This window comes from Momordica charantia (assembly GCF_013281855.1).
Source record: "Momordica charantia cultivar OHB3-1 chromosome 6 unlocalized genomic scaffold, Mcharantia_2.0 BLBB01000006.1, whole genome shotgun sequence".
NCBI classification, from domain to species: domain Eukaryota; kingdom Viridiplantae; phylum Streptophyta; class Magnoliopsida; order Cucurbitales; family Cucurbitaceae; genus Momordica; species Momordica charantia.
Window position 1 is genome coordinate 1,158,410 of NW_028275164.1, and position 136,737 is coordinate 1,295,146.

Consider the following 136,737-nt stretch of genomic DNA (forward strand, 5'->3'; position numbering starts at 1 on the left):
TGTTTTGATGACAACTTAAATAGAGTTATATATTTAATTTTATATATTACATTGAAGATGCTCCACTTAAGTAAATAAAATAATTAGGATTAGAGGGAGAAAGAATATTTGAAATAGTGTAAATTTGGCCTAAAAGAATGAACCAATTCACACTACTTTTTGATTGAGAGGATACGATGAACCTACCAAATTGAACAATGAGAATATACACCTATGTTGTTGGCCACACGCACTCCAATGTTAGATTTGAGTTTGTGTTAGGTGTAGCAGTAGCATACTTCAACTACAACTTTCTTCTCTATTTATAGAAGAAAAAACCTAAGACTTTTTAAATCTCCAAAATCTGAAAGACTCTAGTCGAGTAGGTAAGAGAACGGGGCTAGTCTAGTAGACCTGTCTCATGGAATGTGGGACCCAAAGGACTCGACCCATGAGATTGGTTCCATGGGCAACTCAACCTCGTGGACTCGACCCTCATGTTGCATGACCCATGTATTGGACCTGCAAGTTTCGTACTCAAGGGCTCAATCTGCCCAAAGACTTTAGAAAGTTTAGATGACCTGAGTCGAATTACTAGACTTGTGTTCGTTTGTAGATTAGAGTTTTACTTTTCCACATCAAACACAATTTGTTTATCACTTTTGAAGATGTAGTTCCAATCATATCGAATGATTTTTTTTTTTAAAATTGACCTATACATTACAATATATTTACTCTAATTGCACCATCTAATTAAAATGGATACTTTTCTTATGATGGTAAATGAGGAACAAATCTAGGAACATGGATGCAACTCATTTAGTGATCAAAATAAATTATCTTGTTTATAATGGATCAAGATTTGAAGGAAAAAGGGAAAAAAAAAAAGGGCAGAAGTGGGCATGTAAACAGGTGATTTCAAATAAAATCTTGAAGCATGTGACAGTTATTCTTTCCATGAAAGTATGATTTATCCCATTTGAAAAGGTCATATCTCTTTTAACAGCAAGAATATAGTAAAAGTTTCGTACAAGCTATGATTCTTTCCACTACTTTTTAAGAACAACTCAATTATCTTTTTTTATTTTTATTTTTTTTAAGAGATGAGCAACTCTATGTTGCATCTTAACATTTTGTCAACATTATTTAATATTAAATATGATGCTAATTTTGTATTAAGAAAAAAAGTAACCAGTATTTCTGTCCTTATGCTTTTGAGTGTCTATTTTAATCCTTATTGCTTCGATAAAAATATGTATTTTTTAAAAGTTATCATTTTAGTTGATTCATTTTTATTTTTATCTCATTTTTTATTCCAATGTTATATATAAAATTTCTTGAAATATAACTATAAATTTTTCCAAAATAAACTTATATCTCTCCCTAAAAGATTTTGAGTTCGATCTTTCACTCCACATGTTGCTAAAAAAAACTATAAATTTACATCACATAAGTTTTATTGTATATAAAGTTTATGTTGATATTTTGCAAAAAGTGACCATTTTGATAAAAAAATTTGTGAAAAGATAGCTACTTATCTCGGAAAAAAAAGTCGTGAATTCGAATTTACACCCAGGAACATAGATAAAAACTTCTGAAAAAAAGAAAGATAAAAACCGAAAATAATATCAGTAAAAGAGGAAAGAAAGAAGGAAAATGAAAAGAGAAAAACTGACCGTGGGCTTCCCCTTCATACCACTTGAAGAACACACTTTTTTCTTCTTTTCTTTTTTTTTTTTTATTTGAATTATACAGTTTGGTTCCAATTTCAGCAGCCAGAGCATGGCAGCTTTATCTGTCATCTTCTTACAATCTCAATGATATTGGTAAATGCCTGCCATGGATGTTGCAGAAACATGATTTGAAAACGCCACTTTCAGACCCATCTCATTGCAGCTTACGATTGGTGGTAAGATTTCTTTTCTTGAATCTTTCCGTAGATTATACTATTAGGGATTCATTTTTCTCGATCGAACAAACAAGCCCAACAGTCGTTTCCTCTTAATTACAATTATTAATCTATAAGCAAATCCTTTAATTAGGGGAAAAAACCAGAAGAAGAAACTTTAGGGCAGTAAGGCTGAGGTAGATGGAAGCTTTAGGGAAAAGGGTAAGTTTCCTTCTTGAAAGGTGAATGGTTGTAATGAATAGAAAGAGCTTGTAATGTAATACACAACCAAAAAAGAAAAAGGTGAAAACGTTAAGACTCTGTCTGAAACCCTCTCTGATGCGACATCACTCATTATACTGCTGCTTAGGGTTCTTTTTTTTTCTCGTCCTTGGGGCTATGAAATTTGTGAACTTTTTTAATTGTTCTTTAAATTTTCTTTTACCCTTTTGAGAGAGAATTCTCATTGTATGTAATGAAGTTGATGGTTTTTATCTTATGGGTTGGATTGGAGGTGCCCACAAAGATTTTACCTCCAATTCTGGTCTGTTTCTTGTGGGCTATATGAAAACTACTCCCAGTTGTATAATCCAAGGATAACCACTAGAAGTAGAAGATTCAAGTTTTTAATTTCTTTTTTCCTTTTGGGGTTGTGGGAAATATTTGACATTTTCTGGAGGAAAAGTTTGTCTTCTTTGTGGTCCTGTGGAATCATAACTCTGAGAGCATGACATTCAAAATGTATCCATCCCCATTTCATTTATGATCATTCATATATTCTTATTTGCAAAGTGGTGGTCTCACTTTTAATTCCATTTGTAATGTGGAGGGTGGGGGTATAAAAATAACAAAATGAAAAGAGAAATTATTGGGGGTGGAGAGAGAAATAAGAGAAGAGAAAAGTGATGTGAGAGAATGTATTCATGTAATGTACATATCAAGACTTGAAGTTGTATTTTCACCTTTGGTACCAGATCCTCTGTTCCTCCACCCACCCAATCATAGCTCAACACCTCATAACTTGTTGGACAATCTTGCCCCTCTTTATCAACTGAGTAGCTCTTTTACCCCCCAAGATCTATTAAACAGATAAGAATTTAAGGCTGCAGGTGAATAGAGTGTCCCTAGTGGCTATAAAAAAAGATTGGTTTTTCTCTCCACGGCCTCCTCTCCTGCTTGTTCATTATCCTCATCTCCCACGATTTCATTGCCAGTAGAGAGAGGAAGTAGAGTGTGACGGAGAGATGGGAAATTGCCAAGCCATTGATGCTGCAACACTTGTGATACAACATCCAAGTGGGAAAGTGGACAAATTGTATTGGCCTGTGACTGCTAGAGAGATCATGAAGATGAATCCTGGTCACTATGTTGCTCTTCTCATATCCACCACCATGTTTACACCAAATGAAAGTAACAACAACAGCAACAACAACAACAATGAAACCAGCAGTAATTCAGTTCGTTTAACTCGAATCAAGCTTCTCCGCCCAGCTGACATGCTTGTTCTTGGCCAAGTTTACAGGCTCATCACCTCTCAAGGTCAGTTTTTTTCTAATCTACCCTTCTTCCTCTTTTTTTCATATGTTTTGTCAATTCCATCCCAAAATACTCTGAAGTTTCCTAATTTTGAGGCTTAACTTGAATTAATGGCTTCATTTTATTTGTGGGTTTCAGAGGTTATGAGAGGTTTATCAGCAAAGAAACACGCAAAGGTTAATAAAAACCTGTTAGAAGCAGCAGAGAAGCCAGAGAGGAGGAAAGAACGTGCAGCCACAGGGTCAGATTCAGCGGCCAGAAGATCTGAACCTGAAGACCTTGTTCAGGTGAATTTTGACAAACACCAAAAATATTCTTAATTTTGAAGAAAGTTTTAGACGAATGTTGTCTGTATTTCCAATTTTTCTAAAAATATAATACTTATCTAAATGAACTGCCTAATTTTTCCAGCAGGCGACCAAACATGAGAAAAACAATAGACCAAGGACAAGTACATCGACAACCTCGGCCACAGCCAGGTCAAGAACATGGCAACCTTCATTACATAGCATCTCAGAAGCTGGAAGCTAATCATTTATGTTCCCTATTTCCCACATGGTATCGAGAGACAGGGTGGCAAAGATTGTACAAGGCTCTTTAAGCTTCTCCAGGGAGAGAGAAAAAAAAAATAGCAAAAAAGGAGAGGTAGATTTGAGAAAGTGAATAACAAATAAGGAGAGAGGCCAAATGACCTTTTTGATTCAAGCAGAGAAATTCCAACACATTGCTGATATTAGGGTTCGTGGAGTGGCTGCAAATGAGTTATTTGAAACTTTTTCTTCAAGTGAGATCTTAGGGGAAATGAGCATAGAACTGTGGATAGGAAAGGAAAGGAAAGGAAAGCAGGGTGGGTATAGTAAGGAGTTGAGATTCTTCAAACAACTTTGTAAATTCAAAGTGCTTTTCAGTAATGAAAGAGAGCTCATTTTTATTACCATTCTGTTTCATTCTTTTTCATTCTCTTTTCAATAGTTTCATCTCATCTGTTTTAGCAAAGCTGACAATTGATTGTGCTTATTCTGCTGTGTAAACCTTTGGTTGATTCATAATAACATGAGATTACAAACAGGCAAAAGAGCAACTTTGAATTTCTTTAAGATCTTACAACTCAGGAGCACAGTTGATGTGGATTTGCATCTCCCTCATCTCATGTTAGCTAGGATTGTACGGTCTCAAGTCTTTTCCAACATATTTTCTTGGATCTAATCAAATGGATTAATAATTCTGTCCACTGTTTATTATTATCAGTATTATTTCAAAATGGTGAAATGGGCTGAATGTAGTGGGAAAGTAAAGGGACCTGGAATTATTTGAAATTATGGGTTTACAGTGGCTGTTGGGGATAGGATATTAACGTAAGAGGATTGTCTTGCGAGATTAGTTAGTTCTTAAGATTTTCGAGGTTAGTTAGTTCATAAGATGATTTAAAAGGTTAAGAATTTAATTTTCATCCGGAGAAAATAAAAGTTAGATATAATAGAAAAAGGAGAAAAGATAAATAAGAAAGAGACACTTGCCATGCATGCAAGCAATCAAACCTAAGACAAAATGAGTAAGATATAGTGCAATGTGACAGTGCCCTCGTGCATAGCTACAGTGAAGTAAGATAATTGAGGGCTAATTGGGATGTGATGGATTAGCACTCAACTCCCAGAACTTTATCATCATTTCTGCATATTTTTGACCTCTGATGCAATGATTAACTTGATCCCTTTTTTCTGGGTCTGGGTGAACTTTAAAATAAGAGGAATCTTCCTCAATACCCAAGGCATCATTACTTAAAAATTTATCATTTTTTTCTTCTTAAAGAAGCCAGAGGAATTGCAGACCACAGCAGGAAAAGCACAAGATTCATAGCTTTTGTTTTCTTTTTAGGTTTTTTTAAGTTATTGCTCCACTTCCGGGATTGCTTTTTGATTAGAGAAACAACCAGCAGCTCATCTCCACTTAATAGGTGGAGCGTTCATCTGGGTCTTTAGGATTCCAACCAAACCAAACCAAATAATTATAATTTTACTCAGATTTTCTACAAACTTTGATTGGTTTTACTTCAACTTTATCTCTGATTCTGAACATCATTTCAAACTGCAGTCGTAAATATGAGATATGAAGCAAGTTATCACTTAGATTTTGCACTGTTTAACTTCTCTTCTGACTCAAACCAGCTTTTTACTCTGTTTATCATCCAAATCCATTGATTGATTGCTGAGCTTTTTCAAATTTCACATGTTTCTGCCACTTTCCTGTTATTGACCTCAGTTCAATCCATCTGGTCTTGGTTTTGTTACCTTTTCTCCAATATCAGAGCCCTCAGTTCTTGCAAACCTCTTTTTTCCAAGAGAGACACATTAATGGAATAAAACAAAACAAAGACACCTTCCCTCCATAGTGAATTATGGCCACTGATTTTCTCCACTATCAGTTGATTGTATCATATCCTCTCCACACAACACTACCAAGCTGATTGATAAGAACAATAACTGTTATATTCATTGTGACGCCAAGCTGTTTGATATGTCACTCAAGTTACTGATTATTTGAACTTGGTGGAGCAGGAGAATAAATATCAATAATTTCCAGTTCTACAGGTTATGAGACATATCATTGGTCAGCCATTGAATCTCATTCAGTGACTCCACTGACTCCAGCTGTTAGATAAGAACAATCATTGAGATATGCAATCTCATAATTTTAGCAGATCTTGTTTTCTTGAACACATAAGATCAAAAAGAAAGGAGCTTTCTTCTATGGCAGGACTGACACAAGTATAACCACATCTTTCAGAATGTTTGAATGTGATTTAAAGTTTGAGCAACCATATTCAACAAAATGATGAAACAAAGCAGTCACTTCACATAGAAACAAAAAATATTGAAAACGGCTTCAAGTCTCAATTGAATAGGATAACAAAACATCACAGATTTTCTGAAGTGCTTATGTAAGGTCTTCAGCTCACACTCAAAAAAATTATTGATATAAGTACACTCTATAGAATCGCAAACCCGAACCTGTAAGTATCGAAGAAAATTGTAACTTTATCCACTTCTCGTGCACGTTATAACAGTTGAATCTGACACCAAGTTTTACTCTGCTGTGTTCTCATTTCTCAGTCACTTGCAATCTCTTCATGCTTGTCAAGTTGGCTGAAATTCCCCTTCTGTTTGAAGAGTTGGTTGTGATGATGTCTACAATATAGACGACTTTCGTGTGCTATGTAGTTCGATGGGCTAATCACACATCCTCCATGTGAGCACCTGAAGCAAGATCTGTGGTATGATTTACTATCTACTGCCACCTGATGGGAAAACAAAAGAGAAGTTGAACAAGCCATTCTAAGACAACATTCAAACTTTCCGAATTTGGAACTTCCAAATTTGTCACACTGTCTCAGGTTGTAACACTCCCTTTGGTATAACAAATTTTGATTCTCTCAAGAAAAACAACTATGGAAATGTTGAACCATTTTAGTATTTGAGTTTTTAGGTTCTAAATCTGTTGTCAACTTTAGTGAATTATAAAAAGAGGCATTGGAAGCAGCTGCAGAGCTACTAGCTTTTCATTTACCTTCTCAATTGGATAAACGGTTTTCTTGCAAGTAACACATTTGTCTTGAGTTCCAGCAAATAAACTGGACACCTTGCTATTTGTTTGAACCTTCAAATTTACAGTCAAAAGAAGTTAGCTTTCCATAAGTTAACATCAAGTAGTTAGACATCAGATTATAAGTATTGATTGTGACAAAAACTGCCAAAAAAAAAAAAGAAAAAGTCAAAGAAAAACCTGATTGGTAGACCTGTCTGTTCTAATGGTTCTTGGAGTACCTACAGAGAAGAAGGAAGAAAATGATAGATCAAACAACCAGACGCCATTGAAAACGGAAAAAGACTCAACAACAGCCAAAGTAAAGTACCTTCAAAACTTTTCTCCAAACTTCCAGTCATCTTGAACAACTGATCAAAGTGAGGTTTGCAATACAATACACCTTCAAATGAGGAGTAATTGAACAGCTGCAGGGACAGAGAAACCAGAATTAGTACTGGTGAAACGTTTTCGCGTCTTGGGCACCAACAAAACCACTAATACTTCACGATCCTACTGATCTTAAAACACAGGAAACCTAAAGTAGCGAAATTCCTTGTCAGGTAAGTTCAACCCGCATGAAAAGCGTAACCATCTGAGCACTATCCCGGAGAGGGGCTCGGTGAAATACAAATACATGTACAAACTCAAGTCGAATTAGGTACATATTGGACATGGGAATCATTCAACTGTTAGCCAAAATTACAATACTACAACCAGTCCATAAAAGGGCTTGCTTAGTTATAGATAGAAATGGAAATATGATCATTTTATATCAGTTTGAGATCACACTGAGTATTATAGATAGGATCTGGAAACAGCCATATATTGAGAAGATATGCATCTATTCTATTCACAAAGTCTATTTGTTCTGAATGGTGTAGAAAATCACAAATCAAAAGAATTCTCTTTCATCCCACTCTCAAGCTCTTTCAATCTCCAAAGTTTACCATAAACATGTGAAGGAAGACCCATTATAAGCATCCAAGAGACATATATATCTGTTTTCAGATGAGAAGGAAGAAGAAGGATTTGAGAAGAATTACCTTAAGAGTGCTTTTGCAATGGTGGCACCTGAAGCAGGCCTTGTGGTAGACTTTGTTATCAGCAGTAAGCTGATCAACCAAGTAAACGGTCTTGTCACAGGCCTTGCACTTTTGGGTCGTCCCTGAAAAAGCCATCTTCATAAAATCTGAAGAATTTGAAACAGAAAAGAACTGAACTATCAGCCTGAGAAGAAGAAAAAGAAGAAGAAAGAAGGGAAAGAAGAAGCAGAAGATGTTTCCTTTGCCCTTTTTATGTCGTCTCAGAATTCAGCAAATTTCCCTCTTAGTCTTTGAAAATTTCTGAGTCAGAGATTACAGCTCAGGCACATACAGACAAACTGACAAATTTGCCAGTAATGGGCAATTTGAAATTTTGACCAACATAAATTTACACGTGTCAAGTGAATACTATGTCCCAAACAGTGGATTAATGTTGGGTTTTAATGCAATTTTATTACCATATACGTTTTTGGAAGTAACAGAAGAATCAAGTTTATTTTATGGAGAAGAGGTCAGCTCAGTTACAAAGTTTGAGAGATGATCTGTAGAATGAATTATAGAATATGATCAGATCAATGAGAATTATGATGGCAGATGAGATTTTGGAATAAAAAATTCCATTTCTTTGAGTAAGCAAATGTGTGACAGATAGGAAATGCATGTACAAGAGCTTTGAGAGGGTATACATGACAACTTTCAAGTACTATACACATTATAATTTGTTCAGTTCATGATTTGACATCTCACAAGTCTTCTAACTAATTATTTATGTAAATACAAGGTGTCGAATGCAATATCTTATCCATTGAATTTTAATATTTTTCTCCCTCTTTTAACTTGAGCATAGTTTGACTTATAATATTTTTCTCTCTCTTTTAACTTGAGCATAGTTCGACTGATTAATGTACTTATCTACGACTAAAAAATCGTGACTTCAAATCTTCATCTTCATGTATTGTGCTCTATCTTTAACCGTCGATGATTTTTCTTGTTGACATAACATTTAATGGGAAATGGAGCACTTTGAATGCTCTATGTTTGTGTTGTTGGTTTCTTTTCAATTTAGCTTTACATCTTTTCTCATTCTCCTTTTTAGGCGCCGACTTGGAAGAAAGCTTGAATCGATCTGCCCCACCCACCATCCTTGTTGTCCTATTGCAACAAATATAAACAATCACACTAAATTTTAATTATTCCCACTCTTTTCCATTAAATGTTGTGTAAATAAAAAAAAATAAACAAAAAAAGTCACCTAATCCACCAATTTGCGTCATGAATTTTTATTAACATGCTAGATATTTCCCCAAAAAAACTCTCCAATTTTAACCCACTCAATATTGAACCCACCCACCGCCTAACCTAATTTTCAATGGTAAGGATTAAATTTTAACCATTTTTAAAATATAAAGACTAAATCATTACTCGTAAAAATTTAAGATTACATCGTTGCTTTAATAAAATTTTAGACACTAATCAACAAAAAGAACAACCTAATATTAATATTAATAATTTGTAATCTATTTAAAAAAGGTGAAAGGGTTATTTGTTAATTTATTTTAATAATATTTCCTAAAAATCCATCCATATCAATACTTGAAATTTCTATAAAATTAAGACTTCAAAGCTGCTTGAAATAATAATACAAAAGAAATATTATCATATACTAGAAGCATCTTTCTAGCTTGCCAAGACCAAGAGTTAGGTATTGGGTAACATGCCAATAAAAAACACCAACCAATCTTACTTGTATTTCCATTTTCTTTTTATTTTTCTTCATGTGGATGTGGGTGTTACTGCTAAATAACATAAATATCATATAAGCTAGCCCCAACACCGGATAAATCATGAAACCAATTTAATATAACATGAAAAATTCAAGTTAAACCATCTTCTCTTCAAACAATTTCAGCCACGTGAAAAAGAAAAATCACCTGGTTTATAAAGTAGTTTCAGAACTAACTTTTTGACTAATTTGTACCTGAATTCAGATTCAGTTTACCTTCCACCAAGAAAGTGTTGTTTCAATTATAGAAGTGTATCCTGATATCCCTTAAGATGATACAGAATATCAGGAAAAAAACATATTATTGATGATAGAAACCTAACAGAAATCGGGCAAAGAGAAGAACTTGGTGCTTCGATATCCTTTATTTAACACACAAATGGAAGATAGAAATCCTTTGCCGGACATCTTAATCGCTGCTCGGATACACATTCTATCATGTACTTCCGCTGGCGGTCTTTGCCTGTCGAGCTTCTTCTCGCATGGTTGCCTTTACGTAGATTTCATAGCAACAGCCTGAAAAATATAATAACAAAGATCAAAGATGTTGATTTTGGATAAGCGAGTGCAGAAAATTTATTCCAAAAGAACAAAAGAGAGGCTAGGACATATGACATCTCCTGACCCATCGTCACAGGGTTAGAGGACTCGGGATCATCTTGTTAGCAGAAAGCAAAAGCTCACTCTACCCAGCCACAATTCTAAAGTCTCGTCATGGTGACCCCAAGGGTTGGTGTACCTAGCAATAACTCACTCAAAATGACGTGATCTTGAATGCCTAAGTTTGGCAAGGACCTTATATTCTCCACCACTTATCACTATTGAGGTATTGAACCTTTGTGATGGAAGTATGGGGTGGAGGATGGACATTTTCGCAACTGCAATATTTTTTGGGGAAAAAAATACTTGGAAGTGCTGGAGGGAATTTACTCCATTTAGTCATTGAGTTCAAACGGAAATATTTTAACCCTAAGATTTAGAAAATAGTTATAAATTTGAAATGGTCCCTAAGATCATTGTGCCATTTTAGTGCTATACAGCGGCCATGGAAGAATTAGGCTACTATCTTGACATAAAAAAATTAAGGATGGTCATAGACAATAAGCCACTTCTACGTGTACTCACAACTCGATCCAATTAAATACATAGAAAAAATAGATACCTAATCTATCAACCTGTTCTTAGCTAGTTGTATCATCTTTAACATCTGTGGATAGAATTCAAGGTTCATGCCACTAAAGTCTAAAAGGCACTAACCATAACCTAGCAGTTATCACTATCCTATAATTAAAGAGAATCAAAATTGTGAAGAAAATAAGCCACTTTTACGTCTACACACAACTTGATCCAATTAAATACAGAAATAAAATAGCTACCTAGTCTATCGACCCGTTCTTAGCTAGCTGCATCTTTAACATCTATGGATAGAATTCAAGGTTCATGCCATAAAAGTCTAAAAGGCACTAATCATAACCTAGCAGTTATCACTGTCCTCTAATTAAGGAACCTAGACCAGTTTGGCCAACAGCAGGGAAGTTTGAATCGTAAGTGGTGAAGATAAATGAAATCTTATCTCTAGATTTCACATTTTTGCAAAAATTCTTATAAGATAAATTCAAATTTTTGATCAACTTAAGAACTAGGGTCCATTGACAAACTACCATTCTATCCTACATCGCAATCTCAAGTTCCTTCTTTTGGGGCCATTGATACCCAAAAGAGACTCCCAAGAACACACCATACAAGATACAGCAACGGCCCCTTTCTTCTATTTCATCAGTATCATCATTTTTACCTTCTAAGTTCACTTCAGATACTTTTCATTTTACTTCCTATTAAGAATCAACCAAAAGACAAGCATATCGGACGTTATGGCTAGTTTCGATTTTAAGTGCCTGAAGCCAATTTTCACCTCTAAGAAGCTCCAAAAGATTTGTCAATCTTTATAACAACATACATCATCCAAAAGATTCAACCACATATCATCTGCATCAATGTTGCCACAATTGCAAATAATATGAGATTGCAATTTGTGGCAAAACCCTACTAGAAGTGAGCAGTTCAGAATCTTTATAAATCAAGGACCCCACTGAACAAAGAGAAAAACATTTTATTCAAACTTATGACAAAGATCACAATACCTGCAACGACGACAATTGTTAGAATGTCTCCCATTCTTTTGATTCGAGAGACACCCTTCTTGTGTGATCTGAACCGCCTAAGAGAAGGGTCCTCAGCTAATAACTGCCAGACAAATCAACATGGAATTCAAGGCGACAATAAATCATTGCAATCACAGACTTAGCAAATCTTCAATCAAAATGCAAGAGGTGAACCATAAATTAGGTGGACATGTTTACACATTCACATGCTGAGTAATGTCCTTCATGAAATGTAAGGAATAAATATTTTAGTGCTTAAGAAAGTATCGCTTTGGAAATTATACATGCTGAGTTTAAGAACATACATGCAAACTGCAAAGCAAGCCCGTAACTTTTCCAATACAAGGAAATGAAACACATTTCGCCGCGGTTTCATGTCATTAGCACGGTAACAGATTAGTTTCGAAATCAGCACAGAAACCTCCCTTCCCCTCCCCTCCCCTCCCCTCCCCTCTAATCTAATGGACCTAAATACAGGAGTTCGAGCAGTTTGATCTGAAAAGGCTTCCATCTAAACAGGCGTCGAAAGATTCAGATATCAAAAAGCGAAGGAAACTAGATAGACATCCATACGAAAAAATCTGAGCATGTACCTACGAAATATATTATCATTATAATCGAACTTAACGGAGCAGCAGTAAACTATAAGGAACTAATTATCCAACCGACGGAATTAACCGCTACAAAAACAATCACAGATAGTAAAAAACAAAAATAAAAGTAGACATGCTTACAGCCTTCTCACGAGTCCCTGGTTCGACGTGGAATCCACGGCGCGAGAGTGATGAAGGATCCGCCTATTGGCCAACCAAAAACTCAAAAGATTGAGTGAAAGAACGATTAAAAAAGAACTAAGAGCCGACCAGAGGAGGAAAAACCTGGGATTGAGATCGGAAATGAGATGCGAGAGTGGTTCTGTTGAGGAAAAACGCCATTGTTTCCGACTTGAAGATGCGAGAAGGAAGAAGAGAGCTGTGATGCTGCGATTAAGCAGAAATTCGGTGAAATTAAAAGAATCCTGCGAGGAGGCTCTTCTTTCAGTTCCAGGGAGAATGTGGGCAATATGAAAAACCTATTTTTTTTTTTTACCTCTTACCTTTTATTATTATTATTTATTTAAGTAAAATAGAGACGTAAATTCGAAGTGACTTTGGATCGAACACAAAAGTTAATAATAAAGAGTGTGTTTGATAATTTAACAAATACTTGCATGACACGTATGAAAATATGAAATGACACTCGTCCGAAAGTAACTTTAACCAAAGGAAAATGATAATACGTTAGTAATTATATTTGAAGTGTTGCAATCAAAAGGTTTTGAGTTCGAATTTCCTCCTCAATATATTATACTAAAAAAATATATATTTAAAATGTATGTGTATTCCAACCTTCGATCTATAAGGCCAGAACTTCCTCCACATAATAATCACATGAACGGGTTCAACGTTGAAGTTTGTGGTAACCATCATTCACCTATAAATACTAGAAATAACTTGACATGCACAAGTCTAATAGTAAATTATATGCTAAAATAGTTTGGTCTGATACAAACTTAAGCATCGGAGGTTAGGACTAGAGTTGATTAAGAGAGTATAGGTTTAAACTATACGACGGCCACCTATCTCATAAATTAGTAGTAAGGTCAGACAGTGCGGATTTTGATTTGATTTAAGAACTTTTTACACCATCAACCATCAAATTCTGGTGTAAATAATCTGCATTCATTTCCAAGTTTAAATCTTCGCCCTTAATTAAAAAAATGGTCGAATATTAGTTAATTTATTTATCACTGGGGCATGGAAAAGGGACTTGAAACCCTTGCGACGATGAAGGCCGCCTATCTAAGATCGACATTCGAGTGTTTCTTAATAATCAAATACTCACGATAGTAAAAATGAAAAATTATTTTAGTAATCGCATTGAATCCAAATTTGATCCCCACATTTGTTGAAGTAAAAATAAAGTAATGAAGAATTGAATCCTCTTCGTAAGAACTTCACGCTTTTTTTCCCCAAGGAGAGGGAGAGAGATATATGTCTTGGAATTGAAATTGAAATTGAAATACAAGTGGATCGAGAGTCGCCACGCGTTTAAACTTGCAAGGATCAAGAAGTTGCGAATCAGCCGCATCTCGCTCTCGATTAAGAATGCGTATGGAAATGGAAACCACGAACGAGAAAATTACGACATGGCCTTTGGAGGAGCAGCTGCTTCTGCTACTGTTACGGCATCCAAATTTGCAGGAAGATTTAGCAGTAATCCATTTCTTCTATCAACTAATCACCTTCCCAAGCTCCGCCTCCATCGCACTCCCTTCTCCGCATTTCCAACCAATCCACCTGGTGCGATTCATTCCCTTTCCCTATATTCTTGTGACGTAGAACTTGCTTGAATTGCTTTGCTTGGGTCTTTTGAATGTTGATATCAGATATGCTCGCTTTTTGCTGATTGACACTTGGTTTTACATCTATTGGAGAATATAATTAATGGGTTTAAGCCTTTGAAGAGGGTATTTTGAAAAAAAATGTCGCACCATTCTCACCTCTCCCTGAAGATTGATGATCGATACAGGATTGAAATACCAAATTTGCGCTGTAAGTGGAGCCGCAATAGATCCTGTTTCTTCAAATAAAGAGAATGGAGAACGGTCACCTGAAACTTGGAAGATCAAAATGCTCTATGATGGAGACTGCCCACTCTGTATGCGGGAGGTTGTCCCAAAATATCTCCTTCGCATTTAGATTTAACCTATTGAAATTGTTCTTTGATCGTATAGTAGAATCTTGCTTTTCAAGTCGTTTTTTCTATATGTCTTTACTTGTATGTAATTCTTTGTGAATTCGCTGTACTGTCAGGTTAATATGCTGAGAGAGAGGAACAGGCGATATGGCACAATCAAGTTTGTTGACATAAGTTCAGATGATTACACTCCTGAAGGAAATCAGGGCCTCGACTACAAAACTGTATGATGTTTGACTATTTCTGTTTTCTGAATGATTGAATACTAAGTCAATTATCTGAATTTTGAAAGTTACCGGATTTTGAATGATATTAACTCCATGAACTACAGGACCATAACATCGTTGTTCTTTGACTAAAAGGAAAACAAACAACTACCAGTTACTTTCCAGTTAATGTTGAGTCAAGAGTGTATTTCCTTGGACAAATTTTTTTCTTGACCTCTAAGGAACAGTTATGAAGTTTCGCACATTTGGTTGTCATTCAGGTTATGGGAAGAATCCATGCAATCCTTGCAGATGGTACTGTGGTCAGAGATGTTGAAGTATGCTCTTTTATTCTGCTTCTGTTTTAATTTAAAATCAGCAGTAAAATGATTATTATATCATGGTTTTCAGTTTTCTGTTGGGTGGTCACTTGATGTTCAAGTCGATTATTCTTAGCAATCCAACTTTTCCCTGTCATGCTAAGTTTGAATTTTGACTTTTATCAGCCTCAGCCTCCTTATTCCTCAACTTTTGATCATTTAGTACTTCTCTTGCTGAAATATTAATGTTTGACAAATATTTTCTCAAAAGATTAATCTGTCTTATGCCAACTACTTCTTCTACAGGCCTTTAGAAGGCTTTATGAACAAGTTGGTCTTGGATGGGTTTATGCTGTTACAAAATATGAACCAGTAGGTCTTCTCGAGTTCATTTGGCTTTCAACTTCTGTTCTCCCTGAAGCAATTTTAATCACACGAACTCTGATTTCTTAATGCCTTCACATTGTTGCTAATGAACAGCTTATTGTTCCCAGGTTGCAACACTAGCTGATGCTATATATGGTGTCTGGGCAAAATATCGTCTTCAGCTGACAGGTGAAACACGACCAAAATACTTTTAGATCACATAGTTTCTGTGTCTATAAGGGATCTCAAATGACCCATGTCTATAAGGAAGATTTAACTCCATATGTATGTCTTGTATTATATAACTTCACTTCTCACACATCTAAACCAGTCTTCTTATGTCTAGAACGTTCTGTCTCGCGGTTAATCGATTTTTAGACATAAAAGTATCCACATAAAAGCATTGTAGCTGACATCAATAAAACTTGCGCTTCTTGAAGTTCCTGATGATTTTCAGCATGATTGTGGTCTGTATTTTCTTTCGGTTTCAGGCCGGCCACCTCTGGAAGATATTTTGATAGCGCGGAAGAAAACCAAGGTATGAAATCTATTTTGATGCCTTTTCCTTGGGGTTAAAGACGAGTATATATCCACCAGTTTTAACTTACATCAATGAGTTCTCTGACGAGAAAAAGTTCTTCATTGGTCTATCTTATGGTCTATTAAGTTGAAACATCGTAATTTCGACATTCTTTTCCAGTGTGTTTTACAAAATATAGAAACTTATCTTGTGCTTTTGAGCAGGGAATGATTAATCTTTATATACGTGCGCACATGTTCAGCTTTCTATTTTCTACACAGGATGAAGTATGTAATGACAGCAATGCTTGCAAGATGTAATCCTTCTTGGCAACGAATGCTTCGGGATCTTTGATGATAATTCTCGTTTGGTCGTTCGGTTACTAGAAAGAGTAGAAAATGACTCAAGCTAGTCAATGTAATTAATTTGAAAGCCAGTAGTTCCTCTTACATTCTTGTATACATAGCTTACAAAATTTTCAAATGTAATTTGGTAAGAAATCATTGCTTTTCCTAATGAAATATATTGATTTGAGATTCTAACAGAACGCCACTGGAAATCCTAACCATCTACAATTTCATCTCGTTGTTTCCATTTGCATTTAGATCATCTTTCTGTTGAATTTCTGAGTTTAGGATGTAAACCTCATCACAATATTTATACCATTTCATATTCTGGAACGTTTACTGTATCATCTGAGGAGGGATCGTGAGTATCTAATTCTTACTATTATATGGTTCCTTGTTTCTAAGTTCCAATGCAACTTCATATCAAGAACATGTTTGAAGCCTTTTGTAGTATGAAAGATGACAAATTTAGCCTCAGGAGCTTACTGTTACAGTCATGGCAGAGGCTTCAAGGACACTGCTGCTGGAAAATGTAAGCCGTTGGATTCTCCTGCATGGATTTATTAGTTCAAGCATCAAGATGCTTTCGGAGAAAATGGAAGAATCACTCTTCCAAATAAGCTTCATTTCTTTGCATAGGGTAACTAACAGTCAATCCATCCAATTGAAATCAATCAAAGCAACATTGCAATCGACATCAGACAGTTTCGTTTTCAACGTACTCTCACTACAGAGAAGTAATAGGTTCATGAGGTGGATCAGGGAAGACAACTGAGCACATAAAATGACCTCTTTAGTTCTTGCTTTTTTTTCTCTCTCAGCAGAGAGAAGATTATAAAGAGTCTACAGGCACTGAAAAGGAGGAAAAAGTGAATGCTCTCAAGACACCAAGTCCTTGAGAAGAAAATATATGCACTAGTACTTTAAAAACCTCCCATTCCTAATGCAAAAAAAGAGGCAGAAAGAGAGTTTATTTTGTACAGAGATGTATAAACATCTGCAAAAAAAAAGGAACCGAAGATAATCATCTTGGGCATCCTCATTCATGATCAACCATCAACCGAACCAGAGACTTTCTGAAAGTGTTGAAAATTGCTATATAATGTACACACTTAATCAGAGAGAAAATTCTTCTGGCTCAGAGACGTGCACAGCAAGCCAAGACACATGAAAAAACTGCACAGCCCCATCCATATGAAATAACAACACCCCCCTTGCATCTCTTCATAACCTGGACATTTTGGGTTTTCCAGTCTCAACCATAGTCCAATTTTTCCTTTCCCCGACCCTGTACGGTACTGTTGAATCTCTCGAATACGCGTTTATTTCTTCTAATAACAGATCTCATCAAAATGAACCATCTTAGCACACCATATATCTGAGTCCATCTAATTTGAGCACGCGACCACGATGAGGGGCCACCTTGAAGTGTAGCTTGTGTTTCTAAAATCGAGCTACATTGCACATCAGACTCTAAAACTTGGAGATGATCCACATCATAGAAAGATGAATTTAGTGGTTCGGAATCGCAGATCAGAGAAGAGTGAGCAAAATTTGGGGAACTTGGAATCTGGTCATATCTTACAACCATAGTATCGAAACCCTGCAAAGCATGATCATCCAAACCGCCAGCACTCCCGATGGAACCCATCGATGAAATAAGGTCAGAAGAATAGGCATTTGACGGTGTAAAATCAAAGCCACTAAATTTTGGAGAAGCCAAGTACTTGCCACCATAAGAATGGTCTTCCGCTGGTGAGCTTGGGGTGTAAAGGAAACTGACTGGTTGAGAAGAACCACCTACTAGAGAAGTTTCATCATCAATAGAGTCAACTTCTTCCCAATGCTCGTATGCGGAGATAACCAAGTTGTGAGCATCAACCTGAGTTCAGAATGAATGTACTAAATCAGCTAACAAAAATGTAGAGCAACTCAAGAGTATATATGTATATTTAGAGGTGACAGGAGATGAGTGCCTTTTCAGTTTCAGATAGCTTATCTATGGGAACGTACTGGTAATCTGAAAGTAGCCCCATCACTTGTCCAACAACATTAAAAACCACGCCGCTTTTCTGTTCCAAATCACGAGGTTTATACAAGTAAATCTTCCTATCGAGCACACATGTTTGTGCATGCTCAATTGTAGCATCCCACATTTTGGTAGACATACCAGGGCCAAGAATCTGTGTTTAAAACCAGAAAACAAAAGTATAGAAGTATGTATATGTATATAAAACAAGTCTACTAGAAAGTTAATGCTGCAAAAAAAAGTAGATAAACTATACGCAGGAGAAAGATATATACATTACGAAGCCTTGCAGGATATACATAAAGTTGAGTTAGGAAATCCTGCACCGTCTCAATGTTTTTATGGCTCAGGCGCTTATGAAAGGCTCCATCTTTACTAATTTTCTGCAATCTCCACACTTCGTCTTGCAGAGATGGAGGGTGGTGCTTCTTGTACACTGAACCAAATGGCAGGCGTCAAATTTTCTTTAATATGATGACAACCAAATACAAAATTACAAAAATAAATAGGCCTTCACAAGCCCAGGATGGGAGATAATATGTTGATACTGAATCCGAAAGTTCTGTTTTTAAATGATACACTTCCTCTATTAGTGTTAAAACACAAAGATACGTTAAAAGTGTTTTTCTACCAACGTTTACTGGTGTTTTCCAATTCTTCAAAAACACTCATCCATGAGATATACAAGTCATCACATCACAAGTTTCACATAATGGAAGCACCGAACTTTCAAATTATAATAGTTAAATAATAGTATCAAATATCAAGCTTCCAGTTAGCAATTTATAAGTTCAGTGACAACCTAATTCAATGTGAACAGGAAAAATAAAGGCCAACTAGAAACTTCTTAAGCCATCAGCCAAAAAAATAGGAAATAAAGAATTTTATTTGATGCAAACTTCATAATGATTATGTAGGGAACAAAATGTGGAGTGTAATTACTAAGGAATACCATATTGAAGTTTGACTTCAGCGTTTCCATTTTCTTCATAAGAAAGGAACCATGCCCAGAATAATTCAGTACATTCACCACACATCTAATATTTTGCAACAATCTACTTCAATATGAAAGTTTTCACTTTGGGAACCAATAAAATCAAATAACATTAACAAAACTAAGTACTCACATTCTCCACGGTGATCCCTGACCACAAATGATGCAGTCTTTGCTTCTAGAATTCTTGTTCCATCATTGCCGTCTACAATTCTTGCACCCAGCCTGAACCTACGACTTCTGGTCCAGCTTGAATTATCAGAGAAGGATATCTCACCTACCAAACCAATGCCATCTTTGAGATTCACAAATGTATCTCCTGTAAGAAGTGGTTTTTTTCCTTCCCTCTCTCTTACAATGTTATTCTTAAACCCCTCTATAGTGCAATTATTATCACCTCCGCCCTCAAAATCACCCTCGAGCACCACAATTTCCACTTTGGCTGAGGACTGAGGTCCAGCATCGACGATTTCCCCACTTAGTTTGTCAATCAAAGCCACCTTCAAGTTGGAACCATCTCTTCCTTCAATTCGAGCTCCAGTAAAAACCGGGAGAGACATATCAGCTGCAAACTTCAATTGAAAGCATTTCGGCCCGGAAGAATAGATTGCTTTCCCATCCTTTTCATCATTCCTTAACATAAATGCATGATATTTCATCAACAGCTCTAATAGACTGTCCATATATGGACACTTTTGGGTTTTGATCTAATTTCATCTCTTCTCTATTTTTTTTTTTTTTTCTGAAGGAGGATTTGACAATTCTTCAGCAATTGAACATAAAATCATCAATAATTACCTTTGCACATTGGTTACGTACTTCCTTAGTGCCAATTCAACCTCCTCCCTCACCTGACAGCACACAACTAGAAAGCTTACAACAAAGGCTAAAAGTTGTAGCATACAGTAGAGCAACATTAATGCATTTGTTAAAACATAAATATACTTTTTGATAGAATTAAAACGTACAAATACCAAACCAAATAAGAACTGTTATTGCAATCCCAATAATTAACTTCAAAATATCTGTTATGTCTTCCTTCAGTCTTTCCCATGAAGTAGCCATTTGTAGAGTCTACAGTACCAATCTAAATAGTTTTTGCTCCACCCTTATAACGAATGTGTTCGATATTCATAAACTGTAGGAGAATTAAGTGTATGATCCCGAAACTGAGTGCACAACCAGGCCAGAGGAAGAAATCAAATGATTCTTCTCCATGACCCCATTTACAAAATCAATATCAATGAAACAAGAAAAAATGAGAGAATAGGGTACCTAAAATTCTGATTCACTAATTTAAGATGATAAGTATAGGTTAATCAATCATGAAGGTTATACTTATCCCTCTTAGATCCTTGGTTTATGCCTTTCATAAAGCTCTTGTAGTTCTTTGGTCTTTCGACTTGGAAGGAAAATATTTTATCTTTCATTGTCACTGTTGTAGCATATTATGTTCAAAAGCTGACTCTATCTATTATTTAACTATTCATTGTTAACTTACTACGAGGCTCTAGGTCCAGTTACTTCATGACTTTTTACTTGAGTATGCTATTATTGTTTGGAGATTATGGTAACCGAAAGGTCAGAATTCAAGAACAAGAAAGAGAGGTTTTCCTCATCATATGCCTACGATACCCATTTCTAAAGCACTTAAACTTTTTCCTACTGTGCTTGTGGCTCCGTTAGAGGATTCATTGACAATATATTTTACAACAATTCATTTTTTATCCAAAAGAAATGGAAAAGGTCGTTAATGATTGGTAAGGGCTTGGACTTGTAGTCCAATTCAAAAAATTTCAACAGAAACAAAATATTTTTGATTGATTAAACGTTGCTATTAACATATTTCCTGGAGTGATCATGCTTACCACTTTACGAATGACTGGCTCCAATAACTGTTGCATTGATTGCAGTGACAACGCATCACGAACCACACTGTACATTATTAAGAAAAAGATCATCATAATAAGTTATTAGAACAAGCAAAAAGAACCTTTTAATAAAAACACATTGTATTTAATACAAGAGAGGGACATGCAAAGACTCCAAGAGGCTTTCTAAGAGCTGAAAAGCCACGACAAGCATCTGCTATGTGCTGGAAGGTCTTGAGGTTCCAACAACTAATAGGAAAGTTCTTGCCCTTCATCTAACTTACATAGGAGGGGTTCGAGGGAATAATAGAAAAAATTCCAAGTAAGATATCCTCTGGCTCCGACGGTTTGGACTACACTAGATATTTTTTTTTAATGAACAACTAAATTTCATTCAGATAAATGGAAGTACAAAAGCATAGGCCACCCCAAAAAATCCTGTAACAACAAGAGTTACCACAAAAAATAAATAAATAAATAAAGGGAGCAGCATGATTAAAATCTTACTTAGACCAAGCTAATGCCAAAAGTATCTAGAAACCATCCTTCGTTACAGAAGGTAGGATGGACAAGCACCTCTTCCACCATATGGAAGACATCTACTTAGAGCCAAGCTAATACCAAGAGTCTCTAGAAACCTACCCAATTTCCATAGAAAAGTGACATCTAGATAAGATATAATTCAAATTTTCTGAAGTCCTCTTATACAGAACGTATCTTAAGACTCAAAACTATTGACAAATATCTTTGGACAAAGTTCATGATGTTAGTCCATCCCAAAACAATCGATCAAGAAAAAAGTCCAACCTTTTTAGGAATTAGGGTCTATTCAGTGCTTGGCTGGGAGGAGAGAGGGGTAGAATGAGTAGTATAACAAGAAAATATTGATTCACAAGAGAACGGGCTTGATGTCTTGAGGGTCTATATATTGGAAGAGAAAACTTCTATCTAATAAGAGAGCGTGCAGACAAATCCACGGTTCCTGTTTAAAGAAGGGTCTCAAAAAATAAAAGTTGAGGAAATGGAAGGAGAATCACTAGTAAGAAATAAAACAGGCCAAAAAAATGCTTCGTAACTAGTAATAGGGAGTCCAACCTATTACCCATTTCTTATATCTCACCCAAGATCATACCTGATAGCTTCTCCAAGCCTACTCTGTTCTTGAGGGGAATCTCAAAAAAACTCAATTGCACACACCCAAATAAGCATGAGGGGAAACTCCCTTTAGGCTCACTCTCGTTGTGATGCCCTACATCAATGCATCATTTCACTCTCCCTAGAAAAATCCCTATGGTTCACCCAAAAAAGACGTATGAATCCTCTAGCCCTTGTACCACTTCATGTAGCATACATACAAACATTTCTCCCAAAAATTCAATTATACAATGAAGCCAGATCGCTCAACATTCCTACTTCCAGCCCTAACCTTCCAGCAAATGGAACTCAGATTCAAAACATAAATTACCATTGCCAACGCAAGGAGAAATGACACTGAAACCCCATGATCTACTCGAGAACTCCCATATGCACTATTCTACGAGAACAACTCCATATAGAGGTAAAATTAAGAAAACCCAAGAGAAGTAAAAGAGAAAGAAAGCAGAGTATGGTTGAGGTACCTCATCAAACTAAACTTCCTACGCTTATCATCGGGATTGTCACCATCAGCCGGAGCATCTCCATCATCCGGGTTTCTCTTCTGCGACAACATGGGAGACGACGAGACATACAGACACAGGACGATGCAGTGGTATTGGTGAAGATTGCAATAAACTAAAAAGACCAACATGCGGCGCGAGAGGCAAGAAGAAATTTTACAAATATATTCAAAACAAAGACCAAAAATTAATAGCGATCGACAAAAGAAAAAACAAACAAAACCAAAACCAAAACCAATCCGATCCACCCTGCTGCTAGTGCTAGCCTTCGTCTAAACTCGGCTGAAACTCACTCGTATTCGCCATTTCGTGGCTGAAAACTCAGTGGGTGGGTCTGTAGAAGAAGAAAGCTTTGAAGTCGCGGAGAGGAGGAGCGAGTATACGGCGGAAGAGTAGCAGAAGAGAGAAATTTTCCATTGGGGACGAAGGCGAAGGCGAAGGCGAAGGCAGTGGGTGTGTCAGTCAGAGAAAGAGAGAGCGTGTGGGTGGCGGAGTGGCCCTGTGAAAGCGCGTTGAGCGGAGGCTGACGTCAGCATTAGGTGGGCCCCACGGTCGAAATTGGATACCCTTCACACGTCTTCCTGCCTCGCCTCCGTAATATCACTTTCCTCAACCAGATTTACGTTTACCAGACCATTATGGCCCAATTGGGCCCATTTACACCTTTTTTTTCTTCTTTTTCTTTCTTCTTTTTGCTTTTATAAGGTTCAAATCGTCCCTTTCAACTTTCAAATTTGATGAAGATCCAATATTTTGGTCGTAGATATAATGTATTTATTAAAGTTTTTATCCCATTTTAAAATATCAAATTTAGAATTTGGAAACACTGCAAATATAAAAATATTCTTTTCATAATTTTGTTCGAATCACATAACCAAAATTGGGATTTAAACCTTCTTTTATTATTGTTATTATTATTTTCACTGTAAATGCTATAACAATTTATAAAATTCAAAGATTGTTTTTCATAATTTTAGTTTTGCGTTTTACATATTTTCCTCCTTTTTAGAATGCTTTCTCTATTTTTTAGTGCATCTTACGTAAAATCCACATCGGATGGATAGGCCAATTTAATTATTTCAAAATTAATAAAACTTGTACCAATGAACCTCCATTTTCTTTTTTAATATTACTTTTGAATGACTTTTAAAAGTAGTATTTTACCTTTTTTTTCCCCCAAAATGTACTACTTAAATACTTTTTCTCGAAACATTGTTTTTGTGATTTTAAATTTATTTTAACAATTAACGAAACATCATAAAGTTACTATAAAGTTTTTTAATTAACTAGAATCACTTTTTGCCTCACTTTTCTACACCTCTGTTTTAAGTTTTGTAGGTAACATAATTCAAATTAGGTAAATAGCTATATTTATAAGAATGAAAATTATTGTAATATTATTGTGAGCATTTAAATATTAATTACCAAAATCAATAGTCAAACGTGAGGGCAACGTAATAATGAACCCAAGTACTTGAGGGACCTTTGTAAAAATAAAAAATAAAAATAATTAAAAAAAAAGGTTGTTAAAGCCTCATTTCCACGAATCTTCCTTTGTACTTTCAACCTGACATCACTTGTAACAAATCTTTAAGACTTCGAATAAAAGCCAAATTGGCTTCACTGCCAGGCTTTTTCTTTTTTTTTTTATTCTTAATTTTTCAAAATTGCGACTTACATTTGAAATCCAAGTCCTATAATAGGAGCTCCTTGCATGGATTGAGCAGCCCCATATCCTAACCCCTGCACCATTTTAGGAGGACATTTCCTTGGGCACATTCCTGTTCAGATCTTCTAATATTGTGTCAATTTAGTTCATATCTAATAAATTTATACATAAACTTTGTTTGTTTAACATTTACGCCGTTAAATACTTTAACCTGCTGAAAATTAGCTCATCACATAATCCTTAAATAATACAAACAATGTGACACGTAGGCTATAGAGTTGACAAGGGAAACCTATGAGACACACTCATTACCAACTTTTTTCAAACTAAGAGACCACCGCTCAAAAACCTATTAGAAGTTTTTGAAGGTACAAAGATGTATCAAGTATCTGACAGAGTAAAAGTTATGAGGATAGAGTCTATATATTTTAGCAACTACTTTCAATAATCTCTCTTTCTGTGGGTGCAAAATAGATTCTCCCATAGACCAAAGCAATTTTTTTTACAAGGCATGAGAGCAATCGAATAGTGTTTGCTTGGTTGGGATTTTACGCCACAACCAAGCAAGAGGAACCAAGTTTGAAACCTTATTCAAAATAGTTATCATTGGTGTGTGTTATATGTGCAACCACAAACCACAATACCCAGATGTGCTACACGATCGCCGTCTGCAAGTAGTTGAATCGACTCCGCATTCTTCGTCGCTAAAACACCTGTGATCTGCTCGAGCATCAAGGATATGGCAAGCACTCTCAATTGGTTGGCCGCCATCTCCCGCCGTGTTCAGTGAGGAGGCCGGGCAGACTTGTAGAGACATTGCACTCAACCTTCTGGATGAGTTTTCACCCTGCAGAATGAATGCATTTCATGCCCCAATCCATTTCACATTTTAGCAGTGGCTCCCTGTTATGGAGGGGTAAGTAAATTTCAGGACTAGACAGTGGGAGAAATACCTTGATGGATGTCCCGTTAGCGAGACCATACACCTCCGGAAGTCGTTCGTGCCAAGAACTTAAAACTGGCAGAGGATGACCCTCTGTAGTGAAGATGTAATTTTGGTCGACCAGAAATGAGTCATCAAATAAAAGATATAAATATTTGCACCTATATAAAGAGGAAGACATTATTTTAGTGTGATGACCATGGTGGTTTTGTAGATTACAGAATTCAGAGAAAGAGAAAGAGAGAGACAGAGTTCTTACGTTTCAGAGAGGAAGAAACTATGTTGATGATCTTCCAACTGCATAGTTGTAACATCTCTGACACTTGCAAATCCTCCTTCAACTTTAGTGTACAAGACAAGGGACTTCATGATTGATTCACCCACTTCAAAATACCATGGATCTGTAATGCCAAAAGAAATGGTTTTTTGAGGAATAGCATGGAAAGAATGCCAGTAGCATACAGCGAGATGCATCATACAAGAACCAATTAGACAGCCAGACGGCATGAATCTGAAATGTTGATAAAAGTTTCTTTTTAGTTTTTATGATTTCAGAAATTCCATGTAACAAGAATCCAAGCAAACCTTTGGTTGCTTGATATAAGTAAAAAGTTGACTCTGCCAATTCTGGGCGAAGAGGATAATACTTTTCTGTAGGATGCAGCATTTGATGGTCAAGTAAATACCTGAACAATTTTAAATCAAACAGTCGGAAATTAAACGTTGTCATGGAAAAATACTGGAACTCAATAATTGAAACAAGACAATAAACAAAAGAAAATGAGATCGAACAACAAAATTTCTATGTTCTTGTCAAAACACTGGGTAGCTTATATAGATAGATTTGGAAGCAGCGTGCCTTTCCGGTAGAACTCCATATTTCTCCCATACATAAAAAAACTCACGGTGTGATGAATTAGCTGCCGGAATATCCCCAACAAGAACCTACAAACAGTGAGTCAAGAACAAACAGTCATTATTTGAGTAAAGTATCATTTACTAAAACTTAAAAGGCGGTAGTAACTAGCCTGTAGGCCTGGCCAAAATGCTTGAAGGCTTGTAAGCTGCCAATAGGTTGCTCTCCCCGTTCTCATATCAGCTTCATGATACCTATACTACCAAACAATTTCAAGTAAGCCGCCCAAATTAAGATAATAGATATTTGTATATAATCCTTTTGTTTTTAGTTTTCATCGTTGAAAAATCTATTTGGAGAAAAAAAAATGGTACGTGTTTCCATTTACCTTATCACAACTCTTGAAGCAATGTACATTGAAGATTACTATTTGTTATATAGTATATAAACAGTTAAAAAATTAATAAAATTTTATATCATTTAAGAAAATGTGTTAGTATTTAAATATTCATCAAAATAGTTTACACGCTACCATGGACCATGTCTGAAATATTTCTGCACAGCAAGGTAAGCAGTGTGGAACATTCTCCAGAATTCTTCTTTTCCAAAAAGTACATGAGCTTTAAATAGATATTCATAGAATGAATCAACCCCTTGAAGAAACCACAAGAATCCAACATCAGAAATACGGTTTTTCCTCTTCCAAGATATAATTATATATAATTATAATCCAGCAAACCCAATTTTCCTCTTCCAAGAGAATTATATATAATTCTAACCCAGCAAACCCAAATTTTCCTCTTCCATCAGACAATTATATATAACTCTAACCCAGAAAACCCAATTGTATAAAACAGGTTTTCTCTGTTGGACGTTGAGTTAATATTTCAAGAGTGCGGATGCACCCTATAGGAGATGAGTGGAAAACATAAAATCAGTAATAATGAAGATATATTAATATCTACTGAACCATATAAAAATCTGTATCGTCAGCAACAGATACAACTTACCAGCTCCAATTCCAGATGAGAACTCAATCCATTCGCCTGTTTCCACATCCAGTGTAGTTCCAAGTAAATTCAATGAACTGCGCATGCTCCACAACTTACGAAGAGCACGCAAAGCAGCAGATTCAAACCTGGGATCACCAGTCAAACGCGATAATGCTCCCATTTCAAGAATTAGGGAACCTATATCCAGAAAATAGTTGATCTATTTCAGACCATAAATTTTCGTGTATACTTATATTAACCATAAAAGATAAGACCCTTACCACACCCAGAAGTACTTGTTTCAGTAGTCTCATTCTCCATTACTCCATGCTGCCCACAGAATTTTGGATTGGTGCGGAGTCATATACTCCTCTTTAGAGGAAGAAAAGAAAACATGACCCAAAAAACCATATTCATATATTCTAAAACTGAAAAGCAAATTTCTGAAAATATCTATGGAACTACTAAGCATACCAATCTACTGAATAAAGCGAGCATAAGCTGCATCAGGAATATCATTCACATAGCTAGGTTTGAGCTCAATTTTAGATCATTTAATGAATAAACAACAAATGGCCACAATATTGCATGAGAAGAAATTGGATTACATTTCGACCCCCCGCGGCAAAGGAAATAAAACCCACGGAGGAGAAGAAAATAAAAAGGAATAAAGCAAAGCAAGATTTGGCTTGTTGGATGCTAAATTTATTTGGCAAACCTACCGAGATTCACCTTTTCTCATTATGATCATTTAGGAGCCCATACAAAGAAAATTGTTCAATATACAAACAGCAGAAATGATATTTGGCATCAGCTACATATCTCAATTCTCTACTCCTGCAAGATTAACTTGATAAAAACGGGAGCCAATGAGCTAGCTCGGCGGTAATTGATACCTATCTCTGAATAATAGGTCATGAGTTTGAATCCCTTCATTCCCATTTGTTGTAATAAAATGGACAGGAGCCAACAAATACAAAATCTCATGTAGGATCATATAGCATGGTATTTAATCTATCAGAAAATTTAAATTCAATAACACTTTGACTTAAGCAGACAATGGGTATTACCTTGAGGTTAATCCACGCATATGGCAACCCTGTGGGGGTATTAAATGCGGGTAGCAAGCGATTCCCTAAATCTTCAGCCAAAACTAGTAGTTGATTCTTATAATTTTGCCTAGCCAATCGGTTTGTGGAATCAGTTGCAAGAACATGGGCAGAAACAAGTCCTCCAAGAACTCTTATGTTGCACTACAAAATTGTGATCAAGAGTAAAAAGGCATATATTGCTCCATACACAAAATTTTAACTCTTTCTTAGCACAGAGATGCAAGCCAACCAAATTCATCTTTTTGGGGATATTTAAGGACTTGGGTACCTCAAATAGATTAATCCGTGCATCAACATCAAAATGTAAATTTTCAGATAGCCAAAGCACCGCCTTTTGAAATTCAGTGTTGTTACCTAAAATCACGAGACTGAAAAGGGGTCATAAATTATTAAACTGACGACTAACAACCATAAAAACTCAGGCAGTATATTATACCTAGACAATGATTCAATGAGTGTAAGAGCAGATCCATTATAATTTTGCGGTAGGTGTTCCAGCTGAAATTGGAAAAAGTACACAGTTAATGCACTCCCCTGCAGCCAATCACCACTTCTACAGCCATAGTAAACATTATATTGATATTGATCACCTTGAGATTACCAAGCTCACTGAGGGAGTCAGTGAAGGTCTTCGTAAGAGGTTTTAGCTCATCATGCTGGAAGAAATACGACAGTCAATAGGTTTCTACATAACCAGAGCATATGAATCCGTAACTAAGAGTACTTACCGGAAATGCATATGTCATATAGTTGTCGTAGGCATGGTAGAACCTGAAAGCATAGAACAGTTTGTTACAGAACTAAAAACTAAGAACATAAAAACAACTTTCCAAGAAAATCCTACAGCTTACGAAATTGTATTTGAAAATTCATTTGTGTTTATTAAGACTTTCAAATTTTAGTGCATTGGATGTTTCGAAAAGCCAAAAGTAGGTCCAAACAGCAGTTCAAACAGGCCATAAGAGCTCGTGTCGCCTCCTTTACCTGTCCCAACAATAGCATCACTATTCACTCCACCGTATCCAAGTTCAACGTTCTAAAAAAAACGACTAAATGTAAATACCAATGATCAGCAACCAATTTTAGAAAAACCATGACTAAGTCATAAGAAACTAAACAAAAAACGAGGTTCTCCAGAAAGACTCCATAGTGAAAATTTCCATAGAATCAGACGAATTATCTCCTATTCCACTAGAACACTAGAGTTGTTCGACACAATACCGATCCGCAGAACGATAATGAAGTCAGAACCACACCCAATAAACCGAAAAGAATAACGAAGCCACTGCAAATTAAATTAGAAATGCGAATGAAGATTATGAAGACAATAGGCTCACATCCGGCGGACTTTTTCCCTCATACGCATTCTCTTGGCAGTCCAGTAGTTGTCGGAGGTGGAAGGACCGAAGAGGGCGGAGAAGATGAAGAAGAGCAGAAGAATCCATGTCGCAGACCTGCAAGGCAACATTTATGGAGTCTATGGACTGGATAAGAGCTCCGCCAGAAGAATCGAATCGAATCGAATTGGGGTATAGAATCAATGCCGATGTGGATCTAAAACGAATTACAGCTCCAATCAAGACGCCAATAGAGATTTCGTTGTTGCGGATTTAATATTTTGATTAATTAATATACTTTATGGAGGAAGGGAGAAAAAAAAAACCTTCCTGTTTAGTTAACCGTATGATATATTGAAAGGGGAAAAAACAATAGGATAATCCACACGGGATATAAAATTAATATATGAAATTTATAGTTTTTTTTTCCCTAAAATTGGTTGCTGATCATTGTTTTAATTTGGCAAAGTAGTATCATTTGGCTTTTTTCTTTTTAGTTTAATAATTGTGGGTGAAATTCAACCACTTATTTTTAAGATAATAATATGTGCATGGTCTTGATTTCATCTTTTCTGTCTGCTAGCTACTGCAATTTTATTTTTTCATATTCGTGCTTTGATATTAACCATGTTAATATGACAAATGTATTACTTTTAATACAACAAGAGTGAAGACTATGTATAATATATATATGCATGTGCTAAATATAAATACCTCTTCAATATTTTATTAAAGTTTAAATTTCATCCGACTATATATTGAGTTTTTTATGATCTAAGAAATAAGAATGACAAATTGGAAAACAATATTTTTTTTTCCATGGTGAAAGAGTCATTTGTAGTCTGTTAAGTTGTTATATGTTAAGATAAAACGAGTAAGTTCCTGTTTTTTTATTTTTTAAGTTCGGTAATATATACGTAGAGGATTCAACACATGACATTTTGATCGATAATATAAATTTTAACTAGTCGAACTATGTTCGAATTTGTTTGGATGAAAAATAATACATCTACTCTATTAAATTGAATGTGGGATGTTTCAAACTAGGTTAATAAACTATATCTTATGATCTTGTATTTATTTATTTTCTTTTGAAACAGACAAAGGCAGATTAATTGGGTTTCTGTGAGCTAAGAACTTGCTTTGTTGATGATATATTTATGACTTCCACACTGTCCCTCCATGACTTAGAACTCCCAATTTGATGGTAATTATCTAATTCAAAGCTTTATGATCTTGTATTATTAATACTTTAATGTCTTGTCATGTCACGTCGTATCATTTTACTGCAAAAATAAATAAATAAAAGGACACAGTTGAAAAAAAAGGGACTATTCTGGATTAGGAAAGATGAGCTGAGTTTGCCATTTGATAACACGTTGTTTATGCAAAAGTGTGACAAGGTATGACCTTGTTAAGTTCGAACTCGAAAGCTTGTCGACTCTATACGTTGTAGTGCAATATGTACAAGAGAGCCAACTCTCCGACGCTCAAGTAAGTAAACAGATCGGATTCAATAGTAGGTTCGAGGAGAAATTCGATATAGAAATGAGGTCCCTATTTATAGGTACGAGATTCGACAAATCTCACGATCCGCGGTTATTTTTGTCGGATAGCAAGTCGAACTTGTCAGTTTCGACAGATTGATTATGAGTAGATCGAACCGTTGAGATAAATTGAATTTAATGAGAAATGACTAAGTGTTCCACCTCATAAGGTTTGAGGTGGACCTGCTCGAAATTTGTGCTCACGTGGGTATATCAATGTCATCCACATGGCATGGTGATTTTCCCCCAAAACACATATTATCTGTAATTTGACGTTTTAGAAAATTATGTTTGTCTTTTAAATTTCATTGTTAAAATTTTCACTTCTCTTCAAACATATTTAATTATTAGATAGATTTAGAAAACAAAAACAAAAACTATTACGCTTGTCATAAGAACATTTATAAAAACCATACAACAAAGTTTGTAACAACTTTTTGAAATAATTAAAAGTTAAGATTGGTTAAAACGTTTTAGAGTGTAAAGGCCAAATAAATAAAATCATATCGTCAAAAACTATATATAATCATAAAAATAATTAACTCGTTCATTGTTTTTTGTTTTTTTGATCACCAACTCGTTCATTTAAATTTTTATATATAGACACTATTTTTTGAGCGGAAAATACGCAGTCAACAAAAATCTTCTGGCAAGCAATTTTATGGAGTCATCCATGGAAGTCGGAACTGCAAAAATTTGAGAGACCATAACCAGCTTCCGCCATAACCGATCCCCTAAAAGCTCTCCCATCCACTGCCCCACCCTCCATCTCCACTCCTATTTCAAGCCCCCCTTCTCCATCCTCCCAATCCACCCATTGCTTCCTTCTCACATTCACAGTCACACAGTCACCGCCTTCCTTCCATTGTTCCACATATATCCAGAGGAAGCAGGTTTTCCCCCAACCTTCTTCCTCTTCCGCCATGGCTCTCTCCTCTCCCGCCGCTTTCCTTTTTGTTCTCTTCGCCCTATCCGTCCCATTCTCCGTCGAATCCACCCTTTCTCTCGATTACTACCAGGCCACTTGCCCCAATTTTGCCACCATCGTTCGCGAGACCGTCAGTCTCAAGCAGGGCGCCAGTCCCGCCACTGCCGCCGCTACTCTCCGCCTCTTCCTTCACGATTGTATGGTTGGAGGTTGCGATGCCTCTGTTCTTGTTGCCTCCAATTCCTTCAATCACGCCGAGCGCGATTCCGATATCAACCTCTCTCTGCCTGGCGACGCCTTCGATGTCGTCACTCGAGCGAAGATCACATTGGAGCTCTCCTGCCCCGGGATCGTGTCCTGCTCCGACGTATTGGCACAGGCGACGCGAGATCTGGTCACGCTCGTAGGCGGACCGTCGTATGAGGTTCTATTAGGGCGAAAAGACAGCCTCGTCTCGAAATCCTCTGCCGTGGAAGGGAATGTTCCAAGGGCGAATCAAACGGTTGACGAGATGATCAAGCTATTCGCGGCGAAAGGCTTCTCGGTTCAGGAAATGGTGGCGCTATCCGGCGGACGCACGATCGGATTCTCGAACTGCAAGGAGTTCAGCGACCGGCTCTTCAATTTCAGCAAGACGACGCCGACGGATCCGGAGATCCATCCGAAATTGGCCGAAGCGCTGAAGAAGACCTGCGCCGATTACCAGAAGAATCCGGGAATGTCAGCGTTCAGCGACGCGACGACGCCGGGAAAGTTCGACAACATGTACTACCGGAATCTGCTGAGAGGAATGGGGCTTCTGGCCTCCGATCAGGCGCTGGCGAAGGATCCGAGGACGAAGAAGTTCGTGGAGCTGTACGCCGGAGACGAGGCGGCGTTCTTCAGGGACTTCTCGCAAGCCATGGAGAAGCTGAGCGTTCTTGAGATTAAAGCTGAAGGGAAAGGAGAAGTGAGGAGAAGATGCGATGTGTTCAATTCAATCAGCGCTTGATTGAAAGAAAACAAATAAATAAAAAGATTTTTCGGACTGTAATGGCAATGGCATGACACATCTCCATAAATGATTATTATTCTTTTTATAAAATTGATCGGTTGATTTTTTTTAATTCGTAGAGGGGATTTTGTTGGCCCTTTTGTTTTTGTTTTTGTGAACTCGCTGTTAAGACTTGAGAAAGGGTGAGTTTTCACTGGTGGAACAGAATTTGAGAGGAGGAAGAATTAATAAATATATGTTTTTGTACTTTATTTGGTATTTTAATGGAGTGAAATTTCCTTTTTTTATTGCATGAAACTTAGAGAAGTTGGTCACATCACAAGGAATGATTTTTTTCTTTCTCTAAATTCAATATTATAGGTAAATGGTTTTGAGAATTTAAATAAAGTGAACTGTAATTGCAACTTTAGGAAAAAATGTTTACATTTCAATTTTTTTGTATATAAAAATGTTTACTTTTATAATATATGGTTTTCTTCTCATATTGGAGACTAATTCTGCATTTTTGAATCGCGAGTTTAAAGATTTGAGGTTAATGATCTTTATCCATACTTAAAAACAAAAATTTGTTTTTTTAATCAGTATTTAAATCTATAATTTAACTAAAATAAAATTATTTAAATTATTATTTATATACCATGTTTTCTTTCACACACACTCTCTCTCTCTTCTCCTCTTTCACTGTGATTGTTTTGTTTTGGTTTTTTGTCACTAAAATTTAGAAGCCATATGAAATAAATGATTTTTTCGGTGCATATATGAAGAGAAACTATTTTTTAGATCATGTGTTATCTCAACTAATTCTTGAATTTATATAATATATATATTCAGATAGGCATATATAAATGAATAGATTATCCAAATTTGTGTAATTTGTACGACGAATTGTATAAAAAATTAATAGGGTAAAATATATGCTGACATAATAGAATGCTACCTGACGGTTAGAATGCGGATAATAATTAGATTTGATGACGTGGCAATTTTGCTAATTAAGCTTTTATGAATGTCATTTAATTATCAGCTAATTAATTACTAATGGCTGTGGAAGCATAGTAGAATAATATTGGTGAGTAATTTCACAAAATGGGGGGTGAAAATCATATAGTAGAAGATGCTCTAAATGGCAATTATTGACTAATATCGGCATAATGTAAGAGAGAGAGAAGATTTTGAAAATAATATCTTTACTTGGCATGATGTGAATATTTTTTTTTTTTTTTTTTTTTTTTACAATGCATGATGTGAATTAGGTCTATGTCTACCGCAGAAAAGAAAATGATATATTTGTTTATTTATATTTAATTTTTATATATGTGAAGCCATGCTTTGTTATGATTAAAAATTATTTATTTAAAATTTATTCCCATCATTTTATTAAAGCTAATTATATACTGATTATTGTGGCTACATTCTCTCATATATAAGTCATGTACTTGTAAAAAAACAAATACAACCAATAGTATTTGTACTTTGAAACAACATTAAACCCTAATATTACCAACATTAATATAATTTAATGATTAAGATATTAAAAATTACTTCATAATGTCAAATATTCAAATCTATATCCGACAATTACAAAATAATGTTTTATCCTTCAGAGAAAAAAACTCTAAAACTCTAATAATTCATATCTACTTTTCCCTCCAAACAATGTTTTCAAATTAACTAGTAAGCATATAATAATTGTCGACCTATTTCAGACTTGGGTTAGAGGAAAACAACACAAACCAAGTGGGAAGTGTAGTCATGCACATAGCATGGCCATAGCACGACCATGACCATGCACGTGTAAGACAGACCATATAGCGACTTTGTGCAACCCTTGCGTGACCAAATACATTCATCAACAATGCACTTAACTACCATATCTCCTATAAATAGAAAGGGCTCTTAACCTTTTAATGTACCTCATTTCCTCTTAAGTCACTTTTTACTTATCTTCTCTCAAGTTCGTATATTGACTTGGAGTGTGGAAGGCTGGCACCATACTGACATACATTCTCTTTTTACAGGTCGCTTTCGCCTCAACTTCCAAAATCAAGATCTCGTGGAGACTATCAACTTCTTTGATCTTCCAAACAACAAGATCTCGTCATTCCTCTGTACACAATCGGGTCACGACTTCTCCTAGCTAGACTAAACCTCTCCTTGATCACTTGGTGATCGATCCACGCAGGCTTGTTTGGTTCGAGTAATTCAGACCTCCAATCCAACCAGGTTCCCAAAAATTGCGTCAACAATAATGATAATAAAACTTCGTGAGAGAAATTTTTTATTTATAATTTTTGTAATCTAAAATAAATTAAGAGGGTCAGGAACCACCAGTAAATGGTGGTGTAGTGGGCTTGTGGTCGAATGAGAGTATCCCTCCCCAATACAAGCCCCACACGACGTGTGGCTGGAGAGAGTTTTGATCATAAAGAACCTTTGGTATAGGCCACGTGGCGTGGTTATAAAAAATGAATTAAGAGGGGCGGCGTTCCTGATTAAGGACTAGGGGGTGTTCAAGGAACCCGACAACCTGACGAACCCAACCCAACCCTTGGATTGGGTTGAATCTAACATTGGGTTGGGCTGGATTGGAAAAATCCCAACCCGACCGAGTTTGGTCGGGTCTTGGGTTGACCGATGAAAATCTCGGGTCAACCCGACCCGACCCGATATTATGTTTGATTCTCTCTCTTTTCTAACATTTTCAATTTCATCTTCCTTTCCCTCATCTCTCTATAATAAGCTGTAAGCTTTGGATAATGTAAAATTTTAAAATTTGTATTAAATTAAGACTTACATGTTGGTTTAAATTAGGATTTGAATTTGTGCTTAGATTTTGATTTTTCAATGCTTTTTTGGTCCATGTTATAAACAAAACAAAAATTAATTAATTAATTAATTAATTAAAAAAAAAGAACCCGACAACCCAATCCGATGCAACCCGAATTTATTGGGTTGGGTTGACCATCATTTTATGGTTCCTACAAATTTCCAACCCAAATCTCAAAAATACCCCAATCCGAGCCAACCCGACCAGTGAATAACATCCCTATCAAGGACGATAAGAAAGAAAATTGTGTTGCATAGGAGATTGGGAATGGGAGAAGGCTTAACAACTGTAAAGTTTCATGATAATTCTTCCCATTAGAGAAGAGAGAGAGAGTCTCTCTCTCTCTTTCCCCTAGAGAGAGAGAGAGAGAGAGAGAGAGAGGCAGCTGGTGCTCGATCGGTGAAGCCAACTTTCAACAATAGCAATCATCATGCCTCCTCTCTCTCTCTCTCTCTCTCTCTCTCTTCTACCATGATTAATTCCTGCTCCTTCTTCTTCATCTCTCCAGATCCTCCGCCGCTCCCTTTCTTCCATCTCCTCTCTCACGAATCACGATCTCCGGCGAAACCCTAAAAAACAAAAGCCCTAGGGGCCGTTTCTGGAGATTTTTCAAAATCAGCCGAGCGCTGGTCGATCGTCGATCGATGAATCTGTCGACTGCTCTTGGGGAATCAAGCTTCACGGTCCGATCCCATTCTTCACACATGCATCCACTCAAGTAAAAATTAAATCCCTATCTAATTTCTTTCTTTCATTTCTGTCAAACGTTTTGTTTTTCGATTTCATCGCGATTTCGCCTTTTTCCTGAGTTGTGAGTCTGTCACTCACTGTACATGTGCATTCTGTTTCTCTCGATTATTTATTTGATGTAGCTTTATCCACACACATGGAAGAAATTGATCTCTAGGTTTTTTGTTCATTGATTTACGTAGCAAACGAACGCGCAGATATATAATAGAGTAAAACGCGCGAGGCAGATGTGAATTTTGTTTTGATTTTGATTGACGCCTGTGAAATTTGTAACTGTCGTCTCTGTCTCATCACTCATGCATTGAGATTCAGTGATTTCGATGATCGAGTAATCAAGGCATTCAAAAATTAGAATTGAAGAATCTTATAGAACGTGCGATCGAGGTTTGAATATATATATATTTTTTCCGTGTTGAATTTAAGAAAAAGGCCCTAATTTTGATTTTGGGGCATTTTTCATTTTCAATACTCTTCTTTTTTGGGATGACCACCTTAATGGAAGTAAAAGTTCATCAACTTTTTTTTTACCCTCTCTCTTTCTTGAGGGTCATATCATATCTGAATCTTCATCAGAATTTGTTAGTCAATTGTATAATACCCATCTCATATGGCTTTTCTTCTGTCTACATTTCTTTTTTTGCCCCAAAACTCAATTAATTGTCATTTTAGAGGGAAAAAAAGCACATCATTGGCGACTGCTGAATTAACAATTCTTAAAATTGTAGATTTTAAACGTAGGACTAATGAGTTCAAATTCTACCGTGGTACTACCTAGTCTATGTGTTGAATTTAAAGTCGAATTTTATATGGTCTATAGATTAATATGACATGACCAATAAAGTACTCGGGTTAGCTAAATTAAGTTGAATTCGAGGTGTACGTTATTCCATGTCGAGTTGTTTTCTATATATTTTTTAAGTGAGATCAATTTTGCAAAATGAATAAATAAGTTAGGGTCAATATTTCACATCAAAGTTGTAATTTATCAAGATTTTACGAGTTACCTTGACAAAATAGCAACCACAATTTATCTAACGTTGGCGACTTAAAGTTTCGTGTATTGATAGTTTAGCTTTAGTAAAATATTAGAATTAAAATTCGTTGTCCCGCTCTATAAAAATACAATGTGCTTCGGTTACTAAAGTTTTACTAGGGGATGTTTTGTATGATTGGGATCAAAGAGAAAAATCTATTTGAAAAATTAATTTTTCACGTAGTAAATTTTTTTAGGTGGGTTTTTTTCTCTATTTTTGAATTTTACACTCAGTTCTTTTCTACTTATTCATGCAGTATAAATAGGAGCCCCATAACTTAGCTGGCAGAATGTTTCTAAATATTTTGTCTTTTTTACATTTGGTTACGTCTCTTTTTTCACGATAAAACAAATTCATAATTTTGTCACCATACGAAAAGACATTCGATTCATAGTCCATATTTATAATCCGTTAAAAAAAATTTCATAAATGTTTTCTTCCCTGTTATTGATAATCAATTGATGATATAATTTTCGCGTGGTCGTTTTCTCCGTTTTTGTTCTCTCCCTTTTTTTTCCTCAAAAGTTTGTGCAAAATGTTTTTTTCCCCTAAAAAATTTGATATTTATTGCTTCTAATTTTCGAATAATGGCTATTTTCACAATTTTTCACTTATAAATTGCAAACGCAACATTGTTATCAATGATATACTAAATTTTGAATATTAATTATATTTATGTCATAAACACGTTTATATTTCTTTCATAAGGTAGAGAAACAAGAATAAGAAATCATAGGTTAACTTGAACACAAGACAGGAAAAACACGAAACCAAACCATAATAAATTTGTATGATAAATCATCAACAATTAATCATTTAAGTGTCCCGCCATGTTCCATCTTTGTATTTTTGTACCCTACAAATAAGAGGCATGCACTATCTTTCATGTATTAAACTTAAATATTATGCCTAACGACCTAATAATTGGTAAACGGACACATCTAAAAAAATCACCATAAATGATCCGACAATAAAGTAATTATCAGTTATCAAGCTTCATAACAACCCAATTGGTATAATATACAATCCAACTTTGAGTTTCATGTAACGTAATTAATTAATACGTATACATATGATAAAGCTCGAATTTACAATAATATTTAGGATTATTTTGCTACATATATAGCTAAAAGTACTGTTACTTGATTAAGCCAAACATGATTTTAAAATTTCTAAGAATAATTTTTATAAGCACTTAAATTATTTTTAAATGCATAAATGTTTATACCAAAAAGTATTTTACATTTTTATAAGTCATCAATACTCGCTTTAAACCATGGTTATTTAAGATCTATAGCTTAATTTGGGATAGAATCAAATTTTGCACTATAAAATTATGCAAATTTACAATGCAATATAATCAATTCAATTGAGACATTGCCAATCTGAGCTAGCTCAGCGATATTGACATCTATCTACCTCCAACCATGAGGTTGTGAGTTCAAATCCATAAGTGTTGTATTCATAAAGGAAAAAAAAATGCAATTGAGACATCCTCAATACTTGTTGTACACACATATTTATGATTATTTGTTGGACTGATGAATAGCTAAAGTTTTTTTGTATTTTTTGTATTTTTTTTTTTGCGGAGTAAGATGAATAGCTAATTAAGTTAAGCTTATATATTAATGAGCCTAAGATGATATATATATATATTTGTGTACCGTTTAATTAATTCTTATGTTAAGTGGTGTGATTTTACAAACCCATTGCCATCATTTTATTATTATTTTTTTTCAATAACACATAGCTCTAATAATTAGATCCAAAGGGTCACTGAAGTTTAACCATATATGAAAAAAAAAAATAATAAAAAAGGTAATTATAAATATCTTTTTTTTTTTGGTAGTATGTGCAGTCCATAAATCATAGCTCCTGGTGCGGTAAAAATGATGGCATGCACCCCATGTGAGGCGTGTCTCATTTTTTACCTTCCTATTATTGAATCACATCATCAATTGGAAAAATAAAACATAAATATATATTAAAAAAGAAAAAACTATACAAATCTTAATAGGGGTGTAGAAATTTAGGATTGATAAGAAAGAACGAAGATAAAAAGGAAGCAGCAAAATGGAGACCAATAGAACCAATCCGTTTGTTGCAATTTAGAAGTGTGTTTGCCATTTGTGTGAATTAAAAATATGACCAATTTTGTTCCATGAAAAAGAAATAAATAAATATTTATGGAATTGTGTGTGACGAACATTATAATTCAAATCCCAAAAGCAGAGTATTGCTTGTGCCGTTTCTAGAGGACAAGAATATTTTGCTCACTACATTACGTGGGTCCCTCGTGCCACGTATGAATTTATTTTTCACTCTCTCTCCCAATTATTATTATTATTTAGTTTAGAACATCTCCCAATTATTATTTATTTTGGGCCGAACGCATCTATTAATTTTAACCATAAAAAAAAATTCTTAAAAGAAAAAAAAACCCATAAACTTAATAAGGTGCGTCAATTGGTACTCCAAAACTTTACTTTCAATATTGTCAAAGTACACCTTTAACTTGGATGAATGTTGCAATCTTCACTTTAAACTTTATAAATTATTGTAATTTTTACCTTTTGATACATTCTCGATTGAAATATTGTAGAAAGTATATTATCACGTGTCAAATGAATTACAAAATAAATATTTGGTACAAAATTATAGGATTAAGAAAAAAATTATATTAGATTTGATTTTTTAGTTTAAGTTTATAAATGTTTGCAAAGTTATTTAACTGTTGATTAAGAAAAAGTTAATTTTGTACAATATTTGAATTCACTAAATTGGCGATTTTTTTTAGTTCTTTTACAATATTTTGTTGGGTTAAAATGAGTGAGTGAATGAACGAAAGTTGAAGTTTGGAATTCAATTCGATAAAATTGAAAGTTCAAAAACTGATTAGATACAAAATTGAAAATTCACCATTCTAATAGATACCGGATTAAAAGTTTAGAAACACCTTTTAAGCTAAAGTTCAAATATTTATTAAAAACCCTCTAAAATTTACTTATCAAACTTGTAATTTAATGAGTTAAAAATACAAATTTTAGACACAAAATTGCATATTCAACAAATTTTCTATGATATGACTGATTTAAAATTAAACCGAATCAAATATTAGAGTTTTTTTTTTTTTTTTGACTTCGAAATATTAGAGAAATTGACCAGTAAGAAGCGAAATAAAAAAACAAACTGTGGGTTTCTAAGGGTGGACCGTTTCTCAAACCATGGAAAAATAAAATAAAAATAAAAACGAAGTAAAATGTCAAGTCCTTACCGTTGACCGGTCAATCAGGTAACCAGACCCACACACCAAAACAATTGCAAACCACAGTAGTGTAGTGGACGCCCTAAGGTACAGCTTGCCCTGCTCTCTCTCTCTCTCTCTGTCTCTCTAATCTCTGTACAATCCCAATTCGACTCCCATTATTTTCCGGCCGAATTTGGGTTTCAGAAGTGGGCAGGTGGATTTGGATTCATTTCTGTTCTGTGGTTGTGTATGTATGGGTGGCAATGGCAAGTTCCGGTGGAAATTCTCCTTCCACCACCGTCGTTCTTCTTCCAATTCGACGATGGAATCGCGGGAGCCTCCTAAGGAGTTTCTTTGCCCAGTTTCTGGTTCGTTAATGGCGGACCCGGTTGTTGTCTCTTCTGGCCAGACCTTCGAGCGTGTTTCTGCGCAGGTTTGCATAAACTTCGGGTTCTCCCCTGTGTTAGAGGACGGGTCGAGGCCCGATTTCACCACCGTGATTCCGAATTTAGCTATTAAAAATACGATTCTCAATTGGTGTAAGGAATCCGGTGCGAGGAATCCTCTGGCGCCCGATTATAGCTCCGTAGAGAGGATTGTTGGCGCATTGATGGAGAAGGAAGAGCCCCACCCCGGAATTAGGGGTTCGTCTGATAGGGAATTGTTGGAGGGGGTATCGGATTTGCCGCCGGTGAATTTCTCGCACGCCGCGACGGAGGTGGGCCACCGCCCCAATCACTTCTACACGAGCTCGTCGGAGGAATCGGTAATCGTCGGAGGAAGTCCCGGAACTCCTCTGCCCTTTACCACTCGACCTGCTTGTTATTCCTCTTCGTCTTCTTCCTCTGAAATTGTGGAAAACGAGGCGCTCATCCAAACCCTAGCCCCTAATTCATCGATCTCCGAAGAAGAGGAGGAATTATTGTCGAAGCTCAAGAGTCCTGAAGTGTTTAAGCAAGAAGAAGGTGTTATTTCGCTGAGAAAGATTACGAAAGCCGACGAGAAAATTAGGGTTTCGCTTTGCACGCCTCGGATTCTTTTTGCCCTCCGCCTCTTGATAACATCGAGATACTCCACCGTACAAATCAACGCCGTCGCCTCTCTGGTGAATCTCTCCCTCGAAAAGCGCAACAAAGTGAAGATCGTGCGGTCAGGATTGGTTCCGAACTTAATCGACGTGCTAAAAGGGGGACATACCGAGTCGCAAGAACACGCCGCCGGCGCGCTCTTCAGCCTGGCGTTGGAGGACGAAAATCGGATGGCGATCGGAGTCCTCGGCGCGCTTCAGCCGCTCCTCTACGCGCTCCGATCGGAAAGCGAGCGGACTCGAGACGATTCCGCTCTGTGTCTGTACAACCTAACAATGATCCAGAGCAACCGAGTGAAGCTCGTGAAACTCGGCGCCGCGACAACTCTACTTTCCATGGTGAAATCGGGAAACTCGGTGGACCGGCTGCTGCTGATTCTCTGCAACATCGCCGTGTGCCCGGAGGGGAGGTCGGCAATGCTGGACGCCGACGCCGTCGGGTGCTTGGTGGAGATGCTGAGGACGAAGGAGGTGAACTCCGAGTCGACTCGCGAGAACTGCGTGGCGGCATTGTACGCGCTCAGCTTCGGAAGTATGAGATTCAGAGGACTGGCGAAAGAAGCTAGGGCAATGGAGGTGCTGCGAGAGATTGTGGACGGAGGAAGCGAGAGGGCGAGGGAGAAGGCGAAGATGATTTTGCAGAGGATGAAGGGAAGATTCGACGGAGACGATGAAGAAGAAGACGAGAGCGGGGGGGATTCGAGTTCTGACTGGGGTGGACTCACTCGAACTCGGTACCGAATCGGCGGTGGAAGAAATCCCAGCTCAGCTAATACGATGCCGTTTTGATTTCTTCTTCCTTCTTCGGTCTGTTTTTTCGGCTTTTGATTATTGGCTTTGTTCCTGTTTGTAAACATGTAATTAATGGCTTCCAAAACCATAAAGTAAAATTTATAGATTGTGAATTTATTTTTTTTAGTGGAGAAATTGTATTTTAGCTTAGTCTTTAGGGAATATTTAATTTCACTGTTCATATGTAGCTTGGATTGTCACGAGTCCATTCATATATATAGACATTTGTATGACCATACAATATCGAGTTGTCATCAAGTTTAAAATTTTAAAATCTTTGATTGGTGAAAAATTAATATCTGTCTTAATACTTAATTAAGGGCTGGACAACTATGGTAATTTCAAGTAAAGTTTAATGAGCGATTGATAAATTAAGTTATAATAAAGGATGTATTTAATAAATAATCCTGCCTTTTTAGATGGAAGCATGGGACACATTGTCCACTCCACGAATCTTAAAGAAGATTAGGTTTTCTTCTATATCTTAATTAACTCTTTTCTTTTTCGTATGAGTTTGGAATTGGTTTTGTCATGTATCTCACTTTTTTTTTAGGATAATTCGATTTTGAGTAAATTATCCCCCACATTAATATTAATATATTTACATTTCTCGTTTATATTTTTTTGTTTTTGGTATGGTAAATATCGAAGGTTAAAGATTTTTGAACCTTATATCTCAAGAGAACAAGTAATACTTTTTTAGTGGAATTGTTAGAATATATATTGACATGATAATGACATACAATTGTGATTATTTTAAGATTTAGACTTAGGTCAATAATACATTAAAAAAATTGAAAAATGAAGCTCGTAATTATAATAAAAATTCTTGATTTCAAGAAAATTTACTTTTTTAGTATTATTGTTTAGGTCGAAATTCAGATTTACCATATTTTAAAGTCAACAATATGGAATTCAGGATAAAAATGTATTTGTTTTTTAGAAAACCGTAATTGAAATTTGTGAATCTTTTATTATGCCACAGGGTGAATATTAATCAGCAAAACTATATGAAAGTTTATTTTCGGCGTTGTATTATTGGAAAAAATAAAAATTAATGTTAAATAAACACATCAAGCAACGCAACGTTTGTGCATTTGGGTAATTTCACTATATTTTCCAATTTCTTGTATCCCCAACCAAAAAGAAGCCCTAAATTAGTCGTCTTTTGCGTCAAGGGAAGCCCAAGCCCAAGCCCAGCCCGAAAGAGGCCCCACATCCACATTTATATTTCATTTGATCAGTTACAGTTTCGCTTTCGCGCGCTCTCCCACTCTCCTCTGAAGACACCGCCGGCCATTGGCATTGTCTGGTAGTCACTGGTACTCATCAAAGCAATTGCCATTTCAAGATTCCTCCGACGTCATCGCCTCGCCACTATGCCCATTTCCTCCATTAAATTTCATCTCTACTTCCTTCTTCCACTTCCAGTCTCTGCTTCTCTTTTCCTGTTCCTATGGCTTCCCCTTTTCCTGCCATTTTCCTCATCTTCGTTTCCCTATTCGCGGCCTTCTCCACTTCTCGTTTCTCCACGATCGGAGTTGGTTACATTTCTCGGCTTCTGGAAATTCAGGATCGCGAGAGGGCGCCTGCGCATGTCCAAGTTGCTGCGGCTCGTGGAGTTCTTCGTCGGCTTCTTCCTTCGCACCTCTCCAGCTTTGACTTTCAAATCGTCTCTAAGGTACTTGTTCGTTTTACAAAGTTTCTGTGCACTGTTTGGCTGCTGAGAAGAGTGCGGAGGAGTTCGTAGGAGAGTTTGACTTGTTTTGTTCGAGGACGGCGCATCTGTATAGCTTTGTCCGATGCTTGGATCTTTTGGAAATGAAAGGACTCTCGTTTTCTAAAGTGTAGTCTGCTTCTGTGTATCCTTCTGCCGTTTATCTATTTGTTCATTTTTTTTCCAGGACAAATGTGGTAGGGAATCTTGCTTTGTGATCAGGAACCATCGCTCGTTCAGGAGACCAGGGGATCCTGAAATTTTGTACGTAGAAACTATTTTATTCTCCTTTTAATTGGACTCTACTGATGAAATGGCTCTTTAAACTTTGATTAAGCTTCTATTGTTTTGCAAATGAAGTATTGTGTGTTCACGGCACTAAAAATGTTGATTCATTGATATCAGTCATCACGCGTTGTACTCTGCAAAATAATACAAAATAGAACTTGTTTTATTAACACGAACATGACTTTCAATCTTTTGCTAGAATCGCTGGAGTCACTGGAGTAGAGATTTTAGCTGGCTTGCATTGGTATCTAAAGCACTGGTGCGGTGCACACATATCTTGGGATAAAACAGGTGGCTCACAACTATTTTCTGTACCTAAGGCAGGCTTGTTACCTCGTATTCAGAGTAACGAAATTATTGTACAGAGGCCTGTTCCCTTGAACTATTATCAAAATGCAGTTACTTCAAGCTGTAAGGTTTTCTTTGAAATTGCATTCATTTTGCTGCAATGTGCCATTAGATAGGAAAAAAGAATTGCATTAAACTAATTTGTGTTCCTCGAATAACAGTTTTTTGGTTACTGTTTTGATAAACGTCTTTCTATTTTCATCTTCTTTGCTTTTGAAAGACTCTTTTGCCTGGTGGGACTGGGAAAGATGGAAAAAGGAAATAGACTGGATGGCTCTTCAGGGTATCAATATGCCTCTAGCATTTACTGGGCAGGAGGCTATCTGGCAGAAAGTATTTCAGGTTGGTTGTTCTTCTTATCGTTATCCATACTGCCCTTCAACATAATGATATATTGAGCAAGCGCCAACTCAAATATAATTCTACATTGTATCCCTTGGGTGTTGGAGGATGTTTAAGAAGTCTATTTACCCTACAGAGGCCATACTTTCCGACCTCTCTTGGTACATAATGATTGGAACAATATTACTTAATGTGCAGCTTGAGATTATAGATGCAAAGATTTACTCCAATTGCACAAAAGTATCATAAGTCTATTATTTTCTTCGCTGCTTCCTGCTATTGGATATTCTTTCTAGCACTATCTCAACTTTTTCCACATTATAAGCTTCTTTTATTCACTGGTTTCTTCATCATGCTATTGTTACATTATAGCTTTCCTGCCTTTTTTTTTTCTCTCCAGAAATTATAATACAAAAGAATCAGCTGTCCCATTAATTATAGTTTTACTTGTTTCCTGCATTTCAATTTATGTAATAAAGCAGCCAAAGGGAAAAGGCTTATCTCTAATAATTTCTCAGGTTCTGCTCTTATTTCAACTTACGAGGTTCAAAATATAGATTGATCTAACTCCAGATTATATTTGCAGAAATTTAATATAAGCAACACGGATTTGGATGATTTCTTTGGAGGTCCAGCATTTCTTGCATGGTCACGTATGGGAAATTTGCACAAGTTAGTAGTTGCTTTGTAACTCCGTTAAAATGGATCATGTTGTCAGATGGATTTTTTATTCCAATGGTTGACTAAAATGAAATATGGAATGATAAATATAGCATTATCATCACAACCAGCTTCATAATCTTCCTTGTCCAATTAGATTTATGTAGAAAGTGGCTTTAACGGGTCATGTTTATTGGACCTCATCTTTTACTTCTACTAATAAAAATCTTACATCTTAAAATTTCTTGATCATTTCCCTTTGAATATAAAAAATTTTATCAGATGGGGTGGGTCACTGCCACAAAGTTGGTTCGACCAACAACTTATTCTGCAGAAAAAGGTTCTTGCCCGAATGTTTGAGCTAGGAATGACTCCAGGTATTTTTAAGCATCAAATGTCAGTCAATTTGTTTTCTACCTTGTGTTGTTGCAATAAAGTTCAAAATTTCCTGCAAATGACGCTGTAGTAAACTTTATATTCTATTCCATTTAAATATTCATTTTCACATTGGCTTTCTTTTTTGTTGCTGTTTTAAAATTTTCAGTAATGGTGCTGACTATTTTCTGATTTTAATATAATTTGGCTTTCGTAACTGTGCTCTACAAAAGAAAAGAAATACACAACTGTAATTTAAGTTTATAAGGGAGATAGAAATGATGCTTTCTACAGCGACGTTCATTCAGGATCTTCCTGGGAATTTGTGTTTTTTGTTCCTTGTTTTCAGTTTGGTGAAATTAATCTTTAAATACAAAAATGTCAAAATTTATGCTTAGCATTATAGCTAATGTAGCCTATGTATTTGAACAAAATGCTAGTTTAATTCTAGATCACATGAATTTCAATTTTTGCACATTTGTTATAGCTCGTACAGTCTATCTGTTAGACGAAAGTTGTAGAAGTCTCATGCTAGGAATAACCTGTGGACCATGGTTTTCTTTTTCCTTCTTTCCAGTTCTGCCAGCCTTTTCGGGTAACATTCCTGCTGCTTTCAAACAAATATATCCATCAGCAAAGATAACACGCTTGGGAAATTGGTAATTCACGTGTGTCATTATTTGATATAAAATTCGTACTTGTTATGGTGCAAAATGTTTCTTTAATGCCATAATATATCTCTTCGGCATCTGATTAGAATAAACTTTGGAAAATTGTGGAACCAGAGTTAGTTAAATCCATGTTTGGAAGGATGTGATCTGCTTTAAAAATTACTTTGAAAAAAGTGCTTGACTATTAATTTCTTTGTTTTTTGGTCGGAAGACTTCAAAAGTGCTTTGAATCTATTTAGAAGTACATAATATATCAAAAGTGTTTCAATTTACGTAGAATTGCTTTTTGAGTGATTAATATTTATCAATATGAAGTATTTTTAGGATTGACTAATTACCTAAAGAGAAACACTTAAATTACCAAAAAAAAAAAAGGAGTAGGTAGGTAAAGAGAATCTAGAGAAGAATTATATACATAGAAAGACTGATGGGAACAAAACTCTGAATTCTGTTTATAGAAGTTCAAAACAGAAATATGAAATGATCTTCTTAGCTTTGCATGGAGTATTATGAATTCAAAATTGGCTCATAGTAATTGGTAAAATAGTTTAGAACTACTTAATTTTGACACGAAAACTTTGCAGCTTTTGATGTGAAGGCAACAACATTGGCAGTATCCTTCAAGTCTTGAGACCCTAGAATGATGCTTGAGGAGCTAAAAAATTATTGCGAAGTACTTACTTAGTTATTTACAATGTTAATCATTTATATGATACCCATTGGTCTGCAGGTTTTCTGTTCACAGTGACCCTAGATGGTGCTGCACTTACCTTCTCGATGCCATGGATCCTTTATTTGTTGAGATTGGCAAAGCGTTTATTGAGCAACAACTGAAAGGTATTATTTTTGGATCTATGCTAATGAACTGTGTGAGAATAGGATATTTTGCGCCTAGCTAAATGATTCTTGATTATTCTAATTGTGTCTGAAATTGCGTTTTTGGTCAGAATACGGAAGAACTTCCCATCTATACAATTGGTATGGCTCTTTTCTCTGATTCCTTATATTCAGAATTTGTCTTGCAAGTGGTACTTTTTTCCTTTAATTTTCATTGTCTACTCTGCTTCATTACATTAGAATGGCAGTAGAGGAAATGCGGACAAGCATTTAAAATTGGGGCAATAGTGGTTTGGACGGTCTCTAAATTGCATTTTCTTCAAACATGAGAAATATCAGGAATTAAACTTTTACATCATGATCATCTTGTCACCCTACAGTGATACCTTTGATGAGAACACTCCACCTGTTGATGCAGCAGAATACATCTCTTCATTAGGTGCAGCTATTTTTGGAGGAATGCAAGCTGGTGATTCTGATGCTGTCTGGTTAATGCAGGTGATTGTTGGTTCCCTGGCCATCTAAGCTATGCAAGTGTAACATGAATCATGATATTGATTAGTGAATGTCCACTACATCTCTTCTGTTGTCTTTGTTGATGAACTGCCAAGTTTAGTCTTAATCTTGTTGCTAATGAAATTTGTTCATTTACAGGGGTGGATGTTTTCATATGATCCCTTCTGGAGGCCTCAACAAATGAAGGTTATAATAATAATTTTTATCACCATTGGCTCGTGCACTCAAACACAAACGTATCTTCGAAAAATTTTCAAGCATTATTAGATAATTACATATGAAGGCTACTTTCAGGGCATCCTTGGCTCAAATCCTTTGTGCTAATAAATGTGCCAATTTATTGACCCAGCCTCTTTAATGTGCTATACCTTCTTTTATCTATTCAATCTCGAGGCTTTATTATTGTACATTACTGTCACATTTGGTTGACATTGGAGAAGCATTTTTCAGGCTCTTTTGCATTCTGTGCCTCTGGGAAGACTGGTAGTCCTGGATCTGTATGCTGAAGTGAAACCGATCTGGATATCTTCTGAGCAATTTTATGGCACCCCTTACATCTGGAAAGTCTCTATTCCTTTCTCTTGCTTGGTTTTAGAGTTCAGGTCTAGTAAATGGTCAAGACTTAGGCTGACATCGTGAACAGCCTTTTTTCCATAGCAGACGAGAGTGATATGGATTAATACGTTATATTTATCAACCAAGTATAGACATTCAATCTTCATTTGTACGTTATTCTATATGGCTGTTACTTTTTCCAAGTTGCTAGGCATGGTTGATTATATTGAAAATCCAAATAACGATTTAAAACAGTGGTATCGAGAATGGCATATTTTATATCTATTTTCGTTTGTGCCTTTTTTTTATAAATTAACTCGAAAGGAGTTTTTCATACCATGGTGGTAGGGTTGATTTATTAAATTTTCCCTGATTAAGCATAACAATACCAAAATTTTTGCTATTTTTATGTATATCTTAAAATTATGTCATTTTACCATGTATTTTCAGTCATTCAATATTTTCTTTGTATTTTTATTCTTCTATATGATTTCGTACATCATAGTAATAAGGCAACTTTGATATTCCGTTTCATTTAGTTTGCAGGTTAAAACATCAATTCCATGACTTGCGCTGTTTCACAACAATTTAAAAGATAAACTACCTGTCTCATTAACTATGCACTCTTGTCCCGGACCATATATGATTGTGCTTTAGGTGTCGTGTGCAGAGTCCTAAGATTAAGTTGATTAATTGTTTCTTTAGCTGTGTGCTATATTTCAACAAACGCATGACGCGCGTAAATTTTTGCTTTAATAATATCAATTGCCTTTTGCAGGTGCATGCTGCATAACTTTGCCGGAAATGTTGAGATGTATGGCATTTTAGATTCGATAGCTTCTGGACCAATTGAAGCTCGTAATAGTCCATACTCAACAATGGTAAGTTCATCTATTTTATATCTAGGTGTTATCGTAGCATTATTTAATTGCTGTACTATTTTTAATATTAACTCTGACAATTTTTCAAAACCAATATTTGGTGTTCTTTCTCTATCCATCAAGTACTTTAGATTGTTGAGTACATATAAATATATTTATAATTCTGAAGAGATGAACTGATTCTCTCTCTTATTGTTTGTCAGATTATTAGGGTATTGTATATTGCTCGTGGGATAGTAACATCTGTACAGCTAACATATCTAGAAATATATTACTAATTTCAATCTCCCTCTCACCTTCTGTCTTTCTCATATATCTGTGAGATGTGTATCATTTATTTCGCCATGTTTTAATTCACGCCTTTTTGTCACCCATGTATTCTTTTAAAGGTCGGGGTAGGAATGTCCATGGAAGGAATAGAACAGAATCCTGTTGTCTATGATCTCATGTCTGAAATGGCTTTTCAACATAACAAAGTTGATGTCAAGGTACCATTTCGTTTCTATTATTTCTAGAATATGATGACTCATTTACTTCGTTGCCAGTTGCATTCATGTTCCACTTTTCAAAAACTGACAAATAACATCACATGGACCAAATTGAACATACTGAAGAGCCATTTATTTGACTGAGTATTTGGCTGGAAAGGAATCTTCGCTCTTTTGAAGACAAGACTAAGTCTTGGGATTCTTTTTATAATAGTGTTCATTTGCTAGCTTCGTGGTGGTGTCATAGAAATATGAAATTCTTTTGTAATTACAGTCTCTCTACGATCATTTAGGATTGGAGAGCTTTTCTGTGTTAGTTTTGTGGAAGGGCCCCTCTTGACCCTTATCCTTAGCTTGTTCTTTTTTTTTCAATTCGTTTTTTATCCCAAAAAAAAAAAAAATGAAGAGCCATTAATTTGAAAAGCATAGTGATTTTGCTTCTTTCTACGGTTCATTGGTTCACATCCTTGGTAATGCAAATATGTTTTCTTACCCTCTAGGTGATTGGCATAAATAGATCAGTTGATTTCTTACATGTAATTCACTGATAGAAGGAACTGATATATGCAATATGAAGCTTGTCCATATCCATGAGAGAAGTGTAGCCCTAGCACCTCCCGCCTTAGCACCTTGTTATACTATTTGAATTTATTTTCCTGGTGCCTTTTACCACACTGAAGTTCTTGCAAACTTTGTTCTCATTGGTTAAAATTTGTAATAATACCTTTTTGTTTTCAGAAATGGCTTGATCAATATTCAATAAGACGCTATGGTCAATTAGTCCCTTCAATACAAGATGCCTGGGATGTATTATATCACACCATCTACAATTGCACTGACGGTGCCTATGTAAGTACGAGAAGAGTTGTAATGTCTGTTCAACCTTTTTCTTCCCTGCCTTTTTGTACTTCCATAACAAGTGTCTGCGGTCTTATTGCTTTAGAATAGTCAGCGTCTTCCTTTCATCTCATGACGTATCTTGCAAGGCTAAATCTGTGAATCATGTTCAAATATGCTATACTAACATATCCCGGTCAATATGGAAAAGGACAAAAACAGGGACGTAATTGTGGCATTTCCTGATGTTGATCCATCGTCAATCTTAGAATTACCTGAGGGGTCTGACCGTGACCGATACAGGAACTTCAACTCAAGCGTAGGTAGCCTCTTGCATGCAACGTTTGACCGACCTCATCTGTGGTATTCCACTTCTGAAGTAATTCGTGCATTAAAGCTTTTCATTGCTGGCAGTGATCAACTTTCTGGCAGTAATACGTACAGGTTGACTCACGAATTTAAAACATACTATTATTTGAAACCTACAGAGATATCATATCTAGTCCCTTTCTCTCTATTAAAGTCTACATCATTAAAATGGCTTTGGTTGCTACACATAGGTATGACCTTGTGGACTTGACTAGACAAGCTCTAGCCAAATACTCGAACGAACTGTTCTTTAGAATTGTCAAAGCATATCAGTTATATGATGCCCAAAAAATGGCCAGCTTAAGCCAGCAGTTTCTTGAACTTGTTAAAGATATAGACACATTATTGGCTTGCCACGAGGGATTTCTTTTGGGACCTTGGTTAGAAAGCGCCAAGCAACTTGCCCAAGATGAAGAGCAGGAAAAACAGGTCCAATTCAAGACCATTTTACCAATCATGTGACATTTATTCTAACGACATTCAAATTCTGACTACAACTTTTGCCTGCTCTAATCTCGAATTACAGTATGAGTGGAATGCAAGAACTCAAATAACCATGTGGTTTGACAACACAGAGGACGAAGCGAGTTTGCTTCGTGATTACGGTAATATGTAATGAATATTTGCATCCGGATAACATTCCCCATCACTACAGTATCATTGAGATCATGTACTGTGTACATCAGTTTAATTTGTTTCATCTCAATTCAGGAAACAAGTACTGGAGTGGACTCTTGGGCGATTACTACGGTCCTCGAGCTGCAATATACTTCAAGTTCTTGAAAGAAAGTTTAGAGAATGGCTATGGCTTCCCATTGAGTAATTGGAGGAGGGAGTGGATAAAGCTTACAAATGATTGGCAAAACAGCAGAAAGGTTTTCCCTGTGGAAATTAGTGGAGATGCAATTGACACGTCCCGCTGGCTTTACCGCAAATACATGCAAATACTGGAAAGCTATGATCACAATGAATCAGGTAAGATATTTGCCAGTAACTAATATTTAAATGCTGCATAATATATGCTTCTCTTACTTGTTCTGTCTGTTACTTGTTCGTGTTCCCCCTGCCCCAATTCTCTAGATCGTGTTGAAAACTAGCCACAAGCTTTGAAAGTTTTCAACTCTATTAGTATATTTGTCAAAATTGTGGTGTGTGTATCTGGAAATTAAGACATTGTGTGGCTGCCTATTCATGCTGAAAAGTTTAAATTTTCTTTTCAAAAAACATGAAATTTTGTCCACTTTTTCATTTTTGTAATTCAATATTTAAAATCTTATATAACGAGTGAGATTAGAGGATGAAAATAACGTATGAATGGGTTTGAAAATTTTGAAGACTAAAATTAGAAGCTATAAATATTGGAAAATGGAAAGTCAAAATTTGCCCTCTAGAATGTAGTATTGTATTTTGTCCTCTCCTTGGATAACGATGAGCAATATATATTTATATATGGAACTGTTGCTTGTCTGTGCATAATATATTCATATTGGTTAGTTTGGTCCCCGTTCAAAGGTTTGATTTGACGAGATAAAATAAAGTTGTATGAAAAGAGCAGGCCTCTGTTTCCCAGAAATAGCCAAATAAATTTCAGGTGGCGTAAGCGGTGACCGAAAGTAGAGTCAGGTTGGCTGTGATGGTTGGTTTTGGTTAGTTAACGACTTCTGCCTTAGAAGCTTCTGGATCTAACATCTACCTGAACCAATACTAACGAATGACAACAAAATAGTATTTAATAATTTTTTTAATGCGTCATTTGTTTTTTTTTTTCCACGTAATTTTTACTTTCATTCAATTTTTGTTAATTCACTCCTTTATTTTTTAAAATAGAATGTAAAAACTCCAAAAATTTACTAATTTAATGAAATGTTTGATTAATGTATAAAATCAACTATTAAATAACTAAATCAAAATTTAATATTTCAGAAATTTTTTTTATTAATTTCATACCAATTTTATGTTTTATAATTCATTTGACACATGAGGATTTGTTTTTCAACAAATTTTCAATTGAAAACTTACTAAATAGTAAAATTTGCTATGCCTTTTCAAGTTTGAGGTGAAATAGCAATACTTTCAAAGTTTAAAATGAAATCTAATGAAATTGAAAGTTTAAATAATTGATATACTTTGTCAAATTTAGCGTGAAAAAATGATCTTTTCTTTTGAAATTATCTAACAGATTGAATTTTCAATTTAGTGTCTAATAAATCTCTTGTTTCAACTTTTTTTTTTTTTAATTTAAAGTCTTGGGTCTGAGTTCTAAAAGTATTGGATAGGTTAGAGGACTATTAAACACAAAATTAAGGGTGATTTATCCAACAACATTGAAAGTTTAAGAATCTATTGGACATTGAATTTGAAGGAGCTATCAAACACTAAATAAAAGTTTAACAACTTTTAAAATTTAAGAACTCACTTGACACCTCTTTTCAAGTTTGAAAGTAAACTTGTAACTTAACCTATTTAAATATTGCTCCGTCAAATAAAAAAAACTATTTAACATTGTTTTTATTTGAATTTTTTCTTTTGAAAAAATAATTATGTTCTGTTTTCCATTTTTTAGAATAAAAATTAAAGAAAAAACTAAAAATTTAAAACTATACGGTTAAAAGCTATTATAAAAAACTTACATGGAAACTAAAAATAAAATTGCTATTATACGAGTATATTTAGTACTGGAAATACACGTCCGGAATTTTATTTTTATTTATTATTTATTTTTTTAGAAACGCAATTCTAGAATTGATCATCAGTTTTGGTAGAAAGATCAAATAAGCTTAAAAGTTAATTACATAAATATTTAATACTATTTTTGTAACAAACAATTCGATGTACAAATCTCAAAAGCCATAATAGTATATAAATTTATTATTAATTATAAGATATCCATATACTCACTCATACAACATACAAATAAAAGTCAGATTTGACTTTAACAAATTTCCTCGACCAACAAGACATCTTGATCAAATCTAACATCCTTAAAAAGTTAAGAAATCAAAGAAAAAATTTAGGTTTAAATATTCTTTTGATCCCCATTTTTTATTTTCAAAATATCTTTTTAAGTTGTTTCTATTTTAATTTTGAAAGGTGATTATTTGTTTTTATTTATAAAATTTTATATAAGTTAAAAAAATAGCAAATCTTTGATACAAATTTATGGTGAGATAATTAAAATGATATTTTAAAATATAGGGACTAAAATAAATATTACATTTTGGGAGTAAATACACGAGAATAATATCCAAACCAAAAAAATTAGCTTGAAATTTAAACCTAAATTATATTCTTATTTTCGTGGGTGCCCCGACCCGTTTTGAATGTGTAACCGTTTTGATCATTCCATTTCCATTTTCCACTGCAGCAACAGCAAGGCAAATAGTGTATGACTTTTGATTTGGCGATTCCACACGCCACACGCTTTGAATCAGATTCTGAGTCGCCTCGGCCTCGCTATATAAAACCCCCAATTTCATCTCTGAAACTTTCATCCATCCATTTTCTCTCTCTCTCTCTCTCTCTCTCTCTCTCTATCCATTTTCTCTCTATCTTCTTTAATTTCTTTCTCGAACCCTAGCCTCTGAGGTTTCTGAGAATCAATCCATGGCAGGAAACGGCTCCTACGATTGGGCGGACCAGTGGGATTACAGCGACTCCAAGGAGATAGTCACGGACAAAAACAAGAAGGGCGGCGGCGGCGGCGGTGCCAAGTACAAGCAGAAGGTCGGAGAAGGGCTTGGGAAGACCAAAGCTGTGGCCTCCAATGGCGTCAAAAAGGTCAAGGAAGGAACCTCTCTTGGCCTCCAATGGATCAAAGATAAATACAATAAAACCACTCATAAGAATTAGAATTAGAATTCCTTCATTTTTCTCCTCCTCCTCCTCTGTCTCTCTCTTCTCACTCTGGCTTCCTGTTCTTTCATCGGTATCCATATATATATATATATATATAGCTCATCTTTGACCTGTATATCTTCGTTTTTTCTTTCTCTTGGTTATACACATACATGTACTTCATAGAGGATATATAATTTGATTATTCTTTTTGTTCATATGATTTCATCTTTTCCTTTTTCTGATTCTAATTTCGTCGGGATTTTCCGTTTCTCTTTTTGTTTGATTCTAGAAACTTCGCATCAGAAACGTAAACCAGGGTGAAGAATCGCATCTTCAAACTTGTTAATTCCAAATCTTAGGGCAAAACTAAAGGAATTTGATATGGAAAATGCTGATTTATAATGTGAGTTTTTATTTATTAATTTAAACCATTCTTTTGGTCTATGTAAATTTGGTTTATGATATTAATTCAAATATAATTATAGTTAAAAAACCACAGTTGCCTTGTCATATCTCAAGTTGGATTGGGCCGTTAGTTTTTGTTTAAGCCCAAATTATGTGAAAAAATCAGAAGAGTTTGTATTTTAACTCTCACCACTATAAATTATAAGTTCGATTCGAATCTTCTTGTCCACTCCACTTAAAATCATCGAAAATGAATGAATTAGCAAGTCCTTCGGGAACTTTGGTTATGATAACACTTTAGTAACTTTTAGCCGGTGGAATTTAGTTAATATAATTTAAAATTTATAAAGAATATGCATTTTGTAAAAAAAAAAAAAAAAACCATTTTAAATATTTGAAAAAAAATTAAATTAAAACGTGGAGAAAAAATAGATTTTCTATTATTTATTTATTTATTCACATTACTAATTATTTTCTGAATTTTTCTATGAAAATTGTCAGCAATTGTTTCCTTTCCACCTAAATCTTTTTTTATCACATCGTAAGAATAGAATTCAAATGAAAATTGTCATTACTTTTTAATTATTTATTTTATATTTTTATTATTTCTTTTTCATTTATACTATTAGTATTTTATTTTTATTAGTTGATGTGTGAGTTTATTACAAAATGTTATAAATTAAATATAATTTTTTAATTTTATTTCGTTATTATTAATTAATATCAATAGATTTTTTAAAAATATAATTCATTATTATTAAATATTATAATAATAGAATCCAATAACATTTTATATTAAAAGATGATTGAATTATTGATAAAAAGTATTTTAATTGATATAATTTTGAAATTTATTAACATTAAATAAATTGCTACTATAAAAAATAGTTACCGTCAATAATATAGTAATAAAATAATAAAATAAATTAAAATGTATTATCATTGTAATTGAAAAAATATTAGTACAATAATATGTTTATAATTAACTAGAAAGAATAAAGAGACATAGTAGTATAAGTAGTAATTTATATATATTTTATTTCGTTTATGATTTCAATTAATAGTAAATAAAATAACATTTTCATTATGATAACTAAACGAGATCTAAAATTGGATTAAACCGTTTCTCGAAGAGCAAGAGTGTTTTTTTACCTAATTTTTACAATAAATGTCAAAATTGATGAACCATTATAAACTTTTTCTTGGAGTTATTATGGTTTGCTTTCCAAATTCAACTCATCTTAATATTAACTTTTGACCATTGGTACTGCATTTAAATTCCAATATTAATGCATTTAAATCGCATCAAACAAAAATAAAAGTCCATTTATTTTCATTTTGACAAATACAATTGAAGTTAGAAGATTCAGACCAAAATTAATATTTAATATTTAATATTGGTTTCTTATTTCTTATAACATATTATTATATTAAAAAAACTAAAAAGTTACCATTTAATTTTTTTAGTACATCAAATATTGGAACAAATGATACTTTTAATCTCCAGCGAAAGAGTAAGATGTCTTAATTATGTTTGAGCTATTGAGAATAAGACGAGAACTTCAAATTCTCATATCTCTCACATATTTTGTTGTACTTGGAAGAAAAAATTGATTTTGTTTCTTTAATTCATTTGTGATTTGAACTACTTTTGATAGACACAACAATTACAAATACCATGTTTATCAATACAAGATAAAATTACAAAATTACAAGTAATTTTGAATTAGTTATTGGAATTTCTAGTTGATTTGTTTGTGACTCAATACAAGATAAAATTACAACACTACCTAACATCCACCACCACACAAAGCTCTTTGGTTTAAATACTAACCTACTCTCTATACTTTTGGTTTTTTTCGGTCGTTATAATTTTAAAACGTCTATTTTGATCATATATTTCAACTTTGGTTCATTTTAGTTTTTATACTTTTGAACGACTTGATTTGGTCTATATACTTTGAAAAAAAAGTGATCATTTTGGTTCTTTCATTTTTACTTTTATCTAATTTATTTTTATATAAAATTTTGCACGACACTTGACTCGCTAACCTTTAGCCATAAATTTGTATTAAAGAAATTATATTGTTTATCAAATTTGTAGTAACCGTGTGTAAATAGAGACCAAAATGATCTCTTCTTAAAAATACAAAGACTAAAACATACGTTTTTTGAAAGTATATAAACAAAACGAACAAAAATTCAAATTAGAACAACTAAAATTGACATTTTGAGAGTACAATCACCAAATTAAACAAAAGCCAAAAATAAATGGAACAAACTCGTATTTAAATCTACTCTAAAATAACAATTGGGGTCTATTTCATAACCATTTTTATTTATTTTGTGGGTCGTTTTTCTTTTTTATTTTTAAAAAATAAATATTAAAAGAATGTGTTATTTTTTAATTTTAAATTGTATATGCAATTTATAAGTAAAAAGTAAAAACAACCATTTTATTCATATTGTGATTAAAAAGAAAGAAAGAGAACATTTGTATATTTAGAATCGTTCTGAAGATTGAACAAATAAGAAATAATTCATATTAAAAACAATTATTTATCACGAGAAACAAATAATTTTACCACCCCAGAATAATTCAAACTTCACTGGATGATGCATAAATGTGGGCTTTCTTTTCGCCTTTGAATTCGACTAACGGATCCAAAGCCCAAATTCAGTTGTGGGCTGGGCTGGGCCGGGCAGCCCAAGTATGGTGCAGATATGATATGATATATTCAACCTTGTCGGCTGTCAGTTGCGGGAAACGTGATGATGAACATTCAAAACCCCATTTTGGAAAATTTGTCTTTTATTTGTAACTTCAAAACTTTTGATTTCAAATCCAAACCGATGTCAGACACGTCGGCCACGTCACCTATTTCTTTATCGCTTTTAATGCCGCAATAACCAAATCTTTCCGTTTTGGGTAAAAAGTAACAATCTCTTCTCTTGGTACCTCCCTTAATTTTCTTTGGTTTATAGGTTAATTTGGTCCTATAGTTTGGTTATAATGTTTGAAATTTTTAAAAGTAACCTACCTAAATATATATATTTTTTATATATGTGAGTATCTGAGCCACTTTACGCACATCTTGAACTAATCTCATGGAGCAACCGTCCGACCTTACAACATTTGGTATCGAAAAATACATAGAAATTACTAAGATAAGTGGCCATCATGTGTTAGAACTCATTCCCCTCTTAATTAATCATAGTTCATTCGGACCAATGAATATCATCGACCAAAATATTGAAAATTCGAACATCTACTAATATATACAAATATAACATGGGGATGTGGAAATCTAAATTTATATATGAAATAAATATTTTAAATAATTGAATATATTTATTTCAAATATAAAAGGAAGCATTAAAATTCAAAGCTTTGACCGGTTATTATGTAATGTATGTACATACAAATAAATAAAGAGGAATCCATTTTAAAAATAAAGAGAGAGCCGACACGCAAGATAATTTTTTATGACGGCCCCCAGCTGAATTGCAATAATTATACGCTCCACGTGTTATTGTCGCTGATATTTTTAGGCTGATCTAAAAACAAGTCCTTTTCTTTTTCTTTCTTTCTTTTGAGAAACTAAAACCAAACTATTTAATAATAAATAATAGAGTTTGTATTAATGTTTTCAAATTTGTAATTGGATCTCAATTTAAAAAGTTATTAATAAATATTTGCAGATAAGTAGTTAAAAAGTTATTAATAATATATTTGTAGATAAGTAGTCCTTACAACTAAATATTTGGTTCAATATTAATTAATTTTTTAACATATATATTATAAATTTTTTCTATTTTTTATTTTATAATAGTGTATAATTTTATAATATATTATATTTTACATTTTAAATAATAAAATTAGTTTATAATATGAGTAGTATATTTATAAAAAAATTTATTTTTCTTAATATAATTTTGAATTTTAAGATTTCAAATTCAAATTTTAAAACAATGTTGATTTAAGAATTTTACAATCTAAAATTTTTTGAAAATAAATTCGTGAAATACATATTCACTTGATCTATTTGATCGTGTGAGTATGAAAATAAAAAATATAATTGAATTCCAAATAGGTCCTTACCTTCTAAACTAAAAAATATATAAACAAACATTTCACTTCATAGGAAAAAAAAACTACTCTAGTTCATCAACAATCAAATCATTTATATATTTGTTCCTTTGAAAGAAAAAAAATTTAAGCCCGTTAGATTTTGAAAATATTTTTAAAAAGTATATATATATTTTTTACTTTTAAAATCAATACACACGTCAATACATTAATTACAAAATTACATCATCTATTTGTTAAACAATTAAGAGTAAATAATAACAACTTTGTTGGAGGTGATTTCTCGTCTCCCATGTGTCGTTATACCATAACCTAATAATAGTAAATTATCGCAACGAATCACTTAGAAATGAATCAACAACTCGGACCTTCTTAACCGTCGAGTCGAACTATCCCTAATGGGTAGCATGCGCATGTCGAGCTGACCAAAATATTCATACCTATGCATATCTCTTCAAAGGACAAGCCAACCTTCAAAAGCATATGCAATTGCAAACCTCGAACATAATTTCATACAACATGTGACACGACCCGTCCCAAAACACCTACTAGTCTCAGAACGAGTCACGTCGACCATGGACCCCGACTAACTACGAAGTCAATGGTCAACTTCATCTTAACTTTGACCTGAACCTTGATTAACAAACTTCGAATGAATGTACAATAAAATAACAAACTCAAAAGAATTACCATTCTTACGTCCATTCTAAACATTATCTTCTATCAAAAGGGGAACTAACAACTTTACAACAACTACATGTACGTACAAAGTGATATGCAAAACCTCAACTACTCTGGGTGGTAGAAGTTGAACTAAAATTCTCTTGAAACTCAGATACTAAGATATTCAAGTACATCCTTGGGGAAAAACAAAACATAAACAGTGAGCTGGGAAGCTCCGTGGGTGGTAGGTTAATAGTAAAATATTCTTGTAAAACTTTTTTCATAAACAACTGAAAATTCAGTTGTTAAAACAAACTTCATAAAACTGAAGTAATAAACATTCTCATTTAAATTCCATAAAACTTGAGTAAAACTGGAGCAACATTATACATTTCATAAAACCTAGTAAACTTCTAAAAATCAAACTTGTAACAAACAATTTCTTTCCAGGCAAATCGAAAAGACAACACTCCCAAGTTCAGGATTCGGAATCCGGATTTGGCCCTAATCGCCCCGACATTCCCCTGCGTCCCCTGCGACCTAGTTACACCAACTTCTCAACCTGCTATAAAACTCATTCTAAAACATATACAACATTCTTCTTCAATCATAAAACAGGTAGATAAAACTCAACACCACACATGTATCCATATTCTATTATAGTCTACTGGCGTAGAGTAATCTCAATACACACAGCAGAATAATTATGATCTACTAGCATAGAGTAATCTCAATACGCATAGCAGAATAATTATCTCAACACGTGAAGTCAAATGGTCCCAAATATCTTCTATTTATGAGTATACTATAGAAACACATTCACATAACATACGGGTAATCACTTGGATATAATAACATAGTGGTTTGAAAACTTCTTTCTCAATCTCATAAACTGTTATAAAATTCTTATTTTCTTCTCTCTAAGAACATTTTTAACTTTCTCAGATCATTTTTGAAATCTTTCTTTTCATGAAATTCTATAGTCATTTTCTGAAATCACTTTCTAAATACCTTTTATAAGCTTTAAACATTTCTTTAAAATCACAAAGCATTTCTAAATTCTCATAAAAATCTCTAAATTCTCGAACAAACACATTTTCTTTCATTATCAGCAGAAATGCTAAATCGTACCTAATATATATAATTTCTCAGAAATTCTATAATAATATCCAAAACATTTAGTAAAGTAACCACTCACAAATCCTTCGAACCGAGTCGTACGTCGCTCCAATTCATGTCCGACTTGAAATATCGATTTAATACCAAATTTTTTTACTTAATTCTAACATAAACTAATTCCAAATTAATCACAGTAATAACTTCGAAATAAATCAATTATCCAAATTCCCCATTTTCTCTCTTCATTTAAAACCATCACCTATTCTCTCCCATTGTCTCTTACATGTGTCCCACCAAACCCACTCAATTTATCTTTCTCCCATTTTTTTTTATCTTTATTTAACATTTACTTTTATCATTGATTTCTTTCTCTCTCTTCAACATCAACCACCCACAACTCCACTCTCTCTCCTTTCTTCCACGGATTTCAAACCCACCATTCATTTTCATTTCTTCTGCCTATCTTTACCTCATGAAACTCTTCTTTACCAAAACCCATTAGACCGCCATCAATCCAACCCCAAGAAATCTAACAATGACATCCCCTCTTCAGTCGAGACCAACAACATCAATTCTACATTTCTTTTTCTTCTTCTTCTTCCTCACAAACCCTAACTGATTCTTCTTTCACTAAAGTAATCTTGAAGCATCCACACATTCACAAGCAAAACGAGGAAACCATGACCTCTATTTTAAATCTAAATATTCCATAAGGAGCAAGCATAATTACCAAATTTTTCTTCGAATTAATATACTTGAGCATCTTCTTCCTTCCCCCTCTTCTTTTCGTTTCCTCTCTCTGCTCTTTACCTTCTTCTTCTTTTCTTTCATTTCATTTCTTTATCTTATCTTTTTTGTCACACATACCAAAACCCACACCAATACACGTATCACCTCAATAAAACAATCCAAATTTCTTTTCTTTTTTTTCTTGTCAAAAGACCAAAATGTCCTTATCAACTCCAACAATCCCAATAAATATATTTTTTCCATTTTCAGAAATCAACAACTTACACCAATCTAGGAATTATTTTCCAAATCAAACAAACTTCAACAGTTTAGAAATATTTTAAAAGTTCACAATCAAAATAAAGGCAAATTAAAAATTTTAAGAACCAAACTAAAAATTAAACAAAAAATAATTTACGCAATCTTAATATTAAACTTTTTTTTTTCTTTGAAGGTCGCAATCTGAATATTAATTGAGCTATACCATGTTTAGTACTATTTATAACTTTAGAAAATCTCAAAAAGTTAGCCAACGCAAAATTATTGGTAATTTGGTACGCATTAACATATCATACCATGTATCCCAGACTTTTGTAGTAGACCGGTGGCGTGGTCCCAAATTTTTATTATTTTTTTAATATATGTATTTTTTATAATTTTCATATCCAATAATTGGTAAACGTCTTTTTCTTTTCATTTCTTTTTAAGATAATTTATTTTCGAGGAAAAAATGGGATACGGGTTTTTTCTTTTCTGGAGGTATCTTCTTGATTCTTGACTGTGGAAAGATAGTCAATCGACTAAACCAAATTCGAGAGAAGAAATTTGGAGAAGAACGGACAAAATTTTCGGAACTTGGTATATAGATCATCGCAGAATTTGGTGCCATTGTCATCCCCACTACTTTTCCGACGACACTGAAGAGAGAGGAGCTCTGTAGAAATGGCGACTCCTATTCCCAAACGGCAGCTGTTCATCGGTGGCGAGTGGAGGGAACCAGTTCTCAAGAAACGTATCCCCGTCGTCAACCCCGCTAATGAAGAAATAATCGGTATCTTCTTCTCTCTTTCTACTCAATCTGATCGTTACTGTTCATAATAATTTTTTTTTTTTTCTTTTCGCCAACTTTTAATCGCATGAATGAAAGATGTAAATAGTACAAGGATCGGGGGGTAGAAAGCGGTCAAATCTCACGATTGTGTTTTACCAATTATGCTTCAGGATCTATTCCCGCGGCTACTGCGGAAGATGTAGAATTAGCTGTTGATGCTGCCCGGAAAGCCCTTGCGAGGAATAAAGGCAAGGATTGGGCTGCGGCTACGGGGGCTGTGCGCGCCAAATATTTGCGTGCTATTGCTGCTAGGGTGCGTCGCATGGATGTCTTACTTTTATTTAATTGTAATCTGGTCTTTGTTTAGTATCTGGTCTTTGTTTAGTATCTGATGTCTGTTATTTTGTTGGACTGAGGTTTAGTATCTGTGATGCATTTATTATATTATTATTTGTCATCGGAAATTGAGCTTTCTCCTCAAGAATTTCTCACATTGGGTATATAAAAAACATGAGAGACCATAAGAGGGACTCTAATCCAAAAGAATAGCATCCAACAGATAACCACAAAAGCCTTCGAAACTGCCATAGAGAGGTATTAAATCTAACAATATTCCAAATTTCCTTCCAAGAACTCTCAACCCATAAAAATTCTAGTATTCCTCCCAAGTCAAATACCCCACAAAACAGAAAAAGAAAACCCTGCCACAACATACTTCCTCTGTCCTGAAAAGAGGTAATGGCAGCACCTCCTCCATCATCGTCCTACACTCCCTATGATGCTTTTATTATTTTTCATCTGTGATTATGGTTGTCTGGTTGTCTGAAGGAATGGCTTGGTTTTCTGATGGGATCAATAGAAAATGCAAAATAAGATATTATCCATCTTCTCAACAGAGTTCATAGAGGAATCAGATATCATGATAAAGCCAGCTTGTTATCTCTATTTCCACTTAGGAATGCTTTCATGTTAACCGCCATGCACAAGTTTTGTTGAAATTCACATTTATGTTGTAAGAATTAAGAAGTTTTGGTAAACTTGGAAGTTGTATACCTTTAAATTTATATTAGGAGGCTTTCTCCGCCCATTAGATATACTAGGCACGTGCTGGGTTATTTTTTGAATCTCTATCTGTGAGGTGTTAATGTTATCCATCCTGAAACCCCGTTGTTATTTTCTCACAGATAACAGAGAGGAAGTCAGAATTGGCAAAGCTTGAAACGATAGACTCTGGAAAACCTCTGGAAGAAGCTGCATGGGACATCGTATGGCAATTACTTTAAGTTAAAGATATATTGTTGGTTGTAACAATTTTCACTACCTTCAATGTTTGTTAACATTGTACAGGATGATGTTGCTGGGTGCTTCGAATACTATGCAGACCTTGCCGAAGGGTTGGATGCAAAGCAAAAAGCTCCTGTTTCCGTGCCCATGGAGACATTCAAGAGCTACGTTCTTAAAGAACCCATTGGAGTTGTTGGGTTGATTACTCCTTGGTACTTGTTGCCTCTCACTGCTTTGAATTTTCTTGTACTTTCTTGGCAGCTTCTCAATTTTGTTTGAAGTATTACAATTTCTGTTATTATTATTTTTAAAATCATAGTCAACTCACGTCTCTCATGAAACTTCTGTTTCCAAACATGGCTCTTCAATTCAAGTTCGAAAAAGTGGTCATTAATTTAAACCTCGTAATCTCATTAAGATATTAAATATACCAAAATTTATCAGAAGGATAAAGTAATAGTTTCAGTTCCTAACTCTGTCTTTTAATTTGAACAACAAGCATACTTGGGAGGACGTTCTAGTTATTAGTTATTAACCTCTAGGCTTGTCCTCCTCTTTGTCTACCTGTATCATTTTCTTTTTCCTGTGTGAACCATGGTGCTCTATTTTAATTTTTCCATAAACATCAAACTTCATTGATGTCCGTCTTTTATATTGAAGGAACTATCCTCTATTGATGGCTGCATGGAAAGTTGCACCTGCCTTAGCTGCTGGGTGTGCTGCAATATTGAAGCCATCAGAATTGGCATCTGTGTAAGTCATCATTAGTCGTACGAACTTGATTTTCTTTGCAGTATTTTTTCAACGTTTGTTGTTACATAATATTTAACTTTTTTCTGGCAGCACCTGTTTGGAGCTGGCTGAAATCTGTAAAGACGTTGGTCTTCCACCTGGTATTTTTAATATTCTGACTGGATTCGGCCCAGAAGCTGGTGCTCCTCTAGCATCTCATCCTCATGTTGACAAGGTATGTTTATCGTTATAAGTATTTTCTTGTATTCACAAAACATAAAATGCAGTCCAACTAATATATAAGTACTTGATGATAGATTGCATTTACTGGGAGTGGTGCTACTGGAAGCAAGATTATGACAGCAGCTGCTCAACTTGTCAAGGTTGAATTTCAGCGAGTTTTAACTTTTACATTTAATTAGTAGAAGTTTTAGAACATCATTTGATACTTTTTTATCCTTATCTGTTTCATCTGGCAGCCTGTGACTATGGAACTTGGTGGAAAAAGTCCGATTGTTGTCTTTGAGGATGTTGACCTCGATAAGGGTCAGTACCATTCGGAGCTCAATCTTCATGTCATAGACTTCAGTTTTTAATGTTTAATCAAATTAAATTTACCTTTTGAAAAGGGACCCACCTTTGAAAATTATGCATTGGATCTATGCTATTCCTGGTTTTGATATTATTGACTGTTATCTTTCCTATGATTTATAGCTGCCGAATGGACGGTCTTTGGTTGCTTTTGGACAAATGGTCAGATTTGCAGTGCCACATCTCGTCTACTTGTACATGTATGTACAATGATCTAGATGATTTGTTTAATGAGCAATTAAATGTATTCATTTCTATCATAATACGACCTTTTCTCCCTTAGTTGTGTCAAGGGTGTCGGCACCTTTTGTTTTTGGTGGGATCTTCTGGGTTTAATGGAAAATAAGAATTTGTCTTAACCTAGGATAATTGTGTAAATCCAACCGGTCGAACAATTTTCTGACATAGTTAATAAGCTATGGATTTTTACCATTTCTTTTTAAGTTAGAAATATTTATTTCTTCTTTCTGTTATTTCAGGAAAACATTGCTGATGAATTTTTGGATAAGCTCGTGCAGTGGTGCAAGAACATTAAGATTTCAGATCCCTTAGAAGAAGGTTGCAGGCTTGGTCCTGTTGTTAGTGCAGGACAGGTTAGAGAAGAGTTATTTCTATTTCCTGAGTTCTTTATGACAAAGAAAAGATAAACAGTCCGCCTTCACAGTAACTCATCTAGTGAATGAATAATGACAGTTGTTTGTTGTTATATTATTTTTTAATTCTGGCTCCTATCAAATGTTGTTGTTTTCCAATGCTTGGCATATTCTCATCTGTTCCCCATATTATTGGAAGCTTGGTAGTCTTGACTAATGCTGTGACTTGCCCTGCAGAATTTTAGTAACCCATTTTAGCTCTTTGGTTATGCCTTACATATTTGATACTTTTGGTGGAATTTTGTCCAAAATTTTTATCATATTTATTGGCCATTGGGATAGGAAAAGTATACAACCCTGTTATTAACTCTATTTAAATATGACAAAGGTGATTGCTGCCTTCGAACCCCTGATGTTGAAATGTCAAGTTTACTGATTACCATATATATATATATGTCTATTTTTTTTTTTTTGTATCAGTTATCAGTTTACAACAAGTAATTTTTTAATATGCAATCCCTCTATCAAATGTGCGGAATGATTTAATCATTGGTTTCTTTAGTTATCAGTTAAAGAATGCTTCTCGTGTAATTCACACTGGTTAAAATTTTATATTCACACTATTAATTCTTTAACAAATTTTTGGTAATCTAAAAATTTAGTATGAGAAAGTATTGAAGTTTGTCTCAACTGCTGAGAGCGAAGGGGCAAAGATTCTATTTGGTGGAGTTCGCCCAAAGGTATAAAAATTGATTTTTATACATCACTTTTATTTTTTGTCTTTTCTTTTTGATATATATTTTCTGGAACTAATTTAACTTCGTTGCTACTTATGTTTAGCACCTAAATAAGGGATACTTCGTTGAACCAGCCATCATTACCAATGTTACAACCTCCATGCAAATATGGAGAGAAGAAGTCTTTGGACCTGTTCTATGTGTTAAGACTTTTAGTTCTGAAGATGAAGCTATTGAATTAGCAAATGATACAATGTAAGTAAATTTCTCCAGCTTGGTGTTTAGCTGGAAACCTTGTTCTGACGCTTAATTGTTCTATATTGCAGATATGGGCTAGGTGCTGCTGTGATATCGGATGATTTAGAAAGGTGCGAGCGTGTAACCAAGGTGAGGATTGCAATCATCATTACTATACAGTATACAGTATAATGTAAATGAAAAAGCTCCAAATTTCTGAACGAAGTGTTTCTTTATTTCTTTCCTGCAGGCTTTACAGGCAGGAATTGTGTGGATTAATTGCTCACAACCATGCTTTACTCAAGCCCCATGGGGAGGCAACAAACGCAGTGGCTTTGGTCGAGAACTAGGGGAATGGTATATTTCCCCATTTTATACTCAAAAGTTATTGGAAGATACCTAAAAAAAAGACCAAAGTAACATGCTTTTTTGGTGTATTACCAAACAGTTTTTTTAGGCTAAATCTCGGACCATTTTATTTTCTTAATATAAAAAGATTTAGCTGTTTGGAAATACAATCTTTGTTCTTGATTATTTAAAAAAGTTCGCTTGTATATAAAAAAGACAATTGAGGATTATATTCTGAAAACTATTTTAGAAACTACTCCATGAAGCATGTTTGGAGTTTGAATATAGGTTTTTTTTGTTACAATAGGGAATATGATTTTCTAGTAACTTATTAACTTCCTTAAAAAATGTGAAATATCTGATTGGCTGACTGTTTTTCTTTTGTTTTGTTGAACCAACAGGGGACTTGATAATTATCTGACTGTAAAGCAGGTTACTCAGTATGTATCCAATGAGCCATGGGGATGGTACAATTCTCCTTCTAAACTGTAAAAAGACATGTGATGAGCCTCTTATGAATCCGACACTGCCACATCTACCTTGTTGCCTCTTTGGAAGAAATAATGTACAAGTAGTGCTTCTGCTTAGTTAGTTCAGCTCTGTTAGGCTGTGCCTCTAAGAACTTAATCCTTTCCATTTTATGACTAGATAGATAGATACTGTGATTCAATAAAAAATGCATTTCTATCTGAGATTGTCTCAATTTGGGAAGCAACTTTCAGCCTTTTTCTGTGTTTCTTAATCTTGGCTATGAAGATATGAGCAAAAACATGGATTTCTTCTCAACTGTTTAGTGTTTGGGCCTCTCTTGCCGCTCCCCACAGTTGGTATTTTATTGGCTCCAAGTAGGCGTTTTTGGTAAAATATTGTAGATTTTGAAATATAACTATTGTGAAGTTATCAAGTATGTTTAATGTCATTTTATCCAAAGTATCACATTTATTCGAATATTCCTTAATCAAGTCTATAATCTACATTATTTTCCTGCAAGAATATTTCAAAAGATCCATGTTTTGGATTCCGACCCATTTTTTTTTTCTTTCTTTCTCCTCTTCTTCTTCTTCTTGAGCAAACAACTTTATTAAGGAGTAAAACCAATTCTAGTCCGTGTAAGGAATAAAGGAATTGAAACCCGATAAAATCCTAAAAATGAGTGGTGGCCATAGGTTCTTCAGCATAACAAACAGTTGAAGAAAAGGCAATACAACCTTGAATAAATCCTCTATAATTTGTTGTTCTTTATTAGAATATTCTTTGAAGTCCTTGGATCTCTCTCCCCATCTTTGCTTTTGAATTTTAATCCCAGCTTGGCTGGTCTTTCAGAATGATAATAACAAATAAAAAGAGGACAATGAAAGGAAGAATCACAAATTCTAAAAAATAAAAATAATAACAAAAAAGAGAGAGAGAGAGAGAGAGAGAGAGAGAGAGAGAGAGAGAGAATTTTATAGTCATACCTTTTCGTACAGAAGCAACTTTGTTCATACATGAGCACTTAAAAAGATGGAAAGGTCATGTGGGAATTCAAAGTAAATGAAATATCAATCAATAATTTAATTTGTACCATTCTTTGATGTGATAGATTTTATCAGAGAACCATTTTCAAAATCCCCTTCCAATTATTGATGGTAAAGTTGATAATTACCAAACACAGAAGAAGAGAAAAAGGTACAACCTCTGTTGTAAAAGCAAGAAGATTCACATCCATCTTCTCCTTCCTTCTCTCTCTTCCAAAAGCACAATGATTTCTTCCCACCCATCATTCTTTTTCTCAAGAATGTTGTAAAAATCCAAAAATTAAGATAACCCAAATAGTCAAAACAGAGGAAAAATCTAAAAATGCACTTAAATTGGGGTTAACCCTGAAACAGTTTCTGAAAATTTGTAGATTTTGTAACGCCTCATGCTAATAAATTCAGTTTTGGGATTGGTAAAATTGGGGTAAGGAACGATCCAGGAACCTTAAACCGACGAATACAGAGGCATTGGAGTGAAATTGGGGTTGACTGAAGTGGGCCAATTTAGATGGCCAGACCAATGTCGCCGCTTGATTCTGAAATTAAGATCCACTGGATGAGATTTAGTGACCCAAAAACCTTCCGATTGTACAGAGTGGGGGAAGAGAGAGAGAGAGAGAGAGAGCCATGTGGGAAAAAGAGTTGGAAAGTTGAGTTGTTTTGGCTGTGGTTTTCGTTCTTATCGTAAGGGAGTGGCAATCGCCGTACAGCAGTTAGCGACCCACCACACCAAGTACTGCATCAATTCATATTCCGGATCCGATCTCTTCATTACAATTCGGGCACTATTTCTCTTTTTTCGCTTCGCTGTTGTGTGTTTGCTTGGCTTCTCCTGAATCTAGAGATCCCTTCACAATACCATTTCTGGGTGGGGCATACTCTGCTAAATTACCCATTTGGGTGAATTCCCACATCGAGAAATCACTCTCTATTTGAAGGATTTCTTGCTTTCGAGAGCACTCAGTTGGGGTATTGGCCTTTAGGGATCTGGGTTTTCTTTGATTGGCGATGGGGAGTGCTGAGGAGAAGGTTGTTGCTGTGATCATGGTCGGCGGTCCTACTAAAGGTAAATGAATTTCGAACTTCTTCCCAAATTTTTTTAGGAGGGAAGTTTTTCAAGCCCTTTACATTCAAATCTGAATTCATTTTACTTCATCTTCGAGCAAAACGTGATTCTGTTCATCTTATGGGGGCTCTGAATTGAGCTGCGAAGCTGTTCTTAGCTCTAATTCGACAAGGAAAACATAATTTCTCATCTGGGGTTCATAGGATTCAGATTTTCTTTTTCCTCCGACAAGAAACATATTCTTGGAATATTTTGTTCATATGGCTCTTTATTCACTGATATCTTATAATCAACAGGGACTAGATTTCGACCACTGTCATTGAATGTTCCAAAGCCTCTTTTTCCTTTGGCGGGACAACCAATGGTTCATCACCCAATTTCTGCTTGTAAAAGGGTATGTGTCCATGAAATCCAATAGGATAAGCTTTCATTTGATTACTGAATGCTTACTCTGAGGTTCCTCTGTTTTTTCAAAATACTACAATTACTGTTTGTGTACAGATTCCAAACCTGGCTCAGATCTATCTTATTGGTTTCTATGAAGAGCGTGAATTTGCATTATATTTATCATCCATTTCTAATGAACTGAAAGTCCCTATTAGGTAACCATTTCCCTTCAAATTCTACACAAAAAATTATGTTCGTCTCTTGATCTTTTTCTCTTTCTTTGTTGAATTTCTATTATGGTGGTTCTTGATGTTGTGGTGGTCATTAGATATCTGAAGGAACAGAAGCCTCATGGTTCAGCTGGTGGACTTTTTCACTTCAGAGATCTGATCATGGAAGACAGTCCGGTTTTTCATCTCACCTTCTCTAGTTCATTTTTTTTAATCCTGAAGTTGGTTAGGAACAGGTTCTTTGTTTTTTATTTTTACTTTTTTTTTTTCAATTGTGATTAATCTGAATCTCGAGGTAGATATGGTGATCCAATGGTGCATGTTAGACCTCTTCAATAATGTTTCTGTAATCTTGTGTCCAGTCGCATATCTTCTTGCTGAATTGTGATGTTTGCTCGAGTTTCCCACTTCCACAAATGCTAGGTAACTGTATTCATTTCCTTCTGGTTGCATATTTTTCGAGTTAAATTACAAGTTTGGTCAATAAACTTTTAGAATTGTGTCTAGATTCATAAACTTTTAGAAGTGTCTATTAGGTATGTAAACTCTAAAAAGTGTCTCATAGCTTTTTGAACTTTCAATTTTGTCTCTAGTAGATCTTTGATTTACGCGACACTCCCATGATTGTAAATGGTGTGCTAGTTAAGATTTATAGATTCACTTAATGAACATATCGAGTACTCACCAAGGTCTTTACCATCAATAAGATTGTTTCTTCGTTTTATCAGATGCTCACAAAAGCTACGGAGGGATGGGAACAATCCTTGTAATCAGGGTAAGTTAAACGCGACTGAGTTTGTGAGCTGCATTTTTTGAGTTTGTCGCCTTCCATTCTAGGTTATCTTTTCTCCTTCAGTGTTGGTCTTCATCTTTGTTTTGCGTTTAGGTTTCTGCTGAGGAAGCTAGCCAGTTTGGAGAGTTGGTTGCCGATCCAACCACAAATGAACTACTTCACTATGCGGAAAAACCCGAAACTTTTGTATGATAACTATCAAAAAAGTTTTCAATCTCGGTAACACTGCTTCTCTTTAAGACTGAATTTACACTTATTGTTCCCCTGCTTTCGTTTTCCAAAACAGGTGAGTGACCTCATAAACTGTGGTGTCTACATATTTACACCAGATATATTTTCTGCAATCCAAGGCGTTTCCACGCAGCGGAAAGAGAGAGGTGAGTAATAGGGGCAACTACATGATTGAAAATTACGATTCAACAACTCAACGATTTTAAAAAACGCAAGTTGTTTTCTTGTGTGTGATTTTGAATTGCTTCTCAAAGATGCTTTATTTTGTGCATTTTACCATTTTTGACTTGATTGTCACAAGGGGAAAAACTTTTTTCAGCTCCATAACCAAAACTTGGTTAGGTTGTTGTCATTCTCAATTATCTCTTATATGTAATTTGCAGCGAATTTAAGACGACTATCTAGCTTTGAAGCCCTCCAGTCTGCAACAAGGTTAGATTCTTTTCTTTATTTTGAAATTTTGTATTTAGATTTGGTAGCATTAATTATTTTTCTAATTTTAATTTGAAAACTGTTTAACTTTGCCATTTGAGCGATTCTCAGGGTCTTCGATAATATAAAATAGCTTGATAACTACATTTACTTATTATATAAAGTTCATCTAACAGGAGCTTGCCTAAAGACTATGTAAGATTGGATCAAGACATCCTATCGCCTCTTGCGGGGAAGAAACAGTTATATACGTACGAAACAATGGACTTCTGGGAACAGATCAAAACGCCTGCGTAAGTCTTACCTTCTAAACACGTGTTCTTATAAAGCTTCATCTCCATCCGTCCAAAAATATATGCACATCTTTTTTTGTAAACTCTTGCAGAATGTCCTTGAGATGCTCTGGCTTGTATCTCGCCCAATTCCGGGTCACCTCCCCGAACCTATTGGCAAGTGGAGACGGCACGAAAAGCGCTAGCATCACTGGTGATGTTTATATTCATCCTTCTGCGAAAGTACATCCAACTGCTAAGGTAACTTCCTGAACCCCGTAGTTGCAGACTACGAATATGATGATATTTTTTAGCACAAGGTTTTTTTAATCTTTCGAATTGACCTCACCTCTCTTCTATATCGGGAACAGATTGGCCCTAACGTTTCGATATCTGCTAATGCTCGAATCGGGGCTGGTTCTAGGCTCATCAGTTGTATCATCCTTGATGATGTTGAAATTAAGGTAAGGATTTATTATTCATGTGCACAAAATTTGATCTTGTACTCTGAAGCTTAATTTTCTTGGCTTCTCAGGATAATGCAGTTGTCATACATGCAATTGTTGGATGGAAATCTTCCATTGGCCGATGGTCTCGTGTCCAAGTAAGTTGAGAAATTTTCGTCTTGTTACCGGGTTTTTATCATCCCATAAAGAAGCTGATACATCTATATCACGGATATTACTCAAATAAGTTTTTCATTCCAAACCTTTTTTCAAACTTTAATGTTGCTTCTAGGCTGATGGAGATTACAATGCAAAGCGGGGAATTACAATTCTAGGTCTTACTCTTTTACTTTTTATGCTTTTTTCCCCCACATTATCGATCAAATATTCCACGGTTGGGGTTCTAATACAATGAAAAACCTCGGTTCTATCATCCAGGTGAAGCAGTAGCGGTCGAGGACGAAGTAGTGGTGACAAACAGCATTGTTCTCCCCAACAAGACTCTCAACGTGAGTGTTCAAGAGGAAATAATTCTATGAAAAAGAACTCTCTTATCAGTAAATTTTTGTTTCCCATTAATGTTGTTTCTGCTTTAAAAACGGATGCTGAAGCATCAAGAGTTCAACTTCTGTAAATTGGCATCTGTATGGAATTGGTAATAAGAACATTGATTCAATTTTGCAAAGTACATATGTCAATAAGCTACATATTTGACTATTCGATAGTTCAGCTCGATCGACTAGACAGCCATTCCGAGAAACAATAGTAGTGGGATACCCGAAAAATAGCCTCCAAAGACCAGGACTTGCTGTGCAGCCAACATATGAGCATCCCATGCTCCAAAAATCAATCACCAAAAGGAATGACTATAATAATATACTTTTAGATGATGCTTCAGGAAATGTCTAGTGATGATCTGTTGACAGTTTCAGAGTACCATGTTCTCCATGCTTCCATGTAATGGGAGAATAATTCTCTCAAAGCTGCAAAATCACAGGAAGGAAAAAGTTAGTTCACTTCACTCTATATAAGTAGTTTTTAGAGAAATTAGAATAGAGCATACCCTCGTTCTGATACCGAGGATGATAAGTTGAGGCGAGGCCTTCCCGGTTATGATCCCGTTTCGCTTCTCCATTTTTGGAAGCTCTAACTTCAATGGGGCAAAAGGCTCCGAATTTGAAGCTCTTGGAATTTTGATTTCCTTCCAATTTGTCTCGCCCATCAACTTCAGTTCCACAACCCTCAAGTTTGACATGTTTTTCCATCAGGGCATTGGGGCTCTTGTTCAGATCAAGTGCGTATCCCAATTTGTTTCTCTTCAAGTTGAAGTTAGTTATATCGGTTCCAAACGTCCTTTTATTAGAATCACATGGAATCGGTTTTCGAGAGTGACGATTCTCAACTTCATCTCTCAATCCTAGCCATCGAAATGCAGGCTTTCTGGTTTCAACGGTATGCGTCTGATTTAAAATGTGAAGTGAGGTCATTTACAAGTAGCTAAAGAAAAGTTAATTATATAGAAAAAAAAATGAAAGAAAGAAAGGAACTTAGGCTGATTTACCTTTTCAATAAGATGAATTGATGCTAAAACATTTGCAATATCGTAAAGACGTCTGACTTTGGCTGTAAAGTTGTAACCATAAACGAGAAATAAGCTCATAACCTACTCTGGGTGAAACTGAACAAAAGAAAAAAATTTAAATCTCACCAAAAAAAAGTTCATACTTCGCATTAGTGATATACTTTGTGCATCCCCTAGCAGTAATCTTGCAGCTTGATCCAGTGAAATCAAATGTGCCTGCGGGAGAGTTTCTATTTTCATTTACACACTAAAAATAGGGAAAAAACACAATTAATAACCATTTTAGTTTTTGATTAAAAAAGTTGTTTCAATTTTTTTTAATTCCCCTAAAATTCAAGATAGAGAACATAACAGACAAACATGGATAAAAAGTTATCAAACGAAACCTAAATTAAAATATAGCCATCTTCTCCATTGACTCACCTTAGAGCAGACAAAGAGCTTGACAAAATTCTGCGTAAGAAGTGCAAGAGATTTTTCCCTCCTATTTTCTGAAACCATCCGAAAAAAAAACACATTCAAAATCCAAAATTGGCCTCAAACTTGGTGCCGAACAAGAGAAGATAAAAAGTAAGAAGTCTCAGTTTCAAATGATACCCAAATTTAATTGAAATAGAACTTAGCAGAAGTCTACCACTTCTCACCGACTCTGAAGATTTAGACGTCACAGAGGTTGACTTCTGGCTTACAGAAGTTAGATCTGAAAATCCTAGAGTATCATCTTCATCGTCCCACATCTAATACCAAAAATGGTTTGTAAATCCATAACATCATTATCATTAAGACAGAAAATTGAGAGTTATAATAACAGTTCGACCTACTTTTGAGTGGTCATTGGCATCCATGCCTGACCTATTTCCCGTCAAACCTTCTTCCTGTTTAACAACAAAACACTTATTATTAGGCTAATTACAAAGAGATTAAACAAAAAAAAAACAATCGAGACACCTTGAGTTGCCGTAATGCGTTAGGGAGGCCTGAAAATCCTATCCAATTATATTGATTCTTGGCCTTCCTAGCAAGAATCTGAGATCAAACAAACAAAAAAATTGCAATATCAACAACAGAGCACCTAAGAAGAGAAAACAGTAGTAATTGTAACCAAATTGTTACCCCAACGCTTTCCAAAACGTTGACAATGTCGTAGATCCGCCGCCTCTCAACACCTGCAAAAAACGCAAACGGCAAAAAGTTTTCAAAATTTGAGGATGCGGCGAAGTAAAACAGAATCAGGAAAAATAAACGTACCCAACCGAACGGCAGCATCGTCGAGGGTAATCGAGTGAACACCATCGCGATCGTACAATCTCAAAAAACTAAGAGAAGATTGAGATGATGAGGAACATGTACAGAGTATGAATAAACAGTGAAACAAAGAGAGGGAGAGAGAGTACTTGGAGCATAAGAGGCCGAGCGATTTCTGCTTCCGGGAATAGGCGGAGGAAGAGTCCGGTAGAATGTAGGGTAGATGGAGATTCGCCATGGTTGAAGCAATGGAGTTGCAGATTGAGGAGAAGATTGATTTTGCAGTTCAAAATTGGAGGGAATCGCAAAAGATTTAAACAGAAGATTGAAGGAGAACCGTTGAAGGAAGGAGGGAGCGTGATTCGAGTTCAAACTGAAGAGCGCCTACGATTTTTGAAAATCCTCTGTTGTCTCTGGATATGACTGTTTTGCCCTCGGTGTTGCCTTTATTTATTTATTTTTAATTACTAGTTAAACTAGTTTTAATATGCATTTAATAATTGTTGCTGGAGCAGAGATGATCAGACCCATGCTACTGCGAAAAAAAGAATGGTAGGCTACGCTTTCGACTCGGGAGGTCACACTTTGATAACGTATTCTTGTTCGACCTCTCATTCAAATCATACCTGAAACTGATTTAAGTATCAGAGTGTCTACTCTCTGTGCACGTATTCTTTCGTCCGAGTCACTAGTCACAATCATCTAAACCTGACTGATAGTTGACCTAACCGAATCGGACTACGAATCATTTTGTTGAAGAAACAACCCTTATTACTTTTTATCACTTAATTATTAGGCCAACCTGGTTTGGCCTAATTTGATAGGGTTAAAAAGAGATTTATATTAAAACTATTGTATTACAAAATCCTCTCTGTTTTTTTTTTTAACACACAAAAGTCTCTTTCTATAGTAAGAGGAGAATGCCAACATTTTTTTATGATTGGCTTTTGACTATTTTATATTGCGATTCATGTTGCTATACGTAATTGCAAATATATTAGTTTTATTATTATTAATTCTTTCCATTTACTACTCTGCTTAATTATTTCCACAATAATCTTTTATTTATTTATTTATTGCACACAATAATACTTTTTACTCATCCATGTGATCATTTTCATGTTGGGCCTCTTTAGTGGATTCATACAACCTAGACTAAGCCTATACATGCCCAAAATGATGTTTCATAGGTTAACTTTTTTATTTAATCCATTATTATATTGTAGAAGATAATTGAGAATTCAAATTGAAAACGAAATAATATACTAATTTTATCCATGACATAACCATTAACGAAGATCTGGTTGGAAAAAAAAAAGGGAGGGAGAGTCAATTAATTGTTTTTGGATTTGCATATATTTATGAATCTTTGAGATTTGCATATATTTATATTGTTGTCAAGTAAATATAATGCTTCTCAAAATAAAAATAAATAAATCTAAGACTGTCTTAGAGTGATTTTACTTGGAACAATAATTTTTATTGAATTTTATTTTTAAAAAATACACACGTGTTTCAAAATAATTATGAAAAATTTTAAAATGTTAAATATGTATTTGACTCAAAATGGTCAAACAAAATTTAACTAATAAACCAGCTAAGATCAAGTCACAAAATATTCAATTTCAATTACTAAAATATCAAATTCTAACAACAAAATTAAGAAGTAAAACAATAATTTATCATCGGAATTAGAATAAACAATAAATTAGACAAAAGAACTAAACTAATAACCCTGATTAATTAAATAATTTCTCTTACAGATCCAATTTAAAAAGTTAAAATTAAATCTATCAAACTGAGATAAAAAAAAAGATTTATTACTTTTCAATCATTTAATTGAAAATCATCTCAAAATTGCCCACATGAGCTTATATCTAAACTACATCTAGATGTTCAAATCCTCATTTTCATACTTTTGTTTAGTGTACAAAAAAAAAATAGTAAAATATTTGTTTAATCTAGATTTTGATTTGATTTATATTTCATTGATGGTTAATCCCTTTTTGTTTTAATTTCTATTTAATCCATAATTTCAAAAGTGAAGTGAGTTTGAATTTAATTTTTAATTGGTTTAAAGTTTGAATTTAGACTTTATTTGGTCTCTAAAGTTGGGTTAAAATTTCACTGAAATCTATAGACTTGCGGATGAAATTTGAACTATCATGGAGGAGAAATACAAAATTGGCAATGAAGATTTCGGGAGACAAACAACTTTTTTCGCTTTATTTGTTAGTTGAAAATGATTTAATTGGTTATTAATGAAGTTGTATGTCGTTTGAAAAAAAAAAAGAAACAATTAGTTGACTTGGAACGAAGATGTGATAGAATTTTACTACTTAGCAAAATGATGATTAAAGATCAACTTAATTTAAAGATTAATTAGAAATCAAATTCACCAACTTCAAAGACTAAAAATGCATTTTACTGAAACAAAAACTCATTTTAAATTAATAAAATGATGACGAAGTTGAGAAATAAAAAAGAAAAGAATATTTAAAGGCAAAATAAAAGGAGGGGGAATAATTAATAATTAATTTGGTTAATAATGTTTTGAATAAAGAAGGGTAGGGGATCGGATCGGATGGATGCAGGTTTCTTAAAGAAGAAAAAGGCAAAAAGAGGGTTTCAGAAGCAGAAGCAGAAGCAGATCGCCAAAAGATCTCTCCCTCACACGCAATCCCAAGTGGAAGCTGGCGTAAAAACAAAATTCAACCTAAAAAAAACCCCACTTTCAGATTAACTTTTTTTATTTTATTTTATTTTTTCCAAAGTTTAATAATCTGATTCTGGATATCATTTTGGATTGGATATCATGATCATATCATATCATATCCCCAAACTACATAAAATCACGATTTGACTGTTCACGCAAATGGAGGGACCTTTTTTTTTTTTTCTTTCTTTCTTTCTTTTTGGATTCTGAATCAAGAAATCCTCTGTTCTTCGGATTCTGTACTGCACCATGTCCTTTTTCGCCGCCGCCGCCGTTTTCGGTTTCCTCAGCCGCCGCTACAAAATATGCTTTATTTTTCAAATTACTGTTTCGAAAGAAGAAGAAAAGAAAAAAAAAAAAAAAGGAACAGAATGGTCAATCTGCACAAGTGGGCCTAATCTTCTCTGCGCTGCGCTCGGATTTCACAAATCACAATAAACAAACAAACTCACTAAATATTTGGATTCTCAGAATCTCAGCTTTTACTGTCCCCATTAATTAAACTCCTCCCATTTATAACATGACCCCATTTCTTCCCCCTTCCTCTCCATCCTTCATTTCTTACAGCCATGGCCACTCGCCAACAGCTTCATGTTCTGGCCGTGGATGATAGCCTCGTCGATCGGATGGTCATCGAGAGGTTGCTCAAGATCTCCTCCTGTAAAGGTGAACAACAACTGTGTATTCTAATCAATTCATTTTGTTTCACTGAGTTCTTGAAGCTGATTGGATCTTGGGGGTTTTGTTTCCGCAGTGACGGCTGTGGAGAGTGGGAGAAGTGCTCTGCAGTATCTGGGTCTTGAAGGCCAAACCAATTCTGTCCACTTCAATGTAAGTAAGCCACCTAAATTTGATATTCCCTTCCATTTTGGGTCCATCTGCCCCTCAGATTTTATGTCTCTGTTGTGTAAATTTCTGGCTCTGCCTCTGATTTTAGCAGCTCTGCTCTGTTGTTTAACCATTGAAACTTGGGGGTTTGTGGCGTTTGGTTGCAGGGTTTGGAGGTGAATCTCATCATCACTGACTACTCCATGCCCGAAATGACAGGTTATGAACTTCTCAAGAGGATCAAGGTTGGTTTCCATGTTTTCGTGTTCTTCAATTTCTTTTGAAGAAAACCCACTTCCTTGAAGCCCTCGTGTTTGTTTAAATGGCTGAATGAGATTTGTTATGAGCAGGAATCATCAGCTTTTAGAGAGATTCCTGTTGTCATAATGTCATCAGAGAACATCTTGACTAGAATCGACAGGTATAGATTCCCACTTTTTTTAAATTTTTTTCTGGTTCTTGGATTCGTTGTTCTTTCAACTTCAATGGGGTTTCTTCTTTATGACAGTTGCTTGAAGGAAGGGGCTGAAGAATTCTTAGTGAAGCCTGTGAAACTCTCTGATGTGAAACGATTGAAAGACTTCATCATGAAAGGAGAAAATGGAGAGAAGAGAATTGGTCTCAAGAGGAAGCTTGATCTTGATCATGATCATGATCATGACCAACACCCCTTATCGGCTCCGGCGCCGGAGGCTTTCGATTGCCAAGGATTTCTGCAACCATCGCCGCCGTTGTCTCGGGCATCGCCGATCAGATGTTCATCGAAGAAACCCAGATTACTCACTGGCGACCAATCCATATAATGGAAAAAAGAGTGGTTAATTATTATTATTATTAAAATTTTTTTTTTTTGGATATGAGTGTTGATTCGTGTTGTTTGGGAACTGACATCCCATTTGATATTTCTGTTTTTGGTTCATTGTGAAAGTAAATTGAAGTTTGAATGAACATAGACAAATTTTGGAGCAGCATATTCAACAGTTTTTTAAATTTGAATTTTAAATAAGTATTCACATTGTTTTTGGGCTAAGTTTTGATTTTCTTCTTGAACTATATGTATGATGATTTTTTATTTATTTTTATTTTTTGTGTTTTTTGAGGAGGTATGTCTTAAATCTTCGTTTTGTAAATTTTTATATTAAAAAAAATGAAACTATAAAAGGTTATACAAAAATTAATAATGTGAAATGGTTAATAATTGTTGTAAGTTATAACTATGGTTAGGTCGTTTATAATGATTATTCAATCAGATCTTGATAATTCAATAATAATATTTTAATCAATGCACCTTATGAAATGTAATTGATGAAGGTTGAGTGTCATCAATTTGTTGTTTATATCTAATTGATTAAATCCATACAAGCAGTGTAAACAAACAAGATATTTAATATTCATATTTATCAAACAGACCCCTAATCCGAATCAATTTTAAGGGTTAACACGAGTATTTCACATATCCCCACCCATCTCCTTCGAATTGAATTTTTTTTTCTCAAGTATATTTCATTTTTAAAGATTCACTAAAACAACTCAAAACTAATTTAACACCTCAATTTTATTAAGAAGCAAATCAAGGTATTTATACAAGAGGTGAATAAGCTACAACTCAGCTTACTAAGAATAATTACAGAGAAAATACACAGGAACTACATAATGACCAATATACCCAATAATTTTTGGGTTGTAATTTTATTTTCAATTTAGTATTTGAACTAAAAATGAAATACACTCATATTTATATATAAATAAAAAAAAATTGTTGTGACAATTTTGGAAATGTAGGGAGTGAAATTTCTCTCTTAATTATTACCTTAATAAATGAACTAATGAATAACGTTTGAGAACTACCAAGTAAAAGACTACAATAATTATTATTTTTTAAAATAACGTGTTTCTTTAGTTACCTCTTTTTTAAAATATTTTTAAAATCCAAGCTCTGAAAACTAAAAAGTAAACTTATTTATAGTTTTTAAAAAAGAAAGCTAAGAGCAAAATATATTTTTCAAAAGGAGTTTAAGAGACCAGAGTAATTATTTTATTAAAATATTAAAAAAAATTTCCAGAAATTAGAATTAGAAAAAGAAAAGAAATGTTGAAGGTAAGCAAGATTTAAAACTATGAAATGGAAAGTTCCTAGGTGGTTTAATTGATCCCTTTTGTCTGTTTGAAATAGGTAAACATTTTCAAAATCGTATAAAAATTTGAAAAACTGATCAAAACAAATTCTCTTTTTAATATTTTAAATTTATTCTACAACATAAATTTATTTTATTATCAAACCAGTCTAACCAGCCCACCTTAGTTTCCGAGAAATTCCCAAACAAAAAACCAAAACTACTTTTTGGGAATGGACAAACAACAACGAGAGAACAGCAACAGGCATCCAATAACTTATCATATAGGCCGAAGACTTGAGAGTCTTCGTCAAGCTCAAGCAGAGACCATTACCGGATTCGGAGCTCAGGAAGATGGTTGGCGCGAGGCTGGAAGATGCTACTGGTTTCAAAGAAGAGCTCGTCAGAAACGCCTTGGCTTCCGCCATTAAAGCTCACAGGCAACCAGACAAGCCATTTCTTGTCGAGAAAACTCGCGACTTCTCTGTCATCAGTTTCGCCGGATCTTGGTCGGCGGATGGCTGGTTTTCCGGTTCCAGTACGTCTTTCGGTGAAACGGAGATCAGCAGGCGGCTCTTTCCGTCCATCAGGAGCATCGGCGTCGGCGATTTTGCCATCGTCAATTCTGCGTTCTTTCAGAGATTTGAAGGCATCCTGGGGAAGCTGAAGGAGGTACGTCGCCCTAATTGTCCCCCAATTCTTCGAATTTCACCCCAACAACCACTGAAATAAATGTTATTTTGTTGATACCCGACTAGAGAGGAGATTTCTACCTACTCGTTAATCTTAATTAATTTGTTAACCAGAGTAAAAAAAATAAAAGGTTTTTTGACTATGAAATGAAAGTAGAATAACATTATAAATATGTTAGCAATTCTTATTTTCACAAAAATAGGGGATTATATGATTATTTAAACCCGGTAATTAAGATATTGGCTTTCTTTTTTTTTAAGTTTCCGTTAAATTACTATAATCTAGATAGATACTAATTTTTTTTTGTATAACTGCTTTTTTAAAGAACTGTTGGTAATGGAATTTTTATTTCTCAGGTAGTGAAAGTGAATAAGGCGGTAGTGTTTTCGGGCCACTCAGCCGGAGGTCCGATAGCCATTCTTGCAACCATCTGGCTGTTAGAACAGCAAAGAAACTCAAACTCAAACCCCAACTTCACTCCTCCAAAATGTATCACATTTGGGTCTCCCCTTGTTGGTAACTTCATTTTCTCCCATGCTCTCAAAAGGGAGAAATGGTCCACCCATTTTGTACACTTCATCACGAGGTACGACATCGTCCCACGCATCCATCTTGCTCCTCTACCTTCGCTGCAATCACAACTGCAGACCATCCTTGACTCCTTGAGCTCGAGATCGCCCGGGCCCGCCTTGATCGGGAATGTGGCTACCACCTTCTTCATGACGGTGATGAGGAACGCATCGGCTGTGGCAAGCAACGTGGCTTGCCATCTCATGGGAAGCACAAACCTTCTACTGGACACATTGAAAAACTTCGTCAAATTGAGCCCTTACCGGCCTTTTGGAACCTACGTTTTCTTTACTGAGGGTGGGAAAGCAGTTGTGGTGACCAACCCAGATGCTGTTTTACAAATACTGTTCTACTCTTGTCAGTTGAGCTCCGTGGGGGAATGTGGTCGGATCTCTCATCAGAGTTTAATGGACCATTGGGGCTATGAATCTAAAATACAACGAAACTGGGAGCTCCTACACTCTATTCGTCTGGATGAATTGGTTAAGCTTCCGTTATCTTTGGCTGGCAGGAACACGCCATTAACGGAAGCCTTGAATGAACTTGGCCTAGTAAGTTCTTCTCTTCTTGCTTTCTTTTTCGTCTCCAGTCTCTAACAATCATGTATTTCCATGTGTATCTTCTTCAAAAGTTCGTCTTTTCCTCAGAATAGTTTGAAGTGTTTTATATGACATGGAAAAGAGTTGGTACCTCGATAACTAAGATGCTGTTGCTTTCTACCTAATTTTGTGAATGTGAAATTACAGAGTACGAGAGCATTAATGAACCTTCGAGCTGCTGGTGCGTGTGAAGAGCAGAAGATGAAAAATCAAGAAAGGATGGAAGAGAAGAAACAATATACCGAGGAGCGATTGTCTCGGCTAGAAGAAGAATACAGAGCTGTATGTAAGGTTGATGGTTTGGGATATTATGATGCCTTTAAACTCCAAAAGGATGCAAGAGACTTCCACGCTAATATCTGGAGGCTTGAGCTAGCTGGTGTGTGGGATGAGATCATAGAAATGCTCAAAAGATATGAGCTCCCAGATGAACTCGAGGGCAAAGACGAATGGATACAACTTGCAACCCGCTTTCGCCGTCTTGTTGAGCCTCTAGATATTGCTAATTACTATAGACACTCGAAGAATGATGACACTGGACCTTATCTGATAAAAGGAAGGCCGAAACGTTACAGATTTACACAAAGATGGCTTGAACACAAGCAAAAGATGATAGAATCCAGTGAAGAATCAAGTCTTTGGGCAGAGGTTGAGGAGCTTCGTATCCAAACTAAAACCAGAACATTTGCTGAAAATGAGAAGGAAATTACAGAGTTGGAGAAGAAAATAAAGCGATGGATCAACGAGATCAAAGATGATATGTTGTTGAAGAAATCTACCTTTATGGAGTGGTGGAAGACACTTCCTGAGCACCATAGATCACAGTCTTGTATTAAGGACGATGTCGAGAGGATGGAGAACGGAGTGGACGCTATTGACACAGTGTAGTCTAACATTATAAGGTGTTGTACACGTAAAAGACTGTGATGTTCCAACAGGTTCCCTTCTGTTTGAATGAATTAAGAACTGGAAACTTGGTTCGAACGTGTCCTAATGAGGACATGTTTTCTTTAAATAAAAATGTTCTGGAACTTTTCTTTCACTTCCAAATTTCTCCTAATGGCGGCGCTTTTAACAAAATAGTCAACAAGAACTAACCTTGGAATCTCCGACAGAAACAGCCGACCACCTATAATGCTGAGGAAGAGGGTCCTCCGCTGGTCCGTCTTCTAGAAGATATCGGGATGTTTAGAAAACAATGTAAGCTCCAACTTAAATTTCAAAAACACAGCATAAACAAATATAGAGAAGAAACAAGGAGTTCAAATGATGTCAAAACATTCACATCAGAGCGACCATTTTATAATAATAGAGCTCAAGATATAATTTTCAGAGGACACAAAATTTGGTTTCAATGAACTGCACAAGGATACATCACACACCCAACGAAACTCAGATTCTAATGAAAACGTTAATAAGCTGATACTTTCTTCTTGACAACCGCATTCTGTTCGTTCGCAGGAATTGTAATAGTCTAGTTTACCTAAAAAATAACCCATCAATAATCAATGTTTTCAAAATAACTTGTGCATCAGCCAGGACAATATCAACAGTAAATGAATACCTACAGTATGTATAGAAGGAGTTAATACCTCCATTCCATGGGTAGCTGATTAACCAATCTATCCTTCAAAATTTCATAAGTGTGACAGTTAAATGAGCCAAAAATACATGATCAAAATGAAATATAAAAATGTTTAGGCTGGTGACCTCGATCTCGTTCAATAGAATTAGAAAATCTCACAACTGAAGTTATTCAGCAATCATATCATTATTCACTCCATGATCAAAATGATGATAGAACTTCATTAAAAGGCAGATTCACCAATGCCCTGATGAATACATGACTTACAAGCTTACACAGTGTGAAATTCGTCCTCGTGAAGATCAAGCAATTACAGAAACTACGAGAAACCATCTTCCAGCAATTAATCATCCTGCCACTGCCAATAAACTACAGACGTGGGAAATATGCTATGCCCATTTATTACAGTCAATAAAAACCAGAAGCTGGAGGGCTATAACCAAAAAGTTACAGTAAAGGGTTCCAATAAAGGGTTCATATCCGTCTAAACTCTTAATCAAGAAAAGTTAAGCTTTACCTTTGACTGACCTCAACTATTCAACTGCTGCTGGTGGCTATGAACAGCAAAAGTATACAATAATTAGTAGTGAAACATGCGAGTTTTTAAAAATATTTCCACATTTCATTTTGGCGTATATTCTCCTGGGACTTGAGTGTCTTTCTTGAGTCCTTGACATGCTATAAACCCCATGCAAATAGTCAATCATGACACTAAAATCTCATAAAATCAGCAGGACTAAGGAGGAAAGCGACAAATAGAAAACTTCAGCATTCCTACGAAGTATACAAATACAAATTAATAAAAAGTGGAAAAAATAAATGTTTATCATTATTCCATGTATTCATTTCTATACCACCTCGTCTATTCACATACCAAGTACGAAATAAGTCCTCTACATTGGCAAATGTACGATAAGATAAGAACCACACTCATGTACGATGCAGATCAGTTTAAAGGTTCTCAATCTCATAACCATGCTTCAATGCCCAAATGCCACACATCTATTTCTATGAAACTCAGAGCCCAAGACTACCATAATACCCAAGAGACACAAAAAGAAGTGAGACCAGACGTACATTAACTCGCAGAAACTGAACTCTACCTAAGACCTTGAAATCATGCTACAAGAACGAGCTAATGGTAACGTCGGGCTGCCACCATGTACATTTGTCTCACTGTCGGCAGGATCACACTCATATGGCTTCCTGCACCCAGGACAGCGCCCATCCTCTTCAAGAATCCTCTTGTGACAGAAAAGGCACAGCCGGAATCCACAGAAACAAGGTAAAAAACTTGAGTCTGTAAGGTCCAAGTCTTCAAAGCAAATTGGACAAGATGTAGGCACAGACATAACACCACCACAGGCCCAAGGGATGCCTCCACATCCATAACGCCGGTCTGTATTTGGTAAACTAAGCTGCTTCGATAAAGTGGGCAAACTCTGAGGACGAAAGGCATCATCAGGCCTCCATGCTCGGCAACTCATTGGAGCCCTCTGCGCAATTCTCCCACATTCTAATTTCGAGTCACCATCTCCAACACCCAACTCATTTCTGCTATCTCCGCAAGAATCCAATTGAGAAACAGCATCACCCCTAGGGGAAGACTCGGAACATTGATCATGTTGCTTGTCAGTGGCGGCTAGAGCATCAGCAATAGCCTCCCAGTCATCCAAGCCATCATCATCTCCTTCCTCCTCCGTTATACTCCCTGAGCGACAACCGCTAGAGCTGCTACGGCAGCTACTGCTACTGCTACTCCCAGTAAAATGAGGACCGGAATCATTACCACCCAAGATACTACTGGCAAGACTAGGGGGGCTGTTAGACGGCGACTCCGAAAAATCGCTGTCGTGGTGAACCGATCCACCATTGTCTCCTCCTATTTCCCTCATATTTATTTTCTTGGAGGAAAGATTATCGTCTTTGCTCGTTTTAATGACCACTGAATCAAGGCGATTGTCTTCTTCGTTCCATTTTTTGTTCTTTACAGCACCTATCACTCGCGAACCCAAATCGATTTAAAACTAATTCTCACATGCACATATCCCGTTCCATAAAATAAATTCAATTAACAACAATATGAAATATAATTAGTAATTATACCTCGAGAAAGCCATTGTTCCCGACGAACATCAAGCTTGGACTGCTTCAATTTGGAATTCTTGACCTGAACCCCCACCGAAACAATTACGGCATATTAGAACAACAAAGACAAAAAAAAAAAAAAAAAAAGCAATCAATAATCAAACGAAAACAAAAACAAAATCATCGGCATTTAAAATAAAAGAAAAATTGAGAAGATTTACGTCTGAATAGAAAGAGAGAGAGAGTCCTCACCCTCTTCTTCTTGGGCAAGGGTAAATCCCGGGCGCTTGGGGCCAAGGAAATTGAAGCATTGGTGATCGAATCAGTTACCATGATTGAAGACTTGGAAATCGAATTGGAGGAACGAAGGTCGCAAAGAAACCCTAATTTGTGTGGATATTTTTCCGGGAGAGAGAAGATCTTCGAGGGGGAGAGAGAGAGAGAATGGATAACGGAAACTCCTCTGCTTCGCTCGCTCTTTTCCACAGACTAGCAAAAACAGAGGGCCGAGATTTTATTTAAATATCGTCCAAGTTACCAAAATACCCCTCACTTTTGCTAAATCTACGGGGTTACCCAGCCACGGCCCACGGGCATTGGTAATTTGGTATCGTATCGTGCATTCCTGTATTGCCCGAAGAGAAGAACGAAACGATGTCGTATGGAGACCCATATGATTGGGCCTTTTACCGTAAATGGGCCGTAGTTAGGCCTAACAACCTCGGTCCTTATAATCGGTGGTAATTCTGCCATTGCCCGAACATCATTTAAAATTAAATATTACATTTAGTTCTGTGTTTTTTTTTATAATTATTCTTGTTGAGTAAAAAGAAAAAATACCTCTATTTTTGTCAGTACTTTTTAACGGCTTCAATATTATAAATTATCTTAAATATAAAAAATTTAATTCAGTAATTTGGGAATTGGGTTCTCTTTTCCCAAACCTAAATTTAGGTTTCCAAGTTGCTTGCAGAAAATAGTACATAATATTAGGGGAAATCTCCACCACCGTGGTCTTTTTTTCATTTTCCATTTTTCAATATAAATGAAGTGTTGCAATTTTTTCAAGTAGCCTATATTTGTCAACCTAAGTGAATTATTATTATTTCTATATGATAGGGTTGGGGTGAAAACAAATTTGGGTTGGGCTTGACCAATATTTTGTTTAGTCCCACACGAAAAGGATAGGATGGTAATTCTCTAATATATATTTTTGGGAGAAAGGTTACGGCCGACCTTTTTTTTTTTTCTCAATTCAATTGCAAAGTCAAATATTGAACCATCACGAATTGGTAAACTAGGCTCGAATTGGTATTATGGCTAGTTAGCTATGAATATATGCTGTGAATTTGAGAATTCAACTTATAACCTCTTAAGAAAATATGGATATCTTTATTATTAAACCATGTTCGAGTGGACAATTTTGATATTTTTTACTCATTTGATTATGTTTTAGGTTAGAATATTGTTAGAGTTGGATTTGGGTATTTAATGAGTTGATTTAAAGTATTTTGTTGATTGAATTTTGTGTGATTTACGGCGTTGTGAAGAATTTTTTTATAGGTTAATTTTGATGAGGTATTCGCTTCTTCATTATTTAGGCGGAAGATTTCAATTAAAAAGTTTAAGAAATAAGTATAAGAGTAACTTTTAAAAAAAGTTATAATTGTAAAAAATATCTTGGTCCCATAAAAAATTCACCAAATGCTATATTTTAATTATGAACATTATTATACAATAAGCAAATGCATCATTTAAAGTTTGAATAACCTTGTATTAGTTTTAAATTTTATCTTTTCAAGGTAAACTCTTATTCCATTATGCTTTTGAAATTGGACCATGACATGGCATTTTAAGTATTGTGTGGTAATACTTCTTTAGATGATCTTTTTTTTTTCAATGAGCTACAATAACCTTGCAATAATAATACAAATGACATATATTTCTTGAAATGTTAGTTTATCTAAAGTACTCATTCTTTTTTTTTTTTTACGATAAATCAACTTCTGTAGGATGACATTCATACAAATTTGTTATGTTATAAATAAACTTTTTAATTTTTTTAAATTTTTGTGGGCATTACCAAGGTCGAATTTTACATATATATGAACAAAATGATTGAGAAACAAAAAATTGCATCTTATAAAACAATTCTTAATCAAAGATTATTGACGAGAATCTTTTCCAAATTAAGGGGTAGTGTAATAAAAATAAGAAAAGGAATTAATAATCAAAATAAAATTAGGATCATAAAGAAAATTAATTTCCCGAAAAACGAAAAAGATAATGAGATATTTATCTAATATTCCTTGATAAAAAATGTCAACTATAAATGTGTTTTTTTTATGGAAAACTATAATACTGTTTTAATCTTAATTCTTAACCATAACAATTCATAATATAATATAAAAAAAAACCCATAAATTTGGATTATTAGTAATGCGTGCAAAAGAATCTCTTCACCGAATAAAGACAAGAGAAAATTAAAAATATTACATATTATATTTTTATTTAATTTTTAACTTTTATACGTCATTTCCAAAGAATTTGTTATTATTATTATTATTTCATTGATGTTGTTTACTTGAATATATCTGGAATCGGAATAGACTGATTACCAAAATACTCTTATATATTTATAACTAATATAAAATTACATTAATTAAAAAATATGTTATGAGATTTTTTATATTGAAAAAAAATAATTACTTATAATAATTTTTAGATCTACTTATATTATTTTACTTAATAGTAATAAATTATATATTTTGTATTTAAGTCTACATTTTTTTACACTTTATTTGATATTATTATTACATTATTTATTATAATAAACTTTCTTTTACCAATTCAATCTAAAATTAAATAATTTTATAATACAAACACGCAAATGAAACGAGGAAAAGCAGCCGTTGAAAAAATAATCGTGAAAGCAAAAAATAGTAAGCCTACATGAGAGAGAAAAAGGCATTGGTTGTCAAATTAAGGAATCAGAATGAGATTACAGATTTCAAAATTTGGAGTGCGTCCCACGTTTTATTATCATTCATATTTATTTTGGTAAACATAATCAAACGGAATGAAAATTTTCATTAAGATTTCGATTGTGAGCAAGTAAACACGGGACCTTAATGTTTAACTTTTATACGTCATTTCCAAAGAATTTGTTATTATTATTTTTCCCCTATTTTAGATTCGTTATATTTTTCTACTTCGTGTGTGTGTATATATAAACGAGAAAAAGAAGAATTATATATATATAAAAGAGAAAAAGAAGAATGAAAAAGGAGGTGGAAGACAATTTAGATGGGTGTTACCAGTTTTACATCTCTTTAATTTTTGTTAATATATTCACAATTTTTTAAAATTTTAGCAATTCAAAGTGAAATAAAATTTTACACAAAATTATGTTGGATGAGAATGAGATATAAAATCAACTATAAAATAACTCTAACAAAATTTTAAAACCTTAATCCACGAAAAATAAAGAAAAACCAATTTTAATGGCAGAATTCTATCAACTTCGTACTAAATATATATTTTATAATTTATTGAAGACTTTGTAGTGAAAAATAGGTATCTTTAACTGATTGAGTTATAATCAAGTTGCACATTTGTCTAGTTTGAAATATAATATGATTAAAGTTAGAAATAAGTATTTAACTAATTGAGTTGGCATAGTTTGGAATATATTATGATGGAATTCAAAATTTAGAATAAAAATGGACACAGCTTGTTCAAGAATAAATTGTTTTTTTTTTCTTTCTAATTTTAAAATTTTTGTTTGTCGTCAGTTCGATAAATAAATATATCTAATATTTTCTTTAAAAAAAAAAGGTATTTTCATGGACAACGGTACATCGTACACCTGAAAGCTGAAACGTGGAGCCCTCCACGTGGCGTGATGGACCTAAAAGTTCACTGAACTTGATTCATTCAGATAAAGAATTCTAGAAAATCCCATGGTACTGATAACACCATGTTATTTGTTTTCAAAAATAGAAAAAATAAATAAATAACACCGCGTTATTCCAATTAATATATCTTCAGAATATAAGTTATAATTTATTTGAAATATTATTTTACTTTATAGATGTCAAATTCTGTATTTTTAATCTTAGTATTTTTTTATATAGTACCAAAATTTTAATATTTTAAAAAATATCATATATATGTCAACTGGTAAATCACATTGAAAATAAAGTAAACTAACGGATAACAAAAATTAAAAAGAAATGAGCTAACCACCAATCACTCCTCTATGTTTGAACTCAACAAACGATAAAAGGAATAAAACAATGAATATTTAATTATCAAAAAATAATTCTTATAAAAACTAAATAGCCAATAAAAGTGTAGTTGATTAGTCATAAAAATGATAATTATCCTATCCAACCGACATAAAAATATTTCACAATTGGATTGAGTTAATTTATTGTATTTTTAAGTTAAATTAAAAACATTTGTAATTAAGTCCAAAAGAGTTAATAATTCAATTGATCAGTGGTTAGACAAAATCTTCTAACAAACTCCTCTAAATAGACAAGTTATTTGAGGGGAGACATGGTGATTATTTTTGTTGGATAAAAGATTATATAAGGTGATTATTTTTGTTGGATAAAAAATTATCTTAGGTTAGATTAGAAATGCTTGAACATTTCACAGTGAAAAATATTTTAGAAAATATTAAACTCAAAATAGATGGCTCTTTCAACAGAGGTTATTGGGAGCGGAACGATTTAAACTCAAAATGAGTCTTTCAAATCAAATGATCTTTGTTGAAAAATAATCATCATTAAAACAATCCAACAAGGTTTGCCCCAAACTGATTTTCCAAAGCAGACCTTGTAATTTATAATGGTTCGTCCCAAGCTTTGGCTATATCCAATCTTCTGCAATAGTAAGTTCTACTATGATGTAAAGATTGCATTAAAAGTCTCTCTTTCTCTCGTTGTATATAAATCTCATCATAAATTAATACGATTGATAATTATCATCATCCAACTAACATAAAAATATTTCATAGTTGGATTGAGTTAGTTTATCGTCACCCAAATTCATTTTGGGTTAAACATATTTGTAACTCACAATTGAGTTTGACCCAAAATGATTAGGATAACTAAATTCATCGCAAAGTCATCTAATGGACTTCTAAGTAGACAAGTTGTTTAAACAGAGACACAATGATTACTTTTGTTGGATAAAATATTATTTAGGGTGCGAGTAGAAATGCTTGAACGTTTCATAGTACAGTAGCGTTTTAGAAAATATTAAAAAACAAAACAGCAACAAATAGATGTCTCTTTTTTTTTTCTTCTCTCATAAAGTCCATTAGGAGCGGAATGATTCAAACTTTCTCAAAAGGGAGTCTTTCAAACCAAATGATCTCGTTGGAAAATAATCCTCGTTAATAAACCAATTCAATCCTAACCTAAATAATTTTCCAAACATTATCACAAATAAATAATAACAAAAAAAAAGATAGGAATAGAAAAGTTAAAACACCACAATTTATAATAACCAAATTTTGGGTATGTCCAATCTTTTGCAATATCAAATTCTACCATGATGAGAAGATTGCAATATAAGCCTTTTCTCTCGCGTTGTGTCATGTCACTTCACTTAAGTGATCAGCTAAAGGTTTGTAGACTTTGTCGTCACTCTGTTCTTGAATTGTAAAAGCTTTTGCCACTCCACTTTTGCTTCTATGTTAAAAAACTTTAAAGAATGAAAAAATAGAATCTTGTCTAGCATCTTAATGCTACGTAGCATATATTTTCACCGCGTCTTTCCATCTTTTCTTTTTATTTTTTTGGGACTTGCAACAGCACTGCGACACTATTCTCTTGGTCTAAGTAGTCTAATGCAGCATTCCATATCATTTTTGGCTCCATTTTCTTAACATCTCGGCCGATTTAGTTGACCATATAGGACATATTGGATGGCATTCTCGACATTGAGAGAGATCAATAAAGGGGAGGCCAAAAAAAAAAGGGCATAGACTAAAAATGGGAATGAAGCATTGAATGTGAATTTGTATGATAGAGAAGTGAGAAATATTGCTCCCATCCCCACGTTATATGTCGCACTATATGCTAATAAATTGGAATATACGTAAAAAAAAAAGGAATTCAATGTACTATAGATTTAGAGAGAGAGAGGAAATTAAGGTAGGCTGCATCTTTCCTTGTTGGATGCACTCTCATATTCACTCCAATAAAAGCCTTGTCGCAATTCCACCATGATTTTTAATTACAGACATCTCAACTCTTTGGTCTTTTCCCACATTTTTCACAATTTTAAGTTTAGTATAATCTCTATGATTGAATAATGCATGTTTCATAACCTTTCATTGTATTATTTGATAATACTAATAATACTAATTATAACAATTAATTATTGGTAGATATTTTTTAATAAAAATTCTTAAATTTTGATTTTCATTCTAATCAATTGTAAAGTTAATATCTTCTTCGAAATCATGTCGATAGGCTATATCAACACAACAATAAAATCAAGCGGTCAAATAATAGGCTGTTTGTTTAATTTAGTGAAAATCTTGAATCTAAATTTTTATAGATCGGTCGTTTGGACTATTGTGATTGTTGATAAGAATATTAGATGTCTTGACATCTTAAGATGTCATACGGAGGGCATCTTAGCAATTTTAGACATGTTATTGTAATTTGGTATTTTAAGATTTTGCATTTTCTTTTGAAAATTTTTTGTCTTACATTTTTATTATATATATTTTTTATTTTTATTTTCTTTATTTTATTTAAAAATAATCCCAAAAAAACAAAGATCCTCTAATATTCAATGCCCATAAAATAGTACCAATTTCCTTTATTCATTAAAGTTCAGAGTTAGAATTGATAAAATTAAAGTTTTTTTTTTAGTTAAATTTGATTTACTCATAAGATGAGAAAAAATGATATTTTAATATAATTTGCATCGAAATAAAAATGGAATTTGGGAGAAAAGGAAATTCAAACTCTTTTGGCATCCAACCGACGAAGAAGACTGTCCCCGAAAGGCTGTCGCATCTCATTACAGTCAATAAAATTTAAGGTCATTATGCCTATGGGGTTTTTTCTTGAATTATGACAACTCAACTTATTATGCTCATTTGTATTTAAAAAAAAAAAAAAACTTTTTGTGCTCATAAGAATTGCTATTATGCCCTCTTCAATTTTTATATACCCACTTATTTTTAATTACTTAAACCTATTTTAAATATTTCAACTTCTATCTAATTTAATAAATTAAGACACTTTGTCTTCGATTAAGAAATTTGAAGTTAAAATTCCAGTAAAGAAAATCTATTTTAAATTTAACGTTTTGCTGCTTGTGTTTTTATTTGTTTTAACTATTCAAACTTTTTGAATCTTTAAACTTTTTGGCTATTAAAATCTTAGTGCTAGTTACTCAACATTTATTACAGTTAGTCTTAAATATGATAAACATTGTTAATAAATGTCGATATAGATAGAAATGTCGAGATTTCAATTTTATAGAAATATCAATAAAAATGTCAATCATATATATTTTTAGAAAATTTATAAAAATCAAGAAATTCAAAAAACATATTTAAAGTAACAAATAAGTGTTTCGTCATTTTTAATAAGTTAAAAAATTTTATTATTAATATTATATTCATGTAATTTTTTATATTTTATTACCTTTTGTCGATTGTTTTATAATAATGATAATATTGATTTACCATATGGTTGAATCCATAAATATTTATTGATGGAAATTTAAAACTCCAATCATATACCTATGTTTAAAACTCGGATTATATATATATATATATATTATTCTCTTTCTAAAAGTAACTTACTAGTTTTTTTTATTATTATTATTTTTTTTCAATAAGTAACAAATTAGTTTTACCGCAGGCGTTAAGAACAACTTATTTTCATTAACTTTACTTGTTCCTAATTTTATATAAATTGGATTTGTCATTATTTTTAATACACTAAAAGGCTTTCTTTTTGTTTCCTTTTAAAAATGAGAGTGACTCAACTAAATGATATTTCGTTTTAATTTAAGTATTATACCTTTTCGTTCTGGAAAATTATCCAGAATATATGTATTTACAAAATATCATTACTTAAAAAAATGTGATCTCATGTGATTGTATAAGTTTGAAATTTAATTTATGAAATTTTTGTAAAATTTTAAATTGAATGTTATATGTATAAATATATATTTCTTTTTGTGCTATTTTTATAATTTCATTTTTTTATGGAAATAATTTCTAAAATATTGAAAGTATGGCTTTTAAAATTTTTAAAAGAGGATATAATTTGAATTCTTTAAAATTTATTAATTTATTGAATTAATATGAGATTTGTAGTTTAAGCTAACATGAAATGAGTGAGAGCAAAATCAAGCCTTCTAATCTATAAATTAAAGCTTGAAGAAATCATACGCTTAATTAGTTAATTTAATTATAATGAATTGCTAGTTACAAAAATACTATTTGGGGCTTTTCTGATACTTTTTTCCATTCTTGCTCCCAATTGACTCCACCCATCTCTTGTTTTGGTTTGCAGTTCACTATCATCCAAAAAACAAAAACAAAAACAAAAAAAAAAAGGCAAAATAAATAAATTAGTAACCAAAATCATATTTACAGGCAAAAAAAAAATCTCCATCTCTAATCATATATCATTACAGTGTCATGCATTTTGGCACAGTGTCATATATTTTAGAATAATATAAAACATTTTTACATGCTAATATTAATATTATAGATATGTTTGGCAAACATGTTTAAAAATATTCTATCTTAAAAAAAATTTAAAAATTAATGTCCAAAATTATTTGATAGGTTCATTTTTCAGAACACTTTTTTATGCAAGAGAGTAAAAAAATATATATGAACTTTTTATAAGTTTACAAAACAATAGCCTTTTTTTTTAAAACATTAAAGTTTAAATTATTCTTTAAAATAAACTATATATATGAAATAAACTCCCTACCCACCTTCTGTCCTTTTTTTCCCTCATATAAAAAATAATGTATAAAAAAATTAAACAAATGGATTTGTTGTTTGGGAGGTGAGAAAAGCGATCTGTTAGGTGAGAAAATATTTCATATTTGTTTTTCTCATCCATTCGATTGTTGTTGACGTGTGTGTAATGTGTTGAGCTGAAATGATTTTTTTACACGACAAAAATAGGAACAATTTTCAATCCATTTTAGATTCACCATATGACTTGTTGATAATTAAATTTTATATCGATATATCTATTAATAGTTTTAATATGTCAACAGCTTCGATATCAACATAAAAGATGAACCGATATTTGCATTATATTGTAGTGCAGACATAAAATTAATAATAATAATTTTGAATTATTTAAAAATGATAAAATGCTGGTTTATTAATTTAAATATTTAATATGAATTTACTATTTTTAGATATATTAAGTGATATAGATGTTTTATTCATACTTTTATTGACATTTTCATAAGATATCAATCTTCATGATGACATAGACATTTAAAACTTGTGTTAAAGAGATTATTTATTCATTCGTTTGTGAAGTAATGTTAACGTTTAAATCTTATTATGAATCCGAAAGGTTGATTATTTTGTTCTTAAAACTTCTAGGATTATAAACTTTGTATAAAAATAAATTTAATATTTATCAATTATTTTAAATAAACTATTCAACAAAAACACATCTCTAGTTCATCTACTTCATTAATAAATGTCTAGATTACTTTTTTGAAGTTTATGAACTACTATATAATATTAAAGTTCACGAAATTAAATAAGATATTCGAAAAATTAAAGATTTTTTAGACCTTTTTTAAATACAACAATATTACGGGATAGAAATTCGAATTCACGATATTTGATCAATGATATATAGCTTAACTAGTTGAATTGAACTGAGCTCAAGTTGACAGAAAGTTTAAAAATTTAAAGATTAAAGTAGAATAAGTATGAAAGTTTATGGATCAGCTTCGTATTGAGACATAAAATTGAGTAATGGTCGATCTTATTAATCTTTTACAAGTGAATTAACATCTCATTTGCCTCTTTTAGACAATATCTTTCATAAATTAAATAAATATTTTTCCCTATTCGTTGCTTATGCTTAGTCGAGTGGGTCACTTTAATTTTATAAAATTCAACTATAAATGGAAAGGAATGAAACAAAGTTAGAAACTTTGAGGAAAAAAAGGACAATGTTTTAATAGAAAAATAAATAATATTAAATGATATAGATTTTATTTTATTCACCGTATAATAAGGTATGATCAATGATAGGTTGAATGTATTTCAAATAATTCACATAAATAATACAGAAATTATTGTGATTTCGTTGAATTAATGATTTGTTTATTTATTTCAGAGGAAAAATTTACACGCATAAAAGAGAAAAGTCTGCGCGAAAAAAAATTATAGATGAAGCAAACAGTGGATTGGTTAAATAATAATTAAAGCCCTTCAAAAAAGAAGAAATAATAATAATAATAATGATGAAAGTTTGTTGGTCGCAGCCAGCAGGTGACGCAACAGGCCAATTATCCGGTGACACGTGTTTTAAACTAGGGTCAATTATAGTTCTTTCTTTTTATTTTTCAGTACCCTTCACATGTTCCCTTTATCCCAAATTTACTCCTTTCTTGCTTTTTTCTTCTTCTTTCTTTTTGACCTCCTTACCTATTCTACCAGCTAAGTTAATTTTCTTTTTCCTTTTTAATAAATAAATTATTGGTAATAGAAAATGATTAATTTTTATTTCTTAGATGAAATTTGTTTGGAAGATGAATGGATATGTTTTTGGGTTCGTAAAGTGCAAACAAAATCTAAGAAAATAGAGTGATCCATTACACATAGACGTTGTGGTATGAAATTTTTTGGATGAAATCAAAGACAAAGCGGTGAGAGTTATGGTCAAAATCGACAATATCTTAACATGAGATACTTAGGATACCGTTATTCTTAACAGATGATTTATTGTATTTTATTTTTTATTCTGTCTTTAATTAAAATGTAAACTTTAAAAAATATTAATTAAGCTTCATCATCTTCTATTATTAACATTATTTAGTTAATCTAGTAGGTATTAGGACACCTTGAAAAAAAAATAAAAAGGACATGAAAAAATTGGATCCAAAACCCATTATTGCCACCCACCTAAAATATTAAGATCATATACAAGTAATAATAATGTACCCTCTTTCTATACTTAAAAAATGATGTTATAATTTTTTGACTTTAACAAAAATTTACTTATTGTTAATTTTTTTAATTGTTGTTAGAATCCATATAAATGAATTAAATTTACCCAACTCATCAGTTTAAGCTTTTGGGTTGAGTGGTGGTTTATTCATTCTTAAGATGGTATCAGAGTGGAAGGTCCTATATTCGAACCCTGGTTGCAAGACCAATATAGGACCACGTGATTTCAGGTAAAATTTCTATAAAATTGAAGTCTACAAATCAAACATGGAGAAAATAGATGCATTTTTACGTAAATCTTGAAGACCGAAAAGGAAAAAACAACACAAAGTGGGGAAGTTTAAAATGACCAAAATAAGAAATATATACCAATTTTATTGTATATATGGCATAATTGGAAAAGCGTAAATACTATTTTATTGAAGGAAAAAAAAAAGGGACAAAAAGAAAAAGAAGGGTGTGAGCGAAATAAATGTATGTATGTGGACCAACATATAATTAATTTAATGCCTTCCTCAAAAAAAAAAAATAATAATAATAATAATAATTTAATGCCAAATTTATGTTATGAATAATTAAATGAGTTATATAATTTATTGTGACCACCGGCATCGTCTTCCTCACAGTTCCCACCAGTTTAAAAGGCTAAAGCGGTTTCCATGGCTAATCACAGTCACAGCTTCTTCCTAAACTGCCCGCGGGAAAAATTTATAGCAGCCGTTCGCGTTCCGTCCGGCAATGTTGCCGGATTTACAAACTCTGCCGCCGTCGCCGCCGCCGCCTGACGTCTGACTACAATTCGACTCGCCATGGCACAGAGCCTTAAGCTTCGGATTCTCTCGAGCCTCACCAAGCTCTCCGACAGAGATACCTACTCCCTCGCTGCGTCCGAGCTCGAATCTATTGCCCGGAGCCTCGACGCGAATTCCTTGTCGATTTTTCTTTCCTGTATATATTCTACTGATGCCTCGGATAAATCGCTGGTGCGGAAGCAATGCGTTCACCTCTTCGCTGTTCTTTCAGAGGCTCATGGAAATTATCTCTCTCCTTACCTCTCGAAGATTCTCTTCAACATCACTCGCCGGTTCCGCGATCCTGATTCGTCGGTCCGATCCGCCTGCGTTAACTCTGTAGCGGCATTAGCTGCCAACGTTACCAAACCGCCGTTTTCGACGTTTTTGAAGCCTTTAACCGATTCGCTTTTCACGGAGCAGGAGTCTAATTCGCAGATCGGAGCGGCTTTGTGTTTGGCTTCGGCAATCGATGCTGCACCGGATCCGGATCCGGTTAAGCTCGGCAAGCTCTTGCCGAAGTTCGAGAAGCTTTTGAAATGCGAGAGTTTCAAGGCAAAGCCGGCTCTCTTGACACTGATCAGAAGTGTTATCGGATTGGACGGAGCTTTCGGTAATGGAGCTCTGAAAAATTTGGTCCCCTGCTTGGTAGCATTCCTTAGCAGCGATGATTGGGCAGCGAGAAAATCAGCGGCGGAGGCGCTCGGTAAACTAGCCGTCGTGGAGAGGGATGCTCTTGCGGAGTTCAAGGCCGGCTGCTTGAAAACATTCGAGAGTCGGCGATTCGATAAGGTTCCAATTCTTTAATGGCTTTAAAAAATTAGTCGCGAATCGAATGCATACAGACATTTAATCTTGGTTTTCTAAATGCTGTGATACAGGTTAAGGCTGTAAGGGAGGTAATGAGTCAGATGTTGGAGGCATGGAAGCAGATTCCTGATCTCTCGGACGAGGCGTCCGCACCAGCTTATTCCCAATCTTCCTCGAAAGGTAGCATGTTTCAATTTCAACACTATCTTCAATATATTCTGTACTAATTTCCTGTATGTCCTTTGATATTGTCGACATTCTTCTGACTTCTTCTATTATGGTCTTTTATTCTGTTTTAGAAATCGCAAGTGATGGACGTTATCCACCTGGATCCAAGAATAATTCTTCTTCTCGTCTTGATGCTCCTATCCCGAGGAAGAACGCTACCGCAATTTGCAGGTCTACACCACCCGATGCCTCACTTGCGACGACGGCAAGAAGGAGAAGCCCTTTGAGCGGTGGTGACAAGAAAACAAGTTTGTCGATGTTCCAAAAGGTTGAGCGTAAGAAGCCTCTGGACTGGAAAGTAGAAGTCTCCGTTCGGAAGTCTCCCTACTTGACCAGAACCATTGAAGGAGAACTGAAGGAAAGAGATGAAAACATTCCGGATAGAAGGTTTAGTGAAAAACCCAAGATCTCGAAACTGGAAACAAAACGGGCACTCTTCAATAAGATTTCTGACGATAAGATAATTAAATTCGGTGGGCTCAGGTCTGGATCTCGCGTAGTTCCTTGTCCCGAGGAGGGTCCTGAATCGACTGTTGTAGCAAGTAATGCACACGATGATCTGCACAGGAACCACAAAGACTCTGAAGAATTGCATCTGATCCGTAACCAGCTTAATCAAATAGAAAAGCAGCAATCCAGTCTTCTAGATATCCTCCAGGTTGGTACCAAATCCTGAACACTGCACTTAGCCTGTAAGAAATATCTTGAAGTTTGACTGAAATTTATACAACACTCTGAAATTTTATTTTATTTTTTCTTGATGCTTGATTCATGTCCTCAATGCATTCTCTTCCTTGACACACTCTAAAGATGATAGATCTTGTGAGGCATATGCATGCATCAGTATAATTTATCGTTCCTTGGAAGCATTAGAATATTGAAAATCCACAAGTACACTTCCTATAATTAGATTGGCTCTTAGCCTGCAACAATCTCAATAGACGACAAAGCACATAGAACATGGAATCCAGACTGAAATCTTCAAGAGTTGTGTTCAAATATGGGATATGACAACTTTAAAGTACATATACGACCCCAGTCGCCCAGGAGGTTTTGTTTTATCGGCATCACAGTCTGTTTATCCACCTCATCCTGCCACTGAAGCTTAGATAAATCATCATTTGGGCTACTGTTGTTTCAGTTTCTTATGTCATTTTAGAACTACTTCCCTACAATGGTCTGCCAATCAACGCATTTCACAGATTTTTTTTTTATATTGAAGTACAATTTGCATTGTATGTCACGGCTAGCGCTTGATTATTTGAAACGTTCTATACATTGATCGTTTAAAAGCTCTCTCACACCTGTGTTTTGCCTCATCTACTATTAGAACTTCATTGGGAGTTCACAAAATGGAATGCGATCCTTGGAGACGCGTGTTCATGGCCTGGAACTAGCATTGGATGAGATTTCATATGATCTGGCTGTATCAAGTGGAAGGATGTCTTATGCTAACACCCCCAGAACCACATGTTGCCTGCTGCCTGGAGCTGATTTTTTGAGCTCAAGGTTCTGGAAGAGAGCAGAAGGCAGACACCCAACATCAAAGTTTCCTACTCCCACCAGCGCACCGCCGTTGGCTGCGATGCGCAGCAGAGGTGATCACCATGGAACTAATGAGGATGCTGGATCTATGAATTTGGAGAATCATAGGTTCCAGGTCCAGAGAAGGGGTGGCTTTATGGTGAATCCATTGGCTGTGAGACAAGGAGAATCCAGGGTTATCTCAGATGTGACATTTCCTTGAACAATTCGATTAACAGGCACTAGTGAAAGAGTAAATTCTGAACTTAATTCGTTCTCTTTTGATTTTTTTTCTTAAGTTTCATCACGTTCTTTCTCCTTTGTTCATTTATAAATTTCTCTCGTTTCACATCTTTTCTTCCCTTCCCACATCATGTTTAGCTTCTTACCATGTCTGCCGACCTCATTCACATGATTCCATTTGCATCCCAACAAAATATATGGCCGAATCTAGTATTTACTTAACTTCAAACCATTTTTACTCATTTATGTTACAGGCTTACAGCTATGGATTTTCACGTTCCTTCGCTATGGTCCCCTTGGAACCCTAGTGATTGATGCGAAAGCAACTACCTTGATTTACGTTGCTGAAGCAATCCATTCCAACAAGGATTTAAAACAATCTCTGGTATGTTCAACGGCCAAGTGGTCTCAAAATGTGAGTGAGGTGTCAAATTAAATTTCTCTTTCTTCTATTGGTACTATTTTTGAAAATTTGATTGAAATTGGAAACGAAAGGATTTCATACCCAGATGCCAAATATCCTAATATAGAGAGGGTGATTACTGATTTGTATAGAGGAACCAGAAGCAGAAGACAAGGTCTTTTCTCTTCCCTTTACACTTACTCGAGTTGTTTCTTTTTATTGGTTGAAACATTACTTGAAGTGGAAAAGAGTACAAATATGTGGTTGATTTGATGATACTGAATCTGACATTTTATATACTTTTTAGCCTAACCGTATTTGGTCATTTAGATATTATTTTGATCAACGAAGTCCAATCAAGAGTGAATATTACAATTTACAGAACAGAACTTTCAGTTCGTTTTCTGTGCTTGCTATATCACATTAAATTGATCTTACAAAATTAGGGTGGTGAGTGTAGAAGGATAAATTTCACGTGAAAAGTGAAAAATTGGAGTAACCTTTTTTGCATTCATTTCATATAATATGCTCTTAAGTGTTTGTTGTGAGTGAAAAATACAATCATTAGAAAACAAACCCCTTTGGTTATTTTGTAACTTACAGCTGTAACATTTGACATCCAAACACAACTTGGTTTCTGTTCTACCAAAATTTGATGGTTTCTCCCACAACAAAGTCGAATCCATCAATGGGTTGCTCACATTTTTATGGGTCTTCATTTCAGCTTCTTAAAAAATAAAAACCACCTTTAGAATTTACGGAGGGCCTTCTTCTTCAATCCTTATTCAGCTCCAGCCAACATTTTTGCCTGGATGAAGCTGTCAGAGAGTAGTCAAATGATTTCTTTCACATTGGGTTATCTTCTCTTGGTTCACGATCTCTCCACAATAAACAATCCTTTTCTACACTTAGCCGTTAAGGTTGGCTTTACATTTCAACGTTGGATAATTTTTTATTTTGGTTAATATTTTGGTTGGAGGTAAATGTCTTAACGTCTGTTTGGGAATGATTTTGGAATAAGCAATTTTAGCCAAAGATATTTAATTATAATTGATTTTCAAAATCATCATCCAAATGATACCTTAAAAATCAATTTAAAGTGTTTTTAGACTTTACTATAATCAATTTTTTAATTTGTCAAACATGATTAATGGGAAGGGAAAGGGAAGTGATTTTGACAAAATCACTCTTAAATACACCCCTAACCAGTTGAACTATGCTCAAGATAGACTTCAAACTATAATAATTAAGCTCTTGAGATTTGAGGAATGGTATAATTTAGTCCCTAAAATTACTATTAATAATACAAGGGTGGTTGGGTGAGAGAATTGCGAGAGTGAGCGAGAGAGAAGAGAAAAAAGGAGATTTTTTTTGGAGAGAATAAGAAAAATGCTACCAAAAATAAAAATAATATAAAATCAATAAAACTTTTTTTTAATACAATAAAATCAATAAAACTTAGCACATCATTTAAAAACGAATCACACAAGAATTGCATGTCAACATTTAATGTGTCTTGCCAACTTTTTGTTAGTATAAGTATAACATACCGATGGTAGAACAGTAATTGGACCAAGTTTGCACATTTTTCAAACTTCAGAAACTATATCAGATTTTAAGATGCAAGAACTAAGTACAATCTTAACCGAACTTTGAAGGACAATAAAGTGTAATTTACCCATTTTCCAAATTTGAGCTAACCTTAGATTAGTTCTCAACTATATGTTATTAACTAATATAGGCTATATTACTTATTTTTAATAAAGAAGCCTACTGCCAAACATCAAGTAACTAATGCTTCAATTTCAAATCCTATCTCCCATAGTTCAGCCACATGACCAGCACTTCTCTACCCACGACTTTCAAAGAATTTCATATTGTTTATTCATGTTTATGTTGAATCTTCCAATTTACGAAAGTAATCAACTTATAAACCAAGATTCTACTTCATGTTAAGTTTCTAACTTATCCATCTCTAATAAACAAGCTTTTTTTCTTTTAATAACCGGAAGCCGGAACTTTACTCCTCTATACTCAAGGGCACCTACATCCACCCCCAAGGTCTAGATCCCGGAGACAATAAAATTTTTGATATTAAGCTGACTTGAACTTGAGATCTCTAAACTAGTATGACCAGAAGACCTCAAATCCTTACCAACTGAGCTGCCCCTTCGGGGCAAACAAACCCACCATATTAGATGTAACCAACTATAAGTCTACAAACCACCATTCAGCCGATGGCTTATTTAATGTATTTATTGTGCCTTCATTAATAAGGTCACAGTCGGTATAAGATATTTATCAAAATTCCTTCCAACTGTTATCCGGGTTATAAGTAAAATGGCAGGAGTAAAAGGTAACTTTGAAAACGCATAATTAAAGGTAAATACTACCATATCTGTAAGAACAGAGCAGCAATGATCTAAGAAATAAAAAAAAAAATAAAAAAAAAAACATTGCTATGCAGAGACATGCTCTACGGACAACATTTTGAAGGCCTCGTGGTCTGCCACTAGCTTCACTTTGCTGCCAGACAGGGTAAAGATGCTCACTTTAGGCTGAAAAGTTATTATCTTTCCTATACCTTTTTCTTTAAAAGATTATGATATTTGAAAGTAATATTTTAAAACTACTTAGAAGGGTTTTTAAGATTCTAAAACTATTTTTTTAATTGTATGGTTTAATATTATGAAAAATTGAAAAGTATGTTTAATAATTAGTTAAAAGTACTTTTTACTAATTCAGAAGAATTTCTCAAACACATTCTAAATCTAACACATATAATCTTGCACACTTTTCTTCGTCCTTAATTAAAGGTGTCAAAATCTGAAACTGTAGAAAAATTCACCAAAACTTTACCAAATATTTTAACACAAGAAAACTTCACTTTCGACAGCTAAAAAGCTAGTAGGCAGTACCTGGAATTCTATAAAGAGGGGGAAAAGGCAGAAAGACATTAAGATCAGTTTATAAAAAGGCAGATGAAAATATAAGAAAAGTTTAGACAAAAAGAGGAATTAATCTCTCCCCAATTGGGAGTTTACAAGAAGGCATCGAAATTAGAGTTAATCACAAAGTGGAGAATTAGTCAGAAATGGAATTGGAAGGGAGTTCTAACTTCTAAGAGGAGCATTGAAATTTTTCCAATTTATAGAATCCATCCTTATTATGGTAAATCCGATGATTTCTTTCAAGCCATAAACTCCAAGTAATTGCTCTAACTGCATTTATCAACATAATCGTTGTCTTCCCTTTGAAGATGGTTCCACACAGAAGCTGCATAGAATTATCCTCAAGAGAGAAATCAAAAACCCAAGAAAAGTGAAAAGAAAGGAAAGAAAGCTTTCCTACACTCTATGCTAGAGGAGGAAAAAAGAATAGTAAAAGGCTTTGTGGTCATAAATGGAAAAAGTATCTTCTCTCCATTGTGTTTAGCCTCTCAAAGTTAAGAAACATGGCTAATAGAAAAACTCAACTTTTTCCAGTACTTTACCTTTGCCAAATTGAGAGTGCTAGATTTCAGAGCAGAAACGAAATGGTAGCTGTACTAGCTGTTAATCTTGAAAAAAGTGACTTAACAATAAATAACCTCCTTGTATCATCTCATCTCTTAGACCCAGTTTCAACTAACAGCTGCAGAAGGCAGTGAAATTCCTTGATCTCTAATTTTTTGAGATTTCTCCTTGTCAAAAATTTCAAGGATTTTGTAGCCTCCTCCCAAACCTCACTAATTGTAGCTTCCGATTAGAAGGTTGCAGTAGAATGAGAAGGGAATTTCTGCATTAAAGGTCTGCTATGCTACCACCACCTATAACCTATCTTACCAAAAATAGGTACAAATGCCATTATGACATCTGATAGAAGAGAAATCTTCAACTAGGCCTTTGGTTTTCGGAATCTCCCGATAAGAGCTATGGCCGCTTCCTATCTTCCGGTCTCTTGCTGACCACTCTCTTTATCTTTCCCATACAAGCTTGGAATCTGAGATGACTTCGTATCGTTATTCATTGGGAAGTTTCAAAAACCACATGTCCATTAACGCCTTTGTTCCTTTTTCTTAATTACCAATGCCTAACCCTCCCTTAACTAAGGAAAGAAACTTAATGATCCACTTGACCATATATGACTAGCCATTCCCACCTCTTCAGCACCCCAAGAGAAGTCCTCTTTTGCCTTTCCAAAAAAGTCAGCACCTTGCTCAAAATTGGAAGATATAAAGAAGGAAGGTAGGCTATTCAAAAAGGTGTTTGAAAGTGTCATTCAACCCTCTCTTGACAAATTCCTTTGCCAATGCGATTGGATGGGCAGTCTATTAGCACATTCAAAACTCTACAATAAACAATTCTATTCTAATAATGAGAAAGGGGGAAGAAGCTAAATATAGCTTCGATTATTGAATATAATAACCTTTAAAAGACCCTTGGATCACTCACTAGGACATTATGAGTTCACAAGCACTAAGAGGTAGGTACCCATAGAGATAGAATTCACATTTTCATGATTCCCAAATCTTGCAGGTTTCCAATCCAGGAACCCTACAATCCAACTGGGGGAAGTGTTCCCCTTTGTTTTATCCCTACAAATTAAATTGAATGCTAACATTTATCCAGCTAGCTCATTGATTGCTCAATATGATGACGAATCAACATAATCTGAAGATGTGAACAAATTCAGGAAGAGGTCAGAATGGAGCATAACTATCTTGTTAGAGTCATATACCAACAGATATTTAGTGCGAGAATGGAGTAAGATAATTTGACTAGAGACTCTGGTCTGGACTGTATAGCTCACAAGTTTCATTGTGCTGAGAACGGCCAATTCATTTTTGTTCGTGGCACCTTTTTAGGCAGAGCACGATGTCCAGCACAGTATTCAATAACATTCCAGTGAGTTTCACATTATGTTACTGGCTTAGAGGTAATAAATTTTAGTGGCATAAGAGAATTTGGAAAAAGATAATAACTAACATGATGAGCAAAATGGCTAGTTTCTGAACTATCTTGAGATGATTCAACCATGAAGCTTGACTGAGTTTTTACAAGACCAATCACTTTCTCCCGTCTTTCTCTTTAAATGCTCTGATTACGAGATAAATTACTTTCTAAACTAGTAAGCAAGTCCTCATGCTATCTGCAACATGTGTAGATAAGAGTGAATATTTATATGTTGCCTGTGGGGGTCATCATTCAAATTGAAAGCAGTCCTCTCGAACTTATCTGACAAGTCTTTAATGGTTCCAGTATCTGCTTGGCTAGCTGTATTCAATCCGTTGAAAGTAAATTTCCTGCCTAATTGTGTCCGACTTATCCAAGATGTCATCATTGTTTGTTGAGATGAAAAAATTCCAAAAGGTTCCAGACTTCTCTATCAACAAACACTTATCTTTTTCCAATGGAACATTTAAGATTAAAGGAAATAAACAATGCTTCTGAGTATCAATTTCATTTCTGACTAATTGTCCCCTGATTGACTAGAGTTATCTAGTGACGGAATTTTGGAGAAATAAAGAATAGGTACATAATCTATTTACATGCATCACTAGTAGAGAACCTGCTTTGGAGAGCTTTCTTGTGTTATATCCTTTCATTTTTCTGGAAAATGGCATTTAATACTGCAACCATTCGTCTGCATCTTCTCAATAGGATAGAATTCTTCTTACATATGGTCAGTTTTGGGGACAGCTGGTACATGCATTGCTTCAGCCCTTTTACTTAGCATAGTTTGAAGGCGTTAGGCAGATTATGTTTATATTTCAATCTTCCCCAGTTCCATACTGCGGTGTATCAGTATCGTCGCAAGAGATTATCCACTGATTTACCACTTACTATTTCTTTTTCTGCAAAATGTCACTCAGAAATTACTATCATCTTTCTGCATCACTTTCATATTTATATTAACAGCACATTTTTGCCATGTGGGTTAGGACTTCTCATCTCTTCTGCACTTCTGCTAAGTATTTCATGCGAGAAATCGTTTGCCTGTCCATGAAAACAGATTTTTCTACAGAAAATATTCCATGTGAGTGTAGCCATTTCTGTAAGGTTCTCTTCTGATTCTTCGCTTCTCCTTTTAATGGCGGTAAAGATAGTATAGCTGACATGGCTATTTCCCATAACAGTGTCACTTGTACCTCTTGTTTTCTTCTTTGAAAAGAAATATCACTTGTACCATTGCTCGGCCAGCATTGTACCCATCTCACAATTCATGAGCTGTTCCAGAAGAGAACCATTTAAAATAATCGTGGATTCAGCATGACCAAGAGAGTTCTGACTTCTGGGACCGTATTGACATGTCTTTCCTCTTCGCAATAATTCCCGCTACATTTGGCTCATTCATAGTCTGTCTTTTCTCGTTCTTCGCACCCTCCAATTCATCCTGAATCTTTCGCAGCTCTTACCTAATATCTTTCACTATACCTTCTGCTTCCCGAAGCCAAGCCTCAAGCACTTCGATCTTCCTCCATTAACTTGAAGATGCCATCTCGTATTCTCTAACCTGAAATTGCAAACAAAATCAAGTCTATGGTTGTTGATCACAGAAAGATAAGCATAGTGATCGGTTATAGCATAAGGATCACAAGTTCACACAATGAAAGGTGTTAAACAATCAATTTCCTCTACACAATGCAGGGTAAAAGAAGAAAGAAAAAATAACTTCGCACAATCATTTCAAGGAATCTACACCAGCAACCGTAGTTGACAACTGTTATATAAACATTTGTTTCAATTACCAAATATAAGTCGTAAAAACCAATAAATAACAGAGATAGATACAACTCACAAGACATAATCAACGAGTGCCCTGATTCTACCATTCTAACTTAGAATCCAGTATTGTTTGGACGCCTAACAAGCATCCGAAGTGCTTCATCCTTGCCAACAAGATTAATCTTCGAAAAAGAAGAACACAAAACGGAATCAAACGTTCCGAAATAAGAACAAAAATCAAAGAAGGCGAGGAGAGTCTGTAAATGTTTTGAGTTATACAAAATAAATATATACCTCGGAATCACCCATTCTCGAAACCTTTCTTTCTGGAGATTTTCAAACGAAGTTGGGAATTTGAGAAGCAGATCAAAGCCTTCGCTTGTGCAGTTTTACAAAGTTGCCCTCATCGATCTCACAATGACGTACCCACGCGTGAGGGCAGCGGATCCCAAAATCGGTATTTCGTTATCTTTTTGCCTTTTGGCCCGCGCGCGCGCCATGAGATCGGGCCTCATCACCTGCCGTTCGGATCCTTAATTTGGTCAAACTTTATGACGCGTGGCACTGTTATGCCCGTTGGATGAAGGAAAGAAAAAACACTTTTTTTTTAAATAGATGAAATTACCTTGGATGGCAAAAATATATTTTTTCTAATGGTAGTTTTACTCGTTCTTTTCTCACATCACATGATACTTTTTTTGGTTTTAATTCTAATTAAATTATGTTATTTGTGTAAACTTTTAAAGTTTAAACTTATTGTTATATTTAAAAATAATTTTTTCGTGCTGCAGTTGTCTTTTTAAATATCACTGGTAAGATTAACAACAAAGATAATAACAAACTATTTATTAAATTATAAGTCTCATATCTAACTTTTGAAGGTTGTATTTTTTAATAAGTTTTTAAAATTTTTAATTTTGTATCTAATAAATTTTTATGATTTTAAAAATACCGTCTCGTACGTTAGAGATCTATTAGACTAAAAAAATGAAGATTTGATTGTAGTTGAAAGTTCATAGGCATAATAATGTTTAAAATTTACAAACATAACTCTCAAAGTTTGAAAATAACTATATTAATAATTTTAGTTTTTTAAGTTTTTTTTTTTACTTAGGACATGAGAGGGTTCGAATTTGGATCTTGGATGTCAGCCTCTGGTCACTGCGCCTAGTTTTTTTTTAAGTTATGTACTATATTAGTATATGCGTGCTGAATTTTCAAATGAATTTGAGTTTGAGTCACGGTAATTAATGAACGCTAGTAATAATGATTAAAATAATTTATCTTTAAAGCATTCATCACTTTTTCATAGGTAATTAATGAACGCTAGTAATAATGATTAAAATAATTTATCTTTAAAGCATTCATCACTTTTTCATAGGTTTAAATATTTTAAGGTTTCCATATTTTCAATTTTTATTGGTGTTATCCCGTGTAGTTTTGAAAATCTACTCTTTTGATCATTTTAATTTTATTTATTTATATCATAATTTTAACATGACATACCACTTCTAAATTTTTAAAAATGCAATCATATTCTATTAAATAGTATTTATTATATATAAAATAAATGTTAAAAATTTACAAATAAAAATGAAAATTATCACTTTTTAAGAGTACATGATCTAAAATTATCATTTTGAAAATATCGATACTAAAATGAATTAAAAGTATATAGATCAAAATTATTTTTTTGAAAATTACATCTGCAAAATAAAGAAAAATCAAAAGTATAAATATTATATATTATTTAATTTTTTTTAATACGACTAGATGCGATAAAAATATTAACACTTCATGTTATAATAATACAAAATATTTTTTAATGGAAGAAATGATGCACGCAGAGAATCTTTTATTTTATTAACCAACCAACTACAACTACAACTACAAGGACAAAATCAATATTATAATAAATAACACTTGACCTTTAATAATCCGTTTAATTTGTACATATTTTTCTTTTTCTTTAATTTTAGTAATATTTATGAACAAGTCCAACTTATAAAATTTTGTTCTATTTGAACCAAATTAACAACATGCTATATGTCCAAATAATTTGGATCGAGTAGATCAAAATTTTTGGATCATCATATTTTTTTTAACAGATATAATTATATACTTGAATTTAAATACTAAATTAATTTCAACAAGATATTGAAGATAGGGATTTACAATAATTGGGAAGTCAATAATGAATTATTCTGCCAACTGTAAAAGATAAGATAAGGACATTATATGCATATATTTTTTTATTATTCTCCTTTTGGCCTTTTTTTCCGAGAGAAAGCTCCTTGAGATTTGTGAAGAGATACCAAACGTTGACGTACTGAAATTTTCAGATTAAATAATAATCAGATAATAAACTTAGTGAACTTATAATATTATCGCCTAAAAAAACTTATAATGTTAATACTACTGTTTTAAATTACTATTTGAATTTTCCTCGTATTAATATTAAATTTAAATTAAAATATTACTATTAAATAAAATAATAATACAAGAAGTACAAAATTTATTATTGTTAAAAATAATATTAACATACCATTTAGTTTAGTATTTGTAAATTTATAAAAATACGAAATTAGTATTCTACTAATTGTCTTATTTATATTTTAAATAGTTTTAATAAACAACATTAATACTTTTATAATGATTTCTAATTTCATTGACTCTAATTTCGATTCGTAAATAAGACAGAGAGAGTAAATAGATTCACGAGGGTCCCACATTGAAGTCGAAGGGCAAATGGGGAAGATAACATTAACATATGTGCAAGAATGAGTTTTGAAAATGAGAGTGACGTACTATCATATTAGAAAAATATTTCAACCTTATTGTTAAGAACATATCTTATGATGATTACCATTAAAAAATTGACAACTAAGAGAATTGAATGTAAAAAACATATATTAAAAAAATAATAATAAACTATCGATTTTTCAATAATAGAAAAGAAAAATAAATCTTCTCCCGCTAGAACCGGACAATACACCATGTGTATATGCGATATTGTTTATTTATTTTATTATCCAATATGCATCTTAATTCTCATATCCCTTCAATTTCACTTTTTCCGCTACAACAAGTGGGGTGTAGGATTTGAACTCATTATCTCTTAGTCGAAAATAAATGTCAATTATTGTTAAGTTAAGCTTATGTTTACTCTCTTCAATTTCACTTATGGCGGTATTATTATCGTCACCCATTTTCAATCAAATATTCCAAATCCACACTCCACACTTTCCCAATACTTATTAGATCAAAAAGATCGCAAAACATAAGAGATTCAAACCCAAAAAGGTTTAATTGGTTAGTTTGATTCAGTTTGTATGTTATATTTTAATTTTGCAATTGTAGAGATGGGAGAATTATCTTATGTCAAAAAAGAAAAAGGGAGAATCAGTGAAACTAACCCATTTTGATAATTATATATATTTCTATATCATTTTTAAAATGCCCATTGAGTCTTCTTTTTTCCCTTTTTTTTCCTAATATGTGGGCGAGATATATATATATTTTTAGTACAACATATATGTGAATGAGATTGAACTCACAACTTCTTGATTTGAGATATGTGTTAATTACTGTACTCGTTTTGACGTGTGGTGGAGATATTGATGGTACGTTTCTTCGAAACAAAACAAAACAATAAAAGGTTGACATTTTCATTTGCTCGAAATCAAGAAAACTTAACCGAACTAATTAATTCACATAAAACCAACTTTCATTTCAAGTATGGTATGTTTAGTTCACTTTGCATATATGGCAATATGACCTTTGCAACAGTTTAAAATCTCTTAGGTCTCCCAATTCATGCGTGTAAGGTTTCGTTATTATTGAAAAAAACATTGATCGTTAGTCTATAAGTTTTAGCCACATAATTTAATGTTCTATTTATTAAAATTGCATAAGAAATATTTTATTTTATTTTTGTCAAAACGAACATAGTTATACGATAATTGGTATATATATAATACAATGTGGAGATTCATTATTTGTTAGGTATTGTACAATTTTTCAAATCCACAAGTGAGACGAGTGTTAGATATCCATTAAATTTACTAATCAACTTAAAATTTTGGATTCATATTTAATAATATTTATTAATATAATAATGGAATAAAAATTGTATTTATATATCTATCACGTATTTGCAAAATAATATTATATATTATTATAAGTTGATTGGTGGTTTATTGTTATATATATTTTTCCATTGGTTTGAAGATCTCAACTGAAACATGGAAAATCAATCAAATCAACTAGAATTGACCCAACCGAACAAACTAAAATATATTCTAAACGTAAATTATACAAAATGGAACTAACAAAAATTTCTCTCCCCAAGTTGATTCATCGCATCGATTTGATTGGTTTGATTGATTTGACTTATTTTGCAACATTTTTTTGCCCTTCCATCTCAATTTGCATCTCCACAATATGATATAAAAATAACAAGTGGCAACTTCGATTTTTTGTGATCTTCTTACATTTGGTAGAAAAATATGTTCATATGATTGTACTCTAATCCATGTTCCTAGGGAATGTATATTTTTTGAAATTTTACATGTCCGACATCTATGATTTGGAAATATAAATATCCAACATCCTTAAATAGTCACGATTGTTTTGTAGTTAAAATTTTAATACGGTTTTAGATTTGTTGTTTGGGTAGGATTTGTATTTTGAAATCTTAAAAAATTATATAATTGTTTAGAAAAAAGAATCTTACGAACATTTATGTAGTTTATATATTGATTTTAATGTCTTTATTAATTTATAGTTTATTTTGAATTTAAATATTATTTTATATACTAATTAGTTTATATTAATTTTAAGTTATCGAATTAAAAGAAAAAAAATTAGGGGAATAGATCTATCAACTAAATAAATAGAGATATTACATAATTATTTTTTAATCGAAGTTTATTATCAAAGTGAGCATAGTTCAATGGTAATTGATATAACAAACTTGCAATCGTGAGAATATTAAAAAAAAAAAGGAAAAATGAAAAATAAAGATAGTTGCTTTAAGAAAATTGGAAACAATAAATAAATTTATTAATTTAAGGAAAAATTTTTGGCTTTGATCTACCCGAGAAATATATTAAAAATAAAATTACCACGTTTTATCCTGACTCCTGAGACGTGTAGTCACCGACCTCCACGTGCCGCGTGCGTGCGCCACCTTGAACTTCGTCTCTTTTTCTCTCCGCCTTATATATACATATATATCGTCTTCTCTCTGCAATTTTCTTCCTTCTCTTTTCTCTATCCGCTAAGTTTCCTCTCCCACTTGTATGCTCTTAGAAACCGCCTTCCCCTCATCCGTACAGAGCACCGCCGCCGCCGTCGTCGTCTCCACCGGATCATGCGGAGCAGCACCGCCGTCACCAACGAATCCGCCGCCGCCGAGACCGGCGGTGGCTGTCCTGGTGAGATCATGTTGTTTGGTGTAAGAGTGGTGGTGGATTCCATGAGGAAGAGTGTGAGTTTGAACAATCTGTCGCAGTACGAGCAGCCTCATGAGGCCGCCAATGTAATCGCCAACGAGAACAAGAACGACGTCGTTTCCGTCAATAACAAAGACGATGTTGCCGCTGGATATGCCTCTGCAGATGATGCTGTTCCCAACGCCCGTGGGAACCGCGAACGTGAGCGCAAGCGAGGTTCGCTCGGCATCGGATCTCCGATAGCCTTCGATTTCTGTCTCTTTTGTTGTATCGCTTTAATTTTTACTGGCCTCTGTTTTTTTTTTTTTGTCTGATTCTTCTGATTTCTGTAGAGTTAATCTTTCGATCTATTTAATTGAGTTGGAGAGTCGCTATGTTTTATGATCGGAACGTACGGGGAGAAACTGGAGTTGGCCTTGTATGTTTATGCATCTCAGATTTTTGTATTTGTGTTTGACGAATTTGTTGCGTGTGGATGAATAATAGGTGTGCCGTGGACTGAGGAAGAGCACAAACTGTTTTTAATTGGATTACAAAGAGTGGGGAAGGGGGATTGGAGAGGAATTTCAAGGAATTTCGTCAAGACCCGCACCCCAACACAGGTCGCTAGCCACGCGCAGAAATACTTTCTTCGCCGGAGTAACCTAAATCGCCGTCGCCGTAGATCTAGTCTCTTCGATATCACGACGGACACGGTAACTTACGAATACTTGCTATTCAGTTAGTATGTGCCAATTGTTTGGTTGTTGAATCTGATTACTGGTATGATGAGTTCATCCCTTATCTTCGACTATCAAGATTAAGTTGATTGTTGATTAGAAGTCAACAAGGTGGCTGTTTAATTATCTAATTAAGTTGGCGATTGACGAAATCCATGACAAACTACTCTCTATGATGATGGATCTAAGTTTTTTTTCAGTCTTTTATTTTCTTAGAGGCGGACATTGACCTTTAAAAGACCAAATTTATCGATTGATTTCGCCATTTTTAGCTTCTGCTGGTTAATTGACCAATGAAAGACTTGACTTTTCTGTCTCATAATCTCTATTTTTCTCTCACCAACCCCAAAAAAGTTTGATTTTCACATTAACTCTGATTTTTCTTTTTCCTGTCCTGTTAGGTCACGGCTGAGCCAATGGTTGAAGAGCCGGTGCAGCATCAAGAAATTTCCTCTCAATCTCATTCCTTTACTCCATCAGCCCTGCCTGAAATTTCCCAGAACAATGTAATTCCAATGGTGCAAACTCTGCCACTTACAATTGGGCCAACACCATTAGCCACACCAACCAAGAATCTGATGGAAAAGTGTGGTCCTGGAGAAGTAAACACAGAAAATGATGGATCACTGAGGCTTGGCCTCACGGATTCCATCTTTTCCTCCAATCAAACTCCAAACTCAACTGATTTGAACTTAAATTCAAACTCAATAATGGAGCCATCAGCCTTATCTCTTCGCCTTTCCTTAACATCTGACCACAGGGAGGCCTCATCAAGGCACTCAACTTTCCAGGCCATGCCAAGTTTCAATAACGGCGAGGGAATCATAAGTGTTGCTTAACGATGATTCACAGATCTGGGGAAGTAAATTGAGAATTAGAGAGAATGGGGGGCCAGAGACGACAGAAGTTTATTAGGTGACTAAATCTGATCCTATCCTGTGCAGACCCGGAAAAGGGGTTGCCTTGCTTCACTTCATGTTTTTGATGGCATCTATGTAATCTAGATTCTTGATGATTTTCGCTGTTGTTGTCGGTAGGTGGTACTGGTACTGACTGAATAATGACACTATTCTGTGTGTGTGTGTGTTAGAAAAAATGACTGTATTTGATGGGTCTCGTCTGGTTGTGTTGTGGGTTTTGGTTATAGTTTGAAGGAAAGAATATCCAAGTTGGATAAATGGGTGGTGGTTTCCATGCCATGAATGTGAAAGGGGGATGAGGCAAAATTCCCCTGTTTCTCTATGTATGTAGCTGCCATTAATTTTTGTCAACGTTTGGAAGGAATCGATTTGATCCACATCCATATCCACAGTGATTGATGGCTGTCCTATGTCTCGAATCTATGATATTTTGGGGGTTTCAGGGCCTTGTATTCTATATCTGGTCTGCCTGGCTTCCCTTCATCTTATCTTACAAAACCCTCCTATGTAAAAATCTGTGCAATATAACTTTTTAAGTTTTGTCATTTTCGGATTTCTCCCCCCTTCTTTTTCTCCTTTAAAGTAATACATACTGAGAAGACAAAAAAATCAAAGAGAGTATTTTTTTTTTGTTTCTGTTTAATCCTTTTTAATGATAAAAAATAGAATTACATGGCTCGAACACTTTAGTATAGTTTGTTGTTGTACCTAAAATTTCTATACAAGTTCTTTTGAGACCTTAAATTTTATAATAATATTAAAAACAAAAAAACATGAAAAAACGTTATCAATTACTAACCTCTAGAGTGAGGGATATAGGAAATACCCCAACATTTTTTGAGTAATTTTCTGCTGTTTTAAAAGTCAATTGTATATCGTAATTACTACTGTTAAATGAAAGGTGATTTTGATGTCAACATCACGGTCAAACTCAATGTTTAATAATGATATATAAATGGCAAAAGTTATTTTAGTAATCAAAATTACTCTCGACCTTATAATTAAATTTAGATTTAGATTTAAATCACCTCAACTTAAAACACTAATTCTAAAATCAGTCTCATAATACCCCCAGTTGGATCATTACAGGAGAAGGAACAATATTTTTAATAAAAATGTTGAGTGATACACAGCTTTTCGTTTTTTAAATTAAATTAAATTAAATTTATTTGGGTTATGTCTATTATATTATATAATGAAATCCCTCAACTCATTGGTGCTTTTCCTTTTGCATGTGCCATGTTTATATTTTTGTACTTTAAAAAGCTTATCTTGTTCATTTCTTAACAGTTTTCAATTGTAGTTTTAATACATTATTTTATTTGTTTAAGTCTATTGAAAATCAAATCTAAATCTTTTGATAAAAGGGGAATCTACATACTTTTACTTCTGTCTGAGCTGCCGTGTTTATTTATTTTTTCATTAATTTTTGTTTATTTATTTTTTCATTAATTTTTGTTTCTAATCTCATGTTTCCTAGTTTTAATTATTGTTTTAAAAGCCGATCGACACGTCAACCTTTCAAGAGGGGAATGACTTTCCCCTGTCGATGACATGTTGCCAACACCTCGAAATGTGTTCTAGTTGTTCACCAAGGTTTAGAAGCGAAAGAATAATTTGCCTCATACTTACCCAGTCACCGGCTTTAACAACTTTCAAATCTATTTCTCATAATCTTTTTAATTTGCTTGCGTTTGTATTGAAAAATGTTAATGATTGAATTTATATATTCTAATTTTAATGCATATATCCTTAATTTCATAGTGTTCAATCTTAATATCACGTGTTAAAACTTTTCAACCAAATCTCTTAAACAGTGACAATATGATATCAAAATTCATTTTAATTAATAAGAAATTATCCTATAATAACAAAAAGTCAACTACTTTATATCATCCAATCCAGAATAACTTACCCTGCCAGGAAATTAATATGGTAAAAGATGAACCTGTTACAAAAATAAGATTATTCTGACAAGAGACCATCTAGATATTTGAATTCTTAAAACAACAGGCCCATTTATGACAACTTCTGAATCTTTTTTTGAATCTTAATCCATCATACTAACTATAATAAAGGTGTATTATATCATATAATTCCCATTATTGTTCACATATATATATATATGTGATCTTCCTGAAGAATGCAACAGATCCAAGTTTTCAAACTGGATGAATTCAAATTCTTACTATACCATGTAAAATAATAATGAGTGACCGACGAGAATGGTAAATAAACATTAATCAACAAATGTGAAAAGAAATTGAGTTCACATCCTTTTAGTTTTATCACAGGTAAGACAGAGAGAGAACCTGGAAAACTAGAACACACATTTGAACACAAACATTTGAAAGCATCTGAGAGATTGTAAGTCACTGAATTGTAAAATGAGCAATAATTTAATGGCAGTATAGGACTCATGTACAGTTGCATTTACCAGTATGATGAGAACATTCCCTGGCCATGATTCAGCAATCTATCCAGACGATGAAAGCCAAGGGTTAGGAGCAACATAAGTATATCCATGGAAGTGTCCACCGTCGGTTGGTGTTGGAGCTGGCGAGTCGTCTGGGGGCATTGTTGTCCAACAATGATCGAAATTCGCTGTGCAGTCATTTCCATTCACATCTGGCTTGAATTTTGGTTGCAGCTCTCTACATTCCAGTTTCTTCCAGTTGACTGGTCGAAACCATTTATGCTTTTTAATCTCGTCCCCTCCGTTGGGTCCACTCCCTAATCTTTTAGAAGGCTCCTTCTGTAACAGCTGTGAAGAACAACAATTCCCATTTTTGTTCATGATTGTTATAAGAAGGAAAGAGCTGAACTTGAAAGCAAAAGGAATGAGTGCAGAATAAAATTTGAGTTCTTAGCTTACCCCTCTTAGCAAAGAGTGAGCTTCAGTACTCAGGCATGGTGGAAGCTTCACTTTCTCTTTAATTATTCTTTCTTGAAGTTTCTTTCTATTAGCATGCGTGAATGGTGGCTGCAAATCGTGAAATAGCATAACGATAACAACATCAAATTGATAGAACTTAAACTTAGCAACCAAAAGAAGTTCAGTAACACATGCATTGGATTATAATAAATGAATCAAATAATAAAATAGCATGGAACTCCAGTCCCTCCACTGGATCCAGAGTCAATGAACTAGAAGAAACGCCTAACTAGTTTTACTGGTTCGTTGAAATTCCTATGATTCATGCGCTTGTCAACGTCATTTATCTGCTCTTAGGAGCACTCGCCATTCATGTACCTGGCCACTAAGCATCTCATACAAGAGAACTCCAACGCTCCACCAATCGGCATCTTTGTTGTGGCCTTTAGAAAGCAAGATTTCAGGAGCCATGTATTCAGTTGTTCCGCACAACGAATTTGACCGACTTGATTCCTCAATTTCCTTGGCCAGTCCAAAATCTGTAAGCACTACCTGTATAAACATTCAAGATTCAGGAATACAGGAAGAAAACTCATTAGTACGATTTATGAAGAAAGCCACTACAGGATATTTATCTTTTGGGTGAATAAACTTTGACATTACATGCCCATCAGCATCCATGAGAATATTCTCAGGCTTGAGATCCCGATGCACAATGCCGCAGCCGTGAAGATGCGAAACAGCCGATACGATCTCAGCAGCATAGACCCTTGCCTGATCCTCACTAATCAAAAGGACCCATGATCCAGATCAAATGGAGTTCGTAAAGTATCAAGATTAGAAGATAATACAAACTCTTTAAAACTGAGGTCAGACCGTACCTGAAGATCCCCTGACGGTACAGATGATAGAAGAGATGTCCCCCATTTATGAAATCAAGAATCAAATAGAGTTTTGATTTGGTCTGCAAATACAGGAACATAGTGAATCAAAGCATAACGCAAACAACATGCTAACCAAGAAAAACTACTCAGAAAATTTACATAGAGAAATGTGATTAGTTTAGCTTTAATTTCTTGCTTGATACAAGCCTGTCATTAATTAGTGTTCTTCTAATCTAACCGATCGAGGAGGAGCAAGGGGAGAAATGTTAGGACCTGGAAAGAGTAGCGGAGCTGAACAATGAAAGGATGCGCAACTTTGGTGAGAATATCTCTCTCAGCCTTCATATAGTCCACATGATTCTTCTTTATAATGGTGTCCTTCCTCATCACTTTCATAGCATAAATCCCATCATTATTGGGACCGTTTCCTTTAAGATCTCCTTTCTTCCTCACCAGAAAGACCTTCCCAAATGCCCCTTTTCCCACCACTCGAAGAATATCAAAATCCCCAACTCCAATCTTCCCCTGTACATTTTCTCCACCACCGTTCACACTCTCACCCACTCCCTTTTCCTCTTGAGCTCCATTGCTAGTTGAAATCTCTGAATCCTCTTCATCTTCCTCTTCATCGCTCTGAGAATCGATTCCTTGGAAAAAAGGAAGGGAAGAGGGGGGAGTCAAGCGGGGAGACGGACCCACAAATGAGTGAGATCTGTTGTGGATGACCTCGGGCTGTTCGTGGTGCTGTGGGTCCCCCGGAAAACTGGTAGATGATGATGGGGAGGGATTGGTGGGGCCAAACACGTCGGAGAAATCAAAGTCATGGATGGCGGCGGCGGCGGCGGTTGACGGAGAAGGGGAAGAAGAAGACGAGGGGATGGTCAGCTTCGCGAGATTAGCCGCGAGGAGGGAGTGCATGGTCTTATTACGAGCCGATGCGGACACCATTTTTGGTCGACAATCCGATCGACGGGAGGAGAATCGTGAAAGACGAACAAGATCGAGAAAATTTTCCGAGCCAGCCGTGAATTGCTTCTAGGCGGGCTGAGAACGTACGAATCACATCGTAAAAAAGGGAGAAGATCGCGAGCGATTGAGACCAAATCAGAGGCGGAGAAGAGCCAGAAAAAAGCCGCAGATGATAAGATAAAAGAAATTGAATTAGAGAGCGCGCGATTTGCAGCCGCAAAAGGGGAGAAGCTGAGACGGAATTCAATTGGAATTTGCGCTCAAACTCGAAGAACAGGAGGAGGAGAGATTAAATAGCAGCGAGAGAAGCGGGAAGGAATTGGATCTGTGGGGGTTTGATCTTTATTGACCATAAACTTCAAAAAGAGGAAGAAGAGTTGAATGTGGAGAATCCTGTTGAAAAGCTTGCGAATCGAACCCCTCGTTATCCAACAATCTGCTCTTCCCTCGTTTTCCCTTTGATTTTCTCTCTCATTTTCTCAGCAAACAAACACTAATTATACTTTATAAATTAACTATAATTACTGAACTTCAAACAATCACGTGCAATGCAGGGAGTTAAATATGACGTGGATGAATAAAAAATGTCGACGTTTCAGTTTTAAGAAAGACAAAAGTCAAAATCAAATTAAATTTATAAATATGGCTCGTTTTAGTAATGGATTTCATTTTATTTTATGAATTACAAAAATAACTATATCTTTGAGTAAATCATTATGTAATCTGTTGAATTTGGGTAAGTTTATCTACATTTTAAGAAAACAAGTATTTAACGGAGAATTAAATTATAAATTTGATCATTAGACTTTAAATTATGTCTAACTAGATACCATACTTTCAAAAAAATTCAATAAATTCTTTGTCTCACTTTAATTCTAAATTTTCTAACAAATTTAGAAACTTAGGCAGGTACTCAATGAATTTAACTTTCTTCGTTGATTGATTAGGAGTAGAGTTAACAACAAGGATTTGGAAGTTATTAAATCAAAATTAAGATTTATTAGAATCTTTTTAAAATATAGAAATTAAATAGACAATTCTTCTGATTTTATAGAACAAACTTATGATTTAATAACAAGATCCAGGGACGAAAAGAGGTAAATCTAAGAAACATTTGAATATGATTTGGAATAAGGAGTTGTTTTCAACAAATCAATAGTTGGGTGATCGGCTCAAGAAAAGAATTCCATTATAATGTTAATTAAAAATTTAAAACCTTACACATTGAAATTAGCAACAGTAACATAATCTTAAATCATCCATTTTCCTATTATCATTCCCACCCACAAAACGACCTAATGTAAAATGAACAAAAAAAAAAAAAAGAAAATAGTAGAGAAAAGAAAAGGAATGACAATTTTGAAAATTCAACAAGTTTTCAAGTGGAAACAATCCAATGGTACGTACAAGAAGAGAATTTAATGTAGAGTGTAGTTTGCTAAAGTAGTAATAATAATAATGTAACAGGAAAACAAGACCATATAGAAACAAAGTTTCCTTTTCTTTCATTGTAATAAATTACAACATGTGTCAAGCGATTTAAACCCCCCAAAAAAATGACATCCAAAGAGACAACATAAAAATTAAAAAAGAAAAAGAAAAAACCACTCCACCATCCCACAGCTCATCATCAATAAAACATATGACCACCACCAGTTTCTCATTTCACCCACCCCCATTAAAGAAGATATAAAAAATGAACATTCTCCTTAAAAATTGGAGACTGGTAATTGATACACCAAATGAAGAAGAAGAAGAAGAAGAAGAAGAAAAGAATAAAACCAACCGGAATTACACCGCAAAGCAACTATATGGCAGAGACAAGCCGAGGCCGTTTCAAAATGGCCCCCCCTCTCTCTTCGTAACATCCTCCAACCATTTTTCCTCTCCTATGATACAGGCAACAGATTCAGTTCAAGCGGCCTCAAAGCTCCTTGAACTATCTCCTGAACGTTTCTATTTCGTCGGCATACATCTGACAGCTCTTCTATCGGTACAGCAAGCGTGTTTATGTCGCACCCCGAGGCTGCATCTGATAGTGCTTTTAGAAATCTCGACCGCTCTTTTTCGGTTACGGCTGTTGATGGAATCAATGAGACACTTTCCTTCGCCCACTCCAATGCCTGCGCTCCGTATGCTCGAGTTAGCGCTAATAGCGTGTAAGTGACCTGGGAAAGTGGGATGGGATCATCATGTCATTCTCAACAGCCAATGGGCTAAACTGAGACTAATACGAGTAGAATTGTCGATTTAAACATGTCTGTAATGATCTTTGAGAGAACAATAAATACCGGTTCTAATCGAGAACTCGGCAGTGCCCCTGTCAAGGCTGCAACCAAAATTCGAAGGATAATGTGACCTCGAGGCATAACTATTGCATCCCTTCTCGATATATACTGTTCACTTTTACTTGAATTTGCAAGATCAAAAACATCAGCCAAGAAAGTCAATATTGAATTTGAGGCTTCCCTGCAGAGAAAAATAAGAGTCAATCAATAGAAATGTAATTAAGATTCTTTCTTTTTTTTTCTTTTTTCTTTTTTTTTAATTTTATGCAAACCCGTACTTTAAATCGAGAAGAGTGAGAGAATACAAAAAGGCATATAAAAGCGAGGGAACAAAGAACATAAGAGACGATCTACTAGCCATCTATCCTCCCAAAAGTAAGTATCATTCTCATCCCCCACCAAACAAGAAAAAAGGGAAGTCGAAAGAGATGGCTATCCATGGATTTTTGGGAGTGCCTTTAGAACTCCTACCGGACGCCCATGCAAAGGGATGAGGATCATACTTCCTCACTATGCCACAAAGAATGTAATTTAGATTCATGGAAATAAACAATGAACGGATGAGCACTTCATTACAGATTAGCATATTTTTTAAACAGAAGCCTTCCCAGTAACGACCTAAGCGACCGACAACGAGGATCTCCAAGAGAACAAGAGCTGGGAGATAAGTATACCTATGCTGTACCGTGATTCCAACCATTGAACAATCTATTAGTGCTGGAAATACTGAAGATGGAATAAATAATTGAGGGCAATAGCGTATGCATCTCGAAGCCAATAGAAAGCAGTCATCTGCAATATCTGGTCTGGCAGTAAATTCCTGCAAAACAAAAGCAGACAGCCAATTAGCAAGTCAAATACCACCAGAATTGAGGAAGGTTGATGTTAGGAATCAATATCAAGGGGTAATACGGTAATTAGCAATATGGTTAGTTTGATCTCATGCGAGCGCAAAAGGAGAGGGTCCAAGTACCTCGAATTACTTGAGAGTTTTATTTCCGAAGTTTGTGTTATCATGTTCCTATCAATAACATTAATAATATAGCTGCAGCCTACCTGAATATTTGTGAGAAGACGTGTCGTGTGCATGAATAATGCTTCAATCAAATTTTGGAGATAGCTTGCGCAAGAGGGTTCGGAACCAAAAATCTGCATCAAGGAAAATCAGCAGTTTAACCATACACTTAACACAAAAATGGAAAATTCATAGCGAAGTGAGACATAGGGCTCAAACCTTTATAACTTCACTGGATAGATAAAGGAAGCAAGGCTGATGATGCTGTTTATATAGACCTTGAATCTCTTCTAACATAGCTCCAATGGTGATTCCCATAAATCTACCGGAAGTTCTCACCTACGGGAAGTAAACTGGTCATATATTCAAAGGAACAGATTGTTCTATTTCACAAAACATACCACTATTATTTTATCACAAATATTTGACATCTTTGACCAATTTTTTTTTAAATCATCAATCTACAACAATTCCAGTATAGCATTGGTTCGAAGTCACTAGCTATGTTTAGCTATGATGAAGGTTTTTTTTTCCTATTACAACACATGCAGGGTGGGGATTTGAACCTCCAACCTTAAGGGGAGGAGAAGATGTCTCAACCGATGGCATGATGAAGAGTTAAGTAAGAACACCAAAAATAGATCTTTTTCAGTATTTCATTAGGGAGAGCAGCATGTTACAGTTATTCTTCGTAATCAATTATCTAAATGAAGGTAAAATGCAATATCAGACATCTTAAGTATTGGTCGATAGACCTGCTACACCCTTAGTAATGACAAATATTATCCAAATCTAGTGCATGCAGTCCGAGCCAAAACGAGCCAAGTCAGACCAAGTTACTCATTTCTAGTTTCACCCTTTCGGCCAAGTTTTTGAACCATGAATACATATAATAATAAGCCACCAAAAAAGAAGATCAGCGAACCTACAGCATATTTGCACGCTCGGCAAAGAGATTCCATTGTCCGCATGTCCCAAGCACGGCTAGAATCAAATAATTAATTATAATCAGTTGAAATTTGGAGTAGAACATAATAAAAAGTTAGTGCAATTAACGAATACTTACCTTGAACATTCTATGAAAGGTCGATTCCTTATTATTATTATAAAAATAAAAAAATAAAAAAAAATAAAAACTTACATGTCAAATATGGCTTTAAAAAGTGGCCAGAGCCTCTGTATTGCATCTGCCACAGCTTCCGGGTGATTTACATATCTAAAGTTGATTCCGTTTTCAAATTTAGAACATATCAAGAGGATTAGGAAGAAAAAGAGATACAAAGATATGGACATGTATCACACCTGAATATATATGCAAACCGGTCAATGTGGACTGTCAACTCATTCGAAGGTTTCTTATTCAATACTTCTGGGCCTTGATTGGCAATTTCCTGGTTATTAACACTGAAATTTGTTAAAATTTGACAGAAGGAAAGAGCTCATTGTTTGAAAGGGAAAAAAACCAACTTGCAGAGGAGTGACAACAGGCAAACACAATGCCTCTAGGGCTCTCTTGGCTTGATCGGGGACAAGTTCAGTGATAACCATGCTACGAAGATAAAAAAGGAACAGTCAACCTATATCCAAATGTAAAATCCTATCCAATCGACCATCTTCAAAATATTATGAAGACATGTACCTTAATGCTTCTACTAGATGCAGCGAGTCCTCAGCAGTCACCTTCAGACTACTTTCTCCATTAACCGTCATATTATATATATGGAAGAGACCATCCAAAAATCCACAAAGCTTTCTCCGGCAATCTACTTGTAACATAAATGAGTTAATAAAGTGGAACAGTGAGAATAAAACTTGAGACAGTAAAAATTCGGGCTCTAATTTCCATTTGGGGCTAGGCAAACCTTAAAGCATTTTTCGAAGCTAAAAACAACAAGAAATCATTAAAAGTGGTTATGACCGGCCCCCACCACCACCACCACATAGATGCGTAGTAAAAAGAATCCTTCAATCTCTGAATCATGTATTTAATGATATGGGAGTGGCAGCCACATTGAATAGTATTTCTAAAACCACTGCATGCCTTCAGGCGATTTCAAAATTCAAAATCTTCAATTAAATGTGCTGACTGCTGAAAGAAAGTAAAGCAGTCTAAATCAAGAATTTTCTTGACACACCTTGAGTAAATAAGCTAGTTTTACAAGGATTATTGGTATTTCAAACTTGTAACCAAACAGATCTAAGTTTACCTCACCTAGATGAATAAATAACTAAAAAGAAAAAAAATTTGAAAAGATATTTTGTACCAGCACAAATATGTCTAAATGCCAAAGCTGCAGCTGCTGCAGAATCTTCGGATGTGCCCATTCCACTCATGAGGATATCGATTACTGAAGGTAGTATTGATTGCCCACTTGACGATGCATCAAGCCACTTCGAGTATGCTCCAACAGTATAGCACACTGAAAAGATTTAACAAGGCACAAAAACCTATCTTGATTAACAAAGTTAAAAATAGGACGTACAAGTATATAAAATTGTCGAATGGACATCTGCTTTTCTTTTTCTTGTTCTTTTTTTTTTTTTATAGGATTGGACATCTGCTATGAAATTATAAAAATGTTGATATAAGTGGTTTGTAGGACTTGACCAAGGAGTCAAGAACAGTAGGTGGATGGACGATCAACTACAGTTACAGTGGCTAAACTGGAAACAAGAATATAGTAATAGTAATCCATTACACTATAAGCAACACGTTGTATCGTGTTACCTGTCTGAAGTAGTTGGGCTTGTTTAGGAAGTTTTGGAAGTAAACCCATGACCTGAGTAAAATATGGAAAGGCCAAGTGCGATTTGAGATTCAGAGACATAAAACAGAAAAAATAATAAATTACAAGAGAATAGACAAAACATATGAAAAATAAGAATTCAACAACGAGCAACTCTCTAGCAAGAACATTAGATCACATTCTCCATCACATGTTAGAGTATTTCTGATCCAGTCCGTCATTATAAAGGCAGGAATAGGTAGATCTTTTTCATTTCTTTAACGAAATTTAGTTCCTCGTTATAATAATAATAAAACAAATGGTGGTCTTCGGTGGACAAACTACACAAGTGTGAGAACTTTTTCCTCCCAAGAACAAACTACGTGAAGAACTCACAATGTAACAGAAGAGTGTAAAACTGCATATAATAATAAAATTGTCAATCATTGAAGAGGCACGGCATACTTGGAAGATATTTTACCTGAGGCATTATTTCGGCCTCACCAACTGAAACATAATTCGATATAGCTCGGATGCAAAACAAAGCAGCCTCTGCTGGACGCCATTCACTCTGTTCACTATTTCCACAGCTTGTAACAGCCTAAGATGATTTTTCGAAATGCATCAACCAAATGCACTAAATAAAAGTCTTTATGAATCATGGTTGCGAGTGATCCATTTGACAGGAAGTAGAAACAAAATTAATTAATATACAGGTGTATTTGCTTTCTAGGACTTGTATAGAGTTATTCGCAAATTCTTTTCTTGCTTACAACAACACACTTTCAGTTCAAAATACCTACTAATAGAACTACCATAGGCAGCCAAAGCTACAAAGTATAAGCCATACATAAAGAGAAATTTGGAAGATGGAACTCAAAAGGAGAAAAAAAATAAAACAGTCCAAAAAATAAAAATTTCCTAAACAATTCTTTTACATGTGCACGTGTAATTTATTAAGCTGCAGAATAATTAATGAGATTGCAAGAAAAACACACCTCCACAAGCCTCACGTAAAGAATTTTCAGAGTCATATCACCTCCTAAAACCAATGCTGCATCAATTAACACATCCGCAACAGCTGGATATAATACAAATATTTCATTTTTTTCAGTAACCACTTCACTGAATTATACATGGAAAATGAACACTGGGAAATTGGGAAATTTTCATTTTGTTCATTATATTGCTAAGTATCTAGCATTCTATATTAATTGGGAATTCCATAAATGTCATTAGATATAATCAAAAAAATAATCTTGTATAACCGCAATATAACAATATCAGATAAAAGAAACTACAACTCAATAACAGAAACTTTATCTAAAAGAAACTAGTAATATTTGATCGATCATATTCAACAAACAAAGCAAGTCACTACCATATCTAGTCTGCTTGAATTCCTTGAGGTCCTCATAAGAAAGGTCTTGATAGTCATTAGGATATTGAACTCTGAAACTAACCTGTGAACACAATTTTTCTGGAGAATCAAGACCAAAATTTATGTACACAGATATGTCATTCACTCAGAATAAATCCAAAAAGCATGTACAGCAGTAAATTCTATTTTCCTAGCCAACAATAACTATCGGATAAAAGGAGGTTCAGGCAGCAACCTTTTGGGGCAAATATTTGAGTAATGACAATCGTTCATGAACAAATGATGGTCTTATAGCATACTATAATGAAGGTGAATATCAAAGCATCCACTAAAATACTACACGTAGTTTTCACTTTAAATTCTGAATTATTTGGGTCAATAATCCAGAAAGTGGAAAACTTACCAAAGATACAAGCGACTCATAAACTGGACAAAATATTTGCAACCTCCTTTTCCTCTCAGCTTCAATGGAAGTATCATTTCCAAAAGAAATATATGCATCCCTGGGATATTATAATTACTGTAACTAAAATGAACTTTTAACAAAATATGGTTGAAATGTTTATTGTCTAGAAGATCATAGTTGATGTGATAGAGTCCAGAATAAATAACCTTTTGGTCAAGTTCAACTGAAGGCTATGCCAAAAATTAAAGGTCATGGAGGCAATATCATATTCAGGGTGTGAAGAAACTTCTAGCAGGGCATGTACTATTAACATAGATTCATCAGAACCTATAAAGTAGAGCAAAAAAGAAACAAAGAAAGAGCATCAGGAACATAATATTATGAATGTTTTAGAACACCAATGAGCCCTGAACTAGTACTAGGAAATAGAATTTATTACCAGTAGCAATCAATTCAACATATGAATCGCCCATGTCAGCAAATAATCGAGCAACGGCCTTCACATCTTCTTCATCCTGAATGCAGAAATTAAAATAGGAGCAAGGTGAATTAACAGTAGTCGTGAGTAAACTCCACCAACTAGCAGCTATATCTAGGTATGGACATGGTGTCTACCTGAATAGATATAAAGCCAACAAAACCATTGACCCCATACAAGTATAAAAATTTCCACAATTTTTAGGAATGAGGGAGAGAAGAAATGCAGGAAATAAGCGTCAAATTTCACTTCAAAACAAAGAAGTGGAGAAGGAAATGAGAAAAGCATTTGTGGAATATACAAAGAAAAGGCAGATCTTATATACTGCAATCAGCCCCTGAACCAGAAAACTGGCTTCTCCCACACAAAAAATAGAGAAACAAAAGATGGAGAAATCTGTGATGGCAGTACCTTGGAAGAATCTCTAAGTTGTGCCTTCAAATTCATAACTTGAGGGACAATTACTTGAATTAAGGGCATGTGCACTGGGAGACCACTTGAGCTTCCAGCTGCCGAATAGTGTATCAATTCAGAAATAACTGCACAGAGGAAACCAAAGAAAAATTATTATGATTATTTTTCTAAGAACTAAAGAGAAGTCATTGAGAACACATGCAAAAATATCACAATTAACCCCGGGGAGTGGGATTCCAAATGAATAAACACGTAGAACATATGCAAATAGTCTAAATAATTAAATGGAAAGAGATAAAATATCACAACAACACTAGCCAACACAGGGGAAATGTGCTATTAGCAGATAGAGAAAAGTCTAGTTAAATATCATTAATGGGCAAAATGGTGAACACTTCTCTCTGAAAAAGTTCTCTTTTTGCATGGACGTTACTCATTAATGAAATTTTTAGAAATGCAATAATAGATATAAAAGGATGAATCAATGATAAAAAGAAAGACCATAGGAAATTGTATCCTACACTAAGATAGATTTGGCATGTAATCAAACAAAAAGCCAATTGAACGCCCCAAACTTCCAGCACAACATCTCAAGTGCGATGCAAAAGCCAAAAGGTAGGGGATGCATGACTTAACGTAAATGAGCAGCTCAGAATAAGGTAGTAGTTTTCACCCACACCTGCCAAAGTGACTAGTGCGCGACAATAATCCTATATATGGCCTATATAAATTTGCCAATACAAAGCTGAGCCAGCACCCTCCGTAGACTTTCCTCCTTTCATGTTCATAAAAAGGAGTTATTTTTGTAAATTCCACTCTGTTGTAGGCTTGTAGCCATTGAACTTAGCTTTAGTTTGTATCTAATAGATCTCAGTCGTAAAACTAAAAACAACTTGACAGCTAATCCTCTACAATTTAAGCATGTATCCAATATGATGGAGATAAACAACACATCAACTTTTCAGAAAAGGACCCCCCCCCCCCCCCCCAAAAAAAAAAAGAATGATATCGACCATATACTCCACAAACAATATATTTGACGACTTGATTGGTACAACAAAGTTTGTTCAGGAACAAGAAAAGCAAATTTGAGACATTCAAGATATCAATAACATTTACAACACCAAGCAACTAGAAAATTGGGCACTTTCAGAAGCAATACCATTTACAGATGCCTCCGAGACAAGCTCGGAATTTAAACTCGCTAGAGCTGTGAGTACTAAAGGATGTGCCGCAAGCACAGACCCTGGGATCCTGAAACCAGAAGCAGTTCAACTAAGGAATTAGATTGTAATGCTTGACTTCTTTCCCCAAATACCAACAAAGAAGCTGATTCTGAAATTTGAATGACAATAACAAACAGTAACTTTAAAATTTTTTTTTTTTATTTTTATTGGAAGTGAACAAATTGTAGTATAAGAAAGAGAACAATACAAAGGGATGGTGAAAGAGACAAGGAACTTCCAAAACCAAGGCTAAATATATATAAACTAAAATAGAACTTAAAAAATAACTAACTCCCATTTGAAGTCTTTAAAATGTCTTCCATTCCTTTCAGTCAAAATTTACTAGAAAAGGACGAGCACTATATGCTAAACCCCAATAATACCTAAGGAAGCGCAAAGTCTTCTATGAAGTTAACTTGTTAGAATCCAGTGCATCTAGGACAAAAGTATTGGTATTGATTGAACTATCTTCAATCTCTTTAGTTACTTCTGATCATAATAATAATAATTATTATTTAAAAAAAATAATAGGCTGTTTAGGGAGATGGAGAAATCTGTTGATTATGTTTGGGATCTCATTAGATTTAATACTTCTTTATGGGGCTCTGTTTCTAAGGCCTTTTGTAATTATCCGTTAGGTCTCATTCTTTTGGTTTGGAGTCCGTTTTTGTAAGGGTCTCCTCTCAGGATTGGTTTTTTGTAGACCCCTTTGGTTTCTTTTGTTTCTCTTTTCATTCTTCTCAATGAAAGTACCATTTCTTTAAAAAAATAAAACTAAAAAAAAAAACTGCTTAGTTACAAACACGTAAAGAGATACATTAAATTGCAAGTGTCCAAGCCTCTTCCCAAAGCCTCTTCCCAAGGCCTCTTAGTACTTCTCAAGCAAAGTGAACCATGGAATTGCTTCAACTACATTAGTCCAAAAAATTGAGGCTTTCTTAGAATTTCTTATAGAGCATGTCAGTGCACCAAAGATTGTTGTTAATATCCCAACAATTTTCAAACAAAGCTTCTTCATAGCTACAAGATACAAGAGATAATTGAGTGTCTATCGCCTAACATAATTCCAGAAGCTAAATCTATTGACTAAACTCACTTTAAAAGTGGTATTTCTTTTCATAAAATCACTACGCCACATAATTTGTTTCCAAGGGCCTTTAGTGCTACTTTTATATTTAATTTTAGAGAACAAACCATCAAATTGACCAATGTACTTAATTCCACAAAGAATTTCCTTCCAATGGCACTCTCCATGACCACTTAAGCAATAAGGCTTTGTTTCTTTTTGCTATGTTCTTTAAACATGGATCACCACTAGGTCATTCTAGATTATTTCTTTTCAACTTCATACAATTCTGTAATCAATATTTGAGCAGTAATGAGATCCCTAACCCAATTCCATGTGCAATCCTAGAATCAAAGCGTCAAGCCTCAAAAAGAAACAAGCTTTTAATTGATAATATGAAAAGGAAGAAAATGTTCAAGGATACAACTCACAAAGGGAACGAAAAAAGATAGGAGAAAAAAACACCCAACAAAGAACCACAATGAAAAAGATACAAAAGAATAGAACAAAATGCCAAAACCACACACTACAAACTGCAAAAGCAACTCCACTAAACCTAAAGCCAATGCGTCAAGCCTCTGTGATACGTTTCCACTCTTCTTTATGATACAAGAAACTGGTCTAAAATATACCCACGTCATACTTCAAATTCACATACCCATGTGTACATCAGCACCATACACACATTTTAAAAAGTGAACTTCATTCCTAACTATCTTTTGTGCTATCTAATATACTATCTAAAATATTGTGTAGAAACAGTGACATGAAGAACAGGCATACCCATGCTTTAATCGAAGCCAAGAAGCAAATGCCTCGAGCACCTGAAATATCCATAAAACCCAAGCAAATAAAAATCGAGCAACTTCTGTTTATGAGTAGGAAGACACGATGACCAAACTTCAGATATAGAACGCGATTTTTATGATTAAAAAATCCCACCTGCTCCTTCAGCTCATTAATATTCAAACAAGCTGTCAAGATACTAAGAGCAACTTCCATTTGGGATGTGAGTTCCTTTTCAAATTGGCGGCGTCTATCAGGGCGAGCTGCGATCTTGTAATTGTATACTTCCTGATTGTGGGGTGCCGAAGAAACATGGAAACAAGCCACGAAACAAAAACTAACTGACCATTTTGGGAATTATGAAATACACACATAAAAGTGCCTAAAAACCCTTCAAAACTTTAATGCTTTTTCAGATAAATAAATTAGATATTCCAGCTAACGCTCTATTTGCTGAAATTTTCTCACAACATTCTAGCATACAAACCTTCTGTGTCATGGTAATCAAATATCCAAGGCCATTGATCATTAAAAATTTAAGGTTTTAATCCACCATCCCCTCTATGAAATTGATACCCTTTTATACTATTTATACATGATATCTAATACAAGAAAATTTTGATACAACCAAAGGTTCAGGCTTTTCATTGAGTTCGCTTGAGTTTCTCAATACATGTTATTGCTTGCCCCGATTATATAGTTATGTAATAATCCAGAGCAAGTTGTATACCTTAGAGGAAAATTCAATACAAATATGTTGAAATTTTCAAACCACAAAAATTGAAGATGTATTTTCCTGAAGAGGAAAATCGATCCAGTATAACTGTGAATTTGCCTTTGAGGAAAGGTTTTTAGTTGCTATTGTTTCATCTAAGATCTTCTTCCCTTTATTAAATTACCCGTCATTGCAGTCAAGAAATTTTCAGACACCTGAAGTTTTCAGACATCTTTTCAATAAAGAATAGACAAACCATAACAAAGATGTACAGTTCCATAAACCAGAATAAAGTATTTTCTTGCACTCATTGTGAATGTGAATCCAGCATTAAATACAGTTAATGCGCATTCAACTTTCATGAAAACGATATAAATTTTCAACGTTAGTCATTTTGAGGATAACATTTAGTAGTACTTCTTCCAGATATAAGGAAAACATAACAAATTTGTACCTCCGGCAAAACTGTCAATAGCTCCAAAAATCCCGGTACATACTCTGGATGTGAGTTCATCTCATTCCTGAGCCAATTGACAATACCACCTTCACCCCAATCGTCAGCAGGAACGTGTACAGCTAATGCAGCCACAGCTATGCTAATCTACAAAACCAAAATTTAACATGAATCTTTCCTTCCAATCAGGAAAAAGAATCATTCAATAATCTTGTGAACTTTCAGAAAGAAAATACCTGAGTTCGGACTTTAGGTGGGCCCTTATGAAATTTTCTTAATAAATTCTGCACATAAGATTAATAAACCACAAATATAATAGATCAGATTACACGTTTTAAACAAACCCCCAATAGAAAACTAAAATCCTGCTTCACCTTTAGCACAAAAAAGTTATTATTTTATGCAGACCCACACCAAACAAAATATATATTACATCACTTTGTTATTTCATAAAAAACAAATTTGTATTGGATTGCAGAAGTAAAAGGATAAGGAATCCTCCCAAATACATGTCAAAGGATTACAAGAACGCCCTAAGAAGAAATCATACAAATAATATTGTTCCAAATTCCCAAAAAATTCCTATTTATTTTTGGGAACGCTTCCATTTTTCTCAAGCCAAAACGATTATCAAGATCAATATTGGCTTGATTGCAGCATACACCTATTTGAGATTGTAATGATAAGCGGGTTTTTCTCCATGTGTATACAATTATTGGTACTGACTTTCCTGCGCATCACTTCAACTATTTTAAGCACATGGGCCATCCAAATAACATAAATACATGCCAAAATGAGTTCTTTCAAGAGAGAAAAATGCCAATTTATAAGAGAAATGACCACATAAATCAGCAGTGCCCAACTTCGTTCCTTTACAATTACCACTAACATGCACTATAATTCAAAATTTGAGAAACAGTCACGTAATGGTGAGGGACTTAATAAATTTGCATCGAGTTGTGGCAATTAGCAGGTATAAGACAAGCAACATGCAAGCTCCAGCAGTTGCAAATCAAGCAGAAGTATTGTAGACAATAGTTTCATAACAGGAAAGAGTCGATGACTAAATATAGTTTTGGCATAAATTATAAGATGAATCATCAAAATTCAAGCCAGCTTTATCCCTCAAAGTTGCAAAATTAATTGTGCTATTATAAATTTGTGTAATTTCAAAAGATTGATCAGATTTGCACCAAGAGTTAAAAACTCCAAATCTAACAGAAAGCAAAGCCACATCTTGAAATAGAAAAAAACAGCCAACTATTACCAGGTTGAAAAACATTGTGGTACTGCACCATATCTTTTCACAAATATAATACTGCTGATTAAAAGCTTGGCTACTTAAAACGAGATTCTTACATTTAATGAGTCGCGTAAGGGCCTAAAGGCTTCAGAAGGCAGTTCTTCAAAATCTCTCTGTACCTGGATTAGATTAACTAGAACTCAAAGAGCAATCAACCATGATATGCAAAAAAAGAACTTTATTTCATTACTAAGGAACCCATACATAGATAACTTCAGATAACCAATATTAATAATTAAAAATGACAAATTGAAGAAAGATACCTTGCTTCTAAGTGTTTGAGAGCAAAAGATCAAAGTTTCTAAATTGCTTGTGGGTTCATGAAGCAAATTATCAGCAACCTGAAAGAATAAAGACAGTTAACTTTCATAAATACAGACATTAATAGTATTCAAATAGACAGAACTTCAGTACGAGGACCAGGGCATATTCAGGTGAATATTAGATTGAATCTAACCAGATCAAAATTTGAAGAAATAGTCGGATATCATAAATTTGAAAGAATTAGAGGAGACGAAAAATGAATATTCCATGTCTGTCAAAGATGATTCCATGAAAATGCTGAAATTCAAGCAGAAGTATCTTTTGCTTTCAACAGTGATAGCTTCCAAGCACACCTTCTTTAATATCTTTAAAATCATGTGCAAATCTCACCATCAAGATATGTTCTTTACCAGTAAGTGCTAATGGATCTACACTTGAAGCCATACCCAAATCCAATATAAGTTATTTCTGGAAATTGGTCTCACGATGCAGTTATGAAACCTAATGAAGCGAACAGCAATTGAAGTCTTTCCTATCTCTGCCATCAATAATGTAAGCAGAGACAATAAAGTAAACTGGATGCTTGGAAAATATAATTGCAATAGATGTGCTTGTTGCATGTGCTCTAGAAAATTGAGATTGTAG

The 136,737-nt window shown here is 34.4% G+C and overlaps 20 protein-coding genes and 2 long non-coding RNA genes across 35 annotated transcripts in view; 12 read left to right on the forward strand and 10 right to left on the reverse strand.

Moving 5' to 3' along the window:
• The first annotated feature begins 2,732 nt into the window (after positions 1–2,732).
• Positions 2,733–4,340, forward strand: LOC111007486 (uncharacterized). Of its 2 annotated transcripts, none has more exons than XM_022279869.2 (3): positions 2,733–3,406; positions 3,542–3,690; positions 3,815–4,340. In XM_022279869.2, exons 1-3 carry the CDS (start codon positions 3,112–3,114, stop codon positions 3,932–3,934), a joined length of 564 nt encoding a protein of 187 aa, XP_022135561.1. In that variant the 5' UTR covers positions 2,733–3,111; the 3' UTR covers positions 3,935–4,340. The 2 variants fall into 2 exon arrangements, with proteins under 2 accessions (XP_022135561.1, XP_022135563.1); XM_022279871.2 differs by having other exon boundaries at positions 3,818–4,340.
• A 1,893-nt stretch (positions 4,341–6,233) lies between these two features.
• LOC111006836 (LIM domain-containing protein WLIM1) lies at positions 6,234–8,394 on the reverse strand. Its single transcript, XM_022278917.2, has 5 exons — positions 8,029–8,394; positions 7,314–7,410; positions 7,184–7,224; positions 6,968–7,057; positions 6,234–6,698 (listed from the first exon to the last, which is right to left on the reverse strand). The coding sequence occupies exons 1-5, from the start codon at positions 8,167–8,169 to the stop codon at positions 6,510–6,512; spliced, it is 558 nt and encodes a 185-aa protein (XP_022134609.1). The 5' UTR covers positions 8,170–8,394; the 3' UTR covers positions 6,234–6,509.
• A 1,548-nt stretch (positions 8,395–9,942) lies between these two features.
• On the reverse strand, positions 9,943–13,051 carry SDH7 (succinate dehydrogenase subunit). The gene is made up of 4 exons (XM_022279817.2): positions 12,852–13,051; positions 12,708–12,770; positions 11,953–12,055; positions 9,943–10,327 (listed from the first exon to the last, which is right to left on the reverse strand). Exons 1-4 carry the CDS (start codon positions 12,906–12,908, stop codon positions 10,248–10,250), a joined length of 303 nt encoding a protein of 100 aa, XP_022135509.1. The 5' UTR covers positions 12,909–13,051; the 3' UTR covers positions 9,943–10,247.
• An 868-nt stretch (positions 13,052–13,919) lies between these two features.
• Positions 13,920–16,671, forward strand: LOC111007478 (Putative thiol-disulfide oxidoreductase DCC). 8 transcript variants are annotated; one of them, XM_088125300.1, is made up of 8 exons: positions 14,006–14,315; positions 14,545–14,684; positions 14,829–14,936; positions 15,200–15,256; positions 15,545–15,610; positions 15,733–15,793; positions 16,096–16,142; positions 16,349–16,671. In XM_088125300.1, exons 1-8 carry the CDS (start codon positions 14,162–14,164, stop codon positions 16,442–16,444), a joined length of 729 nt encoding a protein of 242 aa, XP_087981426.1. In that variant the 5' UTR covers positions 14,006–14,161; the 3' UTR covers positions 16,445–16,671. The 8 variants fall into 8 exon arrangements, 7 of the variants coding, with proteins under 7 accessions (XP_087981431.1, XP_087981429.1, XP_087981427.1 ...); XM_088125302.1 differs by having other exon boundaries at positions 14,012–14,315; positions 16,387–16,671; XM_022279859.2 differs by having other exon boundaries at positions 14,018–14,315; positions 16,406–16,671.
• Positions 16,672–17,243: 572 nt separating this feature from the next.
• LOC111007001 (calmodulin-binding protein 60 A) lies at positions 17,244–23,497 on the reverse strand. Of its 2 annotated transcripts, XM_022279129.2 has the most exons (8): positions 23,317–23,497; positions 22,985–23,064; positions 21,363–21,429; positions 20,293–20,345; positions 19,628–20,127; positions 18,776–18,936; positions 18,448–18,654; positions 17,244–18,353 (listed from the first exon to the last, which is right to left on the reverse strand). In XM_022279129.2, the coding sequence occupies exons 2-8, from the start codon at positions 22,987–22,989 to the stop codon at positions 17,727–17,729; spliced, it is 1,620 nt and encodes a 539-aa protein (XP_022134821.1). In that variant the 5' UTR covers positions 22,990–23,064; positions 23,317–23,497; the 3' UTR covers positions 17,244–17,726. The 2 variants fall into 2 exon arrangements, with proteins under 2 accessions (XP_022134821.1, XP_022134820.1); XM_022279128.2 differs by having other exon boundaries at positions 22,985–23,497.
• A 1,599-nt stretch (positions 23,498–25,096) lies between these two features.
• Positions 25,097–30,207, reverse strand: LOC111007230 (Glycosyl hydrolase family 47 protein). Of its 4 annotated transcripts, none has more exons than XM_088125958.1 (16): positions 29,933–30,071; positions 29,447–29,579; positions 29,324–29,366; positions 29,186–29,251; positions 29,032–29,093; positions 28,864–28,963; positions 28,554–28,736; positions 27,765–27,813; positions 27,502–27,681; positions 27,024–27,144; positions 26,664–26,745; positions 26,495–26,580; positions 26,221–26,321; positions 25,895–26,036; positions 25,646–25,796; positions 25,097–25,539 (listed from the first exon to the last, which is right to left on the reverse strand). In XM_088125958.1, exons 3-16 carry the CDS (start codon positions 29,339–29,341, stop codon positions 25,309–25,311), a joined length of 1,572 nt encoding a protein of 523 aa, XP_087982084.1. In that variant the 5' UTR covers positions 29,342–29,366; positions 29,447–29,579; positions 29,933–30,071; the 3' UTR covers positions 25,097–25,308. The 4 variants fall into 4 exon arrangements, with proteins under 4 accessions (XP_087982084.1, XP_022135213.1, XP_022135212.1 ...); XM_022279521.2 differs by lacking the exon at positions 29,447–29,579 and adding an exon at positions 29,580–29,631 and having other exon boundaries at positions 29,933–30,047; XM_022279520.2 differs by lacking the exon at positions 29,447–29,579 and having other exon boundaries at positions 29,933–30,207.
• Positions 30,208–32,021: 1,814 nt separating this feature from the next.
• On the forward strand, positions 32,022–33,647 carry LOC111007361 (peroxidase 41). The gene has a single exon (XM_088124857.1). The coding sequence runs from the start codon at positions 32,403–32,405 to the stop codon at positions 33,396–33,398; it is 996 nt and encodes a 331-aa protein (XP_087980983.1). The 5' UTR covers positions 32,022–32,402; the 3' UTR covers positions 33,399–33,647.
• Positions 33,648–41,211: 7,564 nt separating this feature from the next.
• On the forward strand, positions 41,212–43,264 carry PUB38 (plant U-box 38). The gene has a single exon (XM_022279828.2). The coding sequence runs from the start codon at positions 41,513–41,515 to the stop codon at positions 43,133–43,135; it is 1,623 nt and encodes a 540-aa protein (XP_022135520.1). The 5' UTR covers positions 41,212–41,512; the 3' UTR covers positions 43,136–43,264.
• A 1,132-nt stretch (positions 43,265–44,396) lies between these two features.
• On the forward strand, positions 44,397–55,521 carry LOC111007441 (alpha-N-acetylglucosaminidase). The gene is made up of 20 exons (XM_088125999.1): positions 44,397–44,819; positions 45,043–45,119; positions 45,343–45,554; positions 45,712–45,833; positions 46,420–46,505; positions 46,776–46,870; positions 47,446–47,527; positions 48,270–48,376; positions 48,487–48,517; positions 48,757–48,874; positions 49,031–49,078; positions 49,343–49,451; positions 50,225–50,328; positions 50,718–50,816; positions 51,555–51,665; positions 51,865–52,097; positions 52,214–52,451; positions 52,549–52,627; positions 52,734–52,997; positions 55,387–55,521. The coding sequence occupies exons 1-20, from the start codon at positions 44,595–44,597 to the stop codon at positions 55,416–55,418; spliced, it is 2,472 nt and encodes an 823-aa protein (XP_087982125.1). The 5' UTR covers positions 44,397–44,594; the 3' UTR covers positions 55,419–55,521.
• Positions 55,496–56,074, forward strand: LOC111007442 (CDP-diacylglycerol-glycerol-3-phosphate 3-phosphatidyltransferase). The gene has a single exon (XM_022279810.2). The coding sequence runs from the start codon at positions 55,626–55,628 to the stop codon at positions 55,869–55,871; it is 246 nt and encodes an 81-aa protein (XP_022135502.1). The 5' UTR covers positions 55,496–55,625; the 3' UTR covers positions 55,872–56,074.
• Positions 56,075–61,337: 5,263 nt separating this feature from the next.
• LOC148210540 (uncharacterized) lies at positions 61,338–63,591 on the reverse strand. The gene is made up of 2 exons (XR_015791410.1): positions 62,867–63,591; positions 61,338–61,579 (listed from the first exon to the last, which is right to left on the reverse strand). It is a non-coding gene; the product is annotated as an uncharacterized LOC148210540 (long non-coding RNA).
• A 6-nt stretch (positions 63,592–63,597) lies between these two features.
• LOC111007082 (aminoaldehyde dehydrogenase 2, peroxisomal) lies at positions 63,598–69,141 on the forward strand. Its single transcript, XM_022279268.2, has 15 exons — positions 63,598–63,916; positions 64,087–64,229; positions 65,101–65,181; positions 65,264–65,412; positions 65,861–65,953; positions 66,044–66,167; positions 66,250–66,315; positions 66,412–66,478; positions 66,647–66,723; positions 67,003–67,116; positions 67,779–67,856; positions 67,957–68,108; positions 68,180–68,240; positions 68,341–68,447; positions 68,840–69,141. Exons 1-15 carry the CDS (start codon positions 63,808–63,810, stop codon positions 68,928–68,930), a joined length of 1,512 nt encoding a protein of 503 aa, XP_022134960.1. The 5' UTR covers positions 63,598–63,807; the 3' UTR covers positions 68,931–69,141.
• Positions 69,142–70,489: 1,348 nt separating this feature from the next.
• Positions 70,490–74,497, forward strand: LOC111007034 (ADP-glucose pyrophosphorylase family protein). Its single transcript, XM_022279191.2, has 15 exons — positions 70,490–71,021; positions 71,318–71,415; positions 71,523–71,623; positions 71,737–71,815; positions 72,001–72,061; positions 72,367–72,413; positions 72,525–72,617; positions 72,718–72,808; positions 73,046–73,094; positions 73,271–73,387; positions 73,480–73,627; positions 73,738–73,830; positions 73,902–73,970; positions 74,105–74,147; positions 74,251–74,497. The coding sequence occupies exons 1-15, from the start codon at positions 70,964–70,966 to the stop codon at positions 74,349–74,351; spliced, it is 1,248 nt and encodes a 415-aa protein (XP_022134883.1). The 5' UTR covers positions 70,490–70,963; the 3' UTR covers positions 74,352–74,497.
• Positions 74,462–77,026, reverse strand: LOC111007035 (E2F transcription factor-like E2FE). Its single transcript, XM_022279192.2, has 11 exons — positions 76,789–77,026; positions 76,643–76,710; positions 76,508–76,560; positions 76,343–76,420; positions 76,216–76,269; positions 76,029–76,131; positions 75,818–75,885; positions 75,538–75,610; positions 75,374–75,435; positions 74,876–75,272; positions 74,462–74,795 (listed from the first exon to the last, which is right to left on the reverse strand). The coding sequence occupies exons 1-11, from the start codon at positions 76,875–76,877 to the stop codon at positions 74,707–74,709; spliced, it is 1,134 nt and encodes a 377-aa protein (XP_022134884.1). The 5' UTR covers positions 76,878–77,026; the 3' UTR covers positions 74,462–74,706.
• A 2,310-nt stretch (positions 77,027–79,336) lies between these two features.
• LOC111006948 (two-component response regulator ARR5-like) lies at positions 79,337–81,154 on the forward strand. Its single transcript, XM_022279059.2, has 5 exons — positions 79,337–80,021; positions 80,110–80,186; positions 80,351–80,428; positions 80,534–80,604; positions 80,692–81,154. The coding sequence occupies exons 1-5, from the start codon at positions 79,925–79,927 to the stop codon at positions 80,984–80,986; spliced, it is 618 nt and encodes a 205-aa protein (XP_022134751.2). The 5' UTR covers positions 79,337–79,924; the 3' UTR covers positions 80,987–81,154.
• Positions 81,155–82,522: 1,368 nt separating this feature from the next.
• EDS1 (alpha/beta-Hydrolases superfamily protein) lies at positions 82,523–85,201 on the forward strand. Its single transcript, XM_022279150.2, has 3 exons — positions 82,523–82,969; positions 83,347–84,111; positions 84,307–85,201. The coding sequence occupies exons 1-3, from the start codon at positions 82,652–82,654 to the stop codon at positions 85,045–85,047; spliced, it is 1,824 nt and encodes a 607-aa protein (XP_022134842.1). The 5' UTR covers positions 82,523–82,651; the 3' UTR covers positions 85,048–85,201.
• A 1,343-nt stretch (positions 85,202–86,544) lies between these two features.
• Positions 86,545–88,333, reverse strand: LOC111007016 (uncharacterized). The gene is made up of 3 exons (XM_022279151.2): positions 88,085–88,333; positions 87,851–87,914; positions 86,545–87,740 (listed from the first exon to the last, which is right to left on the reverse strand). The coding sequence occupies exons 1-3, from the start codon at positions 88,163–88,165 to the stop codon at positions 86,848–86,850; spliced, it is 1,038 nt and encodes a 345-aa protein (XP_022134843.1). The 5' UTR covers positions 88,166–88,333; the 3' UTR covers positions 86,545–86,847.
• Positions 88,334–99,646: 11,313 nt separating this feature from the next.
• LOC111007376 (ARM repeat superfamily protein) lies at positions 99,647–103,313 on the forward strand. Of its 2 annotated transcripts, XM_022279728.2 has the most exons (6): positions 99,647–100,624; positions 100,714–100,822; positions 100,942–101,257; positions 101,354–101,528; positions 102,201–102,647; positions 102,892–103,313. In XM_022279728.2, exons 1-5 carry the CDS (start codon positions 99,851–99,853, stop codon positions 102,615–102,617), a joined length of 1,791 nt encoding a protein of 596 aa, XP_022135420.1. In that variant the 5' UTR covers positions 99,647–99,850; the 3' UTR covers positions 102,618–102,647; positions 102,892–103,313. The 2 variants fall into 2 exon arrangements, with proteins under 2 accessions (XP_022135420.1, XP_022135419.1); XM_022279727.2 differs by having other exon boundaries at positions 100,942–101,528.
• Positions 103,314–108,453: 5,140 nt separating this feature from the next.
• On the reverse strand, positions 108,454–110,243 carry LOC111006911 (uncharacterized). Its single transcript, XR_002600920.2, has 3 exons — positions 110,042–110,243; positions 109,821–109,929; positions 108,454–109,535 (listed from the first exon to the last, which is right to left on the reverse strand). It is a non-coding gene; the product is annotated as an uncharacterized LOC111006911 (long non-coding RNA).
• Positions 110,244–115,001: 4,758 nt separating this feature from the next.
• On the forward strand, positions 115,002–117,387 carry LOC111007186 (transcription factor MYB1R1). The gene is made up of 3 exons (XM_022279452.2): positions 115,002–115,419; positions 115,690–115,898; positions 116,324–117,387. Exons 1-3 carry the CDS (start codon positions 115,122–115,124, stop codon positions 116,759–116,761), a joined length of 945 nt encoding a protein of 314 aa, XP_022135144.1. The 5' UTR covers positions 115,002–115,121; the 3' UTR covers positions 116,762–117,387.
• A 1,668-nt stretch (positions 117,388–119,055) lies between these two features.
• LOC111007153 (serine/threonine-protein kinase AtPK1/AtPK6) lies at positions 119,056–122,055 on the reverse strand. The gene is made up of 6 exons (XM_022279389.2): positions 120,875–122,055; positions 120,599–120,681; positions 120,381–120,501; positions 120,096–120,269; positions 119,718–119,825; positions 119,056–119,606 (listed from the first exon to the last, which is right to left on the reverse strand). Exons 1-6 carry the CDS (start codon positions 121,547–121,549, stop codon positions 119,319–119,321), a joined length of 1,449 nt encoding a protein of 482 aa, XP_022135081.1. The 5' UTR covers positions 121,550–122,055; the 3' UTR covers positions 119,056–119,318.
• Positions 122,056–123,052: 997 nt separating this feature from the next.
• Positions 123,053–136,737, reverse strand: part of MOS14 (ARM repeat superfamily protein) — a 14,480-nt gene continuing 795 nt past the window's right edge. Inside the window, exons 2-27 of the mRNA XM_022279143.2 lie at positions 136,092–136,169; positions 135,885–135,947; positions 134,762–134,809; positions 134,526–134,672; positions 133,513–133,644; positions 133,354–133,394; positions 131,441–131,532; positions 130,276–130,403; positions 129,826–129,901; positions 129,593–129,713; positions 129,384–129,483; positions 128,981–129,062; positions 128,598–128,680; positions 128,081–128,200; positions 127,602–127,653; positions 127,138–127,293; positions 126,513–126,636; positions 126,341–126,422; positions 126,176–126,264; positions 126,015–126,089; positions 125,803–125,857; positions 125,093–125,212; positions 124,915–125,007; positions 124,533–124,678; positions 123,862–124,039; positions 123,053–123,738 (exon numbers count right to left, since the gene is read on the reverse strand). Of these exons, the coding sequence (XP_022134835.1) occupies positions 123,460–123,738; positions 123,862–124,039; positions 124,533–124,678; positions 124,915–125,007; positions 125,093–125,212; positions 125,803–125,857; positions 126,015–126,089; positions 126,176–126,264; positions 126,341–126,422; positions 126,513–126,636; positions 127,138–127,293; positions 127,602–127,653; positions 128,081–128,200; positions 128,598–128,680; positions 128,981–129,062; positions 129,384–129,483; positions 129,593–129,713; positions 129,826–129,901; positions 130,276–130,403; positions 131,441–131,532; positions 133,354–133,394; positions 133,513–133,644; positions 134,526–134,672; positions 134,762–134,809; positions 135,885–135,947; positions 136,092–136,169 (2,760 nt within the window). The 3' untranslated portion in view covers positions 123,053–123,459. The remainder of the gene's footprint in view (positions 123,739–123,861; positions 124,040–124,532; positions 124,679–124,914; positions 125,008–125,092; positions 125,213–125,802; positions 125,858–126,014; positions 126,090–126,175; positions 126,265–126,340; positions 126,423–126,512; positions 126,637–127,137; positions 127,294–127,601; positions 127,654–128,080; positions 128,201–128,597; positions 128,681–128,980; positions 129,063–129,383; positions 129,484–129,592; positions 129,714–129,825; positions 129,902–130,275; positions 130,404–131,440; positions 131,533–133,353; positions 133,395–133,512; positions 133,645–134,525; positions 134,673–134,761; positions 134,810–135,884; positions 135,948–136,091; positions 136,170–136,737) is intronic.

What these genes read in the sequence shown, in the direction of transcription:
- LOC111007153 (XM_022279389.2), bottom strand. Translation starts at nt 121,549, where the DNA reads ATGGTGTCCGCATCGGCTCGTAATAAGACCATGCACTCCCTCCTCGCG. An exon ending in AGCTCCGCTACTCTTTCCAG is followed by an intron (nt 120,682 to 120,874) that starts GTCCTAACATTT and finishes CTGTATTTGCAG; the next exon opens with ACCAAATCAAAACTCTATTT. An exon ending in TCATGGATGCTGATGGGCAT is followed by an intron (nt 120,270 to 120,380) that starts GTAATGTCAAAG and finishes ATGTTTATACAG; the next exon opens with GTAGTGCTTACAGATTTTGG.
- LOC111007035 (XM_022279192.2), bottom strand. Translation starts at nt 76,877, where the DNA reads ATGGCGAATCTCCATCTACCCTACATTCTACCGGACTCTTCCTCCGCC. An exon ending in AAGTATATCACTAATGCGAA is followed by an intron (nt 75,436 to 75,537) that starts GTATGAACTTTT and finishes ACAACTTTACAG; the next exon opens with CCAAAGTCAGACGTCTTTAC. An exon ending in TCCTCGGTATCAGAACGAGG is followed by an intron (nt 74,796 to 74,875) that starts GTATGCTCTATT and finishes GTGATTTTGCAG; the next exon opens with CTTTGAGAGAATTATTCTCC.
- PUB38 (XM_022279828.2), top strand. Translation starts at nt 41,513, where the DNA reads ATGGGTGGCAATGGCAAGTTCCGGTGGAAATTCTCCTTCCACCACCGT.
- EDS1 (XM_022279150.2), top strand. Translation starts at nt 82,652, where the DNA reads ATGGTTGGCGCGAGGCTGGAAGATGCTACTGGTTTCAAAGAAGAGCTC. An exon ending in TCCTGGGGAAGCTGAAGGAG is followed by an intron (nt 82,970 to 83,346) that starts GTACGTCGCCCT and finishes TTTATTTCTCAG; the next exon opens with GTAGTGAAAGTGAATAAGGC. An exon ending in CCTTGAATGAACTTGGCCTA is followed by an intron (nt 84,112 to 84,306) that starts GTAAGTTCTTCT and finishes GTGAAATTACAG; the next exon opens with AGTACGAGAGCATTAATGAA.
- LOC111007361 (XM_088124857.1), top strand. Translation starts at nt 32,403, where the DNA reads ATGGCTCTCTCCTCTCCCGCCGCTTTCCTTTTTGTTCTCTTCGCCCTA.
- LOC111007001 (XM_022279128.2), bottom strand. Translation starts at nt 23,154, where the DNA reads ATGTTGGTCTTTTTAGTTTATTGCAATCTTCACCAATACCACTGCATC. An exon ending in CAGGGATCACCGTGGAGAAT is followed by an intron (nt 18,937 to 19,627) that starts GTGAGTACTTAG and finishes CATTTGGTTCAG; the next exon opens with TGTACAAGAAGCACCACCCT. An exon ending in ATCCTGCAAGGCTTCGTAAT is followed by an intron (nt 18,655 to 18,775) that starts GTATATATCTTT and finishes TTTTAAACACAG; the next exon opens with ATTCTTGGCCCTGGTATGTC.
- LOC111007441 (XM_088125999.1), top strand. Translation starts at nt 44,595, where the DNA reads ATGGCTTCCCCTTTTCCTGCCATTTTCCTCATCTTCGTTTCCCTATTC. An exon ending in ACTTTCAAATCGTCTCTAAG is followed by an intron (nt 44,820 to 45,042) that starts GTACTTGTTCGT and finishes TTTTTTTTCCAG; the next exon opens with GACAAATGTGGTAGGGAATC. An exon ending in TATTGAGCAACAACTGAAAG is followed by an intron (nt 48,377 to 48,486) that starts GTATTATTTTTG and finishes GTTTTTGGTCAG; the next exon opens with AATACGGAAGAACTTCCCAT.
- LOC111006836 (XM_022278917.2), bottom strand. Translation starts at nt 8,169, where the DNA reads ATGAAGATGGCTTTTTCAGGGACGACCCAAAAGTGCAAGGCCTGTGAC. An exon ending in TTTGGAGAAAAGTTTTGAAG is followed by an intron (nt 7,225 to 7,313) that starts GTACTTTACTTT and finishes TCTTCTCTGTAG; the next exon opens with GTACTCCAAGAACCATTAGA. An exon ending in CCGTTTATCCAATTGAGAAG is followed by an intron (nt 6,699 to 6,967) that starts GTAAATGAAAAG and finishes TTTTCCCATCAG; the next exon opens with GTGGCAGTAGATAGTAAATC.
- LOC111007376 (XM_022279727.2), top strand. Translation starts at nt 99,851, where the DNA reads ATGGCACAGAGCCTTAAGCTTCGGATTCTCTCGAGCCTCACCAAGCTC. An exon ending in AGAGTCGGCGATTCGATAAG is followed by an intron (nt 100,625 to 100,713) that starts GTTCCAATTCTT and finishes GCTGTGATACAG; the next exon opens with GTTAAGGCTGTAAGGGAGGT. An exon ending in GTCTTCTAGATATCCTCCAG is followed by an intron (nt 101,529 to 102,200) that starts GTTGGTACCAAA and finishes ATCTACTATTAG; the next exon opens with AACTTCATTGGGAGTTCACA.
- LOC111007486 (XM_022279869.2), top strand. Translation starts at nt 3,112, where the DNA reads ATGGGAAATTGCCAAGCCATTGATGCTGCAACACTTGTGATACAACAT. An exon ending in CAGGCTCATCACCTCTCAAG is followed by an intron (nt 3,407 to 3,541) that starts GTCAGTTTTTTT and finishes TGTGGGTTTCAG; the next exon opens with AGGTTATGAGAGGTTTATCA. An exon ending in AACCTGAAGACCTTGTTCAG is followed by an intron (nt 3,691 to 3,814) that starts GTGAATTTTGAC and finishes TAATTTTTCCAG; the next exon opens with CAGGCGACCAAACATGAGAA.
- LOC111006948 (XM_022279059.2), top strand. Translation starts at nt 79,925, where the DNA reads ATGGCCACTCGCCAACAGCTTCATGTTCTGGCCGTGGATGATAGCCTC. An exon ending in CCAATTCTGTCCACTTCAAT is followed by an intron (nt 80,187 to 80,350) that starts GTAAGTAAGCCA and finishes GTTTGGTTGCAG; the next exon opens with GGTTTGGAGGTGAATCTCAT. An exon ending in ATCTTGACTAGAATCGACAG is followed by an intron (nt 80,605 to 80,691) that starts GTATAGATTCCC and finishes TCTTTATGACAG; the next exon opens with TTGCTTGAAGGAAGGGGCTG.
- LOC111007082 (XM_022279268.2), top strand. Translation starts at nt 63,808, where the DNA reads ATGGCGACTCCTATTCCCAAACGGCAGCTGTTCATCGGTGGCGAGTGG. An exon ending in TGCGTGCTATTGCTGCTAGG is followed by an intron (nt 64,230 to 65,100) that starts GTGCGTCGCATG and finishes ATTTTCTCACAG; the next exon opens with ATAACAGAGAGGAAGTCAGA. An exon ending in GGTCGAGAACTAGGGGAATG is followed by an intron (nt 68,448 to 68,839) that starts GTATATTTCCCC and finishes TTGAACCAACAG; the next exon opens with GGGACTTGATAATTATCTGA.
- LOC111007034 (XM_022279191.2), top strand. Translation starts at nt 70,964, where the DNA reads ATGGGGAGTGCTGAGGAGAAGGTTGTTGCTGTGATCATGGTCGGCGGT. An exon ending in GGTCGGCGGTCCTACTAAAG is followed by an intron (nt 71,022 to 71,317) that starts GTAAATGAATTT and finishes TATAATCAACAG; the next exon opens with GGACTAGATTTCGACCACTG. An exon ending in TGATCATGGAAGACAGTCCG is followed by an intron (nt 71,816 to 72,000) that starts GTTTTTCATCTC and finishes TCTTGTGTCCAG; the next exon opens with TCGCATATCTTCTTGCTGAA.
- LOC111007186 (XM_022279452.2), top strand. Translation starts at nt 115,122, where the DNA reads ATGCGGAGCAGCACCGCCGTCACCAACGAATCCGCCGCCGCCGAGACC. An exon ending in CGAACGTGAGCGCAAGCGAG is followed by an intron (nt 115,420 to 115,689) that starts GTTCGCTCGGCA and finishes GATGAATAATAG; the next exon opens with GTGTGCCGTGGACTGAGGAA. An exon ending in TCGATATCACGACGGACACG is followed by an intron (nt 115,899 to 116,323) that starts GTAACTTACGAA and finishes CTGTCCTGTTAG; the next exon opens with GTCACGGCTGAGCCAATGGT.
- LOC111007478 (XM_088125300.1), top strand. Translation starts at nt 14,162, where the DNA reads ATGGCCTTTGGAGGAGCAGCTGCTTCTGCTACTGTTACGGCATCCAAA. An exon ending in CTGTGGTCAGAGATGTTGAA is followed by an intron (nt 15,257 to 15,544) that starts GTATGCTCTTTT and finishes CTTCTTCTACAG; the next exon opens with GCCTTTAGAAGGCTTTATGA. An exon ending in ATATCGTCTTCAGCTGACAG is followed by an intron (nt 15,794 to 16,095) that starts GTGAAACACGAC and finishes TTTCGGTTTCAG; the next exon opens with GCCGGCCACCTCTGGAAGAT.
- LOC111007442 (XM_022279810.2), top strand. Translation starts at nt 55,626, where the DNA reads ATGGCAGGAAACGGCTCCTACGATTGGGCGGACCAGTGGGATTACAGC.
- LOC111007230 (XM_022279520.2), bottom strand. Translation starts at nt 30,063, where the DNA reads ATGTTGCCTTGCAGGTCTGCGACATGGATTCTTCTGCTCTTCTTCATC. An exon ending in AGTTTCTTCCTCTCTGAAAC is followed by an intron (nt 25,797 to 25,894) that starts GTAAGAACTCTG and finishes CTCTTTATATAG; the next exon opens with GTGCAAATATTTATATCTTT. An exon ending in CTAACGGGACATCCATCAAG is followed by an intron (nt 25,540 to 25,645) that starts GTATTTCTCCCA and finishes TTCATTCTGCAG; the next exon opens with GGTGAAAACTCATCCAGAAG.
- SDH7 (XM_022279817.2), bottom strand. Translation starts at nt 12,908, where the DNA reads ATGGCGTTTTTCCTCAACAGAACCACTCTCGCATCTCATTTCCGATCT. An exon ending in CAGGGACTCGTGAGAAGGCT is followed by an intron (nt 12,056 to 12,707) that starts GTAAGCATGTCT and finishes TTTGTCTGGCAG; the next exon opens with TTATTAGCTGAGGACCCTTC. An exon ending in AACAATTGTCGTCGTTGCAG is followed by an intron (nt 10,328 to 11,952) that starts GTATTGTGATCT and finishes TATATTTTTCAG; the next exon opens with GCTGTTGCTATGAAATCTAC.
- LOC111007016 (XM_022279151.2), bottom strand. Translation starts at nt 88,165, where the DNA reads ATGGTAACTGATTCGATCACCAATGCTTCAATTTCCTTGGCCCCAAGC. An exon ending in CCTTGCCCAAGAAGAAGAGG is followed by an intron (nt 87,915 to 88,084) that starts GTGAGGACTCTC and finishes GTGGGGGTTCAG; the next exon opens with GTCAAGAATTCCAAATTGAA. An exon ending in GGAACAATGGCTTTCTCGAG is followed by an intron (nt 87,741 to 87,850) that starts GTATAATTACTA and finishes CGCGAGTGATAG; the next exon opens with GTGCTGTAAAGAACAAAAAA.